Source organism: Thalassophryne amazonica, chromosome 17 (genome assembly GCF_902500255.1).
Source record: "Thalassophryne amazonica chromosome 17, fThaAma1.1, whole genome shotgun sequence".
NCBI classification, from domain to species: Eukaryota; Metazoa; Chordata; class Actinopteri; order Batrachoidiformes; family Batrachoididae; genus Thalassophryne; species Thalassophryne amazonica.
Window position 1 is genome coordinate 55,740,337 of NC_047119.1, and position 144,179 is coordinate 55,884,515.

Below are 144,179 nucleotides of genomic sequence, written 5' to 3' on the forward strand. Positions count from 1 at the left end.
GGACCGCTGTGGAACCCCAAATTTCGTGTCATTAAGGTTAGAGGTAGTGTTACTGTATACAAAACACAGTAAAAACGACTGGCCAAGTATGACGTCAACCATGCAAGGCACTCCCAGTAATCCCAAAATGATTTTCAAACCTATCAAGTAGAATATGATGATCCATGGTATCAAATGAAGCACAGCACCAGAACCATAGTAGTGTCTGAATCCATCGTAGGCAGAAGATCATTCACCACTTCAGTGAGAGCAGTCTCTGTGGAATGATATTTTCTAAAAGCAGACTGCAGTGGCTCAAAGAGATTTTTCTCAGTAAGATAGTCCACGAGCTGCCGTGACACCACTTTTTCCAGAATTTTAGAGCAAAATGATAGATTTGATATCGGCCGATAGTTTTTCAATACACTAGGGTCAAGAATAGATTTCTTAAGTAATAGTTTAATCACTGCAGATTTGAAACATTTAGGAACAGATCCAGAAGTTAAAGAAAGTTTAACAATTTCAAGCACAATTGGTCCAAAAGTGGGCCACAGGTCCTTAAACAGTTTTGTTGGTATAGGACCAAATAAGCAGGTTGTGTTTTTTTGTAGACTTTACGTGTTTTGTCATCACGCATAGTGAGATACTATCAAAGTCTATAAATCTAGGTAATACCTCAGTAATGGCACCCACCTAAGTAGCAGGGTGTAGTGGCTGGGTTAAGGCATGCTGGGATATGTTTAACCTAATGTCTTCTATTTTGTTCTCAAAGTTCAGAGGTGTTATCAGGTTACAAAACAGTGTTTTCTGTTTCAGAGGTGTTTATTTCTCACTAGTTTTTACATAATATATGACAGAGGTTATATTTACACACAAATGAAACAGTGTTTTGCAGCTAGCTACCAGTCTGTGACGTAGGGTTGCCAACCGTCCCTTGAAAAACGGAATCGTCCCTTATTTGGAAATAAAAGTGTGCGTTCCATATTGACCTGAAACGGGACGCAGTTTGTCCCGTATTTCTGTGAGAATCAAAAAGTCTGTAAAATGTCAATGGAACTGACTGGCGCTTTATATGGAAACTTACGGTAAATTTGATCCCAGCCTCTCTCCTGCTTTTCACCAATGAGCTGACAGACACGAGTTGACAATACAGAATCACTCTTATCTCATTGGTCGAGGGACATCTGCTCGCAAGAAGATACCGACGTCATGAGCCGACGGCGGTCGCTGGACGACAATAACAAAGCAGCATGGCTGATGTCGATACAGACACCGACACTGGCACTGCAGATACGCCTACAGACAGCAATGTCTGTAACGTCGTTACTCCTCCTCCTAAAAAAAAAACCAAACAAAAAAGAATGCAAAAATACAGGGGAGAATGAGAAAAGGAAAATGGCTGGGTGGAAAAGGTGCGCGACAACAGTATTGTTTACTTTTCAGACTTTATTTTTTGCACTTTTTATTACACTAAATGTGTAAATGTGCACTGTTACATTGTTTGGCACTGTTACATTGTTTTGGATAATGCAAATTTTCTATTGTTTTTTTTTTTTTGTTAATTTATACAATTTTAAGTTAAGCAATAGCACTACAGAGATTTATTTTTAAAGAAGACAGAATGCTCATATTGAAATTGTGAGTGAAAATTTATTTTGCACTAAAAATAAATTGCTAAATAATAATTTGTTTTCCACGTGTTCATATTAGAACAAATGCATGTATGCATCTACCTAAATTCAGGGTCAAGTCAACAGTCAAATGGTTAAAAATCTTTTCACACAGACGCTGGGAAGGGTGAAGGCAATGGTCAGTCGGCCGGTCGGCCCTGGCGGTGAAGTGTCCCTTATTTATTTTTCAGAGAGTTGGCAACCCTACTGTGACGTCAAAGTGCTAACATCCACAAAACAGTAAGTTCAGAGGTGTCATTTACATAATATATGTGAAACGTATATAAACACACACAATGAAGTGGTTTTTGAGAGACCACTGATGTCACGGTGCAACTCCTCTCTGATTGGCTATCACCCTGCTACTCAAAAACAAACCGAACAGATTGAAACAGAATGTGACATTTTAACCTCTTAAAATATATCAGGGTTAGCCATCTTTGAACTTGTTCAAGGTCTGTGTCCCAAGAATGTTCCCTGTGACTTTCAAGACCCTGGCAGCAATAGGACTGGACTTAGCCTGAGCACAGACAGACGGACAGACAGACACAAAACTCATCATTTTGAGGGCATGCTAGGGAAAATAAACTGTTATTTTTGTCATAACAAAGAAAGAACTGAATTGGAATTGCTTGCAGATCTGTTGGAACTGAATTGAGAAAATGTATTTGCACCCAAAGCCAACCTTTAAAACAAATTTGTTGCATGAAAGCCCTTATGGACAAAACGTATCCTCTAAGAAAATTTTATTTAGGGTTTCTAAATTTTGTCTTTTTTCACACAAATTTTGTGAAGAATCCTGCTGAATGACTAAAAAAAAAAAAAAAATCAGATTGAAATCCAGTTCCCCTTGTTAATTTATTTACCAATATGTGACAATATATTGCATGCACACAAATGCAGTGGTGGGCACAGATAACCAAAAAAATTTACTTCGATAACAGATAATCAGATAACTGAAAAGTTATCTTTTATAAAGTTAAAACAATAAACCACCAAAAAATGAATCGGAAGTTATCGAGTTTTAACCGAGTTTTAACACCACGATCGCTTTTGGAAGCATCAAAAGCAACAACAGACCCAAACAATGAGTCAGCTCTTCTGTCTTTGAGCATCCTGCCCCCTGCTGGAAGCTTCTGTTTACTACATGGCTTCCAGCACAGAAGCAACTGAGAGGAGCAGCAAAGCTCAACTCTCTACCCAATCACAGCACTGCCATCAGGCCGAAGTCTTGGAAAATAAAGCAGTGCTGAGTTATGGTTTTATCAACACCAGTGGTACTGGATGGCTGGACACAAATGCAGAGCTCAGACTCAGATGGGACATGGAAAGGCAGTCAAAAATCAGCAACAGTGTCAGAAACATTAGGCAAGGGCGTGGTCCAATAAACAAGCAGGCAGTCCAAAACACAGCGAGAAAAACAGGCCAAGAAAACATACAAGATTGGCTATGAAGTGAAGGCATAAAGCACAACGAACTGGCGAGTAAACCGTGCAACCCGTGAAACTAATATACACCCTGGTGATGAGCTACCAATTAGAAACAGGTGTGTGGAAACCACCAGAATAGGGGTGTGGCCCAACAGTGTGCCCTGCCCACCACCAGGAGAGACAGATAAGAGAAAGGGACAGACCAAGGCCAATTAAGCAGAAAAAACCCCACAAGAGAAATCACAAAACATAACCTAAGCAGAGCAAACATTAAAACAAAACCTAAACCCTGACAGGTTTGGTGTATAAATAAAATGAATACTGATAGAATAACTCCATTAATGTCAATTCTGTCATTTGTGCAAAGTTAAGATATATCTTTTAATGTTGAATAATGCACTAATTCTGAAGTTTTGTAACAAACACAGACAGATCGCAAAGGATTCTGGGTAAAATGTGCCTCTGCTCACAATGATTGAATGATTTATTCTATGTAAACCAACATGTTAATGTGAGGTGTGTCATGTGTGTTTACAGATAAATGTGCTTTTGTAAAATACACTCAACAAAAATATAAATGCAACACTTTTGGTTTTGCTCCCATTTTGTATGAGATGGACACAAAGATCTAAAACTTTTTCCACATACACAATATCACCATTTCTCTCAAATATTGTTCACAAACCAGTCTAAATCTGTGATAGTGAGCATTTCTCCTTTGCTGAGATAATCCATCCCACCTCACAGGTGTGCCATATCAAGATGCTGATTAGACACCATGATTAGTGCACAGGTGTGCCTTAGACTGCCCACAATAAAAGGCCACTCTGAAAGGTGCAGTTTTATCACACAGCACAATGCCACAGATGTCGCAAGATTTGAGGGAGCGTGCAATTGGCATGCTGACAGCAGGAATGTCAACCAGAGCTGTTGCTCGTGTATTGAATGTTCATTTCTCTACCATAAGCCGTCTCCAAAGTCGTTTCAGAGAATTTGGCAGTACATCCAACCAGCCTCACAACCGCAGACCACGTGTAACCACACCAGCCCAGGACCTCCACATCCAGCATGTCCACCTCCAAGATCGTCTGAGACCAGCCACTCGGACAGCTGCTGAAACAATCGGTTTGCATAACCAAAGAATTTCTGCACAAACTGTCAGAAATCGTCTCAGGGAAGCTCATCTGCATGCTCGTCGTCCTCATCGGGGTCTCGACCTGACTCCAGTTCGTCGTCGTAACCGACTTGAGTGGGCAAATGCTCACATTCGCTGGTGTTTGGCATGTTGGAGAGGTGTTCTCTTCACGGATGATGCGAAGGAGATGTGTTGCACTGCATGAGGCAAATGGTGGTCACACCAGATACTGACTGGTATCCCCCCCAATAAAACAAAACTGCACCTTTCAGAGTGGCCTTTTATTGTGGGCAGTCTAAGGCACACCTGTGCACTAATCATGGTGTCTAATCAGCATCTTGATATGGCACACCTGTGAGGTGGGATGGATTATCTCAGCAAAAGAGAAGTGCTCACTATCACAGATTTAGACTGGTTTGTGAACAATATTTGAGGGAAATGGTGATATTGTGTATGTGGAAAAAGTTTTAGATCTTTGAGTTCATCTCATACAAAATGGGAGCAAAACCAAAAGTGTTGCGTTTATATTTTTGTTGAGTGTATGTCATTTTTTTATTTGTAAAAAAAAGGCATTTTCAAAAAACAAACAAAAAAAAAAAAGCCAAGTTGTAATTACATAACCATCTGATATAACCGGTGTCAAAATAAATAGAACACTGCCATTCACCCTACTGATGTATCTCATAATCCCTTGCGCGCCAGAGTCGCTGCAGTCAAACAACATATAGAGAATCGACATGATGACAATTGTAAATGTAATTGTATTATACTACAAAAATGTATTTTTATACTTTTCATCACATTAATAAGAAACTGCTGCATGATACCCTGAAAACTTGCTAAAACAATTATAACAAATAATCCGTGTCTGCTACGTTTAATCTGCGTGGAATTTAATAAACGCAAACCGAATTTCAGACATCTTATATATATTAGTCTGGAACAAAGAGGACAAACAGTGTTGTAAAGAACAATAATCAAGATGTTAAAGAGCAAATTTCACTTTCCCACAGAACGACATGATCAGGAAGCGAGCGTAGCTCACAGCAGCTCCCACTGAAAATAACAGAGAGACAACCTGTGATTCTCACATGTTTACATAAAACAAACGCAATAACACCGTCTATAAACCCAGAGAATATATTCATGAGAGTTTTAGGGACAATATAAAAATAGTTTTGTGTTGCGATGTTAATGGTGTTGTCCATGTGCAGCAGTTAAAGTTGGAACAAAAACACCACAAATATTGTTAAAAAGGCTCGTCAGCGTCTCTTCTTCTTGCGGAAACTTAGAGAATTCACTATGAACTCTAAAATCCTTGTGAATTTTTATTGGTGTACTATTGAAAGTCTTCTTGTTAGCTCCATCACTGTCTGGTTTGGAAACATTACTGTCAAAGATAAGAGAGCGCTATATAAGGTGGTCCGCTCGGCCAAAAAACTGTGAACTGTGACCTGCCTGTGCTGGAGGCTCTGTACAAAAGTAGACTCCTAAGCTGAGCTCTTCAGATCATAAATGATCCTTCTGGCCACCCTGGAAGAGACACGTTTGAGCTTCTTCCCTCTGGAAGAAGGTACCGCTCTATTAGGTGTAAGACCTCTCGTCATGCAAGGAGCTTCTTCCCACAAGCTGTGATCAGCCTGAACAGTGCACTTTAAGCCTGACTACAGCACCTTATCTTATTTTTTTTATCTGATCTTAACTTTTAACTTGATCTCTGTACTTCGTATTTCACAGTGTCAATGTCTCTTTATGTGATTATTTGTTCTATGTCTGTCTAATGTTGTTTTCTTTGTGTGTGACACACTGAGCTTTTTGCACATTCATTTCCTATGTGGTTTTTAACTACAAATGGCAAATAAACTAATCTTGAATCTTGAATCTTGAATGTAAAGTGCAGCCCGATCACGTACAGTTATTGAAAATATCAGCCCAGCTTCAGTTTGAATACTGCCATGAACACTACTGGCCAGTAGATGACAGTAGAGACCTTGAAAACTTGCAAACACAAAATTCCAGATAATCTGTGTTGCTACTTGGTATGTTTAAGATGCATGGAATTTAATAAAAGCAAACACAATAAAAACATCTATAAACCCAGAGAATATATTCACGTGAGTTTTAGGCACTACAGTTTAATGCTGTTGTCCTGATCAAAGTGTCTGAAATGTGAACGTACTGAGATTACCCTACCCATAATGCACCTGGACACAGCATGCCCTACACTAAAACCTTAAAAATTATTGCATTACTTTAAAACTAAAACATATATCTGATATTTTCACTTTATAAACCTTCAGACATGACATTCATTTAAATAACTTGTCCGAAATTAGTTTGGTTAAAAGTTGAACCATAAGTTAAAAATGTATGCCTCTGGATGGCTTGGGTGATATTGGCCGCGTATCAGTATGGGGTAAACAAAAGTATTATTTTTTTTTTTTGCTGACCAGTTCTCCTTTTCCTGCAGAGGATAGAGCGGTTTCTTCTAGTAACAGCTCCCTTCTGTTTGAAGAGGGTAGAACTACACATCTGTTCACTTTTATAACAGTCTAAAAGTTATCGGACAAAAATTTATCAGAAGATAATTTGTCCGATAATGATTTTCAAAGGTATCTGAAAAGATACTTTATGTTTGATAATTATTGGTTATCGGAACTGTGCCCACCACTGCACAAATGTATACATATAAATTTGATTTTTCAATACTATCTATGTCGAAGAAAAATAAATAATCCTCCCCCCAAATGAAAAAATTGTATTCCCTGCCTAATAAACTTTTTTTTTTCTACTGCCCCTGTTGATACAGGTCTGGTTTTAAAATATGAAGCACACTGACCATGAAAAAAGTGTTGTGGACTTTGGGGGACTCTAGTGTGATCTATCTTCATTCTCCCTGTGGATAACTGCCAACCATTTATCTCTCCTGTCAGGGCTATGTTGTGTCTCGGACAACTCAAAAATAGCTTTTTATCATGCATGTGGTCATGGTTAGCACAGCCTACAACAACACAGGTTTGTGACACATCTCCTGTCTGCTGAAACAAGGTTTCTGGGGCTGGTTGATTTCAACAAAACTGGCTAATGTGACCAAATAAAAAAAAAATGTGTGGACAAAGCAGAGATTTCAAGAGATGAAGGAGCTTATGTTCAGCGACTCTGTTGTTGCAAAGCAGCAAGGGGGAATTTCCGGGCTGCGTATGCCCAGTAGATCCCTGCAGATGTCCACAGGGTCTATTGGGCACCGTAGTCTCGTTTGAGGGTGGGCAATAAAGGGATTAAATGAAAGAGCATATGATGCAAAAATTGTACTTCCGGGGGCAGCCCCATGATCATTATTCATATTAAATCTTCCAAAAAATTACCAACACAACCTCTCCCATTTACCTCGTCTTCCCTTCTCCACTGACAACCAAAAAACACTCCACTTTTGTGATTGCTTTGGTCATTGTAGCCAAAAACAAAACAGTACATCATCTTTCCATGTGAAATGATGCTGTGTTTGTGTTGCACACTGGCAGGCTGTCCCCAGAAGTGGTCAAATCACGCAGGGGTTCAAATGAGACCGCGCTGCCCCATTGCTCTGTACTTTAGTTTGTCCTCTGCGCTGGACCCGTGCTACAAGGGGGTGTTTGGGGGTGACGCACCCTCACGTCATCAACCTCACCCTCTTGGATGTGAGAGTTATCAAAATAAAAAAGAAAAAGAAATACTGGAAAATATAGCGCCTCGCAGTTTCGCAGATTTTTTTAGTCCTGTTTATAAGAATCTTCTTGCCCAGAAGAAAAAAGAGTGCCAACAACTACCCATAACTGTGTTCTTCACCGGGAAAAAGACACCTGCAGGTGTGAGTGGAAAAAGGCGCGACAGTGGCGCGGCGCCAGGACGAAGAGGCGCGATCATCAGAGGAACTGTGAAATACTGGTCAGTCACTATTAATAATTTCTTATGTGTCCAACCTCGTAGGTTGATCATTAAAATTAAATTTGTTAGTTCCAAAAGCCATCATAATTATTTATAGGAAAACATTCTATTTTTATTTCTCAAACAAATGTTTGAGCCTGAAAAGGTTTGAACTTTGAGAGTGTTTACACACGAGAGAAAAGTGAGAAAATGTTCATGCCTGTTTGAGAAAAGTGTATAGTGTGTAGTGAGGGGCTTTACAGCCTTAAAACGTCTATAATAATTGTAAAAAATAACGCTGACTACTTCACGGATTTCGCCTATTGTGGGCTATTTTTAGAACGTAACTCCTGCGATAAACGAGGGACCACTGTATATCTACATGAAAGGTTTATCTTTGACCCGTTGTGTGACTGTCATGCCCAATTGCACTGTTTGCGCTTGTGATGGAGGGCTGTATGTGGGGTTAATCTACTGTCTCGTGTCGTTTCTCAGATCAGTTGTTGGTTTGGTTTTGTGGTATGCAGGAGATCACTTGACCGAGGGTCTATACCTTCAAATAATAATTTAAAAAATACTGTCATCACTCTTTACTCTTACTGAGTCAGTCTCTTACAACGGTGTAGCCTAAATACACGTGCTTTCTAGGAGCGCACCCAATTCATTATGCACGTTCAGAGGCAGGAACCCTCCGGTGTGCACTTTTTTTGGGGGGGGGGGGCAACCCCCCCCGTGATAAACTCATCGCCCCCTTAATATTTTTTTTCTGGCGCTGGGCCTGCTCTGCGCTCTTCTTCATTGGTAGTGTGTTTTTCTTCTTTGTGTGTTTCTGTTATAAGCTCAGGAGTATCAGCCTGCCTTTGTTGTCTTTTGTTTGCTCTAATGGAAGAGGTAGTTTGTCCGTGTCATCTGTCACCATCCTGTGTTTTTTAGTATTTTTATGTTCATCTTGACTTTTAATTTTATTTATATCACTGTTAACCACACGTGCATCGTGTTATGGCGCTGGATGGTGCACTTACTTTTGATATTGGTCAGTTGCACACATGGTATATGCTAACGTGTATGTGTGTTGTTTAGAGTTTGGCCGAATGGATCGGAACTGGGCTGTTTCACAGTCGGTACAAAAGTATGTCTCACTGGTACCAAAGAAATCACAATAGCTACTTTGGTCAAGTTATTTATCCATATCTAACTGCTGACTGGGGTACTTAAATGCCCAAAGTTTCAGACCTGTCAGATGTTTACATATATGAGCTCACAGATATGAGGACTTTTTGATGAAGATAATTGCAGTTTAAATTATACATAGTACATGAAGCAGGAATCGTATGCAATACGTGTAAAATCATAGCTGCTTCCAACGCCTCGTACCCCTGTTGCTACAAGTATTTGCACACACCAGCAGCTGAAAGACAGAGTGTGTCCTGTGAGAGCCTATCCGAAAGCACTTAGAAAATGTGTGGCCATTTGCGCTATTAAAAACGGTCAGCAGACGATCACTGTCGAGCTGGCGGTGAAGTTTGTCTAAGTGCCCCCACGACTGTGGAGTTGCTGAATACACATGCCAGAGTGTTGGCTCCCCCCACAACACGTGTGGCAGACATCAGAAATCTCCAGTTGCTCTTGCCTTTGTGTGCTTTTGTTTGCTCTGATGGAAGAGAATAGGGCAGGACGGACCGGAACTAAAGAGCCTGTCTTGTATTTTACACATTACCAGATTACCCAATCATTAAATGGAGTGAGCGCCTCCTCCCTTCAATTATCCTTGCTGTGTCCTGTGTGTCCCTCCGCACAACATCAGCAGTAACACAACACAACGTAGAGTCAAGAATAGACCGGTCACACTGGCTGAGCAGGCAGCTGAGTGAATAAGGAGCTGGCCTGCCGGTGTATATAGACATGGGTTCAAATCCTGCTTATTCTACCTGGTTGTGACCTTGGACACAAACATGTAAATCTACATTGTCTCAGTAGACCCAGTTATAAAATGGCCCTTGGCTGGAAGTAACCTGTGATGAACTGGCATACTTTCCAGGCGGAGTTGGGGACTCTCGCCAGCTTCACGCTTTGGGGTGAAAAAAAAGAGAAGCACTGGCCCAATGGCCCTCAGGGGATATAAGGACTTGCTACTTCATCTGACCTTTGCTCTCTCTAAGCATTTTCATGTACAGCATCTTGGCAGACTTGTCTGATGTGTGTTGTGCAGTTTTTAGCCAATGTGAAGCTCTACGTTTGCAGTCTGAGATTCTGGGCTTGATCCAAGAGCCATCAGTCATAGCAAAAATTGTGGGACAATTGCTGTTTCATATAGGACCAATGAACCACTGGTTAAAAGTCCAGTTGTCTAAACTTTAGGACATCACTTCTGTAACTGAATATGCACAGTGGTCTGGAAGTTTTGGTGGATCTGCCACATCCTAATTTTCAAAGAAGTTCCCATTCAACTGAATGGCAACATGAAAGTATGTCCAAACTTTTGACTGGTAGAAATGAAATAAAATTGACCACAAAAACATAAAATATCTTGACTTCATACTGTCTGTGATGAAATAGAAGCTTTATTGTATTTTTTCTTTTTCCATTTTGCATATTAATAATAACAATATATGAATTAAAACAGTTTAAAATTTAGAAACTGTTTTTAAATTTTAGTTTCAATTTCAATTTATTAATTTATGTAGCACCAAATCACTCCAAAGCTGCCTCAAGGCGCTTCACACAAGTAAGGTCTAAACTTACCAACCCCCAAAGCAAGCACACAGGCGACAGTGGTAAGGAAAAACTCCCTCTGATGATTTAAGGAAGAAACTTCAAGCAGACCAGACTCAAAGGGGTGACCCTTTGTTTGGGCCATGCTACCGATACACTTGACAATACAAATATACAGGAAATTTTGGGAGTCCATGCTAGTGTCTAAATTTTTAACGTTTAACTTATATATTGTTATTATGACCAAGCTGTTTGTTTTATCTGTAAATTGCTTGTATTTTATTTATTTAATGGTTATCATGATGCTGTTGTTGTTTCTTTGTTGTGTTCTGCTGCCTTTCTTGTCCAGGTTACCCTTGAAAAAGAGGTTTCGATCTCAATGGGCTTTTTATCTGGTTAAATAAAAGGATGTAATAAAATTATATTGTTCCAACATTTTCTTATTTGGGCTGGTAGATGGAGAAAAGATGTGTTGTATCTCATAATTAATTGATGACAAATATGTGATAACCACATGTTGGCCCTGTGAATAAGTTAAATTTTCCATAAAGCCCAGTGCATGAGGACGTCATTACAACCCCACCGTGCATCAAGTGTGTCCCAAATACATTTAAATAGATTTTTCTCTTACTTTCAACCAGCAGGCTGTGGCTTGCTGACTTATACTGTATAATTTGTTTTTGGCAATAGAAATATTCTGAAGAGCAGAAGTGCAACATCTTGATATCCAATGAAACATTCTTTGGAGTATTTGACAGCTTCCAGTGAAAAGCAATCATTTAATTTGAAGCAGTTAAATTTCACAAGAGGAGGCATGCTTTCACAAAGTGAAAAACAGCAGCAATCGTGGTGGAGGAAAAGGTCTGCTTTTTGCTGTCCGCTGACAAAATAATGGAAACGTCTTTCCATAAATGGCTATCTGGGAATATTGGATATTTTAGTCTAATGACAGAACATCACCAAATCTTCTTGCATTTTCATGAACACATATATTTGAAAGATTTTTTTTTAACTAAAGCGCTGATGCCTTCATTATCCTCAGTCAAACATATGCATGTAATAAAAGGAATTAAGTGCCCATAGATGGTTCAGTATTTCAAGCAGACCACTGTGCAAGCAAAACCATCTGCAAAATCCCCAACGTACATACAAAATAGACCACGCCTGAACGGGAACAGCTCAGCCATTCTTATCGCAATCTGCAAAGAACTACGGCACGCATTACAAATCAAGCGCCAAGCGATTATATTGTTTGAATGAAGGCTTTAAAACCCCTATAGTGTTTTTTTTTGGTTTCATTAAAGATGCAGAAAATGTTCTGCCTAGATGTCACAACTTTTCAAATTGAGGAGAGAAAGTCTCTTAGGTTTTCACTGCTGAAAGATTGATGAGATTAAATCCTTGCATCGTCTGCCTCCCAGGAGTCAAAATTAATATGTATTTGGTATGTTGTTCAGGGAATCTGTTAGAATTTTTTTTTTTTTTTTTAAGTGGAGCTCTTATTGACTGTACCTCTGCAAGGAGTCATTAGTCATTCATTATTTAACATTGTGGAGTTTTCTGCTGGTGACTTTAGCAATAAAAAATTAGGTATTTCTTGAAGAGTCTCATTTGGTAGTTCTGCTTTTGCTCTGTGTCCTCCGGGGGTGTTGGTCATGGTGGGCCTGGGGATGGTTGGGGTTGTAGCGGTCCACTTCGCACAGTACGGATCACATACTACAGTTGGTGCATGACTGGCGCTGGTGGCTGGGGGTGGTGGAGGACCCACTTACTGCAGTGCATGGGTGAGGCCCTGTGCTGTCGCCATGCCTCTGGGCTCCGCTACGTGCCCATGGGGTTATGCATGCAGTTTGGGGGCTATGTGGTACTGATGCAACACCTCTCAATAGATGAAATTGCAACCGGTTTCACATGTTTCTCAGTATCTGATAGAATATGTCATCACTTGACATAAAAATGTGAAGGTACCTTATTTTATACATTATAAAATATGCATATTATACAACCCCAATTCCAATGAAGCTGGGGCGTTGTGTAAAATGTAAATAAAAACAGAATACAAGGACTTGCAAATCCTCTTCAACCTATATTGAATTGAATACACCACAAAGATAAGATATTTAATGTTCAAACTGTATTGTTTTTGTGCAAATATTTCCTCATTTTGAAATGAAATTGGTATGTTTACCACTGTGTTACACCACCTTTCCTTCTAACAACACTCTGAGGACTCTGAGGAACTGAGGACACTAATTGTTGAAGCTTTGTAGGTGGAATTCTTTCCCATTCTTGCTTGATGTACGACTTCAGTTGTTTAACAGTCCGGGGTCTCCATTGTCATATGTTGTGCTTCATAATGCGCCACACATTTTCAGTGGGCGACAGGTCTGGTCTGCAGGCAGGCCAGTCTAGTACCCGCACTCTTTGACTACGAAGCCACACTGTTGTAACACGTGCAGAATGTGGCTTGGCATTGTCTTGCTGAAATAAGCAGGGACATCCCTGAAAAACCTGGATGTACCATTCAGCATTGATGGTGCCATCACAGATGTGTAAGTTGGCCATGTCATGGGCACTAACACACCCCCATACCATCACAGATGCTAGCTTTTGAACTTTGCTTTGGTAACAATCTGGATGGTCTTTTTCCTTTTTTGTCTGGAGGACACAGCGTCCATGATTTCCAAAAACAATTTGAAATGTGGACTTATCAGACCACAGCACACTTTTCCACTTTGCTTCTGTCCATTTCAAATGAGCGGTGGCGTTTCTGGATGTTGTTGATGTATGGCTTTCGCTTTGCATGGTAGAGTTTTAACTTGCACTTGTAGATGTAGCGACGAACTGTGTTAACTGACAGTGGTTTTCTGAAGTGTTCCTGAGCCCACGCGGTAAGATCCTTTACACGATGTTGGTTTTTAATGCAGTGCCACCTGTAGGGTCAAAGGCCATGGGCATTCAGTGTTGGTTTTCGGCCTTGCCGCTTACGTGTTGAAAGTTCTCCAGATTCTGAATCTTCTGATTATATTATGGACTGTAGGTGATAGAGTCCCTAACTCAGCCACATGGGGTGTGCAGCCAGTACATTCTGAGTGCCAGTCCCAAGCCCAGATAAATGAGGAGGGTTGCGTCAGGAAGGGCATCCGGTGTAAAACAAGCCAACCCAACTATGCAGACTAAGAATCGAATTTCCATACCGGATCGGTCGCTGCCCAGGTTAACAACATCTTCCACCGGTGGAAATTGGGCTACTGCTGGGCGAAGACGATGAAGAAGAGGAGGAGAACGTTTCCACAAACAGTGGGAGAAGAAGAAAACTAGAAGGGTGAAAATGAGAGTGGGGACTTTGAAAGTTGGAAGTATGACTGGTAAAGGGAGAGAGCTGGCTGATATGATGGAGAGGAGAAAGGTAAACATATTGTGTGTGCAAGAGACCAAGTGGAAGGGAAGTAAGAGCAGGAGCATCGGTGGTGGGTTCAAGTTGTTGGTCAAAGTAGATGAGTTTAAATATTTGGGGTCAACTGTTCAAAGTAATGGAGAGTGTGGTAGAGAGGTGAAGAAGAGAGTGCAGGCAGGGTGGAGTGGGTGGAGAAATGTGGCAAGAGTGATTTGTGACCGAAGAATATCAGCAAGAGTGAAGGAGAAAGTTTACAAAACAGTAGTGAGACCAGCTATATTGTACGACTTAGAGACGGTGGCACTAACAAAAAGACAGGAGGCAGAGCTGAAGATGTTGAGATTCTCTTTGGGAGTGACAAGAATGGACAAGATTAGGAATGAACATATCAGGGGGACAGCTCAGGTGGGACGGTTTGGAGACAAAGTCAGAGAGGTGAGATTGAGATGGTTTGGACATGTGCAGAGGAGGGACCATGGGTATATAGGGAGAAGGATGCTGAGGATGGAACCACCAGGCAGGAGGAGAAGAGGGAGGCCAAAGAGGAGGTTTATGGATGTGGTGAGGGAGGACATGCAGGTGGTTGGTGTGACAGAGGATACAGAGGACAGGGTGGAATGGAAATGATTGATCTGCTGTGGCGACCCCTAACGGGAACAGCCGAAAGACAAAGAAGAAGAAGATGATAGAATCTCTAAATTCCTTGCAATTGAACGCCAAGAAACATTGTTCTTAAATTGAGTATTTTTTCACTCACTTGTTCAAACCATGGTGATCCTCGCCCCATCTTTGCTTGTGAATGGCTAAGACTTTTGGGGATGCTGCTTTTATAACCAATCATGACATTCACCTGTTTCCAATTAACCTGTTCACCTGTGGAATGTTCCAAACAGGTGTTCTTTGAGCATTCATCAACTTTCCCAATGTGTTGTTGCCCCGCCCCAGCTTTTTTGAAACATGCTGCAGGCAACCATTTCAAAATGAGCAAATATTTGCACAAAAACAATAAAGTTTATCAACATTAGCAATCTTGTCTTTGTGGTGTATTCAACTGAATATAGGTTGAAGAGGATTTGCATATCATTGTATTCTGTTTTCATTCATTCATTCATTTCACACAATGTCCCAACTTCTTTGGAACTGGGGTTGTACAGCATTGTTTTAAGAAGTGTGGAAGGTTCTGCAACTTATACTCAGGTGTGACTTGTACACTGAAACATCACTGGTTCTTTATTATTATTATTATTATTATTAATACAAATAATAATAATAACTACAGAGCTTTCACACGAACTAATGCTCTAAACAAAAGAAACACTAGCAATAAATGTACACTAACAATCCACAAAAATTAAAAAATTAATTAAACAATCCCCAAAATGTACAAAAATGTACTCACATTTTTGTTGTCATGGCTGTAATGCAGTGGGTCAGTAATCCCTGTTCATCTCTGTCAAATAGTTTCCAAAATGTTGTCCTTCACACATTTGTCTATCTTTTTGGAATTTAGAAGTCCTTATGTAACGTGTGTTAAGTAAAGGCCCCCTGACACTTGCACGACTTTGATCCGATTACTTGCATGCACTTCGTCGTGACGATCTCACCCACTGTGTTTCCAGCTCCACACCACGCTTTGTTCCTCTGGCTGCCACGCGTTGTCCGCTGGACGCTGCGTATATAAATTAATTATTTCGTAGTGGGTTAATCATTTTCTCTCCGAGTTGGCTGTTGAAAACGACTCTAATCGCTTCCGGAATCACAGAGGACTATTCCAGCTGCTACTTTTCTCTCGCGCGCATGTCCATGTGCTTAATGAGTTGGAGAACACATTGGAACTGTCTAAAAGGTAATTATTTGTCATGTTTATATTGTGATAGCTTGGTAAAACAGTTGCATGTTCATTCCTTCTTGTGAGCAGTTGTAAAATTCTGTTCATGATAGATTTAACATCTCGTTATAATCATTCAGATGAGCTGCGCTCTGATGTGGTGCACTGACACAATCGCTCGCAGTCACACGCAGTGTTTTTGACTTGTTTGCGCAATGTTCACTTGAAGTTCATGTCATTAATGTGCAATGGAGATTATGAAAATTTCAAAATTTTCTGTGCGCACATACATGAAGCTGCGCACAGTTTACAACGGTTTACAATGAGTTTGAGACAAGTTGACTCTCCTGCACGGCAGAGTGCGTGCAAGTGCGTGGATCAAAGTTGTGCAAGTGTCAGGGGGCATTAACAGCACATGCTGTGGTGAGCACAAGTAGCACAGACTTCTTATCCATTGTTAAACTCGTTCCCGGGGAAATGCTGTGGTAAAAAGTGACTTCCACATACAGAACAAAAACAATGCAAGTTTTATTCCACAAAAAATTTTCATTCCTAAAATAAAGAGAAAGTATTCCATTGTTTTTTTGTTTTGTTTTGTTTTGTTTTTCTTGTTTGTTTCTTTTTTTTTTGGGGGGGGGGGGGGGGGTTGTTTTTTCATCTCTTTCATATTTAATCTCACAGTTGCCTGGGCTCAGCAGGCATGTCTGGATGGATCTTTGTTTCCTTGTTCAGTTTCCTTTTCTTGATTCTTAGATCCTTTTCAGGTCCAAAGCTTGTTTCTTCAAATAAACCTGGTCATTCTGTTTCTCTTGGATGTTATATAGCAGGTTTGGATCATGTTGTCTCCTAAGTTGTTAAGCATCCCCTGTACCAATAGGATCGGTGTACCTTAGTAAACACTAGTAGAGTTCCACCTTAGATTTTGGAAAGTATAATAGAAGATATACCTTACTGAATTTTCATATCAATATGATATACGATATGACTATGATTTGACACAGAGTGCAGCAACAGTGAAAATTAAACATTCTTAAACAAAACAGTAATAATACCAAACTCATTTTGCACTCATCATAAGGTTAGGATACTGTGACCTCCAAAAGTATTGGAACACTTGGAATTTCACACATTTTAATTTGTTTATGTCATTTTAAATACAAGATATACAAAAATAAATAAATAAATAAAATAAAATAACATTTCTAAAATTATCTTCTTCAAACTCAAACTGAAAGCAAATCTCTAAAACTTGATTAATCCTGTAAATAATAATCAGTTTTATTCCCAGTTTTCTTTAGACAATTCAGGGAATGGAAACATGAACATTTCCAAGTCACTGAATATGTCTTGGACTTTATTTACATCAATTATGAAGAAATACAACAGTTTCTTTCACCAAAACATCAAATCTAGGCTTTCATCTCAAATGTACTTTCTGTCAAATTGTAGCTGAATTTTCAGGTCTTCTTTTAAAGAAAATTCTCCTCTACACCACTTCATCAGGAAGCTGGATTTTATATTTTTAATTAATTTATATCAAGTTGGACAGATTTGCTTTCAGTTTGACTTAAGGAAGATAATTTTAGAAAAAAAAATGTATTTGAAATAGAATAAACAAATTAAAATGTGTGAAATACCAAGTGTTCCAATACTTTTGAGGGCAGTTGAGAAAGACTGAGAAGAAGCATCTTACTTTTTTATATATAGTGCAGCAGATAACAGAATATTTAGAGAGGAATCCTGCAAATGGTGATATAAACATTAAATGTGACACAAATAATTCGTAGACATGAACTCTTAAAAAAAAAAAAACTGATTGGCCACTTGAATTTTCAAGAGGCAGTCAGGTAGGGGTCAATTATAGAATTACACAGGGGTCAAAATCAGGGGTGGGCAACTTGTTCCAGAAAGGGCCAAGAGGGTGCAGGTTTTCTTTGCAGCCACTGATTCCACCAGGTGATTTCAGTCATTAACTGATTCCATCTGATCAAAGTGATATTAATCAGTGAAATCATGTTGCCCACCTCTGGTCTAAATTAAAAGATGCTCCAATCATATAGAAAACTACACCACATTATTTGCCTGATCATAAAGATTCCAAAAAAGGTATAGTTTGGACACTCTGTGACTGAATGTTATGGAGTTATGAGGTAAAAGCAGGAAGAATGGTGACAAAGGTCAGTTTCAGTTTGTACAGGGGTCAAAAGTTAAAGTTGCTCCATTAATTTTGCTCCAGCTGTATTTGTGCTGAATTTGATGCTTGTATCACCATTTGAAGGATTGTTTATATAATAATAAGTCACCTGAATTAAAGGAGAAATGCTGCTTTTAACAACCTGGACCTCATTTCTGACATAAAATACAGTCATTTACTCACCAATACAAGTTTGGTGTCATTAGAAGTCCATAGTTCAAATGACGTATTCAGTTCAAATCTGAAGCAAACATTTTTCTTCTTCTACTAAGGTGGATTAGAACTTTTTGTGGTACACAGCACAAACTACTGGACAGGAGGAACATAGCAGTCAATGTGACTCACTGATTTGAAAATGCAGCTCTTTCAACCAGACATGTGGTGCCATGACATGTCAATCATCTGTGTCCAATCAGATTTTAGGAAAGTCCAATGAAACCCCAGCCTCCGCTCTGGCTCCACCCATGCCAGGAAGTGTTTGACATTTGAACATTTCCTGTTTCACTGTGACTGATAAATTGGCACTTCCTGTTTGAGTGTGAGCTTGCACTGAGTTCCTGCGAGATTCCATGGGATCTTGTCTGTCAATCCAGGAAGTGTTTGACATTTGAACATTTCTTGTTTTACTGTGGATTTGAAAATTGGCACTTCCTGTTTAGGACACCCTGTACCATGAGTGAGCTTCGGGCCACTGCGCGGTGCTTTGCTCATAATATGTTTTAGGTATCTATCTAAAGTTCACCCTGCTATCTTACTATAGGCAGACAAAATACATATTATATATGCTTTCTAATGGAAACCCCAAACTTAGATACTATATGCTGATATCTATTAAAGAACCCATGAACTGAAGAATAATTAATAATCTACACCATGTAAAATTAAAATGTAAATCTTGAAAATAAGTTAACTATAGCTAGATGAGTTACTGTTAAATTAGTCAACTGTACCTTGCTAGCCAACAAGGTTAAACAAAGCTGGTAACTAGCGTATAAAGTACAATAGCATAGTTGATGATGATCTTCTTGCTGTGAGGCAACAGTGCTAACCACTAAGCTAACATGCTGCCTACTAAGTGATTTAAGAAACATGTCTGTTGCGTCAAGCTTTAAAACTAAGCTTTGTGTCGGACTCCGTTGAATGTATTGGTCAGAATTAGCTGGAGAAAGTCTTTTTTTTTTGGCTTAATTCAGCATGCAGCCAATCAATCTGATATGCTGGGCAGGAAGAAGTGGATCGAACACTCACTTAATACAAATGGATAATATGTTTCTTGGCATACGCTCTGTTTATCCCGTACTCCTGAATGCAGCACCTGCCTGTGGGTGGTTATCTTTGATTTGCTAGACACCTCAGCAAGATTGAAATTTGAGCATTTTCAATGAGAAGGGAAAACTGTGCCATAACCAAATACAAACCAAGTCAAACAGTTTCCAACCAAGTGACCCGCCACATGGTATCGACCCTTTCCAGCAAAAACAAGCACATATTAGTCCGACACCCCGCTCATAGTTGTCATTATCAGGTCTGGCAGACTCATGTTCACATCCTCACCACTGCCCTGCAGCAATAAAATGCTCAGAAACAGCAGTTTGTATTCGCGACCGAGCCCGTCATATTAGAGATTAATGCACGTCTGAAAGATGGATGGAGGAACAGTCTGCTGAGGAAGGAGATACACGAGCGGACCTGTCCTATTGTGTGCTTCAGCTCAGTATTATATGAAAAGTTCAACAAAATCTGTGCAGGTAATGCACAAAATTTACAACGGTGCAGTTAATGTTCACAAAGCTTCTGGGTCTCATCACTTTTTTCACTCTAACTATTCTGGGAAGGAATATTCTTCAGGTGCAGAGAGGGCAGATGGGTGTTTCTGTCCACATGACGGTGGAGTTTTACTTAGACGGAAGCTCAAGCCGTCCACACTGGACCATCGCAGGTGAGCAGCTGGAGTCGCCAGCGCAGAAAATAACATGTGATCCCTCATCATGGTGGAATAAATATTCTGGTAATATCTGTGCGCCTTCTCCTTCATCTCATAAATTATTGATTAAATTGACTTGAACATTTTCCAGTGATACCTTATGTTGAGCCAAATCTGCATTCTACAGTTTATTCTTGTTTTGTTACTTCTTCATCATTAAGGAAAACTTTGGAAAAAAATTGCTTAATCTCCATTAATTTGCCAATTATTAATTTGAGTGCATTACTGAACAACCATTTACATCATTTCATTTTTTTTCTGATAACTAACAAAGCAGTTGGCTCCCAAACACACATATGGCCTCATTTTATTCATTCATTAAAAGTTACCAGTTCACCTAACCTGCAGTTATGGAACCCAAACTGTGGAATCCACTGCCACTACACTTACGTTTCGTGGATTCTGTTGGAACTTTTAAGGAGAAGCTCAAGACCTATTTACTTACTTTTAACTAGTTTTATGTTATTGCTGCTTTTAGTTTCTGCATTTTACACAAAAGGTCTTTTCCTTCACTTAGACCTAGAGATAATAGCTGGTTGTCAAGGCTCAAAGTTTATGGCCACGTCTTATCATGAAGGAGATCTCTTTGCACTGTCTGGAGAGATTCTGTGCTTGGCATGAGGCCATAAAAGGTGGATTCTCCTGGCCTGGGGAAGTTCAGATTCTGACGTGAAGCAATTATAATGTCATGTAATTCATCATGACTGAAATTTAACCGATAAACAAGCAAAGGCTCCTTTGAAGAACTCTGAGTTACAGTTCTGTTGTGATGTGGGCCACAGTGGAGGCCCACGGGGATGTCTCCAAAGCTTATCTCCAGATGGAACCGGGAATTTCCCAGTTAGGAGTGAAACACACAACAGTCTCTGTCCTCAGTTCAAAACCTCAGGTTTTTGTTGAGAAAGCATTCCTGTATTTATTTAATTACGGCAAAGCAAGGCCATGCACTACACAATATATCTGTCATATGATGGTTATTATAGCTGTGACAGGCCCTTCAGCTATGCAGGCAGATCCATGGCTGTGTGACGCATATGAACTCATAGCAACACACAGTGTTTTTGGTATAAATGTGCAATGTTCACGTTTACGTCATAAAATGACTGTGTGCCACAGACTTTGCACATTACAATATTTCCTTTGTGCACCCTAAACAGGGGTGCAGTCCAGGACATGCCGGCAGGATTAGACATGCCTGACCTTGGTGACTTTCCGTCCAACGTAATCAGACTGACTCAGTACTTTTAAGATAGTGATGAAGAACATGAAAGGCTGTTGAGGTAGGTCTACTTCCCATCAAAATTTCAGTTTGATTTATATAATATTTATGAACTTGTACAGCAATCAGACTAGTAAACAGCTTATTGAAGCCTTATTTCTTCACATGTCTGGTCATTCTCATTGACCAATTTCACTTCAGTGTTTACTAAGACTGCTAATCACAGCTAATCATCATCTGCACAAAATCTGAAATTGTTGGTTTGTATTTTGCTAAATTTTCATTCATTCACAGCTAGTAGGGCACGGTGTCTTAGTGGTTAGCACTGTTGCCTCACAGCGAGAAGGTCTTGGGTTCAATTCCCGCCTGTGGCCTTTCTGTGTGGAGTTTGCATGTTCTCCCCGTGTTTGAGTGGGTTTCCTCCGGGTGCTCTGGTTTCCTCCCACATCCAAAGACATGCGGGATGGGTGGATTGGGATCTTTACATTGTCTGTAGGTGTGCGAGTGGGTGTGAATGTGTTTGTTTGTTGTCCTGGGTGTACCCCGCCTCGTGCTCTATGACTGCTGGGATTGGCTCCAGCCCCCGCGACCCTTAATTGGACTAAACGGTTGAAGATGAGTGCGAGTGTGTGTGTCACAGGTAGTAATTTCTGCCAATTTTTAATATCCAGTATAGACTTAAATTTAACTTTTGCTTGGACCTACCCTGGTTCATTAGTGGAGTCATTTTGAAATTCCAAGCCCAAGACTTCCATTTTTTAATTTTTTAAAAGTGCTTTAGATGAATTTCTCATGCTGAAAAATACCAATACCATCAAAATTGATCATGATTAAATTTTTCATAATATGTTTATATTGCGGACATGAATGAGTGAAGCTCTTCAGCATCTCGCCATGTCGTTTAGGTCTTTCAAACTTTTTTTTCCCATTAAATGCTTCAGGAGAGCATTAGCATGGCTAAAAAGCTTCAGCTTCTGGGGGCCCCCAACTACAGCCCTCGTAACCTACTGCCATTTTAAGCATTTTTCTTTATTTGCATCTCACACGCCTGGCAAGTCCTCTTCATCTCTTTTAGGTTCTTCAGACTCTATTTTCAGTCAGTGCTTCTGGGGCGCATTAGCATGGCTAAAAATCTTCAGCTTTATTATCAAAAGTTTGCTGGCCTTTTGATATTTCAGGCCATAGCACCCTCATTTGAGGTTGGATGCATAGCAAACTACATATTTTTGGAATCATTATGAGTAGACGAGTAATCTGATATGCATATTGACACAAATGGGACAAACCTTTGTTGCCCCCTCCTGAAAATGGCTGTAAGTTTGAAGAGGGCAGCCCAAGTCAAAAATATTCGAAATCTGTCAGACAACCCAAAACCACTTTCGAGTTTAGTCACAGGATCTACAGGCTGGTCCTCTATGAATAATCAGTCACGGATGTTGACATACTGGTATCATGGATTGATAGACAACCAGCACCTATCCTTCCAGAATATGAAGACTAATCATCATTCCCTGCATTTAGACAAAACAGCCATCTGCAGTTTACACGAATCAGCAAGCTGCAAAATAGCATTTAATTATGGAGAGGTTTGCCTGTGTGGAATGATTTATACACAGTGGAGTCAGTCAGACAGTAAGAGGAATACTAAGGAATGTGGAATTTAATTATTTGATTACACATTCCTCAGTATGTCGCAAACAAACCAATGTGGTGGGACGGATGTTGAATTTGCTTTTAACTGCAAAAACAACCACATCCTCATCAAATGCACATTTCTTCAACATCTAACAGCAAACTTAAAGAGCTGAAGTGGGAAGATGGGCCAGGTTCCCCCGGAACTTCAAATCAGTCAAAGTCTTGTTGTTTACACCGTCATAATTCTATTAGCAGTGTCTGTGCATTAACTGAAATGAGCAGTGACCCCCCACCCCCACCTCATAGAATCACACAGAAGGCCTCAAAGAAATCACTTCAAAACTTATGATATAAAACCAGTGATGGTGCCAAAGGCTTTTTTAACAAAACTGTCAACAAAAGGGTCAGGGTTTTTCCAAACCAGAAGCCCTGGATGAACAGTGCAGTCCAGTCCCTGTTAAAAAGCCGCAACACCGCCTTTAAATCAAGGGACAGGGCCCTGTACAGCGCGGCCAGGTCCGACCTGAAAAGAGGCATCAGGAAAGCCAAGGCAGCCTACAAGAAAAAGATAGAGGACCACTTCGCTGTGAATGACTCCAGAAAGATGTGGCAGGGAATAAATCATATAACCGACTACAGAAGCAGCAACCCAGGAAATGCTAGGTCTGACGCCACACTGGCAGAGGAGCTGAACCGCTTCTTTGCCTGCTTCGAAGCAGACAGAGCAGCAGCAACTCCACACCCACCACCCTCCAGCACTAGCACGCTAACACTTCAGGAACACGAAGTGAGACGTGTGCTGAAGGCGGTAAACCCCAGGAAGGCAGCCGGCCCCGATGGTGTACCTGGAAAGGTACTCAAAGCGTGTGCTGAACAACTGGCTGGAGTTTTCACCTGCATCTTCAACCTGTCCCTGTCACAGGCCACCATTCCACTCTGCCTCAAATCCTCCACCATCATTCCAGTCCCAAAGAAGTCAGCAGTGGAGAGCATAAATGACTGCAGGCCTGTTGCACTTACACGTGTGGTCATGAAGTGCTTTGAAAGACTGGTCTCTCAGCACATCAGACCCTGTCTGCCTCCCACTCTGGACCCCCACCAGTTTGCCTACAGGGCAAACCGCTCCACAGAGGACGCTATCACCACAGCTCTCTACACTGCGCTGAGCCACCTGGAGCACCAGGGGAGCCATGTGAGGATGCTCTTCCTGGACTTCAGCTCAGCCTTCAACCACATCATCCCAGAGATCCTGGTCCAGAAACGGACACATCTGGGCATCTCCACCCCCATCTGCCAGTGGATCAAGGACTTCCTCAGAAACCGCCCACAGTCCATGAAACTTGGCCCCAACCTTTCCGCCACCATCACACTCAGCACCGGTTCCCCTCATGGCTGTGTACTGAGCCCCCTCCTGTTCACCCTTTACACACATGACTGATCTTCAACCCATCCCACAAACACCATCATAAAGTTTGTGGATGATACCATGTTACTGGGCTCATCTCAGGGGGGGATGAGACTGATTACAGAGACAAGGTCAATCGACTGACAGCGTGGTGTTCAGCTAACAACCTGCTGCTGAACACCACAAAAACAAAAGAAATAATCCTTGACTTCAGGAAGGGTAGGGCTGACCCAGCCTCGCTCTACATCCAAGGAGACTGTGTGGAAAAGGTCAGCTCCATCAGGTTCCTGGGAGTGCAGCTCTCTGACAGCCTCTCCTGGACTGCCAACACCACAGTGGTGGTGAAGAAAGCCCAGCAGCGACTCCACTTCCTGAGGGTGCTCAGGAGAAACAATCTGGAGGAGAAGCTGCTGGTGTTGTTCTACAGTGCCACCATCAAGAGCATCCTGACGTACTGCATCACAGTGTGGGACGGGGGGTGCACAGCAGCAGACAGGAGAGTGCTGCAGAGGGTGATCAAAACAGCCCAGGGGATCACTGGTTGCTCTCTGCCCAGACTGGAAGATAGTGCCAGCTCTCGCTACCTCAGCAGAGCTGCCAGCATCAGCAAAGACACATCCCACCCCAGCAACCACCTGTTTGACCTACTACCCTCCGGCCGACGGTATAGGTCAATCAAAACTAGGACAAACAGACTCAGGGACAGCTTTCTCCCCAGAGCGATCACTGCTCTGAACAAAAACAAGTCACTCTAATCTGCATCTTCAAGTTTCTTGTGCAATATCTATAAACCATGTGCAATTTTCCCGTGCAATATGATTCAACAGTTGTATATAATTCTCATTTTACATTTTACTTGGTCCACATTTTATCTTATTTTATTTTACCTTATGTTTATATTAGTTGTACACATACTCTGAATAATTTACTGTTAAATTTCACTATCTTTTATTTGGCTAAAAATTACTCGCACCACAGAAAGCACCTTTTTGGAGTTGCACTCAAATCTCATTGCAAATTACAATGACAATAAAGGCGATTCTGATTCTGATTCTGAACTGCTATAAGAGGCTCAGATAATGCCACTATTTAGCTGCTGCGCACCGACAACGGCATCAACATCGCAAGGTAAAATATTTTGTATATTGTGCCTAAAACTCTCGTGAATATATTATCTAGGGTTTTCGACGTTCCTGTTGTGTTTGTTTTATGTAAACACGTGAGAATCTCAAGTGATTTCACTGTTTTTTTACGATGGTTATTGCCGTGAGCCACGATCGCTTCCTGTTCATGTCGTTGTTGAAGTAAATTAAAGGTAGCAGACGCGGAATATTTGGAATATTTGTTTTAGCAAGTGTTCAAGGGTGTCATGCATGCAGTCATGAAAGGCATAAAAAATTACATTTTGGTAGCATAATGTTCATTTGCAATTGTCATCATGTGGTTTCTCCATGTTGTTTTGATTGCAGTGCCTCTCTGGTGTGCAAGGGATTATGGGACATAGAGTGGGGAAATGTCCAGGCTGAACTTGTGACCCCTAACTGGAATAAAAGGGTATGGATGGATGGATGGATGGAGGGATGATGGATGGATGGACGGATGGAGAGAATAATAAAATTCTTTGAGACTGAAGGTGTTGATATTTCGTGATTTAGCGACTTCCTGATGAGCCTATATACTGTGATATGAAACAAATGTAACCAAATCCAGAATCCTGACCCGATGTTTGATCAGATTTCTCCTGCACAGAGTTTACTTTGCCAATGGTGGAAGATATTAAAACACTCAGTGATGCTTTAACTTGGCAGGAGAACAAAAAGGACACCAGCTGCTGCACAGAGCCCAAATACAGCGACTGCACTCAGATATAGAGTAGAAAGACCTAAATAGAGCTTACCATCATTTTACAAGCAACTTGTTTGTAGCACATCAGCCACATGTAGATATATTGATAAAAGACAGATTTCTTATTTTATATATACTATATATATATATATATATATATATATAAAGGATCGTCTGAATAATCTGAATATCTGACGAGAGACTCCACCCATCCTCACACAAAGGCTGCTTACCAGGAAATGACGCAAACGACAGGCGTGAAAAAATTCACGCTTGCACACGAAGGTTCAAGGTTGGCTCATAGAAGCATACGTGATTCCAATCCATCAGGTTTTTGCAAAAAATAAAAAGGTCGGATACTTTTCTAACAGACCTCGTACATACAGTTCATCCAGAAAGTATTCATAATGTTTCACTTTTTCCACATTTTGGTATGTTATACCCTTATTTCAAAACTGAGTAAATTCATTTTTCCCCTCAAAATTCTACTCACAACACCATAATGACAACATCAAAAAAGTTTTTTTGAAATTTTAGCAAATTTATATAAAAAAAAAAAAAGAAATCACATGTACATGAGTATTCACACCCTTTACTCAGCACAGCCTCACGTCTTCTTCAATATGATGCCACAAGCTTGCTGCACCTATCTTTGGGCACTTTTGCTCATTCCTCTGTGCAGTATCTCTCAAGCTCCATCAGGTTGGATGTGGAGCATCTGTGCACAGACCAAAATGATGGTCTTTGGTCCAGCCGAGATATCGACATCAGTTTGACCAGCTAACGCTTATCCTAGGCTCGTGCATCATACATCACTTTTAATCATAACACTTTTGATCCCACGTTGTCCTCTGACCTACACAACAGAGAAATCATGAGGATGGCTTTGTTCCACCTTCGTAACAAAGCGAAGATTCATCATATCCTGCCTATATGCAGATATGCTGATGCAGAGACCCTGATTCATGCATTTGTCTCTTCTAGATTGGACTACTGCAATGTTCTATTTTCTGGTTTACTGCAGTCCAGCATTAGGAGTCTCCAACTGGTTCAAAATCCTGCTGCCAGAATTGTGACAAAAAGCAGAACGTTTGACCACATTACACCCATTTTGGCATCTCTTCACTGGCTTCCTGTCTGCGAGTTTGGATTTATGGTTCTGTTACCAAATTATAAAATTTTTCACGGACTGGCACCTCCGTACTTAGCTGACCTAATTAAACCCTACATACTGGCCCAGGCTCTGTGTTCTCAGGGCGCAGGACTACTTTGTATCCCTTGGGTGAATAAAATGTCTGCAGTCCACAGATCCTTCTCTTATCGTGCACCTGTTTTGTGGAATTATCTCCCTATAGAGATAAAAGAGATTCTGTAGAGACATTCAAGTCCAGACTTAAGATGCATTTATTCTCCCTTTCGTATGATTAGCATACTGGCATAGTATGGAACTATGCTTGCTATCCTTTAAAATAATCTTATTAGCAGTGGAATAAGTCGAAACCTCACTTCATCTAAATTCTGGGTCTGTTACTGAAGCTCAGTTCTAGCGGCCGGCCATCACCTTAGTATTTGCTCTGCTTCCCCATCAGTTTACTGCTGGTGATCTCATACCTTATGTGCAATTTTTCCGACTGACTGATTCTGCTCTTTTTCTCCCTGTTTGAGGCACTGACCACGAAATATCATGCCTGAAGCTGACGCAGCACACTACAGTCTGCTTTTGGAATATACTCGTCCATGAGGACAGCTTGTGCTGTGGCCCACTGATGACATGATGGATGAATGGACTCTCATCTCAATAATATGCTTTGTTTTCATACTATTCTGATTTTTCCATTTCCTGTTTCTTCAGCTTTGTGAGACTTTGTAAAAGCCTTGTAACTGTTAGAATGGTCTAAGCAGTGGGTCACCCCTCATATCTGGTGTGCTTGAGGTTCCTTCCTCAACATCATCATAGGAAGTTTTTCCTTACCACTGTCGCCTGTGTGCTTGCTCTAGGTGTTGGTAAAATTAGACCTTACTTGTGTGAAGCACCTCGAGGTACCTTTCTTGTGATGTGGCACTGTATAAATGGAAAAATAAATTGAACTGAATTGAAAAAGAATTGTCCAAACAAACAAACTGAACTCGTATCTTCCTGTGCAGTTACAAACATAATCACAAAAAACAAAACCCTTACTTATCTTGTGATGCAGATAGAAGCCTTGTAAAATCCAATAAATAAGGTTCAGTGTTGAATTAGAATCAACATTTTCACTGGAAAAAATATTCTGATTAGCATTTTGCATAACAGGGTTTTTTTTAATTATTTATTTATTTTATTTTTTATTTTTTTATTGGAACTCTGACTGAAGATTCAGCCTGTACCCTTCATTGCATCTGGAGCCATGATGTTATTCATTTTGGATCATGCTGGTGAGTGTTTGACAGATAAGAATACTGAAGAACCTCTAATCTTTCCAGGAGTCCACATATCACACACGTGAAAGATTGCAAGGAAACACCAACATGCACTCAAATCATCATGCACTACACAAACACATGCACGTACTTGGCCTGACACTCCTTCATATTGAATTTTCTCTAAGCTTTCCATCAATACAGCCCTTTCACAGCTGCAGCTAGGCTAATTGGATCCAAAGGCCAAAACATCATCAGTCTGCTCCTGTATAAAGATGCCCCGAACACTATTCACATAAAACAGGTCCGTTATTACAACAACTGAGTTGTTGTGGGAGCTGAAGGATTAGATTTGTTTGAAATGCTGACAAAGCTCATTGGAGCCAATGGTGATTCTGCTTAGTGATTCACGACACACTGGCTGTTAGAGTGCCGTAAATCAGGTCTTCCAGTCATGATCTTCTTGTAATGGAGTTCAAAAGTGACCGCCCACCTCGAAGAGCCGACTGGTGCTGGAAGTAAATTTCTCCATTCATTTTGGCCATAGGCGTTCCGAAAAATGCTAATATTAAGCATATTGTTATGTGTCGGACACAGCCCGGAGAACCGACCAGCGTTTGAAGGACCCAGTATAAAATAAGCAGAGCACGGTACAAAGGATAACAGAGTTTAATAAACATAACAGTGATGTGATAAATATAACAAAAGAGTGCGCGGTCTGGCGTGGTGGATTACGGTGCGCTCCCAGCAGCACTAATGGTCCGGAGCCAGAACCAGTTCGGACCCAAGGACCCCGCCGACACCCCCCAGGTGGCCGCGACAAACCGAGTCTGTGAATGAAGAAATCATCATGTGAGTCCACACTCCACACACAGAGAGACCGCTCAAAGGTGTACAAACAGCAAACACTTCCTGGCTTAATTACTAATCAGCTTCCCACCCTGCAGGCATGGAACACCCTGTTCACAAACTCACTGCAGTGGAAGCTGATTAAAACGACTAACATAACAGCTCAATATAATAAGGTGTGAGGGACACCACATTTACTGACTGTACAAATGTTAGTCACAAAACCTGACGTACCTTAGGAAGTGTGCTGACGAGCGTGAGACCTCACCCTCTCCTCTTTCACAGACCATGCATCAAACCTGGACGTTCTCTGCATCCACTGATGATGAGATGGCTCTCGAGACGACGATCTCACCCGTCTGGTCACAAGGTCGAGTCTCTGGCAAATACACACTGTGTACTCCAGACTTAAATGCCACCATGTTCCAATCCATGTAGATGCACCACAGCTGTGAGTCCTGACGAGCCGCAGGTGATCAGGGTGAGGTCCTGATAACTCAGCCACACAGCCACTCAGTCCTAAATGCGCACCACCTGGAAGTAAAACCAAAAGACAGAAACAGAAGACAAACAAAAGCCAGCCAGGCACGCCAGCCACAAAACATATACAGATACGTGAAGGGCTAATCAGCTACGTGGGTACTCGTGACCAAAACGGCTATCATTTAAATTTAAAAATAAGTTTGAAACATTAAAAAAAAGGCCAAGTTACAACACTGTGTACATAGATCATAATTAACCTGTTTCTAAGATTGAAATGTGATATATGTTAATTATTATCATTATTTTTTTTAGATATTTAAATAGCAATATGATGCAGTGTTATGCTCCTGACTGCCAGCACCGCTCGGGTACTTCTGTGTGCAAATTCCATCGTTTTCCAACGGACAGAAGTACTACGTTTCGGTGGATGAGGTACATAAGGTAAATATATAAATTACTTTCAAATTTTTGCTCATAATGGACAATAAAGTTGTGATAAAAAAAATCAAATGTGTAATAAACAAAGTAAATGTTATAATATGTTTCTATAATAGCCTTCTTTACATAGACGGGCAGACAAAGCTCCAGATGCTAACTCAAGAATATGTTCATGCCATTTCCCCAATGGTCTTAAGAAAGGACCAACACATTTTCAAAACCGAAAAAAGTCCCAGACCAAAGCAGAGCCAGGGGAGCAGACAAACATTAAATTAGCATATTAAAATACATTCAAATATCTATTCTTCACGGTCAAACCAGCGTCTCTCCTACTCTGTCATATAAAATCACATGTCAAATTCCAAATCTCAACATACTTAATACTTGAATTTAATACTCAGCAATGCTAACATACCCTGCAAACTCACCATAACTTTATAAGCCTTGTCCTTCATGCTGGCTTTTACAGACCCCCAAATCTGACCATCTGACTAGCTGCACTCCAACACATGTCCAGATTTGTAATGATTCTCACCCCTTTTCACACTTTTACTGTCATCTTTGAAAAAAAAAACATAAATTCTGAGAGAGATGCCATGCTGTCATTTTATGCAAATGACCGCTAAAATATTAAAAACCAAAAACACACATTTCGCGGGGGAGGAATGCTGGCCATGCTTCACCAATCAGACGCGACACCGTGGGATCACGTGACAGCGGAGGCTGATGGGTAATGTAGTACGCTGGCAATGAAAACGTATTTTCTTCTAAACGAGTTTGAGATCCTACATACTTTTGTCGTATATACATGTGTTTAATATCACTTTGTTGCGACGTAGCTAGTTACAAATCAAGATGGCATAATTTAGCAGTTACGGAGTTTTTTTGTAATCCCTATGGCGACAATGAATGGAAAATTTACTTCCGGAACCAGAGTGGGCGGTCACTGTTGAGCTCCATAGTCTTCTTTTAACACCCATGCATTTGGACCATTTCATTATTACAAAAAACAAACACAACTTATCACTTCACAGACCCATAAAAACACCTTCTTATTATGTTAATGTCTTCAAATTTCATGGCTTTGCCACATTATGCAAATCTAGTCCAACTTAAAAAGTCCTGATTCAGTTGCTTTTGGCAAAGCTGCTCCTAAATCAAAAGGTAAGCAGATTGGGAGAAGTCAATCAAATGTGTAAAATAAAGAGCAAAGTGGTCCAGTGGTGACAGAAGCACTCAAGATGCTCAATCAGCCCCATTTAGTTACACCACTTATTACTTACTTCTCTTTGGCTTAAAGAGCTCTGACATGTTTTAGATTTTCAACTCAATTGTTTAGGTTTTAGAAAGCCAAACTTACAGTAAGTCATCATGTTGACTATGTGAGACCTGTGTTTGTTGACTATTTGGGTTTGTGAGTTATAAGGTGAAAAAGTGTGAAAAAGAGTGTATGTGCATTGTCACTTATGTAGGCGTGTCCACCTGTTGTACTTTTTGTACTTTTAGACGCCAGGTGAGGTGTTTGGTGAGTTGAGGTGCAAATGCTTTCTGGTGCAGGAAAATGAATATACTAGCTCTGAGTGGGACCACACCTCGTTTTTAGACCAAGACTCCCACAGGAAGGTAAATGGTTTTGAGAGGATCATGTCGCCGAGTGTAAAGATGACAACTGTTTCAGGTGGAAACTAGCAGTCATGGGCACAGCTAACCGAAAAGTTAGCTTCGATAACCATTAATCCGTTAACTTAAAAGTTAACTTTTATAATGCTAAACCAATAAACCGCTAAAAAATTTAGCGGAAGTTACCGCAAACCTCTGTGTTTTATTATTGACTCGGTCATGTACACATTGAGTTTAAGCGCCGCAGGGGCTGCTGGGTACTGTTGTGTGGGCCGCTGAAGAGGAGGTACTGCTGGCCCACCACCACCAGATGGCGCCCTGCTTGGAGTGCGGGCTTCAAGCACGAGAGGGCGCCGGAGCCACTGGGAGTGACAGCTGTCACTCATCATCAGCACCAGCTGTCACTCATTCAACTCATCACCATCACCATAAAGGCCGGACTGCAACTCCACCTCCTCGCCGAGAAATCAGCTACCTTGGAGGTAATATTCTCTGCTGTATTTAACACTGACTAATAGTCTGAACTTCTTTGCAGCCGTTTTCCTGTGGTGTTGCCTTATCTGTGGGATTGGCGTTTGGTGTGATCAGCGACGGCTTCGCTTCACACCCCAACCAGATAAGTGGTTAGACAGGAGCTGCACGAGTGTGTGACTGGAGGTGGAGGTGCTCCCTCCCAAAAGAACACAGACTGTGGGATTACTGAGTGTGCGTACTCACACTCACCTGTACTGTTTCTGTTCTCTGCCAGCAGTACCAGGTCTGACAGCTGGAGACGGTGACCACCTGGGGACCCAGGACTTGGCGGCTCCGGTGTTCTTCAGATCCGTTGGCGGTGAGGGCCGTGTGGGATCTGGCTCGGTTCTGGACGGGCGTCTCCTATCCTCAAGCCTGCCCACACGTCACCCAACATAATTGACTGTAGTTCCAAACTGGTTGTTGTCTGTATTCCGTTGTGCACAATTTACAACATTAAATTGTTACTGTTTGGCTTATCCATTGCCCGTTCTTTTACGCCCCCCTGTTGTGGGTCCGTGTTCCTACACTTTCACAACAGGTACATTCAAATGTCAAATCACATATTCTGTGCGTTCCCAGGATCACAAACACAAAACAAATGCATGAAAAATAAATGGATAAAAAAATAAAATCCTGAACATGGTCATTGTCTTTATATAAAGCAATAAATCGCAGTATTAATAGTCACAGTTTATCTCTGAATTACAACCCCAATTCCAATGAAGTTTTAACGTTGTGTAAAATGTAAATAAAAACAGAATACAATGATTTCCAAATCCTCTTCAACCTATATTCAATTGAATACACCACAAAGACAAGATATTTAAGGTTCAAACTGATAAACCTTATTGTTTTTGTGCAAATATTTGCTCATTTTGAAATGGATGCCTGCAACACGTTTCAAAAAAGCTGGGACAGTGGTATGTTTATCACTGTGTTACATCACCTTTCCTTCCAACAACACTCAATAAGTGTTTGGGAATTGAGGACACTAATCGTTGGAGCTTTGTAGGTGGAATTCTTTCCCATTCTTGCTTGATGCACGACTTCAGTTGTTCAACAGTCCGAGTTCTCCGTTGTCGTATTTTGTACTTCATAATGCGCCACACATTTTCAAAGGGTGACAGGTCTGGACTGCAGCCAGGCGAGTCTAGTACCCACACTCTTTTACTACAAAGCCACGCTGTTGTAACACGTGCATTGTCTTGATGAAATAAGCAGGGACATCCCTGAAAAAGACGCTGCTTGGATGGCATCATGTGTTGCTCCAAAATCTGGATGTACCTTTCAGCATTGATGGTGCCATCACAGATTTGTAGGTTGCCCATGCCATGGGCACTAACACACCCCCATACCATCATAAATGCTGGTGTTTGAAATTTGTGCTGGTAACAGTCTGGATGGTCTTTTTCCTCTGTTGTCCAGAGGACACGATGTCTATGATTTCCAAAAATAATTTGAAATGTGGACTCATCAGACCACAGCACACTTTTCCACTTTGCGTCTGTCCATTTCAAATGAGCTTGGGCCCAGAGAAGGCGACAGCGTTTCTGGATGTTGTTGATGTATGGCTTTCACTTTGCATAGTAGAGTTTTAACTTGGTTTTCTGAAGTGTTCGTGAGCCCACGCGGTAAGATCCTTTAGACAATGATGTCGGTTTTTAATGCAGTGCCGCCTGAGGGATCGAAGGTCACGGGCATTCACTGTTGGTTTTCTGCCTTTCCGCTTACGTGTAGAAAGTTCTCCACATTCTCTGAATCTTCTGATTATATTATGGACTGTAGATGATGGAATCTGTACATTCCTTGCAATTGAACGTTGAGAAACATTGTTCTTAAACTGTTGGACTATTTTTTCATGCAGTTGTTCACAAAGTGGTGATCCTCGCCCCATCTTTACTTGTGAACAGCTGAGCCTTTTGGGGATGCTCCCTTTATACCTAATCATAACACTCACCTGTTTCGAATTAACCTGTTCCCCTGTGGAATGTTCCAAACAGGTGTTCTTTGAGCATTCATCAAATTTCCCAGTCTTTTGTTGCCCCTGTCCCAGCTTTTTTGAAATGTGTTTCATATCAAAATGAGCAAATATTTGCACAAAAACAAAAAAGTCTACCAGTTTGAACATTAAATATCTTGTCTTTGTGGTGTATTCAACTGAATATAGGTTGAGGATGTGCAAATCATTGTATTCTGTTTTTATTTACATTTCACACAATGTCCCAACTTCATTGGAGTTGGGGTTATATATTTATAAACTGTTACATGAACGGCTCACCCCGTTCAACACAGCTGGTAAAATCGACCCATGTAAGTTTTATCCTTACATAAAATACAGCAATAAGTGTCTTTTAACTTTAAAAAATAAAGATTTGCATGTACACACTGTCTTTAACCCTCTGGGGTCCGAGGGCATTTTTTGGACAGTTCACTCGCCTGGCATAAATGTTTTATTGTTGCTGTTAACAGCTCTCCCTGCATCCCACAATCAAGTTTTATTTTGCTTTTTTTTTCAGGACAACCTGTGCTTTCAGAATATATATGTTTTTGTTGTGTTTTATAAGTGTAATAAAGGTTTACAATCAAAAATAGGCAAGGAAAAAAAACCGAAAAATAATTGTCCACGCACATTTATTCAAAACACATAGCAAACTATAATAAACAACAGTTTTGACACTTTATAAAGGTAATTTGAGGTCTTGTGTGAAAGACTGAACAACAAAAAGGTTCAAACAATAAACAGAAATGCACATTTTGAACAATATATACAAAATGGTCTATGCCTTTTGTTGTCTATTGATATGGTAAACAGTGCTTTACGCAGAGAAAGCAGCAGAGTTATCCAGTAACATTCACATGCAAACTAGTGGAGCAATCCTGATAGTTACACACTCTTTGTTTGAGCATGTGAGATTGTCATCAGAGGCTTTCTTTGTGCTCCTGTTTTCACTGATCACTGTGCGTAATGGCGCAGGGCACACTGAGTATGTACTAATAGTATGTACTCATTGGAGCACCCAGGGGGCTATTCAAATGGGCCAGCTAGTAACATATCACTCCTGAAAACGATCTTTGGCTTTTCATGTGAGGTAAATCTGCCCTATGATTCGATTTTGGAAAACCATGTGACGGTGAACCAATTCCGATTGGACACTCACATTGCGCACGTCATCACACAGCTTCTATGAGGAGGACAAAGATGGCCGATGGCTGGCTTGAAAGTCCACAAAGTTAACTTTTCAGCAAAAAAAAGTATCTATCTCATATCATTCAGAAGTTATTTATAATTTAGTAAAGCTTGGTCTTAGCCATCGTATATGGCGGCGGCGGCCCCAGAGGTTTAAAGCAGAACACCGTCACCAGACTACGGAAAGCCCATGTCGACGGGTTAGCTACGCTCAACACACTGTCGAGTTATGCTACGGGAGGTCATCTTGACAGAACATCAACCTGACTGTTGCAGACACACAAAAGACAGGAACTAATATGTATGATTTTAGGGTTTACAAATGTTTTTGACCGTTAAACTGTATTCATTTTAGCAAAAAGAAAAAATGTTAATCGACTGAAAGTTATCAGAACTAAATTTAGAGGAAGCTAATTGGTCTGATGATGGTTTTCAAATTTAGCTGAAAAGCTAATCCGCTTTGCTAATTAGCGGTTAGTGGAACTGTGCCCACCCTTGGAAACTAGTAATGACATATGTAATAGGCTTTGCAGCAGGTGTGCAAAAGGGCTTGAAGTCATTACATTTCTATTGCTCACATGACCTTTTGCCCTTGGATGACCTTGAAATCTCAAACTCCAGATAATATCTGTTTAACTCAAACAGTTTGGACCGTACTTTCATACTTGAATAAAGTAGCTTGTAGGCACCGACGCCGCAGAGTCGGTAATCTGGTCGGTTTCTGTTTTGTCATCATGTCATGGAACCCTGTGGGATGAGATCCAGCAGACACAGAATCCTTCATCAGCCTGGAACTGGTATTTTTTTTCTACTTTTTTCCCCATTTTTTATCAGAAAACAGAGTGAGGAGTCTGGGTCTGGAATTTTTATGTGCTGCAGCACTATTTTTGTCGTTTGGGTTCACGCAGGCGGATCCACCGGCTGGCAGCACAATGGTACAGGTCATTAGTTTCATCAGCATCTCTCTGAGCTTAAATAAGATACTTCACTGGACACATCCTTTAGCCGAATGTAATGACTTTTATTTTATTACCTCCGCCAAGGAGGTTATGTTTTCGGTCGCGTTTGTTTGTTTGTCTGTCTATTTGTCAGCAGGATAACTCAAAGAAGGATTTTTGAAAGGATTTTAATGAAATTTTGTGGAGTGGTTGGAAATGACAAGAGGAACAAGTGATTAAATTTTAGGGGTGATCCGGATCACGATCCGAATTCAGGAATTTTTTAAAGGATTCTTCACCATTGCGGGATAGGGGAAATTTTGACATTCTAGTTTCTAACTCCACAAAACAAGGCAGAAAGGCTTGGAAAAAATTAGGGTGTAACATAGTCAAATTTTCTATCAAACAACAAAGTTTGGTGATGATCGGATCCGGATTCCGGATCTGGTGATCCAGAATATGCAAAAATATAGGGAAAATAGAAAAGGTGTCAGTGGGCCTCATGTATCAACGTTGCTTACGGCGATATTTGAGTGTATATGGGGTGTACGCCAAAACGGCTGCGCTACTTGGCATTTATCAATGTGGTCGTTGGCGTACGCTGCGCTGAAAATATACACCAGTTCGAGAGGTGGCGTAAGTTATACACCAAAATGAACCAGCGCTGGAATCCACATAAAAATGAAGATGATCAACATGATAAACAGTGCCATTATACAAATCAATGCATATGTTACATAAATAACACTTTCCTGATTATACTACATAATAATCAATACAAATCCCACCTTTGTGGGATTGTTATGGAGCACGATCCATGGTCACAGCGCTGACTGCAAAGACAGCACTGCTCGCCTTTTTCTCCAGACTTCGAGCCTGGAGCCAGAGTAGCGCTGAGCTTAACTTCATGTGGTGTGATCGTTTTAGACTATGAAATTGATAATAACAACTGTAGTTTCGTCATTCCCTTAATTCGCCCGTGCTGCAACCAGGTTTTGTCGACTCCATTCGGTTGTCACAATAAAATAAATACAGAAATACATTTAAAAAATAAAGAAATCTGACAGATTAGGCGTGTCTTATTAATTGAGCGAGCAAATATCCACATGTCAAGAATTATTGACGTGAAAAGAGAATACAGTGGCCCCTCGCTATAACGCCGTTCACCTTTCGTGGCCTCAGAGTCTCGCGGAGTATTTAGTCCAATTTTGCATGCCTTTTTTTTTACAGGGTTCTGCGTATCTGTTTATAAGAATCTTGTTGCCCAGAAGAGAATAGAGCCCCAACAACTACTCATAACTGTGTTTGTCACCCGGAAACAAACACCTGCTGCAGCGAGATGTGCGTGGGAAAAGGCGCAGCGTCAGGACGCAGAGGCCCGATCTGTGACATACTGGTCAGTCACTATTAATAATTTCTTATGTGTCCGACCTCGTTCGTTGATCGTTAAAATTAATTCATTAGTTCTAAATGCCATCATAATTATTTATAGAAAAACGTTCTATTTTTATTTCTCAAACAAATGTTTGGGCCTGAAAGCAGTTTGGTATTATTTTCCTACTAAGGTTTGAACTTTGAGAGTGTTTACACACGAGAGAAAAGTGAGAAAATGTTCATGCCTGATTGAGAAAGTGTATAAACTGTGTAGTGAGGGGTTTTACAGCTTTGAAACGTCTATAATAATTGTAAAAAATAACGCTGACTACGTCGCGGTTTTGCGTATTACGGGCTATTTTTTAGAACATAACTCCAGCGATTAATGAGGGACCACTGTAACACTTTTTTGATTATATACTACAAAACAACTGATACGACGGCCGCTTTTGACGCTCTATTGGCACGCGTCGTGATTGGTGGAGTTCTTTTTCATTGCCGTCTTCCCGGCTTCCATGTCGTAAAATGAGGGCGTGTCTGAAGCAGAGTCTGAATATTTATGGGCGTGTTTATTATAATTACGATCGTTTCCACCCGCCGCATTTATCAAGATCACGTCAGGCGTACGCCAGAAATGGGCAGGTGCGCACTGCTTGATACATGTCACGGAGACTTTGGTGTATTTCAAGTTTACGCCGTAAATTTACGCCACAAGTACGCAACATTGATACATGAGGCCCAGTGTGAGGTGACAAATGAAGCTAGAGATGCACAACTAACACCAAATTGTAGCTGAATCTGTACTGATTCAGTAAGGTGTCATCAGATTTGATGTAGCTTCAAATGTTATGGAGCTAGATCCAGAAGAAAACTGCCATTACTGAAAAATCATTTTTATACAATAACGTTTGAAGCAATAAAGACATAAAAGTGATTCCAAGTTCTAGTGGTATGTTTTCATGGTCAAGGATGTCAAATATAAAGGAAAGAAAAGTGTATGTATCATAGTTTTGGTTGTAACACTGAATTGTTGAATAGATCACTGTGCCAAGGAGGGAATCTCTTTAGGGTCAGTGACCCTATGGCCTTGGCGGAGGTTTGCACTTTCTGAGTGCTTCTAGTTTTATTTGTATTTAATGTTTTAAAGAGATTTTTATGAAAAACTGTGTTGATCACTGTGCGGAAATTGTTAAAAAATAAAAGGAAACTGTGATGCTGTAGTTTACCATAATTTGTAATAGAGTTATATTACTGTGAGGTACAGTGGCCCTGAAGTGCAAAACACATCAACATTGGAGGAAACATTAATAGATTAGAAAACACACTAAGAAGTCAGAAAAAAAGATAAAACTACAGACAAAGCAAAGCTAATGTCATCAAAGGTGTCCACAACAGGTAGAAAAAGTATGAAAAAATAGTGATTATGTTGTCTGATTTGTTGGTGCTTTGTTTTTAAAATGTTTTTATTTATGCTTTAATGTGCTTTTTTTTGTAAGTTATTTTATTAATGTATGATTTGTTTATGTCTTTAATGAAATTCTTTTTGAGGTTTTTTTTTTATTATTATTTTGTTGAGACCTTCGCTTATCTCAGCAGGGACAGAGGTGTTTGTTGATGCTGATATCTTTGTTTGACAATGATGGTCCAAGTCTTTAGCATCCTGGTGCTTCGTGTCTTAAAATGTAGTTGTGAGACTTGGACGTTAACCAGTGATTTAAGGTGATGAATGGATGCTTTTTGGAGGATCCTTGGGTACAGCTGGAATACCTTTGTGTCAAACAAACAGTTAATTACAGAGACTCAGCTGTGATATTTTGACTAAATTAGTGACATGATCCAGCAGAGAGATGATTACTTTTGAGATTTGAGAATGGAGTGGTTGTGTGCTTGCATGGTTGCCAACCAGCACCCAAGACAGTTCCTTAGTGTGGTGGAAGTGATGCACATGCTCTCAGACCTGAACCAGATATATTTGTATTTTTAATGAGTTTTATAAAATGTTGCACTCTCTGTGTTGTATTTTGCACTATCAGACCACCATAATCTACTTTGTCATACTCTTTAAAAGTGAAAGTGTATGCATGCTCACAGTCTGTGATTTGGCACTATATAAATAAAATTGATTTGATTTGATTTGATGCAAATATAACATTATTGGTTACAATATTTTTGAATATAATCCCAAACACATCCTAAATTAAACACAATAACTGTGCAACTGGTATGCTCTGTTGTCAGCTCGATCCATCCGGCGTAAAACATGTGCCAAATATCAATGTGGATCTGGCTGTATCCACTGTGGTGACCCCAAACAATGCGGGAACAACAACTTTCATAACTAGAAGCACTCAGAGAGTGCAAACCTCCGCCAAGGCCACGGGGTCACTGACGCCATAACATCTACACGCTCAGTTTAGATGTTTAGATGCTCATGTTTGCTCAGTAGTAAAAAAGCTTCATCTACTGTGACTGGATAGCATGTATCCTTAGCGCTTGGCATCACAGTTTATTGCAACTTGCACCTTTCCCAGAAGCTACTGTCATCTGAGCACCGATATTGATATTACATGTGCTTATAGACAAAAACAAATAAGAGACAAAATTCAATTTATTATTCAACTAAACTGCAAATATATGAATTTTTTAACATTTATGAAACACTTCTCTAAACAAGGCCATAGGGTCACTGACCCTAAAGAGATTCCCTCCTTGGCACAGTGATCTATTCAACAATTCAGTGTTACAACCAAAACTATGATACATACACTTCCATCCATCCATCCATTTTCTTCTGCTTTATCCGGAGTCGGGTCGCGGGGGCAGCAGCTCAAGCAAAGCCGCCCAGACCTCCCGATCCACACACACCTCCCCCAGCTCCTCCGGGGGAACCCCAAGGCGTTCCCAAGCCAGCCGAGAGATGTAGTCCCTCCAGCATGTCCTGGGTCTTCCCCAGGGCCTCCTCCCAATGGGACGTGCCCGGAACACCTCTCCAGCGAGGCGTCCAGGCGGCATCCGGAAAAGATGCCCGAGCCACCTCAACTGACTCCTTTCGACGTGGACGAGCAACGACTCGACTCCGAGCTCCTCCCGAGTGACCGAGCTCCTCACCCTATCTCAAAGGGAGCGCCCAGCCACCCTGCGGAGGAAACTCATCTCGGCCGCTTGTATTCGCGATCTCGTTCTTTCGGTCATGAGCCAAATCTCATGACCATAGGTGAGGATCGGAACGTAAATCGAGAGCTTTGCCCCCCTGCTCAGCCCTCTCTTCACCACGACGGTCTGATACAGCGACCTGTTGGGTTTGCACGCTGTTTTTAAAGAAATGAGAGGCACAAACACTGTAAAGAAACCAGTCAGAGAGAGACAAATATATATATTTTATACTCTGCGCAAAGGAGGAGAACAAGAAGCAGCTTGTAACTGCTCAGCTCCAAAGCTCTCCTAAAATCCCCTCCTCTGGCCCAGCTTTTTATTTAGTTCATCAACATGAGAAAAAACAAACAAGGACAGTCAGGGAAAGGTTACACATGAGTCATGTCTGCAAGAGGGAGATAGCAAAGCAAGGTGGCTGGAACCTTCCATTCCTGCAACATGAGCCTTGTGGCTCGTCAAAGCAGGATAAGGCACTTATGCAAAATGAAAAATAGTTTGCTCAATCCTGAAGAATGCAGACAAGTCTTTCTTTTTAAAACCTCCTCTTCTCACAAAGAGGAAAAAGTACACGTAGTCATAAAAGGGAAATAAATGATAATATAAGCATGAACTATATAAAATAAATGATAATATAAGCATGAACTATATAAAATCCTTGACAGACCGCATCACTGCAGACGCTGCACCGATCCATCTATTGATCTCACGCTCCATCCGTCCCTCACTCATGAACAAGACCCAGAGATACTTAAACTCCTCCACTTGAGGCAAGGACACTCCACTGACCTGAAGAGGGCAAAGCACCTTTTTCCGGTCGAGAACCATTGCCTCGGATTTGGAGGTGCTGATTTTCATCCTGGATGCTTCACACTCTGCTGCAAACCGCCCCCTCTAGCTGCCACCTTATCATGGTGGGGAAGTTTGCATACCCGGATGATCCTAGGAGCTATGTTGTCGGGGCTTTGTGCCCCTTGTAGGGTCTCCCAAGGCAAATAGGTCCTAGGTGACGGGTCAGACTAAGGGCAGTTCAGAACCTCCATGACCAGTAAAAAAATCAAGGACCGAGACGTCGCCCGGTATGGCGGAGCCAAGGCCCCACCCTGGAGCCAGGCCTGGGGTTGGGGCTCGCGCACGAGTGCCTGGTGGTCGGGCCTTAGCCCCTGGGGCCCAGCCGGGCTCAGCCCGAAAGAGCGATGTGGGCCCGCCCTCCTGTGGGTTCACCACCTGCAGAGGGGGCCATGGGGGTCGGGTGCAGAGAGGATTGGGTGGCGGTTGAGGGCGGGTGGCCCGGCAGCCCGGTCCATGCTCACAGCCCCTGGCTGTTGGGACATACACTTTTCTTTCCTTTATATTTGACATCCCTGACCATGAAAACATACCACTAGAACTTGGAATCACTTTTATGTCTTTATTAGTTCAAACGTTATTGTATAAAAACGATTTTTTGGTAATGGCGGTTTTCTTCTGGATCTAGCTCCATAACATTTGAAGCTACATCAAATCTGATGACACCTTACTGAATCAGTACAGATTCAGCTACAATTTGGTGTTAGTTGTGCATCTCTAGCTTCATTTGTCACCTCACACTGACACATTTTCCATTTTCCCTATATTTTTTTCATATTCTGGATCACCAGATCCCGAATCCGGATCCGATCATCACCAATCTTTGTTGTTTGATAGAACATTTGACTATGTTACACCCTAATTTTTTTCAAGCCTTTCTGCCTTGTTTTTGAGGAGTTAGAAACTAGAATGTCAAAATTCCCCCTATCAATGGTGAAGAATCCTTTAAAAAATTCCTGGATCCGGATCGTGATCCGGATCACCACTAAAATCACTTGTTCCTCTTGTCATTTCCAACCACTCCACAAAGTTTCATCAAAATCCGTTCAAAACTTTTGGAGTTATCCTGCTGACAGACAGACAGACAAACAAACAAACAAACGCGACCGAAAACATAACCTCCTTGGTGGGGTAATAATAAATAGTGCAGTGCCCGTAGGAAGTTTGTATTCCTGTAAAAAATTGGGAGCTAAAAAAATTAGAAAAAGACTGTCACCAGATCAATACGACATAATAATTAGGGGTTAACCCTGTTGTGTCTGATGATTTGTGGACTTAATGCTGGATTTTAATAAACTGAGTTTTAACTGGATATTTGTGACTGCAATCCAGCATTAACATCCGCAAATCATCAGACACAACAGGTTTATTCCCATTCTATCCAATTCCAGCTCGTCATTGCTTACCGTCGCATTGAGTAATTCTGTATCAGAACCACATCAGTACTTTCATATGGTAGCTTAAATTCACCTATTTTGGCATCGTCGTCGCTCCACCAGTTTCTCTCGCTCTCATCTGACAGCGCTATTATTGACATTATTTGCATAGCAATGCAGTCAGAGCACGGAGTAATACTTCAAATGTGAAACAGACGAATATTTTACAACTGTCAACGTGATATTTTATTGTCTGAAATCTCGCAAGATTAATCAATCATTGGATATATATATATACGAGGTCTGTGATAAAACTAACGTACCTTTTTATTTTTTCAAAAACTATATGGATTTGAATCACATGCGATTACTTCCAAATTGAAAGCTTCCAAATTTAAGCCTCTGTTGACCCAGTACGTCGTGAGAGAACAGAGAACTTTCAGAAGAGGTCGGAATCAGCAGTTTATCCGGACATTCCACTGTTAAAGGAGATTTTATTAATGAAAGACGTGCGGACGGGTCCGCGCATCGGGACGCAGCCGGCGCGGTGCGGCGGCACAAGAAAAACACCTCCGTGTTGATAACCATTTGTAAAAACCAGGCGGCTTTTGATGGCTTTCAGTTGAGTGAGTATCTGAGAAATTGTTTAACAGCTGGACATGTTCTAACTTGTCCTTAAGGCTTCCAAAGGAGGTGTTTTTCCTGTGGCGGCGCGCGGCGCCGGCTGTGTCCCGATGCGCGGACCCGTCCGCACTTTCTTTCATTAATAAAATCTCCTTTAACAGTGGAATGTCCGGATAAACTGCTGATCCCGACCTCTTCTTAAAGTTCTCTGTTCTCTCACGACGTACTGGGTCAACAGAGGCTTAAATTTGGAAGCTTTCAGCTCGAAACAGGTAGACAGCGGTGGCTCAGGGTGCGTCGCGACGTCCCGCTCCGTGGGCAGTCCTTAAAGCGACAGCAACAGTCCATAATCTCTCATCAGCCGTTAAAATTTTCACAGAAAACCAGCTGAATTTCTAGAATGATGTCCACTTCGATGTGCCTCACAGTTTTTGAAAAAAGTTTGATCAAGCAAAGCGCCAGTCTCTCAGGAAGTTCTCACACAAAGAGATTCCGACGGGAGGGGTGGACCACTCCTCACTCAAAGACTGCCCACAGGTGAATGATGTAACCGACAGGCGTGAAAAAACTCTCGCATGCCCATGAGGGTTCAAGCTTGTCTGATGTAATCGCACATGATTCAAATCCATATAGTTTTTGAAAAAAATAAAAAGGTCCAATACTTTTCTAACAGACCTCATATATATATATATATATATATATATATATATATATATATATATATATATATATATATATATATATATATATATAAAGTTGTGGTTTTATATGACAAAATAAACGGAACATGGAAACAAATTTTGACGGAAATCCATATACAAACGAAGGTTTTACAGGCCAGAGTAGGGCCTGTAAAACCTGGAACATGTAGGGCACCATTTTGGAAGTAGTAATTTTACATTGTCAAAATAAAGGTTTTGAAAATTACTCCCCCAAAATTTCATAATAAACGATGCACATCATTGTGACATGTGCAAGCCATATCTGAAAGCTAAGGTCGATCTGACAAATAAAGGTGGGTGATACCAGGAATTTTGGTATTGATCCGATACCAAGTAAATACAGGCCCAGTATCGCAGATATCGATACTGATACTTTTTCATATTTAAGCTTCATAGATCCAAAGGATCCAAAAGACCTAGGATAGAATTTCGCCAAACATTGTACATGACAACAAAATACTTTATTTATCACAATCAACATTTTTGTTTAAAAAAATATCACTCAACACAACTTAAAACAAAATCTTCTGAGATGGAGGGCTGACTCGAGGAGAGCGCTGAGTGGGTGGGCCAGGCTAAGCCTACCTGCATGGCTATTGGCTGGCGCTGCTGAGCCACGTGATGGCGCAACAACAAAAGACCAGAGGGGGGAGGTTGCGCTGGTCCATGTTGTGTGGCCGCTCTTACAGACAGAGAGTAGACTTTGATGAATCTACGTGCGCAGCCGTCAGTGTGTGCGGGAGAGAAAAAGCTTGAATATTGATCTTTTTATACTAGGATCGTTCAATATCAATACCAGCGTTGGTATCGATATTATCGACATTAGGATCGATCCGCCCACCTCTACTGACAAACAGTTTGAGAGATATGTGAGCCACACACACACACACACACATCTTGCTTTATAGATAATAATAATAATCTGTCCTGATGTTGTTGCCGTGGGTGACTGAGCTCCACACTAACATGAACATATGCAGCTACAGTATTTGTTTTGTAATAAAGGATTTCATGTTCAGGATTTCATCACAGAACAGGATCTTTTCTTAAAAATCCTTCATGTTAAAAAACAAACACACATATTCCTAAAACAGAGCATGCTGCTGCACTGTGGAGTCAGCTGCAGGTTCATGAATTTAAATCTCTGAGATGTGCAAGAGGGAGGGGGAATCTACAATAAATGAGAAAATGAAGATGTTTGCTGTGTTTTAAACAGTTGTGGGACTGTGCAGAGTTCAGTGTTGCTTTTTTCCTCCTTTAATCTGCAGCCATGAAACAGTTTGGACCAAAAGCCAAATGCAAGCACTGGGACCCGTCGCTGGCTCGTCGCCACTGTGCTGCAGCTCAACTATTCTTTATGCACTAATGTTGCATTTTAAAAAGGTAAACTCAGGAAATTTCTGCTGTAAAATATAAATGATCCACCACACAGTGATGCGTGTTTAATTTTCCCACTTTAGCTTTTCATCACGCTGGAACACAAGCGACGTTGGTTTATTTGTTCTTCTGCTCCTCCCACATCCTTTTGCCAATTTCCACCAACATTGGAATGTGGATAAAAGGTGACCCTGGTATCATCCTGAAAATATATGTTGTGGTAAAGGTCAAGGTCACTGATGTCAAATGTATTTTTTCCATCTGTTTATTCCTCTATGATCCTTCCAGGTCTTTGAACAATTCCCAACTAATTACGTCTGCCAAGGATGTAATAAAATCATTATTTATTTATTTGTCTGTTTGTCTGTCTGTCTGTTCGCAAGATTAAAAAAAAACTACTGCACAGATTTTGCTGAAATTTTCAACACAGATAGATATTAGGGCATGGAAGACTCCATTAAATTTTGGAGGAGTTCTGGATTCGGATTCTGGATCAAGTTTTGCTTTATATACGTTTTGAAGGATTATGTCAAAACTATTTCACGGATTCTCACGAAATTTGCACCACAGATAGATATTAGGGGATGGTAGACTCCACTGAATTTTGGAGGTGATCCAGATCTAGACCTGGATCCAGATTCTGAATCAAGATTTCCCTGTATATAGGTTTTGAAGGATTACTTCAAAACTACTTCACAGATTCTCATCAAATCTGAATCACAGATAGATATTAGGGCATGGAAAACTCCACTGAATTTTGGAGGTGATCCAGATCCAGACCTGGATCCAGATTCTGAATCAAGATTTCCTTGTATATAGGTTTTGAAGGATTACTTCAAAACTACTTCACAGATTCTCACCAAATCTGAATCACAGATAGATATTGGGGCATGGAAGACTCCACTGAATTCTGGAGGTGATTCAGATTCAGACCTGGATCCAGATTCTGAATCAAGATTTCCCTTTATATAGGTTTCCAAGGATTACTTCAAAACTACTTCACAGATTCTCACCACATCTGAATAACAGATAGATATTAGGGCATGGAAGACTCCACTGAATTTTGGAGGTGATTCAGATCTAGACCTGGATCCAGATTCTGAATCAAGATTTCCCTTTATATAGGTTTTGAAAGATTACTTCAAAACTACTTCACAGAGTCTCACCAAATCTGAATCACAGATAGATATTAGGGCATGGAAGACTCCACTGAATTTTGGAGGTGAATCAAGATTTCCCTTTATATAGGTTTTGAATGATTACTTCAAAACTACTTCACAGATTCTCACCAAATCTCAAGGATTCAAGGATTCAAAGGATTCAAAAGAATTTTATTGTCATATGCACAAAAGAACATGTTCCCTGCACAATGACAAGTGTCTACTGCATTTAACCCATCCTAATTGCCAGTAGGAGCAGAAGTCGCCATTAGGCACCCGGGGACCAGCTCCAGATGTACATCCCTGCCTTGGTCAACAGCAGGGCTGAGCAAACCAAGACCGACCCATAACAAATGATACAACACACAACACACATAGGCCGGCCCGGTACATAAACACATATTTTAAAAAAGCACACACGAGGGAAAAGGAGAGAAAAAAACCCTCATAGCCGCTGCATTACACAGCAGCAATGAGGAAAAAAAAACCCCATCAGCACAGAAAAACAATAATCACACAGACAAACAAAGACGCAGGACGACAACCGAGATTTGAAGGTCCAGTTTATCAGAACACTCCGGAGGCAGCCTATTAGGCGCCGTCAACAGCCTTGTCCGACAATCCTGGAGGGGGAGGGGCTCAGCACTGAGCAGTCCACTGTCCACAGTCAACGTCAGAGCTGGAGAAGCTGAGGGGAGGGGGATGACCAGGGGAGCGAGGCTTAAGTGTTGATCTTCTTGAGGAGGTTTTTTATCACAGCGGCCTTGGAGTGCAGCTGTGTTTTGGGGAGGCCAAATGAATATCCAGATTAGCAGACGCCTGAAAGATTCCACAGTTCTGAGAACAGAGTGGCTGTCAATGCATCTGAATGTAGAATGTGGTCTTTACAGATGGTCAAAGTGGGTTTCCAGAGCTGCAATCCTGCCCGAGATGTTTTCCAGTGTGTGGTTAACACCCGCCGACTGCGCAGCCACTGCCTTCCCAATCGAATCAATCATGTAGGGCAGTCTGGACGGCCCAATCAAAGCTGCCTCCACTTTCTTGATTTTCCGGTAAACCAGCACCATGCCCGCTCCACACAGCAGAAAGCCAGTCACCACCAAGCCAAATATAAACACATCTTCGACGTCCTCCACAGAAAGCATGTAAAGGCACATGACCTGCCATCTCCCCGACGAGTCCATCACGTAACCCATCACATGCGTCCCGGCAGGACAGGTCGGGTCCTCCGCCCCCGAATGTCTTGTAGAAAAAATAGTGTCAATTGTGTTCAAAGACCACTTTAACAGATCCATTTTTTGTCATTTTCCAGAAGAGCAAAGCTGCAGCCTCACAGACAACACGCCACAGAAGCAGGAAAGATAAGGAGGGAGGGAGAAGAGAAAAGTGCATCCGTCTCGGCCGAGTGCAAGCTGGCAAAAAAAAAAAAAAAAATTATTTTTTTTTAAGGATTACTTCAAAACTACTTCACAGATTCTCACCAAATCTGAATCACAGATAGATATTAGGGCATGGAAGACTCCACTGAATTTTGGAGGAGATTCAGATCCAGACCTGGATCCAGATTCTGAATCAAGATTTCCCTTTATATAGGTTTTGAAGGATTGGAGTGGCCAAGAGGTCTAACTGATAGTGTGCGCTGTCAAACTGTTAGAAAAGGACCAGTGAAAATTACAGATATTGAATTCCCCCAAAATTCTGAAAATCCACCTCCAAGATTCACAAAAGAGAATTGCAGAAGAACCATGAAAAATGGTGAGAAAATTCTTTGCTCATGGCTGGTACATTCCATGATTACAGACTCAGTGTTCTGTTTCCCTTGCACTGTTTTTCGGAAGTGTGAAATATTTTGGATTTTGCAATTTGCACTTTCTTTATATGTTGGTTGCTATACAAATAATGAATGTTTATGAGTTCAATGGTACGAATATGTAATTCGGTGAAAGCTGGAACATACCATTTAACGAGGCTTCACCTCGCTGAATGGTATGTTCCACTGAAAGAATGTAAAAACATTCATTATTTGTTTTATATTACAGCTAAAATAGATCCTTGTCATTTTATATTATATTAATTTACAAAGAACAGAAAAGGGACTTACTTTTTGGTATCTCCTCAGTGCAGCAAAAAAAAAAAAAAACTTCACAAATTAATCCAGCTTTGGTGTGTCACTGCTGCTTTGATGTCAACAATCCAACACGAACTTTAAATAGGAGTCCAAAAATAATTCTGACAATGAGGTTTGCCATGCCATGCATCAAATCGTCGTCTGTCAGCAAAACAAACTCTGGCATGTTTGTTTTAAAGCTAAGCACCGCCCAGCTTGTGTGAGTGTGTGCGCGGTGTGTGCTCACACAAGCAGGAAGGTGCTTGTGCGCGTGTGTACTACCAAAAAAAGAGACTGTGTATTTCAAAGGATTCAAAAGAATTTTATTGTCATATGCACAAAGGAACATGTTCCCTGCACAATGAAATGTGTTTACTGCATTTAACCCATCCTAAATGCCAGTTAGGAGCAGAAATCGTCTTTAGGCGCCCTGGGACCAGCTCCAGATGTATGTGCTGCCTTAGGTCAACAGCAGGGCTGAGCTAACCATAACCGGCCTCATGACGACAGACGACACACACAAACAACACACATAAGCCAGCCCGGTTTATGTGTGATTTACAACTCTTGGCAAAAATTATGGAATCACCGGCCTCGGAGGATGTTCATTCAGTTGTTTAATTTTGTAGAAAAAAAGTAGATCACAGACATGACACAAAACTAAAGTCATTTCAAATGGCAACTTTCTGGCTTTAAGAAACACTATAAGAAATCAGGAAAAACAACTGTGGCAGTCAGTAACGGTTACTTTTTTAGACCAAGCAGAGGGAAAAAAATATGGAATCACTCAATTCTGAGGAATAAATTATGGAATCACCCTGTAAATTTTCATCCCCAAAACTAACACCTGCATCAAATCAGATCTGCTCGTTAGTCTGCATCTAAAAAGGAGTGATCAATAGGGTTATGACAAATCTCAGATTTATTAGCCTGGGGTTATAAATGATGAACTTTTACCTAAAACTCACAAAAATGACTTTGGTTTTGCCAGACCTTGAAAAAACCTCCCGCACCTAAGACGGTTTCATATTTCTCATTAAAACATCTAGCGGCTCAAACACTCTTTATTATAACATGTCAGTTTTACATACAATACAATGAGGAATACATGAAAATGAGTACATATAGCATTTGTCGTGTTTTTAATAGTGTTTCAGATTTGTGTATTAGTGTTAATAAATTTGCTGTTAAAATATTTGTCTGTTTTGGAAGTAGAACAAACCTCCTCCATCAACCTTACAGCTCTCTCAGCTACTATGAGTAGAGAAGCATTTCACAGCTTTGAGACACTTAAGTTTGGATATTGATGACAGCAGGACTTCATAATCTGTCTCTGAATAGTGTTGGTTAGAAAACCAGGCCCGCGACCATGTAGTTGCAATGAAATCGCAAGTTACCCTCAGCTGTTCTCGCCACTTTGCAAGAAGGAAAAATGCAATAAGTGCTAAAATTCCTCGTGAGTTCCACCTGGCACTGAGAAGTGATGGCAGCTTGTGCCATTTAATGTGAGGCCATTTTTCCTCCATTTTGTAAAACTTGTATGCTTCACAAAGCTCAAAAAGGTATTTAAAATCATGTCTCCAGCCAAGGTTCTCATATTCTGGTATCACGTCTGTGCCCATGTGTGCATTTTGCAAATCATCATACTGTTCCAAAATCTCATCAATAAACTCGTAGTTAATGTTAGGTGACCGGGACCGTATAGGAAAAAAGAAGTCCAACACATGTCACAGAACAAGATCAAGAATGTGGTGCTGGCAACCGATGTATTGAGGTTCATCGAATCCCTTGTGTTGAAATGTTCTCTGAAGCCTGGCTACAACACCATTTTTGTGACCAGTATTGACTGCTGTTGTGTCAGAGATGATCATCTGAATACTGTTCCATGCATTGTACTCATCAAGCAGGTCCTATCTTGGTATGCAGATGTCTGCAGTGGTTCTATTGTCAGAAGCCAAAATGCCAAGTTGTAATGTTCTTCTGTCATTTTTCAAGTACACAACTTGGTACTCCTTATTGTCAATTTTCTTACCATCAAAATGCAAACAAAATTTGTCTTCAGAGATCAGTTCCATGAGGCAGTTCTTAACTTGTTCTGCATCTCTGATTGTTCGACACCAGACAACAGACTGTGATGGTGTTGGGACACTAACTCCATCTCCAGCCAGACTTTGAAGCACCTGTGATGCTTTTCTGGTTGACAAAGAGTGTTTAGACACCAGTTTGGCAGCAGACTTTGTTGAGTGGCATGTTCATGTTTATCTATAAATGGACTGCATTTATATAGCGCTTTTCCATCTGCATCAGACGCTCAAAGCACTTTACAATTATGCCTCACATTCACCCCAATGTCAGGGTGCTGCCATATAAGGCGCTCACTACACAACGGGAGCAATAGGGGATTAAAGGCCTTGCCCAAGGGCCCTTAGTGATTTTCCAGTCAGGTGGGGATTTGAAGCCATGATCTTCTGGACTCAAGCCCAACACGTTAACCACTAGACCATCACCTCCCCCATCATCTATTTTACCTTTATTTTTTATTTCTTTTAATTATTGTTTAATAATATATTTTAGCAATATTTATTTGTATATATTTTCTTGTTATTTCTTCATACTTGTTAATTCTTTTCTTGTTATGTTATTTTTAAATAGTATTGTGTAAACTGGTGTATTTTTAAAAGTGATGTGGTGCTAGGTGCGGGAGGTTTTTTCATGATCCAATGAAATAAACTTCAAAAAAGTGATCTATGGGTAAAAGTTCATCAAATGCAACATCAGGAAAATGAAAGTTTTGAAAAAGGTTTTGTAGTCATAACACTAGACTGATCACACCTTGGAGAGCTGTTGCACCAAGTGGACTGACATGAATCATGGCTCAACATGAGAGATGTCAATCGAAACAAAGGAGAGGATTATCAAACTCTTAAAAGAGGGTAAATCATCACGCAATGTTGCAAAAGATGTTGGTTGTTCACAGTCAGCTGTGTCTAAACTCTGGACCAAATACAAACAACATGGGAAGGTTGTTAAAGGCAAACATACTGGTAGACCAAGGAAGACATCAAAGCGTCAAGACAGAAACTTAAAGCAATATGTCTCAAAAATCGAAAATGCACAACAAAACAAATGAGGAACGAATGGGAGGAAACTGGAGTCAACGTCTGTAACGGAACTGTAAGAAACCGCCTAAAGGAAATGGGATTTACATACAGAAAAGCTAAACGAAAGCCATCATTAACACCTAAACAGAAAAAAACAAGGTTACAATGGGCTAAGGAAAAGCATTCGTGGACTGTAGATGACTGGATGAAAGTCATATTCAGTGATGAATCTCGAATCTGCATTGGGCAAGGTGATGATGCTGGAACTTTTGTTTGGTGCCGTTCCAATGAGATTTATAAAGATGACTGCCTGAAGAGAACATGTAAATTTCCACAGTCATTGATGATATGGGGCTGCATGTCAGGTAAAGGCATTGGGGAGATGGCTGTCATTACATCATCAATAAATGCACAAGTTTACGTTGATATTTTGGACACTTTTCTTATCCCATCAATTGAAAGGATGTTTGGGGATGATGAAATCATTTTTCAAGATGATAATGCATCTTGCCATAGAGCAAAAACTGTGAAAACATTCCTTGCAAAAAGACACATAGGGTCAATGTCATGGCCTGCAAATAGTCCGGATCTTAATCCAATTGAAAATCTTTGGTGGAAGTTGAAGAAAATGGTCCATGACAAGGCTCCAACCTGCAAAACTGATCTGGCAACAGCAATCAGAGAAAGTTGGAGCCAGATTGATGAAGAGTACTGTTTGTCACTCATTAAGTCCATGCCTCAGAGACTGCAAGCTGTTATAAAAGCCAGAGGTGGTGCAACAAAATACTAGTGATGTATTGGAGCGTTCTTTTGTTTTTCATGATTCCATAATTTTTTTCCTCAGAATTGAGTGATTCCATATTTTTTTTCCTCTGCTTGGTCTAAAAAAGTAACCGTTACTGACGGCCACAATTTTTTTTTCTTGATTTCTTATAGTGTTTCTTAAAGCCAGGAAGTTGCCATTTGAAATGACTTTAGTTTAGTGTCATGTCTGTGATCTGCTTTTTTTCTACAAAAAAGCTTAATTAAACGGTGTGTCTATGTTGTGGTTTGTTTAGGTTTTGGGCGGATGGGGTGGGGGGCTCCAAGTCCATTTTGCTTGGGGCCTTGAAATGACTTGAAACAGCCCTGCATACGACAGCGCGCTGCAGCCAGCGGAGAAAACATAACTTATAAAACAACAGCGCGGGGAGGAGAACAATATGTTTGTAGTTGTAACTGTTACTTCATGTATCTGCTGTTCAGCAAGTTTTTTTTGTTTGTTTTTTTTTTGCAGTGAAAAGTGAGGAGGTACTACTGATGAAAATGGGAAAGCTGCTCATGCTGTGAGAAGTCCAGAGTCAGATAAAGACATGGATCAGCTTACATTGAAATTCATAAATGCAATTTTTGTGCAAACAAACACTATCCATCTATCTAACCCATCTTACCACATGGCACACCTGATTTTGTTGGAAAGAAACTTCATGCTGTGATGGTGATAATGGCTGAAGATGAGACATAATGCAACACACTCATTAGCACCTACAGTAGTGTTCAGAATAATAGTAGTGCTATGTAACTAAAAAGATTAATCCAAGTTTTGAGTATATTTGTTATTGTTACATAAGAAACAAGGTACCAATAGATTCAGTAGATTCTCACAAATCCAACAAGACCAATCATTCATGATATGCACACTCTTAAGGCTATGAAATTGGGCTATTAGTAAAAAAACAAAAGTAGAAAAGGGGGTGTTCACAATAATAGTAGTGTGACATTCAGTCAGTGAGTTTGTCAGTTTTGTGGAACAAACAGGTGTCAATCAGGTGTCCCCTATTTAAGGATGAAGCCAGCACCTGTTGAACATGCTTTTCTCTTTGAAAGCCTGAGGAAAATGGGATGTTCAAGACATTGTTCAGAAGAACAGCGTAGTTTGATTAAAAAGTTGATTAGAGAGGGGAAAACTTATACGCAGGTGCAAAAAATTATAGGCTGTTCATCTACAATGATCTCCAATGCTTTAAAATGGACAAAAAACCAGAGATGTGTGGAAGAAAACAGAAAACAACCATCAAAATGGATAGAAGAATAACCAGAATGGCAAAGCCTCACCCACTGATCAGCTCCAGGATGATCAAAGACAGTCTGGAGTTACCTGTAAGTGCTGTGACAGTTAGAAGACGCCTGTGTGAAGCTAATTTATTTGCAAGAATCCCCCGCAAAGTCCCTCTGTTAAATAAAAGACGTGCAGAAGAGGTCACAATTTGCCAAAGAACACATCAACTGACCTAAAGAGAAAAGGAGGAATATTTTGTGGACTGATGAGAGTAAAATTGTTCTTTTTGGGTCCAAGGGCCACAGACAGTTTGTGAGATGACCCACAAACTCTGAATTCAAGCCACAGTTCACAGTGAAGACAGTGAAGCATGGTGGTGCAAGCATCATGATATGGGCATGTTTCTCCTACTATGGTGTTGGGCCTATGTATCGCACACCAGGTATCATGGATCAGTTTGGATATGTCAGAATACTTGAAGAGGTCATGTTGTCTTATGCTGAAGAGGACATGCCCTTGAAATGGGTGTTTCAACAAGACAATGGCCTCAAAAACACTAGTAAATGAACAAAATCTTGGTTCCAAACCAACAAAATTAATGCCTCGCAGATGTGAAGAAATCATGAAAAACTGTGGTTATACAACTAAATACTAGTTTAGTGATTCACAGGATTGCTGAAAAAGCATTTTGAACAGAATAGTTTTGAGTTTGTAGCATCAACAGCAGATGCTACTATTATTGTGAACACCACCTTTTCTACTTTTTTTTTACTAATAGCCCAATTTCATAGCCTTAAGAGTGTGCATATCATGAATGCTTGGTCTTGTTGGATTTGTGAGAATCTACTGAATCTACTGGTACCTTGTTTCCCATGTAACACTAAGAAATATACTCAAAACCTGGATTAATCTTTTTAGTCACATAACACTACTGTACATTGTGCGTGGGCCCTATCTTGATCCTTCATAGTGAATATGAATTTGATGTGTCCAAATCCCCTTGCATATTTACACGATATATAATTGAAGCACAAAGTAAGGGTGTGTTTTGGGTATAATATGGGTGTTCCCTGTGCTGGTACCAACACAGAAATACAGAGTTAAACCCAGAAAGCAACTATTAAAACAAGGGTCAAAGAAAACTACTGAAGAGTAAGTAGATAGAACATAATGTACAGTTAAACAGATTTTGTGTGTGTGTGTGTGTGTGTGTGTGTGTGTGTGTGTGTGTGTGTGTGTGTGTGTGTGTGTGTGTGTGTGTGTGTGTGTGTGTGTGTGTGTGTGTGTGTGTGTATACGCATTTCAGTGAACATCAATCTAAAACTACCCAAAGATAGGTGCCCCAAGCTTGTGGCATCATATTCAAGAAGACTTGAGGCTGTAATTGCTGCCAAAGTTGCATCAACAAAGTATTGAGCAAAGGCTGTGAGGAAATGTGCGATGCCTTTGTGAGTGCATGTGTGCTTGTAATTGAGGAAGTGTGTGGAAACTGCTTCCATGTTATCAGGTCTCAGTTCTAATAAGATTTCAGCCATTAAGGACTCTTTGTGATTACAGTTATTACTGACGGTGACTCTGTGACCTCCTCAGAACCACAGGGAATAAACCACAGTTTCTCACACACACACACACACACACACACACACACACACACACACACACACACACACACACACACACACACACACACACACACACACACACACACACACACACACTTGTTCTTAGTCCTCCTTGACTTAATTCTTAATTTTAAGTTAAAAATGATTTAGTTAATAAATAAAATAAAAATCAAATAAACAAACAAATAAGAAAAGACAAAAAAAAAAAATCACTAAATACTGTATTTTCCAGAGCGTATGTTGCAGTTATTTATTTATTTTTTATTATTATTCTTATTCTTATTCTTCTTCTTATTATTATGGTCCAACTCACACACCAAAAAAAAAAAAGAAAAAGTGTTCATTTAAAATAAGTAAATAATGCCCATTCATATAGAGTCCTTATGTTAAGTAGCAGCACATACTGTAGTGTGCACATGTGCTACATTGATCTCCTGTCTGTTAAACTCTGCACCATGGAAACACTATGCCAAAAAGTTAGTTCCACATAGTGGAAAAAAGGTGCAACTTCTTTACTTCCATGCTATTTATAATCCTGAAAATACAGACAATAAAATGAGGCTGTGGTGTCACAGTGGCTTAGTGATTGGCACTGTTGCCTCACAGCACAGGGATTGATTCCCACCTGTGGCCTTTCTGTGTGGAGTTTGCATGTTCTCCCTGTGTTCACGTGGGTCCCCTCCGGGTGCTCCGGCTTTCTTCCACATCCAAAAAATGCTGTAAGTAAGTAAGTAAAGTTTTATTGTATACCACCTTTACAGGAATTTAAGATCACAGAAATTAACCAAGTGGTGTGTGTAGGATGTGTTTAAGCCTTTAATAATGTTATATTCATCCCTAAAATGTCTTAGAACAAATAGTATGCCAAAATAGTTAATGTGTTTAAATAGTTGAATCATTTGAAGTTTTTAGCATGAAGTTTTCTGTGAAATTACACACCCTAAATGGGCGGAGTTTAATGGTTAGCACAGTGTTTCTTCTCTCTTTTGAAACTCTTCTCCTCGCCTCTTCTTCTATCGCTCTCTTCCTTTCTTCAAACGCTTAACTTTATTTTTGGGTCAACAAGTCCTCATGCTAACCTAGCTACGCTACCACGTGGCTTCATTTGTTGTTTCATTCTTTGATAACTCCAATGGTGGACACAGATAACCAAAAAATTAACTTCGATAACAGATAATCAGATAACGGAAAAGTTATCTTTGATCAAGATAATGATAAATTCCAGTATTGTCTCTGGTACGTTTGCAACTACTAACAAACTGAATTTGAGTTTTAACACCACGATCGCTTCTGGTAGCATCAAAAGCAACAACAGACCCAAACAATGAGCCCACACTTATGCCTTTGAACATCTTGCCCCCTGCTGGAAGCTCTTGGTTACTACTTGGCATCAAATCAAATCAAATCAATTTCATTCATATAGCGCCAAATCACAACAAACAGTTGCCCCAAGGCGCTTCATATTGCAAGGTAAAGCCATACAATAATTACGTAAAAACGCCAACGGTCAAAACGACCCCCTGTGAGCAAGCACTTGGCGACAGTGGGAAGGAAAAACTCCCTTTTAACAGGAAGAAACCTCCAGCAGAACCAGGCTCAGGGAGGGGCAGTCTTCTGCTGGGACTGGTTGGGGCTGAGGGAGAGAACCAGGAAAAAGACATGCTGTGGAGGGGAGCAGAGATCAATCACAAATGATTAAATGCAGAGTGGTGCATACAGAGCAAAAAGAGAAAGAAACACTCAGTGCATCATGGGAACCCCCCAGCAGTCTAAGTCTATAGCAGCATAACTAAGGGATGGCTTCAGCTCTGATAGTCCTGGTGAGGTCACCGGTGTCATCATTATCAGGATCAAAAAATTATAGACAGATAGATAGATAGATAGATGTTTGTATCAACAGACAGATGGTCATTATGGGAAAGACACCCATGAATGAGCACACAAATCATGTTCTCAGTCTGACAGAAACAGTAGGGATGATATAATCACTGATATCCTGATTACACCTGCACAGTAGTGGCGCAGGTGGCAGGTACCATTTGTGCGTCTGTTCATCTGTGTGCAACTAAAATAACAGAGTTTTGATAAAATCTGAACCAAACACGGTGGAATTTTTGAGAGTCAGCAAAGGACAAAGTGAGGTGATTTTGGGGGGGAGTTCAAAACTCAAGGTCACATGTCAATGCCCATAATTTTGGCTTATACTTGTTTGTGGGATTTGTTAAAGATACACCTATGGTTTGCAGAGTGGTGCATACAGAGCAAAAAGAGAAAGAAACACTCAGTGCATCATGGGAACCCCCCAGCAGTCTAAGTCTATAGCAACATAACTAAGGGATGGTTCAGGGTCACCTGATCCAGCCCTAACTATAAGCTTTAGCAAAAAGGAAAGTTTTAAGCCTAATCTTAAAAGTAGAGAGGGTGTCTGTCTCCCTGATCCGAATTGGGAGCTGGTTCCACAGGAGAGGAGCCTGAAAGCTGAAGGCTCTGCCTCCCATTCTACTCTTACAAACCCTAGGAACTACAAGTAAGCCTGCAGTCTGAGAGCGAAGCGCTCTATTGGGGTGATATGGTACTATGAGGTCCCTAAGATAAGATGGGACCTGATTATTCAAAACCTTATAAGTAAGAAGAAGAATTTTAAATTCTATTCTAGAATTAACAGGAAGCCAATGAAGAGAGGCCAATATAGGTGAGATATGCTCTCTCCTTCTAGTCCCTGTCAGTACTCTAGCTGCAGCATTTTGAATTAACTGAAGGCTTTTCAGGGAACTTTTAGGACAACCTGATAATAATGAATTACAATAGTCCAGCCTAGAGGAAATAAATGCATGAATTAGTTTTTCAGCATCACTCTGAGACAAGACCTTTCTAATTTTAGAGATATTGCGCAAATGCAAAAAAGCAGTCCTACATATTTGTTTAATATGCGCATTGAATGACATATCCTGATCAAAAATGACTCCAAGATTTCTCACAGTATTACTAGAGGTCAGGGTAATGCCATCCAGCGTAAGGATCTGGTTAGACACCATGTTTCTAAGATTTGTGGGGCCAAGTACAATAACTTCAGTTTTATCTGAGTTTAAAAGCAGGAAATTAGAGGTCATCCATGTCTTTATGTCTGTAAGACAATCCTGCAGTTTAGCTAATTGGTGTGTGTCCTCTGGCTTCATGGATAGATAAAGCTGAGTATCATCTGCATAACAATGAAAATTTAAGCAAAGCTGTCTAATAATACTGCCTAAGGGAAGCATGTGTAAAGTGAATAAAATTGGTCCTAGCACAGAACCTTGTGGAACTCCATAATTAACCTTAGTCTGTGAAGAAGATTCCCCATTTACATGAACAAATTGTAATCTATTAGATAAATATGATTCAAACCACCGCAGCGCAGTGCCTTTAATACCTATGGCATGCTCTAATCTCTGTAATAACATTTTATGGTCAACAGTATCAAAAGCAGCACTGAGGTCTAACAGAACAAGCACAGAGATGAGTCCACTGTCTGAGGCCATAAGAAGATCATTTGTAACCTTCACTAATGCTGTTTCTGTACTATGATGAATTCTAAACCCTGACTGAAACTCTTCAAATAGACCATTCCTCTGCAGATGATCAGTTAGCTGTTTTACAACTACCCTTTCAAGAATTTTTGAGAGAAAAGGAAGGTTGGAGATTGGCCTATAATTAGCTAAGATAGCTGGGTCAAGTGATGGCTTTTTAAGTAATGGTTTAATTACTGCCACCTTAAAAGCCTGTGGTACATAGCCAACTAATAAAGACAGATTGCTCATATTTAAGATCGAAGCATTAATTAATGGTAGGGCTTCCTTGAGCAGCCTGGTAGGAATGGGGTCTAATAGACATGTTGATGGTTTGGAGGAAGTAACTAATGAAAATAACTCAGATGGAGCAATCGGAGAGAAAGAGTCTAACCAAATACCGGCATCACTGAAAGCAGCCAAAGAGAACGATATGTCTTTGGGATGGTTATGAGTAATTTTTTCTCTAATAGTTAAAATTTTATTAGCAAAGAAAGTCATGAAGTCATTACTAGTTAAAGTTAAAGGAATACTCGGCTCAATAGAGCTCTGACTCTTTGTCAGCCTGGCTACAGTGCTGAAAAGAAACCTGGGGTTGTTCTTATTTTCTTCAATTAGTGATGAGTAGTAAGATGTCCTAGCTTTACGGAGGGCTTTTTTATAGAGCAACAGACTCTATTTCCAGGCTAAGTGAAGATCTTCTAAATTAGTGAGACGCCATTTCCTCTCCAACTTACGGGTTATCTGCTTTAAGCTGCGAGTTTGTGAGTTATACCACGGAGTCAGGCACTTCTGATTTAAGGCTCAATTTTTCAGAGGAGCTACAGCATCCAAAGTTGTCCTCAATGAGGATATAAAACTATTGACGAGATAATCTATCTCACTCACAGAGTTTAGGTAGCTACTCTGCCCTGTGTTGGTATATGGCATTGGAGAACATAAAGAAGGAATCATATCCTTAAACCTAGTTACAGCGCTTTCTGAAAGACTTCTACTGTAATGAAACTTATTCCCCACAGCTTGCTCCTGCACAGAAGCAAGCTGAGTGCAGCCGCAAAGCTCAGCTCTCTACTCAATCACAACGCTCCGGTCAGGTGGAGGTCTTGGAAGATAAAGCAATGCTGAGTTATGGTTTGGTGTATAAATAAAATGAATACTGATAGAATACCTCCATTAATGTCACATATATCTTTTAATGTTGAATAATGCACTAATTCTGAAGCTTTGTAAAAAACAGACAGATCGCAAAGGATTCTGGATATGTGCCTCTTCTGCTAAACACTGATTGGTTGAGTCATTCATTATGTAAACCAACACGTTAATGTGATGTGTGTTGGTGTTTACAGATAAATGTGCTTTTGTAAAATATTCTATTTTTTTATTTGTAAAAACAGGCATTTTTACAGAGCCCTGGAAGTGTCATCGCAAAATGTTTTGTATGTGGAGAGAATGAATGTGTCATTTTATTATATTGTGCGCTCATTTTATTATATTGTGCACACGTTTTATGATGTTGTGCGCATGTTTTATTATATTGTGCACACGTTTTATTATATTGTAACACGTGCACTCAATATTGTCTTGACACATAAATGTTGGCTATTCGCCCTATTGACGTTTCAAATCCCGCAAAACCTCGGAGAGGTCGCCGCACTGCAAGATCTCAGTAACACTGAGAACTGCATTGAGACGCTCTGATCATGCTGCACTTTAACCGCTGCACACAGACAGCACCATTAACATAGCAACATTAAACTATTTTATATTGTGCCTAAAACTCTCGTGAATATTCTCTGGGTTATTAGACTTTGTTATTGTGTTCATTTTATGTAAATATGCGAGAATCGCAGGCTGTCTCTCTGTTATTTTCAATGGGAGCTGCTGTGAGCTACGCTCGCTTCCTGATCATGTCATTCTGGGGGAAAGTGAAGTTTGCTCTTTAACATCTTGATTATTGTTCTTTACAACACTGTTTGTCCTCTTTGTTCCAGACTAATATATATAATATGTCTGAAATTCGGTTTGTGTTTATTAAATTCCACGCAGATTAAACGTAACAAAGATTATTTGTTATAATTGTTTTAACAAGTTTTCAGGGTATCATGCAGCAGTCTCTTATTAACATTACGAAAAGCATAAAAAATTACATTTTTGTAGTATAATATTCATTTACAACTGTCATCGTGTTGATTCTCTATATGTTGTTTGACTGCCGCGACTCTGGCACGCAAGGGATTATGGGATACGTCAATAGGGCGAATGAACACTACTGGCCAGTAGATAGCAGTAGAGACCTTGAAAACTTGCCAAAACAAAATTCCAGATAATCTGTGTCTGCTACATTTAAGATGCGTGGAATTTAATAAATGCAGACACAATAACAACATGTATAAACCCAGAGAATATATTCACAAGAGTTTTAGGCACTAGAGTTTAATGCTGTTGTCCGTAGAGCCTGACCAGAGTGTTTCAAATGTATTTCTCATGTCGTGAACGTACTGAGATTACCCTATCCTACCCATAATGCACTGCTGAGCACAGCATATATCCACACTAAAACCTTAAAAATTAGTTACTTTAAAACTAAAACATATATCCAATATTTTCAGTTTATAAAACTTCAGACATGACATTAATTTCAATAACTTGTCCGAAATTAGTTTGGTAAAAGTTGAACCATAAGTTAAAAATGTATGCCTCTGGATGACTTGGGTGATATTGCCCACATTTCAGTATGGGGTTAAGAGAAATTAGTTTTTTTGGGGGGGGGGGACCAGTTCTCCTTTGTCTGCAGAGGATAGAGCGTTTTTTTCTTAAGGCAGCTTGTCTCTGTTTTGCAGAGGGTAGAACTACACATCAGCTATGAAACATTTAACAGATAGGTGCTGAACTGATTTTAAGTTTTCTAAATATTTGTAGCCGTTCAGCTTTATTTACCCCGTTATCAGACAAAAATTTATCGCAAGATAATTAGTCCGATAATGGTTTTTAAAGTTATCTAAAAAAAAATCCAATAATGAAAACATTATCTTCAATAAATATCGGATTATCGGAACTGGATAACTCTTAAGAGCCTGACATTTTAAGGTTCGTCAAGTCTTTCAAATTTTTACGAGAACTTCCAAGCTCAACTTTTCAAAATATACAGAATATACAGAAAAGCAACTGTACTTTACAACACTGCTCCTAAAGTTTAAACTTTTTTTCTAAATTCACAAAGACTTTTAATCTGGCTCCAACAACCTTTTTGAAAGCTACCAGAATCCATTTTCAACAAACACCTTCCACCTCTGGGGTCAAGGAAGCTGACGACGGATCTGATGAGCATCAGCCATCCTGTCGGTAAAACCATCTGACACTGAAGCCTTGGGATCACCAGGGAGACCACTGGTTTAACCCCTGACCCAAGCGAGCTCACGTAGAGGAAATCCAGTCCTGTCTCATGGACTGGATTTCCTCTGCGTAACCGAGACCTGGGTTGGTGGTGGTGAGTCTAGTGCCTTTGCTGAACTTTTGCCTGTTGGCTTTACTTATTTTTCCACGCCCATAGCTTTGGGTCGCGGAAGTGGTGTAGCAACTGTTTATAGAGAAAGTTTTAAGTGTAAGCAGTTTGCTTCAACATTTTCAGCATCAAGCTTTGAGCTAAACACATTTGTTTTGACTGCTGATCCCCCCCCCGTGTTGTACGCTATTGTTTACAGGCCACCGAAATACGACTTCTTAAATGAGTTTTCTAACATCTTGGCTGAAATCATGCTTCAGTTTGACCGCATATTGATTGTGGGTCATTTTAATGTTCATGTATGTTGTGCTGATAAACCTATGGTCAAAGACTTTTTGGAGCATATTGACTCTTTTTAACTTTGTGCAGTGTTTTTGGACCCACACAAGTACACGGACATACACTTGTTTTAACTTACGGCATTTCCGTGTGTAATTTAGAAGTCTGTGATGCTGTGTTTTCTGATCATGCGCCGATTCTTTTTGGCGTGCCTTATTTATGCAACACTGTCAAACCATACACTCCTGCGCGCCGCTGTTGTGTAATTAATTCAACCACTGCTGCCCAGTTCTTTGTGGCTTTTAACAATTCACTGTTGGTTAGGGACCATTCTTATTTTGACTGTGATGTTGAACAGCTTTTTATACGCTTTCCCACCTGGAAACCGAACGTTCTTTGAATGTTCATTTCAACATTTGAATGTTCAACATTTACAAACGTGGCATGAACACTGCACGAACATCATATGAACAAAGAATGACAGGTAATGTTTGCATGCGAACATTCAATGAACATTATGCAAACATTCACAAATGTTCACAAACACCATATGAACAGCTGCAGCAGAACATTAAATGAACATTTGTAGAATGTTCGAATGTGAACATTACCTGTCCTCATTCTTTGTTCATATGATGTTCGTGCAATGTTCTTGCTCAATTACCTACAATTTTTGTAATTGTTCCTATTGAGAACAAAAAAATTAAGTAAAACAAACTTCATAAGTGTTTTAAAATTCAATAGGTTTTATTCCAATAGTGACTTGCAATGTGGAATTCACATAAAAATCAACACTGCAGAAACTTTTGAAATCACTTAATTGATAACAGATTAAATGATGGAATTCATCTTAACAGAATTAAACATCATTGCTCAAAAAGCACAAAATGAAAAATTTTCAACTTTACAAAAGATTTCTTAAGCGGTAAACCACAGATGCTACTCCAAAAAAAATGTTCAGACACAAGAATAAATCTTCTAGAAATAATTATGAAACCTAAAAATCATCTATTGATCTACATACAACTGATAATACACATTTTAGGAGCAAAAATAAATTCAACTTAAACATAAATCACCGCTTGAAACAAAAACTTTAATCACAGATTTGAAGACTCAGTATGACAGTCAGATATGACAATGCAATTGAATACACCATTTTTAAGAGTGAAACTGAACAGTTTAACACAAACATTACAATCAATAAATTTCCTGAGGAAATTCACATGATGAAAAAAATATACAAAAATACAAAATTATTCATTTAATTATGTTTGATCCCCAGAGAAAAGGTTTCTCTGGAAGTAAAATTAAATTTTATCAAAAATATTCCACGTACAATGCATTTAAATGCTGCTGCTAATCTGCCCATAAGCTTTGATATTATAGAATATAAACATCCTCATATCATATAAAATACCCTCAGCCATATGAGCAGTCTTCTTAATTGGTATCCCAGTGCTAAGTGTAATATATATATATATATATATATATATATATATATATATATATATATATATATATATATATATATACACACACACTCACACACACACACAGGTGGGGCCAAAGGTTTACATACCCTGGCAAAAGTTTTGTTTTTTGGCCATTTTTCAGAGAATATGAACGATAACACAAAAACTTTTTCGCTCATGGTTCGTGGTTGGGTGAAGCCATTTATTGGCAAACAGTGTTTACTCTTTTCAAATCATGACAACACAAACTACCCAAATGAACCTGATCAAAAGTTTACATACCCCTGTTCTTAATACCGTGTACTGCCTGTCTTTTGTGGTAGTTGTGGACGAGGCTCTCTGAGGGTAAAGCTGCCACTGAATGTTTTGGACTTTATTTACATCAATTATGAAGAAATACAAACAATATGGCACTCGATGTTAAATCTGCATGGACAGTTCTGAAAAACTGAGTGACTGTGCAGCCACCAAGTCACCCACACAACCCAGAAGAAGTTATAGGCTTACGTGGCTGTGATTGGAGAAATTATGCACAGTGCAAGCTTTGCATTTTGTATCACCAGTTATCCACCTTCATGATGAAGTGGTATAGAGGAGGATTTTCTTAAAAAGAAGACCTGAAATTTTAGCTACAAATTGCCAGAAGATACATGTGAGATGCAAGCCTGGATTTGATCTGTTTTGGTGAAAGAAAATCCTTCTGTGCTCTACTCCACTATGAAGCTAAGAGTAGTGGTGCAAAATGCAAAGCCTGCACTGTGCACAATTTCTCCAATCACAGCCACATAAGCTTAAAACTTCTAAGTTGTCTGGGTATCTTGGTGGCTTTTCCTTGTAAATCACTGCAGAGGTGTTATCAGGTTGTGAAAACAGCGTTTTCAGTTTTTGAAGTGTTTTTCAGTAGCTTTTGCATAATATATGATAGACATGTCAGAGTTACACAGAAATGAAGCTGTTTTGGAGCAGATTCTGCCATGTTGGATTTGCAGCCAAAGAGAGACCAGACGTCACGGTGCCTCTACTGTGACTGGCTGTCACCCCCCCCCCAAAAAAAAATTGATTTGCAAGACTGATAGATTTTCAAACCTGTAATCTGGGTCAGGAAAAAGTTCAGGATGGTCCCGTCTATACTTCTTTGAGTCTGCTCAGACAGGACATCTTCAGCTTATGGCACAATTGTAGAAATGATGGTAGTACTGTCCAATGATGTGATATTTATTGCAGCCGCCATGACAACTCTGTAAATTTGTGGCACATCCCTGGCAAGGCTGCCTTTGACGGTTCCTGACTTGTCCTGACTGCCAAAGATAAACAGGAGCCGTAGCGTTCAAGCAGCCCCTCACAATGATTGTTACTGTATCCTTCCCTTGTTCCATTCCAGGGGTGTATGCAGTTAAGGTACTGATTAGGGCATTCCTCTCGTGCCTGGTTCCCTTGTCCTCGCCATCAAGTCTGTCATTAGCACTCTTGAGCTGCAAGTTGAAAATTTCCTTTGTTAGTTACAAGCAATTATATATATTTTCCTGTTCAGATACTGTATAATTTGAGAGGCATGGTCATAACTGGTATTCAACTCAGCACCTTATTGGACAGGCCCTATATTTTTAACAAGCTGTTTATATTGCCTCCAGAATTTTCTCAATTTAGTTATCAATTAGGTATACCACACAGGTGAAAGCAGATCAGACAAAAATGATTAATCCTCTGTACCCACTGCTATTTGTGTCAAGGGCCTTCCACACCGCATGCTTTGCAAGCATCAGAGGCGCCACAAATTGGTCTAAAAAGCATTATTTTCAATGAAACGCGTTGCTTTATAGAGGCGTCTGAAGCGTTGCATCAAAAGCCGAGCTAAACAAACGCTTCTGCTGGGAGTGTGCGCATTCCTGCTTGTCAACAGGCTGACGTGGTCAAAGTTCAACCCAATCCAACTTTTGCCGCTCTGAACTGTGACAAAGCTTCGCACTGTCCAACAGAAACAACGTGTCGGGTCCAAACATGGAAGACTAGTGGCAGAAACCACTGATCTCTACAAAACAGAAAGGTGTCACAGGACTGCTCATTTATACAGAGCAGTTTTCTTAAGAAAAATCCTTGCAAATGTTTTTTTAAACCTCAAAATTAATTTGATTGCTGTATTAAAGCTTTTTCATGGTTCATCGACACACATACAACATGGCGATCACTCAGCTTCCCTCTGGAGAAAGAAAAAAAATCTGAGCGAAAGTCTCCACCTACCTTGTCGCATGCAACACGTCGGGGGTGTGGGAGGCGTTGACGTGACGTGTTGCCTGATGCGTATAAAGCATGCAATGTGAAAGGACTTATAGTTACCATATTTCCATAAATGCAGCATGTTTCATAATATACTGTGTAAAAAAATGAAACAGCAAAACTTTAAAGTGATGAGGATCTAACAAACAGAAAACAGATTAACTCACTTCTTCGAGTGACTTTACTGGTAGGCCCGTTACTTCCAGGCACTGCTTGTAATTGGTTCAAGCCCACACTTCTGGTTTAGCTGGCCATTCTTCGGATAATCGTCTCAGCAGGGTCCACATTGTTCTCTCTCCTGGTATGTCTGGGAACCGACACTTTCAGGGACGGTCAAAGGATGCAGTGCATCAACTTTGTCATTCAGCTGTTTGATACTGTGAATGATGTCATTCTGCTTCTCCTGGAACACAAAATGTATATAGATCCATATGTTAAAACCTTAATAAAGTTCTCACTTTACATTAAATCCTATGCTTCACAAATGATTAAACCAATGCTGTTGACCTTTCATCATGAGCACGGACAAATCTGTGAATGAACTGAGTGATGAAAGTAAGTAGGTAAGTAAGTCCCTTCGGCTGCTCCCTTGTTTGCACTCGGGGTCGCCACAGCAAATCTGAGGTGGATCTGCATGTTGAATTGGCATAGGTTTTATGCCGATGCCCTTCCTGACGCAACTCTACAGTACGTGGAGAAATGTGGCAGGGGTGGGATTTGAACCCGGAACCTTCTGCACTGAAACCAAGCGCATTAACCACTTGGCCACCACCCCTGTCTCTAACTGAGTGATGAAAGTGGGCCATGAAAAAAAAAATAATAATAAATAAATAAAAAACTTGAAAGATCTTGGCAAGGCCGTGCCAGGATCTGTTGGTTGTCCCCCAGAAAAATGTGAAATCTCAAATGCATTCTGGTTAGGGCTGTAGCTATCGATTATTTTAGCAGTCAAGTATTCTATCGATTATTCAGGCAATTAATTGATAAAAAGTACTTTTGCTTTTTAAACAACATCAATAGGTCAGGGCTGTCCATAAGCAATGGCACAATGTCACTGTGCCAAAGTGTTGGCAATTTGCTGAAATGGTGATGGGATGTGCCTTCTATTTTGTTTTCTCCAATTTGTAAAAATTAACCATTTAAGGTTTTGGGTTTTTTTTGTTTTCTTTTTTTAATAAAGGTTGATGGACTGGGTCCCTGCGTGATTTTTTCTATCCCTCTTTCTCTTCAGCAGAAGCATTTCAGCTGGAGGTTGAACATGCAAGCACCGCAGTCAGTTTTTTATTATTATTATTTTATTTAGGTTACCGTGTTTGTGAAGTGTTGTGTGTTGCCCAAAAACACAAAAATTAAAAAGTCACAGTGTGAGTCTGAGGGAAACACAGAAGAAAGAGTGGACTTCTGCTGTTTGCGGGGACAGAGCTGTGACTTGCACAGTCTGAGAGCTCCTCACACCAGCCGCCAGATCAATAGTCCCTCCCCACGTAGGGCAGACCGTGTGTTTTTTTAAAAATAGACAAACACACTGCTTTGCTTTAAATGCACAGTAAGTCTATTTCAGATGATCAGCGTGAACCATCTTTCTCTTAAAAGGTTTATTTTACTCATGTTGGAAAGCGGTAGCTATCGTTGCTAATTTGATTAGCTGTTATGCTTGCCTTATTTTTTTTCTGCGGACGTTGCAGCGCCACACACAGGCCTAGCATATGTACTACAACGTTAAACAAAGCTTCGAGGCACAGAATTTGCCTCAAACATTTTTTGTAATCAAATTATTTGAGTTACTTGACTCATCGTTTCAGCCCTAATTCTGATGCTTTCTCAGGTCTATTTACCGACCAAAAGAATCTCCAAAAAAAAAAAAAAAAATAATAATAATTTTTGTTTGGACAGATCACTTTTTCCACCCCAGATAAGGTGGTAAACCTCAGTAGTATACAACCCCTGGCAAAAATTATGGAATCACCGGCCTCAGAGGATGTTCATTCAGTTGTTTAATTTTGTAGAAAAAAAAGCAAATCACAGACAAGACACAAAACTAAAGTCATTTCAAATGACAACTTTCTGGCTTTAAGAAACACTATAAGAAATCAAGAAAAAAAGACTGCGGCAGTCAGTAACGGTTACTTTTTTAGACCAAGCAGAGGAAAAAATATGGAATCACTCAATTCTGAGGAAAAAAAATATGGAATCACCCTGTAAATTTTCATCCCCAAAACTAACACCTGCATCAAATCAGATCTACTCCTTGACATTGACCCTATGCCATGACATTGACCCTATGTGTCTGTTTACAAGGAATGTTTTCGCAGTTTTTGCTCTATGGCAAGATGCATTATCATCTTGAAACATCCCCAAACATCCTTTCAATTGTCCAAAATATCAACGTAAACTTGTGCATTTATTGATGATGTAATGACAGCCATCTCCCCAGTGCCTTTACCTGACATGCAGCCCCATATCATCAATGACTGTGGAAATTTACATGTTCTCTTCAGGCAGTCATTATAAATCTCATTGGAACGGCACCAAACAAAAGTTCCAGCATCATCACCTTGCCCAATGCAGATTCGAGATTCATCACTGAATATGACTTTCATCCAGTCATCCACAGTCCATGAATGCTTTTCCTTAGCCCATTGTAACCTTTTTTTTTTCTGTTTAGGTGTTAATGATGGCTTTCGTTTAGCTTTTCTGTATGTAAATCCCATTTCCTTTAGGCGGTTTCTTACAGTTCGGTCACAGAAGTTGACTCCAGTTTCCTCCCATTCGTTCCTCATTTGTTTTGTTGTGCATTTTTCGATTTTTGAGACATATTGCTTTAAGTTTTCTGTCTTGACGCTTTGATGTCTTCCTTGGCCTACCAGTATGTTTGCCTTTAACAACCTTCCCATGTTTGTATTTGGTCCAGAGTTTAGACACAGCTGACTGTGAATAACCAACATCTTTTGCAACATTGCATGATGATTTACTCTCTTTTAAGAGTTTGATAATCCTTTACTTTGTTTCAATTGACATCTCTCGTGTTGAGCCATGATTCATGTCAGTCCACTTGGTGCAACAGCTCTCCAAGGTGTGATCACTCCTTTTTAGATGCAGACTAACGAGCAGATCTGATATGATACAGGTGTTAATTTTGTGGATGAAAATTTACAGGGTGATTCCATAATTGTTTCCTCAGAATTGAGTGATTCCATATTTTTTTCCTCTGCTTGGTCTAAAAAAGTAACCGTTACTGACTGCCACAATCTTTTTTTCTTGATTTCTTATAGTGTTTCTTAAAGCCAGAAAGTTGCCATTTGAAATGACTTTAGTTTTGTGTCATGTCTGTGATCTGCTTTTACAAAATTAAACAACTGAATGAACATCCTCAGAGGATGGTGATTCCATAATTTTTGCCAGGGGTTGTAGCATAGAAGTCCTTCTGTTTCAAGTGTGTGGTACCATAGACAGTATGCACACACTATGCAAATGAAACATTATGCAAGGGACACAGAAACTGAGTTTTTATAAAAGGAATTCTCTAACTTTATATCAGCAATAAATAAACATGTTTATTAAGTAACAGGGCCTGTAAATTATTTCTTTAAATAAGGAAAGTTAGTATATACACAACATCATTACTGGCAGATTTTACTGTATTTTCAAATTATATCCCAAATAGAACAGAATATTTCTTGTCAGAAATTTTGAATATTTTGCTTGCTGAATGTGAATTTTTAGAATCTACTGGCACAAGATACTGTACAGTCCTATTTAACCATTATAGTGCAAACCTCTGGATAAGGATCAGGCTGATGTGAATCAACTGCAGGCATGGTTGCTGTTGGGGAGACAAATAATCCAAAAATATTATCATAAACTTAACTTCATAAAGTCTCTTTCTGGGCACTGACATTACTTAAACTTTAATTATTAGACTAAAATAGTCTAATGTTTGCTTCCATTATTAGACTAAAATAGTCTAATGTTTGCTTCCATGCAGACATTAGACAAACATCACAAACATTATATGACCATTCGCAAACTTGCTGAACAGTAAATGAACATTCTATGAATGTTCAGTTGATGTTCGCAAATTTTCGCTTCCATGCAAACATTAGACAAACATCACAAACATTACATGAACGTTTGCAAACTTGCTGAACAGTAAACAAACATTCTATGAACGTTTGTTTGACGTTTGCAAATGTTCACTTCCGGGTAGCGTGAGTCTATTCTTGAAAGTGTGGCTCCTTTTAAAATGAGACGCCCCAAACCCAGATCTGAGCCTTGGCTGAATGAATCTACTCGTGCTGCGAGACGCGAGTGTAGGAGAGCTGAGCCAAAATGGAAAAAGGATAAGCTGCAAAGTTCCTTTCAGATGCTAAAGTACTGTTGGTCCAGCTATCAGAAATGTGTAAAATCTGCTAAGGCTCTGTATTTTGCTGATATGGTTACAGCCAAATAAACCCAACCCTCGTGTTCTTTTTAACATGGTAAATATAGCTCCTAACCCTCTGGGGCCGACGCTGTCGTATATGATGGCTGAGACCAAGCTTTACAAAATTATAAATAACTTTTTAATGATATGAGATAGAAACTTACTTTTTTCTTGCTGAAAAGTTAACTTTGCGGACTTTCGAGCCAGCCATCGGCCATCTTTGTACTCCTCATAGAAGCTGTGTGATAATGTGCACAATCTGAGTGTCCAATCGGAATTGGTTCACCGTCACATGGTTTTCCAAAATCCAATCATAGGGCAGATTTACCTCACGTGAAAAGCCAAAGATCGTTTTCAGGAGTGATATGTTACTAATTGGCCCATTTGAATAGCCCCCTGGATGCTCCAATGCGCCCTGCACCATTATGCACAGCGATCAGTGAAAGCAGACGGAGCAGAAGGAGAGCCTCTGATGACAATCTCACGTGCTCAAACAAAGAGTGTGTAACTATCAGGATTGATCCACTAGTTTGCATGTGAATGTTACTGGATAACTCTGTTGCTTTTACCATGAAGACAAAAACGCATAGACCATTTTGTATATATTGTTCAAAATGTGCATTTGTGTTGTTTGAACCTTTTTGTTATACAGTCTTTCACAGAAGACCTCAAATTACCTTTATAAAGTGTCAAAACAGTTGTTTATTATAGTTTGCTGTGTGTTTTGAATAAATGTGTGTGGAAATTTATTTCCCGCTTTACTTTTTCCTTTCTTAGTTCTGATTGTAAACCTTTATTACACTTATAAAACACAACAAAAGCATATATATTATGAAAGTACAGGTTGTCCTGAAAAAAAAGAGATAAAAACATGATTGTGGGATGCAGGGAGAGCTGTTAACAGCAATAATAAAACATTTATGCCAGGTGAGTGAACTGTCCAAAAAATGCCCTCGGACCCCAGAGGGTTAATGTTCCCCAGCCGGAGAGCATTGAAGCCTCACCTGTGGCGTGTGAAAACTTCTTGAAAGTATTCATCAACAAGGTTGTGCCAACTAGGGCCGTTATTAGTCCTCCATTTGTTGATGTGTTTTATTCTGTCACTTGTAAAGCCATGTTGTACCTGTTTGAGCCTGTGACACTCGCCTGTTTAGAAAAAGAGTTGTGTCAGATGAAGCCTGCTGGCTCACCCAATGATCCTATTCCTCTGCGTCTGTTCAAAGAATTGTTTCCCACAACGGCTTCCTCTGTCCTAGACTGTGTCAATGGAAGCTTGTTAAATGGGGTCGTGCCCTCGAGCCTGAAGTTTGCGGTTGTTCAGCCGTTAATAAAAAAGGCTGGTCTTGATCCTAGTGATCTATCCAACTTTCACCCTATTTCCAAACTACCATTTTTTGCCAAAAGGGTTGGAGAAAATTGTTTTTAATCAGCTGAAAGCATTTTTAGATGTGCATGAGATCCCTGAGGTCTTTCAATCTGTTTTTAAGAATTTTTACAGTACTGAGTCAGCCTTGATGAGGGTTTTTAATGACATGCTGGTGTCCACTGATTCTGTGTGTGGATCATGAGATCCACACACAGTGGATCATGAGATCCACCTGGATCACCTTAAGAAGGTGGTCGGCATTCAGGGCTATGCTCTAGAATGGTTCAGATTCTACTTAACGGATAGGAGTTTTTATGTAAGACTTGGAGATTTTGTTTCCTCCACAGCTCCCCTGTCATGTGGTGTGCCTCAGGGGTCCAATCTTGGGCCACTTCTTTTTTCATTGTATTTGCTTCCGTTGGAATGAGTTTTTTGTAGATTTGGAGTGTCATTTCACCTTTATGCTGATGACAGTCAAATCAATGTGCCCCTAAAGTGTGAGAATGCTTTTGGTGCCAATCAGCTTTTAGAGTGCATTGAGAACATTAAAGACTGGATGTATGCAAACTTTCTACTCTTTAATAAAAAGAAAACTGAAGTTCTTCTGGTCGGGCCAAGTAAATCAGGTAGCTGTGGTTCAATAAACCTTGGACCATTGACACAGTGTATTAAATCTACTGTTTGTAACCTTGGTGTGAGAATGGATGAAGATTTTAAACTTGATAAACAAATCAGTGCTGTTGTGAAGGCAAGTTTCTTTCACTTGAGGCAGCTAGCTGAGATAAAGCCCTCACTTTCAAGGCATCACTTGGAGATTTTAATCCATGCTGGACTATTGTAATGCAATGTATGCCGGGATTAGCCAGGCTTTACTTGCATGGCTGCAGCTAGTTCAGAATGCTGCAGCCCGTCTTTTAACTGGATCCTGGAAGTACGACCATATTTTGCCCATTCTTTCTTCTCTTCACTGGCTGCCAGTTCGTTATCGTATTGATTTTAAAATTTTATTGTTTTTAAATCAATCAATCAATCAATCAACTTTTTTCTTGTATAGCGCCAAATCACAACAAACAGTTGCCCCAAGGCGCTCCACATTGCAAGGCAAGGCCATACAATAATTATGAAACACAGTCTACGTCTAAAGCAACATAACCAAGGGATGGTCCAGGGTCACCCGATCCAGCCCTAACTATAAGCCTTAGCGAAAAGGAAAGTTTTAAGCCTAATCTTAAAAGTAGAGAGGGTATCTGTCTCCCTGATCTGAATTGGGAGCTGGTTCCACAGGAGAGGAGCCTGAAAGCTGAAGGCTCTGCCTCCCATTCTACTCTTACAAACCCTAGGAACTACAAGTAAGCCCGCAGTCTGAGAGCGAAGCGCTCTAATGGGGTAATATGGTACTACGAGGTCCCTAAGATAAGATGGGACCTGATTATTCAAAACCTTATAAGTAAGAAGAAGAATTTTAAATTCTATTCTAGCATTAACAGGAAGCCAATGAAGGGAGGCCAACACGGGTGAGATATGCTCTCTCCTGCTAGTCCCCGTCAGTACTCTAGCTGCAGCATTCTGAACCAACTGAAGGCTTTTTAGGGAACTTTTAGGACAACCTGATAATAATGAATTACAATAGTCCAGCCTAGAGGAAATAAATGCATGAATTAGTTTTTCAGCATCACTCTGAGACAAGACCTTTCTGATTTTAGAGATATTGCGTAAATGCAAAAAGGCAGTCCTACATATTTGTTTAATATGCGCTTTGAATGACATATCCTGATCAAAAATAACTCCAAGATTTCTCACAGTATTACTAGAGATTAGGGAAATGCCATCCAGAGTAACGATCTGGTTAGACACCATGCTTCTAAGATTTGTGGGGCCAAGTACAATAACTTCAGTTTTATCTGAGTTTAAAAGCAGGAAATTAGAGGTCATCCATGTCTTTATGTCTGTAAGACAATCCTGCAGTTTAGCTAATTGGTGCGTATCCTCTGGCTTCATGGATAGATAAAGCTGGGTATCATCTGCGTAACAATGAAAATTTAAGCAATACCGTCTAATAATACTGCCCAAGGGAAGCATGTATAAAGTGAATAAAATTGGTCCTAGCACAGACCCTTGTGGAACTCCATAATTAACTTTAGTCTGTGAAGAAGATTCCCCATTTACATGAACAAACTGTAATCTATTAGACAAATATGATTCAAACCACCGCAGCGCAATGCCTTTAATACCTATGACATGCTCTAATCTCTGTAATAAAATTTTATGGTCAACAGTATCAAAAGCAGCACTGAGGTCCAACAGAACAAGCACAGAGATAAGTCCACTGTCCGAAGCCATAAGAAGATCATTTGTAACCTTCACTAATGCTGTTTCTGTACTATGATGAATTCTAAAACCTGACTGAAACTCTTCAAATAGACCATTCCTCTGCAGGTGATCAGTTAGCTGTTTTACAACTACCCTCTCAAGAATCTTTGAGAGAAAAGGAAGGTTGGAGATTGGCCTATAATTAGCTAAGATAGCTGGGTCAAGTGATGGCTTTTTAAGTAATGGTTTAATTACTGCCACCTTAAAGGCCTGTGGTACATAACCAACTAACAAAGATAGATTGATCATATTTAAGATTGAAGCATTAAATAATGGTAGGACTTCCTTGAGCAGCCTGGCAGGAATGGGGTCTAATAAGCATGTTGATGGTTTGGATGAAGTAACTAATGAAAATAACTCAGACAGAACAATCGGAGAGAAAGAGTCTAACCAAATACCGGCATCACTGAAAGCAGCCAAAGATAACGATACATCTTTGGGATGGTTATGAGTAATTTTTTCTCTAATAGTCAAAATTTTGTTAGCAAAGAAAGTCATGAAGTCATTACTAGTTAAAGTTAATGGAATACTCAGCTCAATAGAGCTCTGACTCTTTGTCAGCCTGGCTACAGTGCTGAAAAGAAACCTGGGGTTGTTCTTACTTTCTTCAATTAGTGATGAGTAGAAAGATGTCCTAGCTTCACGAAGGGCTTTCTTATAGAGCAACAAACTCTTTTTCCAGGCTAAGTGAAGATCTTCTAAATTAGTGAGACGCCATTTCCTCTCCAACTTACGGGTTATCAGCTTTAAGCTACGAGTTTGTGAGTTATACCACGGAGTCAGACACTTCTGATTTAAAGCTCTCTTTTTCAGAGGAGCTACAGCATCCAAAGTTGTCTTCAATGAGGATGTAAAACTATTGACAAGATACTCTAACTCCCTTACAGAGTTTAGGTAGCTACTCTGCTCTGTGTTGGTATATGACATTAGAGAACATAAAGAAGGAATCATATCCTTAAACCTAGTTACAGCGCTTTCTGAAAGACTTCTAGTGTAATGAAACTTATTCCCCACTGCAGGGTAGTCCATCAGGGTAAATGTAAATGTTATTAAAAAATGATCAGACAAAAGGGAGTTTTCAGGGAATACTGTTAAGTCTTCTATTTCCATACCATAAGTCAGAACAAGATCTAAAATATGATTAAAGTGGTGGGTGGACTCATTTACTTTTTGAGCAAAGCCGATAGAGTCTAATAATAGATTAAATGCAGTGTTGAGGCTGTCATTCTCAGCATCTGTGTGGATGTTAAAATCGCCCACTATAATTATCTTATCTGAGCTAAGCACTAAGTCAGACAAAAGGTCTGAAAATTCACAGAGAAACTCACAGTAACGACCAGGTGGACGATAGATAATAACAAATAAAACTGGTTTTTGGGACTTCCAATTTGGATGGACAAGACTAAGAGACAAGCTTTCAAATGAATTAAAGCTCTGTCTAGGTTTTTGATTAATTAATAAGCTGGAATGGAAGATTGCTGCTAATCCTCCGCCCCGGCCCGTGCTACGAGCATTCTGACAGTTAGTGTGACTCGGGGGTGTTGACTCATTTAAACTAACATATTCATCCTGCTGTAACCAAGTTTCTGTTAGGCAGAATAAATCAATACGTTGATCAATTATTATATCATTTACCAACAGGGACTTAGAAGAAAGAGACCTAATGTTTAAAAGACCACATTTAACTGTTTTAGTCTGTGGTGCAATTGAAGGTGCTATATTATTTTTTCTTTTTGAATTTTTATGCTTAAATAGATTTTTGCTAGTTATTGGTGGTCTGGGAGCAGGCACCGTCTCTACGGGGATGGGGTAATAGGGGGATGGCAGGGGGAGAGAAGCTGCAGAGAGGTGTATAAGACCACAGCTCTGCCTCCTGGTCCCAACGCTAGACAGTCACAGTTTGGAGGATCCCAAAAAATTGGCCAGATTTCTAGAAATGAGAGCTGCTCCATCTAAAGTGGGATGGATGCCGTCTCTCCTAACAAGACCAGGTTTTCCCCAGAAGCTTTGCCAATTATCAATGAAGCCCACCTCATTTTTTGGACACCACTCAGACAGCCAGCAATTCAAGGAGAACATGCGGCTAAACATGTCACTCCCGGTCTGATTGGGGAGGGGCCCAGAGAAAACAACAGAGTCCGACATTGTTTTTGCAAAGTTACACACCGATTCAATGTTAATTTTAGTGACCTCCGATTGGCGTAACCGAGTGTCATTACTGCCGACGTGAATTACAATCTTACCAAATTTACGCTTAGCCTTAGCCAGCAATTTCAAATGTCCTTCGATGTCGCCTGCTCTGGCCCCCGGAAGACAATTGACAATGGTTGCTGGTGTCGCTAACTTCACATTTCTCAAACAGAGTCGCCAATAACCAGAGTTTGATCCTCGGCGAGTGTATCGTCGAGTGGGGAAAAACGGTTAGAGATGTGAACGGGTTGACGGTGTACACGGGGCTTCTGTTTAGGGCTACGCTTCCTCCTCACAGTCACCCAGTCAGCCTGCCTTCCCGACTGCACGGGGTCTGCCAGGGGGGAACTAACGGTGGCTAAGCCACCTTGGTCCGCACCGACTACAGGGGCCTGGCTAGCTGTAGAATTTTCCACGGTGCGGAGCCGAGCCTCCAATTCGCCCAGCCTGGCCTCCAAAGCTACGAATAAGCTGCACTTATTACAAGTACCGTTACTGCTAAAAGAGGCCGAGGAATAACTAAACATTTCACACCCAGAGCAGAAAAGTACGGGAGAGACAGGAGAAGCCGCCATGCTAAAACGGCTAAGAGCTAGTAGCTACGCTAAGCTAGCGGATTCCCTGTTTGGGAATCCGCTAGCTTAGCGTACACTAGACAGGCTGTGGAGCAGCACAGGTAACGCACGACAACAGTGCTAAAATAAAATAAAAATCCACTAGACAGGCTGTGGAGCAGCACAGGTAACGCACGACAACAGTGCTAAAAAATAAAATAAAAATAAAAATCCACTGGACAGGCTGTGGAGCAGCACAGGTAACGCACAACAACAGTGCTAAAAAATAAAATAAAATAAAAATAAAAATCCACAGGACAGGCTGTGGAGCAGCACAGGCAACGCACGACAACAGTGCTAAAACAAAATAAAAATCCACTAGACAGGCTGTGGAGCAGCACAGGTAACGCACGACAACAGTGCTAAAAAATAAAATAAAAATAAAAATCCACTGGACAGGCTGTGGAGCAGCACAGGCAACGCACGACAACAGTGCTAAAACAAAATAAAATCCACTGGACAGGCTGTGGAGCAGCACAGGTAACGCACGACAACAGTGCTAAATCAAAATCCACTGGACAGGCTGTGGAGCAGCACAGGTAACGCACAACAACAGTGCTAAAACAAAATAAAAATCCACTAGACAGGCTGTGGAGCAGCACAGGTAACGCACAACAACAGTGCTAAAAAATAAAATAAAATAAAAATAAAAATCCACTGGACAGGCTGTGGAGCAGCACAGGCAACGCACGACAACAGTGCTAAAACAAAATAAAAATCCACTAGACAGGCTGTGGAGCAGCACAGGTAACGCACGACAACAGCGCTAAATAAAAATCCACTGGACAGGCTGTGGAGCAGCACAGGTAACACATGACAACAGTGGTAAAAAATAAAATAAAAATCCACTAGACAGGCTGTGGAGCAGCACAGGTAACACACGACAACAGTGCTAAAAAAAAAATAAAATAAAATCAAAATCCACTGGACAGGCTGTGGAGCAGCACAGGTAACGCACGACAACAGTGCCAAAAAATAAAATAAAAATCCACTGGACAGGCTGTGGAGCAGCACAGGTAACGCACGACAACAGTGCCAAAAAATAAAATAAAAATCCACTAGACAGGCTGTGGAGCAGCACAGGTAACACACGACAACAGTGCAAAAAAAAAAATAAAATAAAAATCAAAATCCACTGGACAGGCTGTGGAGCAGCACAGGTAACGCACGACAACAGTGCCAAAAAACAAAACAAAAATCCACTGAACAGGCTGTGGAGCAGCGCAGGTAACGCACGACAACAGTGCCAAAAAATAAAATAAAAATCCACTGGACAGGCTGTGGAACAGCACAGGTAACGCACGACAACAGTGCTAAAAAATAAAATAAAAATCCACTGAACAGGCTGTGGAGCAGCACAGGTAACACACGACAACAGTGCTAAAAATAAAAATCCACTGGACAGGCTGTGGAGCAGCACAGGTAACACATGACAACAGTGCTAAAAAATAAAATAAAAATCCACTGAACAGGCTGTGGAGCAGCACAGGTAACACACGACAACAGTGCTAAAAAATAAAATAAAATCCACTGAACAGGCTGTGGAGCAGCACAGGTAACACACGACAACAGTGCTAAAAAATAAAATAAAAATCCACTGAACAGGCTGTGGAGCAGCACAGGTAACACACGACAACAGTGCTAAAAAATAAAATAAAAATCCACTGAACAGGCTGTGGAGCAGCACAGGTAACACACGACAACAGTGCTAAAAAATAAAATAAAAATCCACTGAACAGGCTGTGGAGCAGCACAGGTAACGCACGACAACAGTGCCAAAAAATAAAATAAAAATCCACTGGACAGGCTGTGGAACAGCACAGGTAACGCACGACAACAGTGCTAAAAAATAAAATAAAAATCCACTGAACAGGCTGTGGAGCAGCACAGGTAACGCACGACAACAGTGCCAAAAATAAAATAAAAATCCACTGGACAGGCTGTGGAACAGCACAGGTAACGCACGACAACAGTGCTAAAAAATAAAATAAAAATCCACTGAACAGGCTGTGGAGCAGCACAGGTAACACACGACAACAGTGCTAAAAAATAAAATAAAAATCCACTGGACAGGCTGTGGAGCAGCACAGGTAACACACGACAACAGTGCTAAAAAATAAAATAAAATCCACTGGACAGGCTGTGGAGCAGCACAGGTAACGCACGACAACAGTGCTAAAAAATAAAATAAAAATCCACTGAACAGGCTGTGGAGCAGCACAGGTAACACACGACAACAGTGCTAAAAAATAAAATAAAAATCCACTGGACAGGCTGTGGAGCAGCACAGGTAACGCACGACAACAGTGCTAAAAAATAAAATAAAAATCCACTGGACAGGCTGTGGAGCAGCACAGGTAACGCACGACAACAGTGCTAAAAAATAAAATAAAAATCCACTGGACAGGCTGTGGAGCAGCACAGGTAACACACGACAACAGTGCTAAAAAATAAAATAAAAATCCACTGAACAGGCTGTGGAGCAGCACAGGTAACGCACGACAACAGTGCTAAAATAAAATAAAAATCCACTGGACAGGCTGTGGAGCAGCACGACAACAGTGCTAAAAAATAAAACAAAAATAAAAACGAAAGCGTTAGCAAGCTAGTTAGCCTGCCAACGCTGATGAAGGCCAGCTGATAAAAGAGCTCCGTCGCGATGCTTCGACCGTTAGAGGTCTTCCTTAGGCGTTGGAGCACGGTGAAAAAGTAAAAAAAAGTAAAAAAGTCTTGAAAAAGACTGTTAATTCAAAGAACTCAAACAGCTCAGTTCAAACAGCTAACAGATACAGCAGAACCAAATGTTCTGCTAAATGTCTCAATGATCTTGCCCCATGGTATCTGTCTGACCTGTTCGTGTCTAATTCCCCTTCATGTTCTCTTAGGTTACGAGATCAAGCTCTGCTTGTAGTTCCTCAGACCAAGCTCAAATTTAGAGGTGATAGAGCTTTTTCTGTTGTTTGTCCCAGATTGTGGAATGACCTGCCTCGCTATTAGGCAGGTGGACTCTCCTCTAGTCTTTAAATCTTGCCTTAAAACATATATGTTTTCTTTGGCTTTTGACTAGAGGGTTGCTGATTTTACTGTTTTAAAGACTTATATTGTTGCCACTGTTATTTACCATGTGATTATTTATTTATGTCTTTGTTGTACAGCACTTTGGTCAACCTTGATGTTTTTAAATGTTCTCTACAAATAAACTGGATTGGACTGGATTGTTGTTGCATGATTATGATGAAGAAAATGATGGTACCTCCCTCCTCAGCTTGAGTTAAATGGTGAGGAATTAATCTATTGAAATACGTGTAATTAAGTGTGTGCACTCCCGTATGTGAATACATATTGATTATGCATATTGATTAAGTGTATGTTTTTGTGTACTTGACTGTGGTGACATGCACGGTGGAGTTGACCCACCCACCCCCCACCCCATCTTGTCCTAACATCTATCTGTGCTTTCTGAATCAATAATTTCAATTCAGTCATTAACATTTCACCATCATCAGCATTTACATGCACACACACGTGCACGCTTTGTTTATCTATTTTGTCGAATCGCGTCTTGTCTGTTCTGACCTTTGCAGTGACCTTGTCTGTTATCCTCTTCTAATCCTCATGTGTCCTTCTTTGTGTTTAATGGGATTATTGTCATTTAATTCTCATGACACATATCTGTATTTATCCTCATTTACTCCAGAACAGCTTTGAAGAATTATGACTATGATCCTTTTTTAAGACAATAAATTAAGTTTGTCACATGAGTGCTTGTGGAGTCATGAGGTCATTGGACAGAGGTTTGATGATGTTTGATGGTGCTTAAATAAATTATTGCTATGATTCTCTGGTGGGCTGCAGAGGTAATGCAGGTTGCAACTCCAATGAAGTTGGGACATTGTGTAAAATGTAAATAAAAACATAATGCAATGATTTGCAAATCCTTTTCAACCTATTTTCAATTGAATGCACCACAAAGACCAGATATTTAATGTTCAAACTGATAAACTTTATTGTTTTTGTGCAAATATTTGCTCATTTTGAAATGGATGCCTGCAATACATTTCAAAAAAGCTGGGACAGTGGTATGTTTACCACTGTGTTACATCACCTTTCCTTCCAACAACACTCAATAAGTGTTTGGGAACTGAGGACACTAATTGTTGAAGCTTTGTAGGTGGAATTCTTTCCCATTCTTGCTTGATATACTACTTCAATTGTTCAACAGTTCGGTGTCTCCATTGATGTTTTTTTGCGCTTCATAATGCGCCACACATTTTCAATGGGCAACAGGTCTGGACTGCAGGCAGGCCAGTCTAATACCCACACTCTTTTACTATGAAGCCACACTGTTGTAACACGTGCAGAATGTGGCTTGGCATTGTCTTGCTGAAATAAGCAGGGACGTCCCTAAAAAAGACGTTGCTTGGATGGAAGCATGTGTTGCTCCGAAACCTGGATGTACCTTTCAGCATTGATGGTGCCATCACAGATGTGTAAGTTGCCAATGCCATGGGCACTAACACACCCCCATACCATCACAGATGCTGGCTTTTGAAATTTGCGCTGGTAATAGTCTGGATGGTCTTTTTCCTCTTTTGTCCGGAGGACACAACGTCCATGATTTCCAAAAACAATTTGAAATGTGGACTCATCAGACCACAGCACACTTTTCCACTTTGCGTCTGTCCATTTCAAATGAGCTTGGGCCCAGAGAAGGCGATGGTATTTCTGGATGTTGTTGATGTATAGCTTTTGTTTTGCATGGTAGAGTTTTAACTTGCACTTGTAGATGTAGTGACAAACTGTGTTAACTGACAATGGTTTTCTGGAGTGTTCCTGAGCCCACGCGGTAAGATCCTTTGCACAATGATGTCAGTTTTTAATGCAGTGCCGCCTGAAGGATCGAAGGTCACGGGCATTCAGTGTTGGTTTTCAGCCTTGCTGCTTACGTGTAGTAAGTTCTCCAGATTCTTTGAATCTTCTGATTATATTATGGACTGTAGATGATGGAATCCCTAAATTCCTTGCAACTGAACGTTGAGAGATAAATACTTTATTCATCCCCTTTAGTAGTGCCCAGTCATCAATCACCACCTAAGATAAGATAACACCACAGTCCATCTGACAGAGTGCCATGGACACGTGGTCCAGTGGACAACTCATGACCACAACGCCAAATTAAGCAACTATCACACTGCATCCAGAAAAACGTAAGACTGGTAAATCACTGATGCTGGATTCTAATGTTACAATGCAGTAACAACAGATCTTTAAAATATTTCAAACTGTGACTCATGCAAATATTTTAAATCGTACCTTGGTAAAGAGCTCATTCTAATGGGTGATTTAAACTTGGACTGGTTCAATAAAATATGCCGGAGAAAACTTAAGGATATCACAAATAAATATCATATGATGCAATTAATGAATAAACTGACAAGGATAACCAGTTCCTCTCAAACTTGATTGGATCTAATTTTCACTACTAAGCCGTACCGCATTAAAAAAACCTATAACCTCTTAACAGAAATGTCTGATCATAATCTCAGGTTATTAGTACGTAAACTATCAAAAACTAAGTATTAGGATATAAGATGCTCACAACAAAAAAGGAGGACATCTTTTATCCCCAAAAGAAGTTGGGCAGTTTTGGAATACGAACTAAAGAACATCCCATTGAATAATATTGTTAGCTGGGAAAACATTGACCAGTCATGTGATGAACTTTTGGTTGAAATTAAACAAATAGTTCTTAAATACACTGTAACTCATGTAAGACACATGTAAAAACAAAAATACCATGGTTGAATGAAACTATCTGGAAAAAGGGACTCAGCACTTAAAATATCTCTTAAAATGGGACATATTACAGATAGAATGAATTTTAAAAGCCTAAGGAATAAGGTCACAATGCGGATAAGGAAAGCAAAAGCAGATTTTTATTTAGAATTAATTAAGGCTGCGAAAGGAAATATTAAACCATTGTGGAAAAGCATTGATAAAATATCAGGAAGAGGACAAGCAAGGGACTGTAAAATAACACTAAATTTGAATGACACAACTGTATCTGATAGTTTCACCATTGGAGATTCTTTTAATTATCATTATTTTATTGAATCTGTTCAAATGCTCAGTCAGAGATTCCCACAAACTACATGCAAACAGTTTTGCAGGCACAATATGAATGAGCTAAAACTTACTTTGACCAATGGTATAGAGGTACACAAAATCCTCACTTCACTGTCTAGCTCACAGTGTCAGGATATTTTCATGGCCTAGATACCCTTTTCATAAAAACTTACACAGACAGCTTAAGAGTGCCGATCACCAGACTTGTAAATCAATCCATAGTGGAAAACATATTTCCAAAGACTTTAAAAACAGCAATTGTCATTCCTATCCATAAAACAGGGAATAAGCAAGACATTAACAACTATAGACCCATTAGTATTCTCCCAGCTGTGTCAAAGGCTCTTGAAAAGGTTGTAGCTAAACAATTTATTGAACATCTCGAGGCTTAAAACTTGCTACATCCTATGCAGTTTGGGTTCAGGACAAACCACTCAACAGAAACAGCTTGCTGCCTCCTTGTCAAAAACATAAAAAAAAAAAAAATCTGGATAATGGAGGAGTAATAGGCAGAATTTTTTAGATCTACAAAAGGCCTTTGACACAGTCACCCTGTTCTTCTCTCTAAATTAACTAAATTCAAACTGTCTGTGAATATTACTGGTTATCTGTCAGACCGTTCTCAATGTGTTAGCATTGATACCACATCCTCTATCATAGCCACTGACATTGTGCTGCCCCAAGGGTCCAATTTGGGTCCTTTGCTCTTCTCCCTCTATATAAACGACTTGCCATCTGTGATACAGGAGGATATTTATATTCAAATGTATGCAGATGACACAGTCATTTATACTTGGAGGAGAGATGCTGAGCAGGTAGCTACTAAACTGAGTGAGGCCATGGGGAAAAGGGGCAGCGTGGCTATTAGAGTCAACTTGAACCTTAAACATAAAGGAAAGATCCACTATGTATTTTTACAGCAAATCAAAAAAGTTTAACCTTCCAAATAAACGGGGAACAGATTGAAAATGTAACAGAATATAAATACCTAGGTGTTATCTTAGATCCTTTGCTCACTTTTAAAAAACATGTAAAACAAATGTGTCACAGACTTAAATTTAATATAGGAACTTTTAAATGTATCGGGAACTCTCTAACTTTGGAAGCAGCAAAAACCTATTTTAACGCAATGATAATGTCTAGATTCTATTACTGTATCACTTGCTGGTCACAAGGAAATAAAACCACTTTGAAGTCCTTAAAATCCATTCACAAACAAGCCTTAAAATTTTTGGACTGAGAACAAGGCAGCACCATTACTGCCATGTTCTGGAAAAATATAGAGTGTTGAATTTTGAAAATATTCAAAGAATGGCTAGTATCCGATTAGTGCATAGAATTATACATAACTCTGCCCCTGCTCCTCTGCAGAACTTTGTCCAGTTAACATCTCAAGTGACAAACAGAAGTACACGCTCCACTACCAGGGGGCAGTGTACTATTCCAAAATGTAAAACAACTTTTGCACAGACAGCTTTTTCATATAGAGCGATTAAATAATGGAGCAATCTTCCTACTGCACTAAAAAGCCAAACAAATGATTTTATTTTCACCAGTTTTTAAATGGTCAGAACGGCCAGCACTGACTCTGACTCTATTATTATTATTATTATTATTATTATTATTATTATTATTATTATTATTATTATTATCTGTGTAAGAAATTGTTATTTCCATGTTTTCTTACATATAATCTATTTTGTTTTTAGATGTTAATAGTACAGCATCTAGGGGGCATGAATTTTAAAGTAATTTATGCTGTGTTGTAAATACTAGTAGAAATGAAATTAATTAGTATTGTGTAAATATATTGTGTATTGTAGTGAAATGGTGAATTGTTCTGTGGTAGATGAATGTATGTGATAGGATCTGTTTGTGACTGACTGTGATATGCTCTGACTTTGTTTGCCCAATCATGACACTCACCTGTTTCCAATTAACTTGTTCACCTGTGGAATGTTCCAAACAGGCGTTCTTTGAGCATTCATCAACTTTCCCAGTCTTTTGTTGCCCCTGTCCCATCTTTTTTGAAATGTGTTGCAGACATCCATTTCAAAATTCAAATTCATAAATAAACATAAATTACTTACTGATAGTCAATATGGATTCAGAGCACATAGTTCAACATCACTTGCATTAATAGAATCAGTTGAGGAGATTACAAACGCCATAGACCACAAATTACATTCAGTTGGAATATTTATAGACCTTAAAAAGGCTTTTGATACAATTAATCATGACATATTAATCAATAAACTTGAACAGTATGGGATTAGGGGGTTGGTGTTGCACTGGGTGAGAAGCTACTTAAGTAACAGAAAACAGTTTGTGAAGTTGGGGGAATATACATCATCATGCTTGGACAATGCTTGTGGCGTCCCACAGGGGTCAGTATTGGGTCCAAAACTGTTTCTAATTTATATAAATGATATTGTCAATGTTTCCAAAATATTAAAATTAGTATTATTTGCAGATGACACAAGCATTTTTTGTTCAGGGGGGGATTTGCAGGAGTTACTGAGGAGGATCAGTATAGAAATGGGAAAATTGCAAATATGGTTTGACAGAAATAAATTATCATTAAACTTAAGTAAAACAAAATACATGTTATTTGGCTATTGTAATACAGACATACAGGTTCAGTTACAAGTCGAGAGGGTAGATATTGAAAGGGTACATGAAAATAAGTTTCTGGGGGTGATAATAGATGATAAGATAAACTGGAAGACTCATATAAAACATATACAAAGTAAACTGTCAAGAAGCATTTCAGTTCTAAACAAAGCGAAACATATTCTGGACCACAACTCACTCCGCATTCTTTACTGCTCACTGGTTTTACCATATTTACAGTACTGTGCAGAGGTATGGGGTAATACTTATAAAGGTACAACACAATCACTATCAGTAATGCAGAAAAGAGCTATAAGAATTATTCATAATACTGGCTATAGAGATCATACAAATCCACTATTTTTACAATCCAAATTCTTAAAATTCACAGACTTGGTTCATTTTCAAACAGTACAAATTGTGTATAAAGCAATAAACAATTTACTTCCAGCAAATATTAAAAATATGTTTTTTAACAGATCAGGGGATTGCAGTCTGAGGGGGAAATTTAATTTAAAGCATCAGTGGGCACGAACAACATTAAAAGGTTTCTGTATTTCTGTCTGTGGGGTGAGGATGTGGAACAGATTGGGAGTGGGGCTCAAGCAATGTCCAAGCATGAACCAGTTCAAACAGCGGTACAAAAATATGGTTTTTTCTGGGTATAGGGAGGAGGAAGGGTAATGAGGGTTAGGGTGTTTTTGTTTTTTGCTTCGGCTTGTAAATATATAGTATTTTGTATGTAAGTAGGTATGTGTAGGTGTATATTTATGTTTGTGTATATATATGTGTATATATGTATATGTGTATGTATGTTGATGTGTATATGTATGTGTATATATATGTATATATATATATATTGATATCGGTTTAGGTGTGCAGGAATTTATGTGTATATGTGGCAAAGGGTATTACTGGTGGTGGGGAAGAAGGGGTAGGGAAAAATAAGCTGATGCTTCACCCTACCCCTTTTCGGACATGTTGGGTACACAGTAGGAACTTTTTTGTTGTTGTCTTTACTGATCTATCTTGTAATTGTTGTTGTATCAAATGTTCGAAATAAACAGTTTTCATTCATTCATTCATTCAAAATGAGCAAATACGAGGTCTGTCCGTAAAGTATCGTACCTTTTTATTTTTTTCAAAAACTATATGGATTTCATTCATATGTTTTTACGTCAGACATGCTTGAACCCTCGTGCGCATGCATGAGTTTTTCCACGCCTGTCGGTGACGTCATTCGCCTGTGAGCACTCCTTGTGGAAGGAGTGGTCCCGCCCCCTCGTCGGATTTTCATTGTCTGGAAATGGCGGAATGAAAAGGACTTTTTTTCCATCAGAATTTTTTCAGAAGCTGTTAGAGACTGGCACCTGGAAACCATTCAAAAAATTTATCTGGCTTTCAGTGAAAATTTTACGGGCTTCACAGAGAATAAGGACTTTAACTACAGGTTTAAGGACCCCTTTAAAGGACGGTCGGTGCGCCGTGCTGCGAGCTGTGACGATGCGGCACAAACCACTGGATCATTTCTAAGCTGATGGCTCTGTGGATACGAGACCGTCGTGTGCTCTTTCTCTGGTTATCACAAGACCTGGACATCAGCCATTTTCCGGCAGATTTCACTTTTAACAAGAGATTTTGTCATGGAAAGCCGCGCGGAGGCTTCGCGCGTCACGACCGATTCGCTGATGAAGCGAGACAAAGGAACACCTCCGTTTCGGAGTGTTAGAGGACAAGTTGGGACATGTCCAGCTCTCCACAAGTTCTTTTATACTCACTCGACTGGTAAGCACTGAAAGCTGAGATAGACATATCCAAATCCACATAATACAGATAGTACACAGATAGTACACACACACACACACACACACACACACACACACACACACACACACAAAAAAACATCAGGACAGACCAGGACAATCAAACAGAAACAACACAAAAAAGAACAAAATAAAATAATTAAAATATATACAAACAGTGTGCTCTCAGCCTGGATGTATACCTTGTGCTACTCACAGTTGGATTTGAGAGTGCCACCATGATATTATTGGAAGAATCATCCAGGCGTTGTATAATCTTGTACATTCAATTTCTTAAAAGTGCATGAAGTGTGCTTACTCCTACAGACACAAACATCTGGCTAGCACTCCCTCCTCTGGGAACCTGAGGAGGGAGTTCCAATTAATTGAATTGATTTAATTGGAACTGGGGTTGTATTTGCGCACCTGGCAGTCTGGCATCAAAATAACTGAGCAGCCAAATCCACATTCAAGCCTAAATGATTTATTTCAAGATGTACTAACAAAATAAAAAAACAAAGCACATCATTCTATTGTTACCAGAGATTACATCCATTTTCAAGCACAGATTGGGCCTTTTTATTTATTTTGCACCAAAATTGTACACAGTTGAGCATCAAAAATTGGCAGTGAAAGACCGGTTTTAGACTAGTGTTGATCAAAATTGTGATTAAAGGTTTGAAAAAGGATTTTCAGCTTTCAAAGTGGGTCATGGTGTTCTTAAATTTGTGAATGGCTGAATTAAAGCATACAAAAAGAAAAATCACAAGTTCAACCTTGAGGGCCCCTTCACACATAAAACGAAAGGAACAGATATCGGAAGAAAAGCCACGAACCAAAAATGAAATGGGGAACCACGAAACATTCCACCTGTTGTCAGGAGGAACGCACGGTCGGACAGGAGTGCACGATACCACTGCAACTATTTCATGCACGCTCGTGTTCACGCGCACGAACACAGTGCGAACACATGGAAAGTCGTGCACATAGCAGCGGAGGGAAATTTAAAAAAACACCACAATTCATGATACTTAATTCCTGTTAAAAAGAGCGGATTTAGCCTCCGCTGAGACGTACACCAGGAAGTAATGAAATGACATGGATTACTGTTCTCTCTTTCATGTTCTACATGAATTACCTGATGAGCTTGAGCCGGCCAGCTCCCGTGTCATGAAGAGCCTGGCTCTCGCGTTGTGAACATTTGCAGCCGGCATGGTGTGCTCAGCACGCAGTGATCCGCTGCAAATGTGATCTGTGTTTTAATTATTACAATGTGGGGAAATCCCGCAGTGACACGCACCTCGCGGGGGCGTGTTGTGGGCTGATTTCCTGCATGGCACAATATTCACCAGCGTTGCAGTGCACTGATGAAGTGGTCAGCTGAAGCAATATGTGTTTTAATTTATTTCCACATGAGGACAGCATGCTGACGTCTGCCCTTCATGCTGTAGTTACGCAACTTATTATCCTTCAAGCCAGTACAGGTGTTCCTGAGCTATTACTTGTGAGCACAGATATCTGAACAACTGCATGTCGCAGGGGGACACGCCCACCTCTGTCAACAGACCTTGGCAGGTCACTGAACAAAAAGGCTCACCCTCTGTTGGTTTGTTTTGTCATTTTAATGTTATGTTTGTATTATTATATATTTGACGACACACTCCACAAGCCATTTGTGTTGGGGGGGAGGCGGACAACTACGACGCACTCCACAAGCTATTTGTGTTGGGGGGGGCGGACAACTACGACACACACCACACGCCATTTGTGTGCTTGTGTGGGGGTGGGAGGGGTTCGGCACAGTCATACCCATGTGTGTTGCTAGCTGACGCCACACTTGTGTTGCACAGACAGGTCGAATGTGATCGTCTGCTGTCTACTATCATACCAGGTGTGCAAATAGCCCGCCTTTTCTAAGTGTGCATCGAGCAGTGTTAGATGATCGTGTGTGACACCTGGAATTGGGCCAACACCTGCCGAGTGGAGGATCGAGTGAGCACGCGAAGAGTATTCACTGTTTTTCAGCTGCTTGTGTGCACGAATGGTTGTAACGACAGGTGTATGAGGCGTTTGAAGCGGCTCCAATTTTTCACAAATGGCATGCAATTCCTCCTTCGTGCGCTAGTCGGCTTCAACTGTGTTATGTGTGAACGGACCCTTAGCTGTGTTCTCATAGTTGTGTGACTGTAGTGAATAAGTGTGTAGTCTGGATGAGTCAAATGCATGTATTTCCATTTGGTAATATTTGGGGATTATTTCGTGGTGGCATCTTAAAGTGACTGACAAATGATGCACTGTGACATTTCTGGTTTTCCGGCGCTGAGATGTGAAGCAAAGACTGTAACACGGAGGAGAAGGAGTTAGAAGAGGGTGAAAAATATTGCAATCCTTTGAGGAAAATAATGGTGACCTGGCAGGTGTGCAGGAACAAGCAGATGTTCATGATTTACCAGAATGTCTGTCTCACCTGGCGGCTTGTTTCTGGCCTATGAATGTTTATTTCACACTAAACACGTTGGAGGAAAATAAGGAGTGAGAGGAGCAGATTGAAAAGCAAAACTGGTACTGAATGTGAGAAAATGGGGAAGAGAAGGAAGGTGATGTTCGCTTGAGGAGAGATAATGAGGTCGAGGATGCAAAAACAAAATCTGTTAAAGCTGCAGTGGATTGTATTTTGGAAGTTTATTTGCACAAATTCAATATTGGATTCAGATCCATCTGTTTATGAAGGTATACTTACCTGCAACAATGAATCAAAGGGTTTTCATCAGTTAACAACAGTGGTGGGCACAGTTCAGGGGGAGGTGATGGTCTAGTGGTTAAGGTGTTGGGCTTGAGTCCAGAAGATCATGGGTTCAAATCCCCGCCTGACTGGAAAATCACTAAGGGCCCTTGGGCAAGGCCTTTAATCCCCTATTGCTCCCGGTGTGTAGTGAGCGCCTTGTATGGCAGCACCCTGACATCGGGGTGAATGTGAGGCACTATTCTAAAGTGCTTTGAGAGTCTGATACAGATGGAAAAGCGCTATATAAATGCAGTCCATTTACATTTACCATTTATTTCAGCTAATCCTCTAACCAATAATTATCAAAGCTAATGTTTTTGTTAGTGGATTAGCTTTTCAGATAACTGTTAAAACCATCAGCGGACCAATTATCTTCCGATAAATTTAATTCTGATAACTTTCAGTCCGCTAACATTTTTTTTGCTGGTAAAGTGAGCAAAGTTGAACGGACAAAAACATTTGTAAACCCTAAAATCAAACATTTTAGTCCCTGTCGTGTGTTTGTGGCAGACTGGCTGTCGCTTACTGATGACATCATCATTAAGCGCAAGATGTGATTGGCCGGCCGAAGCAGGGAGCATTGTGTGTAGTGTAGTTCAGGTTCACTTTGGAAGTTACAGTGTTATCGTCCGTTCGATGCAGAAACAAACGGACTAATTTGAACATTATTTTATTTTATTTCATTGTGGCTGATGGCATAATTTAATCACCAAGATTCGGTGGGAGAGAGGAGATCTCATTGCACAGCTGTGTTACAGATTGACTTTTCTTATATACCGTTTTGGATAATCACAAACGCTTTATGTGGATTATTTATTCAGATGAATCCCACTGAAACTAACAGGTAAGAATTTATATTTACTACGTGTCTTTACTCTGCCAATCAATGCATTAATGGATGTATTTCGGTTGTTTAAGCCGCAGGGTTCAAAGCGTGTGAAAAAGCAGCAGCTTTTAGTTTGTAAATGACGGTGTATACCGAGATAAACTGTGACTTCTAATCAATGTTGCCACAGTTACTTTGAAAAAGTAATCCAATTACTGATTACTGATTACTCCTTGAAATAGTTACTTAGTTACTTTACTGATTACTCAATTATAAAAGTAACTAAGTTAGATTACTAGTTACTTTTTTAGTTACTTTCCCCAGTGGCCGACAACAACCCTCTGCCACCTCAACATGACAATGATACTTGTTTTGCTAAAACTCACTTTATAGTCACCCTTTCTTGACTTCAATGAAAATAAATACTTGTTTTATAAAAAGTAAAATAAAGACCTCTTTCTTGACCTCATATTTAACTGTTGACAGCACTGTAACAGCAAAACTTGCAATTTCTAACCTACATTGTTTATAAATGTAACTGTTAAATTCTTTCTAACATTTAAATTCTCTCTAAACATTTTACTTGTTGAAATTATTATTATTATTTTTATAAGTAGTATTAGTAGTTGTAGTTAAAAAAAGGCTTCAAAACTGGACCTTTAATCCAGGGGTGTTGTGGGGGGGTACATGCTTGCCTCATGCCCCCACTCCATCTGGATTCGCCCCTGCTTTGGCGTTTGAGCACAAAGAATGGATAACATTTATTTATGCAGAAAACATGACCAGATTTACAGGTAAGAAAGTTTTATTGCGTTTTCACATCATGTGGTCCTCAGAAAGAGAGTTTAGGTGCATTTAAGTGGAAAATAGTGTTAGTTGTTGACGCGTCGCGGAGGATCAGCTGTTTTTAGCAACAGATACAGAGCAGCTCAGCTCAGAATTCTAAATAAAGGAGAAAAAAACATAAAAATGTCTTTGTAAAGCTCAGTGCAGGTGTGCTGTTTTCATCGCGCTTTAAGAGGTGAGGACAAGTCATAGCTGCCGCAGAAAACCGTGGATGAAAAGCTCACAGCTCACTTAAAGTGTGTAGTTCAGTCCTGCCTACGGACCAAGTTTAATGCTGCTATCGATCCACAATGCAAAAATAATAGTAACGCACAGTGAATTGCAGAAGTAACTTTAATCTGATTACTGATTTGGAAAGATTAACGCGTTAGATTACTCGTTACTAAAAAAAAGTGGTCAGATTAGAGTAAAGCGTAAGTAACGCGTTACCAGCATCACTGCTTCTAATACTGTGTTTTGCTGTTTTTGAAAGATGATGACAGTGTTTGGGGTTTTATTTTTTTAATTAATTTATTTTTTGTGCATTCTTTTTGTGTTTGTGATCCTGCCTGCGAATGACTTGATCTTCGAATTTATCCAGCAGCCCCTGCAGCACTTAAAGTGAAACTGGTTTATCAGAAGCCAACAGTGTAATCTGATGTGGCCGCGTCCAAATCAATACTAAAGGTTATCAGTTACTGGTTATCTGTAACTTCCGATAATTCTTTTAGCAGTTTATCGGTTTAGCGTTATAAAAGATAACTTTTCAGTTAGCGGATTAATGGTTATCGGCGCTAACTGTTTGGTTAGCCGTACCCACCACTGGTTAACAATGAGCACTTCATATTACTATGGGAGTTGTCCTCCTCATGGAGACAGCAATGTTGATACAGTAGCCCAAAGAGACATAATGGCTGGAAAATAAAATAAGAGAAATCAGTGGTTGCTTCTCTAAACAATGTGACATAGCACAGGTTGTCCCAGGAAGACTCAAATTTCAAAGACTTTGTTTACTTTCACCTAATCAGTAACAGCTAGAATCTCAAATAGGAATCAGCTGGTCCCCCTGTCAGTCAAACATGGACATTCCTTACAAAATGTCATTTCTAAGTCATCTCTCTTCTGTTTGCAGCTGATCCAGATACTATCTCCTCTACCCCAACACCACCAGTCAGTGCCTGTCTGATGCGAAGGGGTAGGGTCCGCCCCTACCTTCTTCCAATGGCAGGATCCAAGATCTACATACCCCAGCACAATATCATGATGGGGACCTCAGCCACAGACAGAGAAATGCAACTTAATTTTCTACATTATCACTATAGATTAAAATCTTTTTCTCATCTCCTGAGTCTTTATGGTGAAACTGCCTACTGGTTGCTTGTGAGAATCCTGCTTTTTTGTGAAAAAGGCGGTTTGTATATCTTATTTATGATGTGACAATGCAAGGAAGCATAAATCTCCATGGCCACGGATGTGAAAACAAGAAGGGAAACGATATAATCCGCAATCTCGGCACTAGATGGCACTAAATTTTGCACACTGTAGCTTTAAATGTTGGGGGTAAATAAGAAAAAATGAGGGAGGAAAGGGAAGACAAAGTGGAAGAAACATGTTTGGAAGAAGTCTGAGAAAATTAGTACAGAACTTTTACTCCAGTGATTAAGTGTCATAGTCTTGAACCTGATGACAGACTAACTTCAGACATGAATCCTCCTGCAAACAGATAAATTGTGAGTGTGAGAAGCTGCAGCTCACATACGTGAGGATGTCACAATGTGCAGTATACCTTTGATATGCATATGTCACTGATTTCACAATATGATGCACCACCTTACTGTTGGAAGAGGAAAGTATGCAAAGCATGATGGGAACCTGATTTTCAGAAACCCCAAAGTGGATGGTCCATTGTTTCTGCATGCTTACTGTGTGTGGAAAGTGTCAAGAACTCACACCTTCAATTCCAGTAAATTATTTTGACAATTTTGACAATTATTTTGACAATTTGATAAATTGTGCAGAAGTTTTCATTTGTGGATGATGAGCACAAAGTTATTTCCATTCGTTCTGTGCAAGTAAACAATTACACAACCTGACAAATTAACTCAAATTCTACTTGATATTTTAACATGAAAAAAAAAAAAAAAACTAAAATGTTTGGGCCGTGCAAAACCACAGAATAGTTTGTTACAGCCAGTGTTGCCACAGTTACTTTGAAAAGTCACTTTATACACTTACATTATGCAGTTACTTCATCAGCAGTTGCCGGTAACTGCTGCATGTAACTAATATAGTAACAAGTAATCTAACTTGGTTATTTTTAACATTGAGTAATCAGTAAAGTAAGTAATAAGTACTTTGCTATTTAGTTACTTTGCTGATTACTCAATCTTGAGTAACCAAGTTACATTCCTAGTTACCTTATTAGTTACATTCAGCAGCTGCCGACAAGTCTGTCAGCAGCTGCTGATGAAGTAACTGTATAAAGTAACTAATGAAGTAACTTTTGGCAACACTGGTTACAATAATGCATTCTCAGGAGCCCCTTCGAGGTTAGGGCCCCAGGCAGTTGCTAAATTTGCCTACCCTGTAATGACGGCCCTGCACCCAGCATGACACGATACAGTGTTGCAATGGTTTATTCAGTATAAAGATTATCTCAACTCATCTCTTCCAGTTGAAATGTTAAGGCAGACTGAATCTGAAGCTCTTAAAGATAAAATGTGTTTTTTTTATTATTATTTATTTTTTTTAAGGGGGAAGGAAAAAAAGCCCATCTTTACTGACACCAACCTCCTTCTGATTCCACAAATAATAGTAACATGAGCATGTTGTCTAGAATGGATAGTGTTTATAAAATAGGTTGCTGACATTTTTCAAGGCTGGCAATCCATTAAGCAATAAGTTGGAATGGCGTGTGAGTGCAGAGTGTTTTTAGAACCTTAGACCTCAACAATTTTGTTAATTGTGTAATTTTTAATATTAATTTACTGTCTTAATGTATTTATAAATTGTTTAGGTTGTTGTTATATACACATTATTATTACTTCTACTTTATCATTTGCAGCCAGTCTGCTCACTGTCAGCCTGATCCTGTCAGATCTCAGAAGTTAAGCAGTGTGGGGCCTGATTAGTACTTGGATGGGAGACCTCTTGGGAACAACAGGGGCTGTGTGTGTTTCTCGAAGTAAAACTGGAGTTGTGTCAGGAAGGGCAGCTGGCGTAAAACTTGTGCCAAATACCAATGTGGCTCTGGCTGTATCCGCTGTGGCGACCCTGCACAAACAGAGCAGGCGAAAGTTCAGCAACTTCTATTTTGTCATTTGATTTTTAAATGGACCACAATGGAAATAAGTGTTGTCATTTTCTTGTGTCATCCATGTATTTTTGCCGTTTTTACAGTTATATGCATTTACACTCACGTTTTTAATATAAAGATGATTTAGTGCCCCCTGCTGGAAAAGCACACAAGTCCAAAATGTAATTCACAACACGCACGCACGCACGCACGCACGCACGCACGCACGCACGCACGCAGCTTCTGTAAGCAGGTGGTTTTAATTTGATAAACAAAGACAGTGTCTGAAGACATTAAAACCACTAAACATTTCAGTCATGGTACCAACATGAAACATAAGTCACTCACGGTAATAGCAACATGAGACTTATCTAAACAGATAAAACCAACTGAGCTACAAAACCCAATAAATCAATAACACTAGCAACACTGTTAAACTGACACAAACCACAATAACAACATTTAAATCTTCAAAACTCCGAACTCCCATGGTGCATTGCAGCACAGCATGCATTGTTTTTTGGTTAGATAAAATTGCTAATTTCTCCAAAAATATTTGTCCTATCAACTTTGTTTTTGCAGCATTCATCCTTGACCCAAAATACATAAGCATGCCAAACGGCAAATGTCAGCTCTTCCCGGTTTTTGCGTGATCAAAACCATACACACGCACGCATGCACACAGAGGCCACTTGGTTTTATAATATAGATTCCACAGTAACACCTCCACTCGTGTATGCACACAGGGAGAGAGACAGAGCGGCTGAAGAGGTGAGCAGAGTTTAACAACAAATTAATATGATAAGCTTCCACACAGAAATGGACTCGCACACAAACACACACGAGGACAAAATAACGCTGTGTTGGTAGTTTGTGTTACTCTGAAAGCCTCTGAAATTGAACAGGTTTGATTTCATTACAGCATTTCTTGCAACGACCTTCCACACATAAACAAAACGGGTCCAGCAGGTGCGACAAAACCCCCACTGACCTTTGTGCCCTCTGTAATGTTAATCTGTGTACACTGCAGTGAAACAGCCTGTCAAGAAACGATGCACATGACGGAGAGCCGGCGCTGCATCACATCTCCTGTGTACACCATCACCGCACCCAACAGCATTTTAAATCGGAAAAAACCCTCAAACCACATTTTAAATACTTGTGCATTATGTGCATAACTGTGTGAATATACTGATTGAATTTGAGGCTTTTATTTTGAAACTTTGCATTAGTGATCATAAATTTAATCATGAGAAAGGTTTCTGTTTTTAAAAAGTGTCTACAGATGAACAGGAGGAGCCTGCCCTCCAGCGGAATAAAACCAGAAGAATAATGATTGCCAAGAAATTATTTCAATCTTGGACTACACGATGATGCCACCTGCTGGACAGTTAGGAGAATTTCATATTGTTGACTGCTCAGAGTTTTGGTGCTGGAAAAGGAATGGCAGCATGCAATAAAAATTACACCTCCTTAGTGGGTGATTCAGTGGAGATTTCAGACGTTCTTTCAAGTTTCTTAGCCTCTGATAAAACATCAAAGCGTCCTTCAGGGAAAATGTCTTAAACCTACATCTCGTCTCTGCTTATTACCCAGTGTGTTTCTCAGGGTTGTGACTTGGCTCTTGGTCCATTCAGTGGTTGCATGGACTTGCTGTTGGGTAACACCGTGGAGTCCAGCGACTTGGGTCTCTGTTAGTAAGTTAAAGGTTCACTGACCTTGACTCCTTGGATGATGCTGTGACCTTTTGTGGAAATAACAGATGTCCTGATTGCATAGTGAGGAGTCAGAGTGCCTCATCAATGACATTTGCCTCTGGGCCCTCTGCCTTTGAGATACAGTAGAGAGACATCTGAGAAGAGTTTATGGACTTGAAATTGCTGGACAGAGGTGTTTGGCAGTGCAAATATTTTTGATGGACAACGAATGTCCAGGTCACAAAGACTAGCGTGGATTTCCTGCTGAAACACGGTGTACGCCAAAACCTGGAAACTGGTGTAAGCACAAAAAAATTCACATGTATCAAAGTGTGCATACACATGGATCTAAGCACGATCCGTTTGTACATCCCACTTAACGTGGAATTGAGCGCACATGCACACACATCAAACTCCCTCCAGTCCACACCCATATTTAAATATGCAAATGTATTTAAATAGGCCCTGGGACCTGGGGATTCCCCTCCCTGTCTCAAATGATCACAGTAAGAAAAGGAATTTAACATAGTGTAAGCTACAGATGAAGTGAAGTAAATGAAGAAAATGAGGTAACTGAAGTGAAGATGCGCAAGGATATTTTATTTGGTACCCTGTCAACCGGTAGAAATATGAAGCAGACGCAGGACACACATACTGAAATTAAAGAGAATGAGGTGCAGCTGATAGTGTGTGACATAAGAACTATACGCACGTATTTATTGACAAATACTGAAAAGTGGGAGACAATCGGGGGCTTGTTAAGAAGCTCTAGTTTCACAATCAAGAAACAAGCATAATAATTATAACAAAAAACATATCTGAACATGCACATGCCCAAATGTGCCTGCGCTGGTTTCATTCAGAACAGTTGCAGGAATAAACTATTTACTTATCCCATGTGCCAAAAATGCAGGGTGACATGGGGGCAGGAGTCTGGGACTCAATGGTTAGGGTTAGGAGAAGGGGTTAGGGTTAGAAATAGTAAAATAAAATAAAAAAACACATCACGAAATGTCACTCATTTCCTTCAGTTCTGTGCACAACTACAGTAACAGTGAACTTGGTAATCAAAATCAGCTTATGAGCCAAGTATCGTCATTTGCAAGTAAATCCTCGCATTCCCTGAATACTCACTCATGTCGGATTGCACCATTTGCAAGGTCCTCTAACAATGCTAGCGCAGCCATTGTTAGTGACATTTTACGCATCGCTTTGCACATGCTTTTATGTCCACCCATATAATTGCAAACATGTGGGTGTGTTAATTGTTCATAATTGTGTCTGTGGTGTGCACATCGCTCTGATGACTTCATGTTTTCACACTATTAACACTTCCCAGCATCACCTCTACGTGTCGGCAGTGGAGCAATGATGCCAGTTAACCATGAAGTTGATGTGATGCACCACACATTTCCACGGTCATTTCACTTTTGATACATCTGAACATTAGCCTGGAGACCGACGTATGCCACGTTTTTGTGTGTACGCACGCTTTGTACATGAGGCCCCTGGTTCTTCATGTGTTACAGCATGGTTGAGACTGGTTTGTTTTGTTGTCCCTGAGGCCTTTTGGTGGTGCTGCATACCTCCACATTCAGTAGCATGAAGCGACTGGCAGTCTACAACTCACCCTTGTGGGACGCCAGTCCGATGGAGATTACTTCTCCAGCCATGACCAGTACAGATTTACAACTTGGTGAACAGGGACAATGTAGAGAAGAATCTTGTCCAAGGACACAGACAAGTCATGTGACCAGAAATTGAATGAAGGTCTACATATTGATAGTCCAACTCCTATCCCACTGAGCTACCTGCACAATCAGAGAACATAACTAGTAGGCCTTTGGGTGGACTGAGACAATGCAGATGAAGTGTCTTGTCCAAGGACACATAGCATGAGTGGGAATCAAACTCAGATCCACATATTTAGTCATCATTTCTGTTCTGCAGAAGTAAAAACTGGTCTTCATGTGTCCTGTAAGTGTTGCATGCAAACAAAGCTACAAAGCCCAAACTATTTTTGCCCTCTTACTTAACATGTCCCTTTGTCTTTTTTAACCTTTTTTGTGTCTCCACAGATATCCTTCAGCCTTTGAAACTGAATTTTACAAGTGCCAATGAAAAGCTGTCAGGAAATGGAATAAGCTCAGTTAAAAAAATCAAAGTCTGAAGTGATTAAAACCGTTTCTTTGTTGAGCAAGTATAGTTTCAAATAAAAGGGAAAAAAACAATTAAATCCATCCAGAAAAGACAATGTTTCCCAGATTAAAATTTGAATGTGCTGCGCTATAAATGGCATTACTGCGTGACCTAAAAAAGAGTCCATGTCGCCTGAGTGGCCAATGACGGCGTGCAGGAGTGCAGCAGCCTGACAACTCTCTTGTGCTTTGGACCTACTTTTGACTTTTTTTCTTTACCTCTACTTCTAACCCTACTCAGTTATGGGTTTTACGAAGTACAGCAGAGAGGAGCTACTCCGGATCGGTATGTGTTAACGCGAGGCGGACTCCAAATGGAGTTTTAACCGTAACTTTCTACCGGAGATCGCACGACCAGGAAGCAGCTTGGAGCTCACCTGGGCCAAACAAAGGAGGAGGCAGCGTAGGAAGAGGGGCTGCCGAGCCGGTGTCTAGGCTAGGCTATGGATAGACCCACACAGACCAGCGTTACCCAGCATCTTCCTCACGAATGCCAGGTCACTGAACAACAAGTTTGATGAGCTATCGGTCGCCATCGAGGCACAGAACACTGTGCGGGATAGCTGCGTCATCGTCGTGACGGAGACCTGGCCTCACTGCGGGGTAGCAGATGAAGCTATCGCGCTAGCAGGCTGCACAGCGTACCGAGCCGACCGGACGAGTGACTCAGGAAAAAGCAGAGGAGGAGGACTGGTCACACGCAGATGCCGTCCATTTTATTTGGCCCAAGAGCACAAGGTCGTCATGGTAAGGGCTGTGTACGTACCACCGAGGGCTAATGCTAACATAGCATTAAAGGCCCTGCTAACAGCTGTTAGCAAACAACAGTGTGCCCACCCAGATGGCATTTTCATTGTGACCGGAGACTTCAACCATGTTGACCTAAGATCTGTGCTCCCTAAGTTTTACCAGCATGTTACATGTGTAACAAGAGGCCATAACGTGCTGGATACGACTTATAGTAACACCAAGGATGCATATAAAGTCTCCCCCCTCCCCCACCTTGGACAATCAGACCATCTGTCCCTGTTCCTCACCCCAGCATACCGGCCTCTCATACAAAAACTCTGCCTGAGGTGAGATCTGTTCGGATCTGGTCTGAAGATACCGTCCCACAGCTCCAGGACTGCTTCCAAACTACCAACTGGGACATCTTCGCACAGGAGGACCTCATGGACTACACATCCACTGTCCTGTTTTATATTAAAATGTGCATGAATAATGTCATGGTGGAGAAGAGGGTTAGACATTATCCAAATAAGAAACAGTGGATGAACAGTGAGGTCAACATCTTGAACAGTCTGGCAATTATGCGAGGATGTTGTTCGTGGACTTCAGTTCTGCTTTTAACACACTTGTTCCAAACACTGTTGTTCAAACTGCGCAGTCTGGGCATTGGCGAGCACACCTGCAGATGGATCAGAGACTTTTGATGGAACAGAACCGTCTGCAGTCAGTCAGGATGGGGTCCCACCACTCCTCAGTGCTGACAGTGAGCACTGGGGCCCCTCAGGGCTGTGTACTCAGCCCCATGCTGTACACTTTGTACACCCATGACTGTGCACCAACCCACAGCAGCAACATCTTTGTCAAATTTGCGGATGACACTACTGTGGTTGGGCTGATTCACAACAATGATGAGACGGCCTACAGAGAGGAGGTCCTGAACCTCACTACTTGGTGCACCCTAAATAACCTGGCACTTAACTCCTCAAAGACAAAGGAGCTGGTGCTACATTTCAGGCGGAAGAGGGAGGACCCCCCCCCTCCTCATTTAGGGAGACACCGTAGAGAGGGTCAGTGACTTCAAGTTCCTGGGAACATACATTTCTCAGGACCTTACATGGGGCACCGACATCATTGCCCTTGTAAAAAAGGCACAGCAGCGTCTGTACATTTTAAGGTCACTGAGGAAGGTCAACCTGTCCCAGGAACTGCGCTGTCCTTCTATAGGTGTTCTGTAGAGAGTGTCCTCACCAACAACATCTTGGTGTGGTACAGGAGCTGCTCTCAGGCTGACAAGAAGGCTCTGGAGAGAGTCAGGAAGTCAGCACAGAACATCATAGGAGCGCAACTGTCCTCTCTGTCAGACATCTGTAACACCAGATGCCTGTGCAGGGCCAGAAGCATCAGCTTCGATAGTTCACACCCCGGGCACAGCCTGTTCTCACTGCTGCCCTCAGGAAAGAGGTACCGGTCCATCAAGGCCCGCACATCCAGATTCAACAACATGTTCTACCAAAGTGCAATACGGGTATTGAATGCACATTTGCCTACAGTCTGCACTATTCATTGCATTTATTTTTATTGCACTATACCATGCTATATATTATATAACAATTATGTTTTAATTATATATATTATGCTATACTATATTCTATATACTATACTATATTTTATATATTATACTATATTCTATATACTATACTATATTCTGTATTTTTGGATACATACGAGGTCTATTAGAAAAGTATCCGACCTTATTATTTTTTTCAAAAACCATATGGATTTGAATCACATGTGATTGCATCAGACAAGCTTGAACCCTCGTGCGCATGCGTGAGTTTTTCCACGCCTGTCAGTTGCGTCATTCGCCTGTGAGCAGGCTTTGAGTGAGGAGTGGTCCAGAGCCCTCATCGGATTTTCATTGCCAGGAAATGGCGGAATGATTTGGGTTTTTTTTCCATCAAAATTTTTCAGAAACTGTTAGAGACTGTTACGGGCTTGGTAGAGAATAAGGAGTGTTACTGTCGCCCCCAGGGGCTGTGGGGCGCGCCGCGCTCCGAAGCTGCCATCGACAGGCTGAACGACCATTTCATTTCTAAACGGATGGCTGTCTGGATCCGTGACCATCGTGTGCCATTTCTCTGGTTATCACAAGAGCTGGACATCAACCATTTTCTGGCAGACTTCACTTTTAACAAGAGATTTTGTCATGGAAAGCCGAGCGGAGGCTTCGCACGTCACGATGGATTCGCTACTGGAGCGAGACAAAACCACTTCCGTTTTGGTCTCACAGGACGGCTTTGAGATGGCGTTCAGACAGCTGTCGGTGGTTTTTCCATCGAGTGATTATCCGAGAAATTGTGGATGTGCCTGGACATGCCAGAACATGTCCTGTGAGGCTTCATCATGGCGTTGCTTTGCGCCATGCGGCACCGCCGCAACGCGCGGAATTCCTCCGCACATCTGTCTCATTGTGCCTAAAAAGTGCTGATGTCCACGTCTTTTCTCAATTCCTGTGCTAGTCAGACAATGTCCCGGATAAAACACAGCGTCCAGTTTGGAAATGAACGGCACATTCCACTGTTACAGGAGTTTTTGTCATGGAAAGAGGAGCGGAGGCTTCGCGCGTTGCGGTGGTGCCGCATGGCGCAAAGCAATGCCATGATGAAGCCTCACGGGACATGTTCTGGCATGTAGTTATACTGCTACAATTATAGCTTAACCTATTAGCTATTAATAACCTGCCTCACCCTCATTAACCTTGTATATATATATATATATATATATATATATATATATATATATATATATATATATATATATATATATATATATATATATATATATATATATATATGCCAGTTTAATGTTTAACATTTTAAGTGGTTACTGGGATGATCAGTTGTAATTACATGTGTTCCCACACAAGGGCGAAGCTGCTGAATACTGTGTTGATAATATGAGCAGTAGAAGAAGGAACAGCAAGGTGTGTAACGCTGGCAGCTGCAGGCTTGGTGATTAAAACTGCCACCATTTTTTTCTCTTTTCGACAAATATATGTAGTTATATCATGTCTCCATATACATTTCTACATGCTTTACCTTTTGTTGTTCCCCTCTTTCTAATATTACTATATTTAATTAAATATTGGAGGAGTGGGATACAATTAGTTATACCTAACAGCTAACGTTAGCTTATCTAGCCGGCTGTAGCACGTTTATCGTAGCTTACAAAATAGTTGGGTCCTTTCTGTTTGATAACCCACATTAATTCATACTTTTGTCCACATTAATTTTATATGTATTTGTTAATACCATTATTGTAGGTTTAACTATGCTATTATACTTTATACATTAATTACCATTTTTGTTTATCGTGTTAGCTTGCTGGGTACAGTTGGCTTATTAATGGCTAATTTAGCTCTTCTACTATAACTAGCTTATTTTTGTTATTTACAATTTTATTTTACATGGTGTAGATTTTTAATGATTCATCAGTTTATGTGTTCTTTTAAAGATATCAACATATAGTACCTAGTTCTTAGGTTTCCATTTGATAGCATAATGATTATACTTTTTATTTTCCTATAGTATGCTAGTAGAGTTACTTTAGATAGATACCAATACACTCATACACTCATAGCTTCTGTTTCTATAATAAAATACCAGATTTATAGCTTAGCCTACTAGCTATATTTAATTTTACTACTAGTCTACATACTAAATTACCTATACTACAATCTTCTCCTGTGATGTCTTATCTTTCTTATGTCTTATTATTTATTATATTATATATACTTTTTTCTTGAGCCACTTGGGTAGGTAGGGAGAGTTCCCATGGGATAAAAAAGCTTTTCAACCTACCATCCCTGGTTCTCAAAACCAGGCAGCTAATTGGCTCTACTCTACTCTTTTCTACTCTCCTATTTTACTCTTCCTTTTTAGATATTTAGATATACCTTTATATACTAGCATAGTTCCACCTTAGAATTGGAATATAATATATAAGATATACCTCACTGAATTTTCATGGGATATGTACAAATTATGTAATTTACATTTTCAAGTTTTATTAGACATTTTCAGTGAGTGCAAACTGATCAGATTTGTCATCATGCAAACAAAGAAGAAGTGAATACACCTTGTTATGTCTAATGTTCAGTTCTTGAGAGGGGCTACAGCCCGTTCAAGGCTCAGGCTAGAGCCGCCTATGGCCCTAAAACACTTTAGTCAGCAGAGTGACTGGTTTGGAAATTTTCACTCTTTCTGTTCTTTCTCTCTTCTGTGGTCAAATGAATTTGTCTGAAAAACCTCCCAAACATTCAAAATCAAAGAAACAAACAAACAACAACAACAACAACAACAAAAAACTTGTATGAAAGAGACATGACAGAATCTCACTTCACATGTCAGTTTTAGACGATTTAAAACACGTTACAGTGGCATTAAAATTAACGTAATTACCCATGGTTTCCTTCCATGTTTATAGTGGAGGTTTTTCGGGAAAGAAACCCCTCCTCTGAGTCTGATCCAAACCTCTGCTGAGTGGATCGGAACCGCCCACTCACATAAACAAAGGTGAGGATTTAAAACAGAGGGTCCATTCCAGCTAATGGAAAACATCTCCAGTTTGCACTCAGTCCAGCATCTGAAACAGCGACTTCAACGTTCTGGTGACTTCAAGTCGACCAGAACCAAAATAGAACCAACCGCCGTCTGTTCTCTCTCTCTCTCTCCATGTTTTCCATTCTTTCCTTCCATCTCTTTTCACGCCTACGTACTAAAGGTTCTCTCTCATTTTTCCAGATCAGAGTGGAAATGTTAAGATGGTTTTTTATTTACACACGTGCACGTCGGCCGACTGTCGCCGTGATTGCAGACGTGTAGGAGGTCAAAGGGCCGAGATTCTGGTGACATCAGCTGCTCGGCAGGTGGTTTAAATCCACTCAAGAAAAATGCCACTGAGGAACACAATTACTGGCACAAAAATCATCACTTTTACAGCTGGTTTTCTTTCCACCCGTCAGGGACAAATACGTCTTGAATTCAGAAATACAGTGTGGTCATTTACATTAAACTTACCAAAGTTGCTCAGCAGGTGAAGACAATGTCTGTTATCTTCTTTCTTTGAGTTCAGTAACACAGAACACAATCAGAGCCATGAAAAATGTACCAAAGAAACCTGACACCTCAAATCTGAACACCAACAAAAAGAGTTTAAACAAAGTAGTGCAGTGCCCGTAGGAAGTTTGTATTCGTATAGAAAATTTGTAGCTTAAGTAAATTTTTCGTGGCTGGTCGTATGAGGTTGTGTTTGAAGGTGGGTTGTACAAAAAGATGTACTTACGCTTACATAGTTTTAACAGACAAAGTGTATGTTTGTTAAAGGTCCGGTCCCACTGGGGAGAGGATTAATTGCGCATGAATTGAGTATACAAATGTTGGGCATTCGTTGTCATCCGCAACAAAAGTGGGCAAAAGTGACAGATGTCTCAGTATGAATTACGGATATATTAATAATGTACAGCAAATATATGACAAACAGTCACGGATGTATAGAGCATGTATTGAGTAAACGGATCGGACGCATTACGATAATTACAGATGTATTGACAATGCATTGCGCACGTGTTGCGCATGCACAGCATCTGCATTGCGGTCATAAATCAAGTGCACTCGGGCCTTTCGCCATTACACTATTCACACCAACACTGCAGCCTCTGGAGCAATTCCTGGACTTGGACAAGTTGATTGGCGTAAACAAGCAGTGAACAGGGCGAGTGGTGACGTCAGCGGATCGCTTCAGAGCGCAGAAAACACAATTAATCCGCCACAAAATAATAATTTTATATACGCAGCGTCCAGCGCAGAGCGCGTGGCAGCCGGTAGAACAAAGAATAGCGTCCAGCTGTGAACACAGCGGGTGGGATCGTCAGGACACAGGTCGTGCTCCTGTCAGTGCACATTTATGTTGTTGGATGGCGTTTTTGGGGATCCATAACTATATCTGTACGTTTCAACAGCTGGACTGGCGCTGACTGGCAGGTATGTCGATGTCTGCCATGGTACTCTGGGTTTACGTGGAGTGTTTGTTGTGCATTTGCAAATTGTCTGCAAATCAGATGCAAAGCTGACGTAATACAATGGCTTTATTCGTGGCCAATCTGTATGCAGTCGCTACATCTTATTTTAGTTTGTGATGTGGACATGATGGGCACGCAATATATCCATTTTACACACTGTCCCAGTCCGCTGCCAAGCCGCAATACCCCGTCAGTTGTGGATATCAGCGGATAACGGCAGATATACAGCGCATAGATTGAGTATGTATTGTGTATGTATTGAGTATGTATTGTGTATGTATTGAGTATGTATTGAGTATGCATTGCGTATGTAAGGCGGATGTCATCCGCAGCCAAAATTTTGTGCAGCTCAAAAATCCTGGCAACGGAAAAACGTGCCTCTGCGGATAATTGCGGACGTGTGCAGATGTCAGCCGACTCATACAAGCATGTTTCACGGATAATGCGGACGTTTAGCGAATATGAGCCAATCCTGTGGGCAATTCATACGCAAATCTTCCTAAACGCCAGTGGGACCGGGCCTTAAGACATAGAGACACACAAATACAGCTATTTTAAGAAAATGATTGACATTTATCCAACATGATCAGACATCTATAAACACATTGAGATATAGGAAGGAATAAACACAGTTAGCGTACAACTGTACATGAAGCACAAACATATGGATGTGAATATAGTAGTTATTGATAATGTGAGTCAGTGACATTTAGGTTTGTTGTGAAATGTGTGGATTGATTGATAACAATTGTGTTTTCATATATTTTGGCTTTTAGCAAGGACACTGTAAGTAGTTCAACCCCATTCCACTAATGTGAAAGTACCACTAACAGTGCCTTTTGCTTTTTTGGCCATTTGGGAAAATCAAAAACAATAATGAAACAGCATGATTTTTAAGTGTTTTGAAAGTTAAATCTGGTTAGATTTATTTTTTTGAGGTAAAGTTAAAGGTACGTATGTATGGTGGAATATTGTAAAAGTTGAACAGTGCATTTCTTTTGAGAGTGACATATCTTTGGTGCTGATGGAGCTGTGAGCCAGCGAGCAGGCCGCATAGTGTCGAAGAACATGCCCAACATAGCAAACTCAAAATCTGATTGGTTAAAGAATATAACAATCCACAGCATTATCCCCGTTTATTTTAACAGCAAGAGGAGTCACTTGAAATTCTGAAGGCCTCAAGATTTTTCACACGGCGACAGCAGGGGGAATCTGATTGGATAAAAATAGCCTCTTATATCCAGTTTATCATTTATCCATTTTCGAAACACGCTTATTCCATTTTAGGGTCACAGGGGCCGGAGCCTATCCCAGAAGTCATCTCATCGATATCAGCTGATCTGGAAACAGCACAGCTGACGGAGAGCAGAAAGGAAATCATTTCATTGCTCTATAAATAAATGTCAATAAATAAATGATTGGAATGATGTTTGTAAAATACGACGGCATTTTCACATCGGGGTGAATGTGAGGCGTTGATGTGTAAAGTGCTTTGAGCATCTGGTGTAGATGGAAAAGCACTATATAAATGCAGTCCATTTACCATTTATTTACCATTTTAGGGCCACATTGAGATTTTTTTTAGACCTCGAGAATGAACTCGTAATATTATGACAATAAAGTCATAAGTTTACAAGAAAAACTCGTAAATTTACGAGAATAAAATTGTAATTTTACAAGAAAAAACTTGCAATTTTATGAGAAAAAAACTTGAACTATTACGAGAATAAAGTCATAATTTTACGAGAAAAAACGTAATATTATGAGAATAAAATTGCATTAATACAATAAGCGATAACCGGAGAGACTGCCCACTCCAGCCATCTCCTCCGTGAAAGAGGCAATTTTGGGAGCTACTAATCACATGAACTACAGGTGAACTCCGTGTGGTTCCTCCACTGGAATAGACACATTTTCTTGCATATTCTTTTCAAAGTTCTGATACAAATGATAATGTGATGCAGATGGGCCAAAAGATGAAGTATTTCCTTATTTGTAAAACCTATACTGAACTACAACTTAACAAAGAGCTCCACAGATCTCAATGAGATTCAGAGTTTTTCTCTCATAAAATTACGTCTTTATTCTTGTAATATTATGAGGTTTTTTTTCTTATGAAATTATGACTTTTTACTCGTAATATTACGACCATATTCTCATAATATTTCAACTTAATTCTCGTAATATTACAACTTTATTCTCACAGTCTAAAAACAAACAAACAAACAAACAAAAAACCCCTCAATGTGGCCCTAAAACGCCGTCGTAGTAAAATACACATTAACATGAATGAAATTGTAATAAAAATTAATTTCCTCATTAGGACGATATTGAGGCCAGCACAGAAGGGCTTTTTCAAATGATTTTTATTATTATTATTATTATTATTTCTGATTACTCAAATTGGTTCATTGGCATTTATTTCAAAACTGATCTGTATTTAAAATTAATGTGTACCAGTAATTCTGAACTTGTCTGTAGGTTTTCTCATTTTCTTGAGCCGCTTGGGTGCGTAGGGAGGGTTCCCATGGGATAAAAAAGCTTTTCTACCTACCATCCCTGGTTCTCAAGACCAAGCACCTAAGTGGCTCGACTCTACTCTATTCTACTCTTCCTTTTTTTTTTAGATATTTAGATATATCTTAGTATACACTAGTATAGTTCTACCTTAGAACTGAAATATATTATAGAAGACATACCTTATTGAATTTTCATGTACATATTAATAATAATAATAACTAGCATGTTACCTTTCACTGCTATGCTGATGATACTCAGTTATACATGCCAATAACTGCTGGTAATCTCATTCACATACAATCCTTAGAAGATTGCCTTGCATCAGTGAGAAATTGGATGTCTAGAAACTTCCCACTTTTAAACTCTGATAAGACTGAAATGATGGTTCTTGGTCCAGTGAGACATCGGCATCAATTTGACCAGTTAATGCTCAGCCTGGGCTTGTGTGTCATACATCACACTGACAAAGTGAGGAACCTTGGGATAATTTTGATCCTACATTGTCCTTTGACCTCCGCATTAGAAATATTACGAGGACTGCTTTCTTCCACCTGTGAAATATAGCGAAGATTCGTCCCATTCTATCTATGGCTGATGCTGAGACCCTGATCCATGCATTTATCTCTTCTAGATTGGACTACTGCAATGTTCTATTTTCTGGTTTACCGCAGTCTAGCATTAGGGGTCTCTAATTGGTTCAAAATGCTGTAGCCAGACTTTTGACACGAAGCAGAAAGTTCAACCACATTACACCCATTTTGGCATCCCATCACTGGCTTCTTGTCCCAGTGAGATCAGATTTTAAGGTTCTGCTACTAGTCTATAAAATTATTCATGGACTGGCACCTCCCTACTTAGCTGACCTAATTAAACCTTACGTACCGGGCCGGGCTTTGCGTTCTCAGGGTGCAGGGCTACTACTTTGTCTCCCTAGGGTGAATAAGAAGTCTGCAGATCATAGAGCTTTCTCTTATCGTGCCCCTGTTCTGTGGAATGATCTCCCTGTGTCAATAAAACAGTCAAAGTCTGTGGAGACTTTCAAGTCCAGACTTAAGACGCACTGATTTTCCCTTTCGTATGACTAGCATAGTGGTATAGTTTTGTCTTACCCTTTTTACTCTTAATTTATTTTATTAGTAAATGGAGCCTGCCGCAGCCTCAACTTTACCTAAATTCTGGGTCTTTTAGTGACGCTTAGGGCTAGTGGCCGGTATTTCTTGTCTTTCTGATGCCTGATTCTGTTTTTCTCTCTGTTTAAGGTGCAGCTCCATCCAGGGATGGGAGTTGTATTTGTGCTGGCGACCCTCCTGTCCTGTGCACCAACAGCCTTTCCTATATATTCGTTTGTGAATTGTTCTGTAATTTATGCCTGTAGCATGGCCCAAGCAGAGGCTCACCCCTTTGAGTCTGGTCTGCTTGAGGTTTCTTCCTCAGAGGGAGTTTTTCCTTAATACTGTTGCTCTGGGGGTTAGTAAGGTTAGACCTTACTTGTGTGAAGCACCTTGAGGCAACTTTGTTGTGAACTGGTGCTATATAAATGAAAATAAATTGAAAAAAATAAATAAATTGAAATAAATTGTGCTGCCCATGGGGATCCATGGGCTCTAGATCGGGTAGTGTTAATAAAATAAGCAGCTGCCATTTTTGTGGTACAGGTTGTAATAAACTAAGCAAAGCTTGTATGATGAGTTGGAATGGTGTGTAAGTCCAGAATGTTTTTACAACCTTAGACCTCAACAATTATATGAATTTTTATGTTAATTTACTGTCTTAATGCATTTATAAATTGTTTAGGTTCTTGTTATCACATACATTATTATTATTTTATTACTACTTCTATTTTGTCATTTGATTGAACCACAATGGAAATAAGTATTTTCACTTTCTTTTGTCATGCATGTATTTTTACCGTATTTGCAATTATATTATGTACTTACACTGAACTTAAAACCACTCACCACACTCACAATTTTAATATAAAAAGGACTTACTGGCCCCTACTGGAATGGCGTGAGACCAGAAAGTAGTTAGCTGCACGCACAGCTGCTGTAAGCAGGTGGTTTTAATTTGACAAACAAAGACAGTGGCTGAAGACATTAAAACCACTAAACATTTCACTCATGGCACGAACATAAAACTGAAGTCACTCATGGTAAGAGCAACATGAGACTTATCTTAACTGACTAAACCAATTGAGCTACAAAAAACACAATAAATCAATAACATTAATAACACTGTTAAACTAGCATAAAACACAATAACAACATTTCAAACCTCAATAACATTTCAAACCTCAAAAGCCCGAACTCCCATGGTGCATTCCAGCACATCATCCATTGTTTATTGGTTAGCTAAAATTAAAAGAAAATTTAATCTATCAACTTTCTGTTTTCACAGCATTCATTCTTGACCCAAAATACATAAGCACACCAAACAGCAAATGTCAGCTCTCCCCGGTTTTTGTGTGATCAAAGCCATACACACACACATACACACGCACACACACACACACACACACACACACACACACACACACACACACACACACACACACACACACACACACACACACACACACACACACACACACACACACACAGAGGCCACTTGGCTATCATAATCTAGATAATAATAAGGCCCATAGTGTGAGGTTATCATAGGTCAGTGTTGTCGGGGAACCACAGAGATGGTGCCGTGTGCTGGTCAGCGCCCATGTAAGGTCACTTCCTCTCGGCCGGGCCGTGAGGCTGGGAGTGTCTGCTGGTCTGTAATTACTGTAGGTTGGTCCTATCACAGAACTTTAGTGTTAGTTCAGATGGAGACACACTTCCTACTTCAAATTAGAACTGAAACACACATAATCACACACAGCGACATTTGTACGGGGAAATTATGTTTATACAGAACCAGTGCTGGCCTGTTTTTATCCACAGGCACGTGAACGTGAGCAGCTGCACCATTTCACAAAGTGCAGACTGGTGAGTTTCAGTTTTCAAGTACTTCAAAATAATTACTGTTAAACCAGAAGGTCAGATTTCAAGACACAAAAACAAATCTAAAACTCACTTTTGAGCACCATGAATTTTGTTGCTCATAACTGATTGTCAAACGCGTTATGTTTGAAAGCCTGACATCAAGAATCCCATTGATTTTAGGCTCAGATGAAAGGTCAAGGTGAAAGGTCAAGATTGCCTTTTCCCCACCAGAAATTGCCTCTGTGTGCCATACGTTTTACTGTGTAAAACTGATGATTGGCAATCCTGCTGTGGATGTTAGTGTACTGAAATTAGGGTCAGAAGGTGAAAGGTCAAGGTTTCTGGAATCTTTATTTATTTAACCAAACATTTCTTTTGGGTGTGATAAGATCTGTTGCACATAACTGATTCTCAGCAAACCTGTGTGTTTGTTCAGCAGCCTGATTTCAACAATGGACTAATTTTGTTGCCAAAGGTTAAAGGTCAGAAGTACTGCAATCATTTGTTTCTCGATAACTGCTGACATGTTTTGTAGCCTGACACAAACAACATTATTGAGTTTGGCTCCAAAGGTCAAAGGTCAGGTGTATGGCAAGCTTCTTACTTTTTATTTTTAAATAAAACTTCCAGCATAGTCTGATCATCTCTCCTTTATATACTCAATTTTTACATTAAAAGCAGTTGGTTATGAAGCCCGACACAAAGAATACTACTAATTCTGGGCTCAGAAGGTCAAAGGTCAATGTCACTGGAACTTGTTTCACACAATGGTAGCTGAACGAAGGAAAAAAGTCACAAAGTCACAAATTGTCGAGAAAAGGTGGGCGAATGAGCTGGCACTTCTCCCATCACCGAAAATCCTGCGAGTTCAGAGCGCATAAGAGAACAAAACAAAACCGAAATTAACAAAAGAAAAATGAAGCGACCAGTGACCTTGACGCTTAAAAAACAAAACGAAACATTCTTGATGACATGACTTGACAGCAGGTATGAGACGGAGTGCCAGCCTGTGCTGTCCGCAGAACCTGCAGGTGTGCGATCTGGTTGTCTTGACAACAGGTATGTCTTCACAACAGCAACAATCTCCGCACACGCACATCCCAGCCACAAATGTCTGGAACGTGCGTAAATAGTTAAAGTAACTAATAAAACGTTCTTGTCGCTATTGTTTCTGTATGACAACGTTGCTTTTCACCCCACACATGGACGAGTCATGTTCAGCTCATCAGATCTTTAGTTATTGATCCGTTCAGATACTGTCAACGTTTGTGCAAGACGTCGGACTTGGGAGGTTGGACGAAGTTGGACAACAATCAAACACGCTGACGGTACAGGAACTACACAAACAAGGAGGAACCATCAACACAGAAAGCAAAACAGAATACGGATGAATTGAGATTGTCGTCAGGATTCATTCACATTTTTCAACAGTTTGAAAATTCTGATGAAGCGCCAGCTACAGGAACGAAGCTGAACGATGGTTAAACGATGTCTCCGAAAGTCAACAATGTCTCCGAAAGTCAACATATGTTCAGATTTCTTTTTTTGTTTTGGCTTCGGTGTCCTTCGTTAGTGCCGTGTGACCGGGGCTTCAGCTGCAGATATTCATGAGTAATACTTTTAAAAACTGCCTGTTTTTAAAAGCATGTTGGTTGACAAAGTAGATGTTGTAGATTTTAATTTCAAGTTCAAGTTTCACTTTACTTATCCTTAAAAAGGAAATTTAGAGTGCAACAGGATGTCCAAAACACATGTACAACAGAGCACCACCAGATGCCCACAATAATTGTACACACAACACAAGACACTCAACAATAAAAACACTCCTTCCCCCAAAAACCAATGGCAAAAGCCAATGAATAATATACAACTAAAAGTGTTGTCATCAACATGGACAGGAAAAAAATACAATATTTTAAAATCCTGTAAAAAAAAATGTCAGTTCAATGCATACAAATTCCTGATGGCCCCAGGAATAAAAGAATTCCTGGCACAACTAGTCCTTAGCTTAGGTAGCCTAAAACGGCGACCAGATGGAGACCCAAGAGCGGGTCCTTATGGCACTTCATAATTTGGTTAGTCTTTCCTCTGACGCGTTTATCAAAAATATGTTGTAGCTGTGGTAGTGGTACCCCAACCACCTTAGATGCCACGTTTACCAGCTTTATTAACTTACGCTTGCTGATCATCAGAAGACCACCGTACCACACCGCCATACAAAATGTCAGCACTGATTAAATAAATCACTGATAAAACAAAGTCATCAGAGTCCCACACACGCTGAATGCTTTCATCTTCCTCAAAAAGAAAAGCCTCTGTTGGGCCTTTTTTGCAGACAGCAGCTGTGTTGTTCTCAGAAGATAATTTGCTGTCGATGATAGAGCCTAAGTATTTCTACTCATACACTGTATCAACATTGTTGTTCTGAATAACAGTTTGTGAGACGTGCTGTGATTTATGGAAATCAATTATCATGTCCTACAGTTGTATGCAAACGTTTGAGTACCCCTGATCATTTTCCTGATTTTCCTTTATAAATCATTGTTTGTCTGGATCAGAAATTTCAGTTAAATACATCATATAGCAGATGAACACACTGATATTTGAGAAGTGAAATTAAGTTTCTAGTATTTACAGAACGTGTGCAATAATTATTTAAACAAAATTAGGCAGGTGCATAAATTTGGGCACCCGTGATTTTATTAATTTGAATACATTTAGCACTAATTATTGGAACACAAAACTGGTGAATCCAATCATGAGAAAGGGTATTTAAGGTGGCCATTTGCAAATGTTTCCCCTCTTTGCATCTCTTCTAATGAGTGGCAACATGGGAGCCTCTAAACAACTCTCAAATGACCTGAAAACAAAGATTGTTCAACATTATGGTTTAGGGGAAGTATACCAAAAGCTATCTCAGAGATTTCAGCTGTCAGTTTTCACTGTGAGGAACATAATGAGGAAATAGTAGAGAAGCTTGACTCTTCGACTGGACTGGGTTGCTTGACGTGAGGATATTTCGCTTCAAATCACAGAAGCTTTCTCAGCTAAAATTCGTGCTCTGCTAGTCTGACTTCTGTCTTGACTCTTGTAGAGAAGAATAAACCAGAAGCCAACAAAAGCTGGAGTTGTTAACCTAACCAGACCCCTCCTACCGAGAGGCCGACTGCTATGGGCTAGTGACTAAACAATAGCTCTAATTAGCACCTACTGTGCTCTAGTTAGCACTCTCCTAATGATGGGATAGAAGCCTCCCCTGATGGCTCCCTTGACGACTCTCCTGATGACGTGAATGATTCATTACCATGAAGAAAAGACTGAAAGTGCTTTGACCTGAGTACCCCATTGTAAACAGGGGACAAAGCATGTCTGAGACCCGCCCCCCGGTTAAGGCTGGGTTTCAACTGTTTTACAAAGAATGCTTCCAGTCAAAGAAGCATTCTTTACAATAGGTGCTAATTAGAGCTATTGTTTAGTCACTAGCCTATAGCAGTCGGCCTCTCGGTAGGAGGGGTCTGGTTAAGTTAACAACTCCAGCTTTTGTTGGCTTCTGGTTTATTCTTCTCTACAAGAGTCAAGACAGAAGTCAGACTACCAGAGCAAGAATTTTAGCTGAGAAAGCTTCTGTGATTTGAAGCGAAACGTCCTCACGTCAAGCAACCCAGTCCAGTCTAAGATTCAAGCTTCTCTACTATGGAAACCACCTGGACAACTGAGAGCCTACACAGAAATAATGAGGAAATGGAAGACCAGAGGCGCAGTACTAGTTAAGGCCTGAAGTGGCAGGCCAAGAAAAATCTCAGATAAGCTGCAGCAAAGGATGGTGAGAACAGTCATAGTCAACCCACAGACCTGCTCCAAACATGATCTTGCTGCAGATAGTGTCTCTGTGCATCGTTCAACGACACAGCATACTTTCACAAAGAGATGCTGTAATGCAGAGGAAGCCTTTTCTGCGTACACGCCACAAACAGAGTCAGCTTCATTTTGGACAAGCCAGCTTCATTTTGGAATAAGGTGCTGTGGACTGATGAAACTAAAATTGAGTTAACTGGACATAACAAGGGGCGGTATGCATGGCTGAAAAAGAACACAGCATTCCAAGAAAAACACTTGCTACCTAGAATAAAATTTGGAGGTGGTTCCATCATGCTGTGGGGCTGTGTGGCCACTACAGGTAGTGGGAATCTTGTTAAAGTTGAGGGTCACATGGATTCCAGTCAATATCAGCAGATTCTTGAGAACAATGTTGAGAACAATGCTGTCCATGCTCGGAAACCAACAAACCTGAGATGTTTTGTAAAGAAGAATGGTCCAAAATACCTTCAACCAGAATCCAGACTCTCATTGGAAGCTATATGAAGCGTTTAGAGGCTGTTATTTCTGCAAAAGGAGGATCTACTAAATATTGATTTTTTTTTTTTTTTTTTCTGTTGGGGTGCCCAAATTTATGCACCTACCTAATTTTGTTTAAAGAATTATTGCACAGTTCTGTAAATCCTATAAACTTCATTTCACTTCTGAAATATCACTGTTTGTCTGCTATATGATATATTTAACTGAAACTGCTGATTCAAACAACCACTGATTTATAAAGGAAAATCATGAAAATCATCACGGGTGCCCAAACTTTTACATACAACTGTATCATTTCAACTTCATATCAACCTAGTATAATTGTCTGTTTGTTGGCAGGATCACTCAAACATTAAAAAAAAAAACCTTTTATGAAAAGTACAACTAATGGCTGATCTCAGAGACATTAAATTCTGGTGACTGGAGAAGCACTTAAAATGTTCTTAATATATATATATATATATATATATATATATATATATATATATATATATATATATATATATATATATATATATATATATATATATAAGGTCTGTTAGAAAAGTATCGTACCTTTTAATTTTTTTCAAAAACTATATGGATTTGATTCATATGTTTTTATGTCAGCCAAGCTTGAACCTTCGTGTGCATGCGTGAGTTTTTCCACGCCTGTCGGTTGCGTCATTATATATATATATATATATATATATATATATATATATATATATATATATATATATTACTCATAGAATACAGTAAAACTCACCTAAACTGTCATTGTATAACCAGGATATTCACACTCACCAGACAAAAGCAAAAGCCCAATGCTTTTGTATGGTTTTCAATGTAATAAACACCATATATACTGGATTTTGTATAACAAATTTTCACTCACATCAAACAAAACATCCCCTCTAATCACAATGCATTTCCATTAAAATTCCCTTGCATATACCGGATGGAGCAGTCTGGATTTCCGTGTTTAAAGTACCACCCATTTATTTTTTCAAACCATGCTCAAACACGGAACCTTGCTGCCTGCACTGTAATATGGTGTTAAGTTAATCCTCGGTATGACGAACCAGAGAGCTTTAGATCAGAGCCCTCTGCATGGCTCTACGGACCCTGATGCACCTGCTGAATGACGGACACCACAAAAGGCTGTGATTTGTCACTTTTCTGGTTTCACTCCTTTCTCTCCCATTATATTTTAAAAGTTTTGGTAGTGGACAGGGGGATTAAATTTCACTCATGGATCAAATATGTTTGGCAGAAAAGTCCACAAAAAAATGCTCAAATGACCCCAATTTATTGGAGGAACTTGTCCACCTTACCTTTGGTTTTGAGGTTGATGATTGTATAAAGAAACTCATTGAGGGACAAATTGATCCATAAAAAGCTACAAATTGCTGCAAACTGCGTAAAGGCACAACGGGGAACTTTAAAATATTAACGCGCACGTCAATGTCATTGCATAGCCACAGAGTTACAGAACTGTAGAAGCATAAATCAGGCTTTCGGATCTTTTTTAATGCACATAATGTCCAGGGCTTATTTAAGGCAGGCGTTTATTTTTTTCAGACAAAGTTTTGACCCGGTCAAAGCAGATCCCAATTCAGGATTCCCTGTAGATCGTTCTGCGCCTCTTGACTGAAAATAATCCGTTACATAAATATAATGAATTTTGTCCATTTCATACATACAACGGACCTAATTTGCTGGTTCACCTGAATCCATTATATGCGCATTTTACTGTACATTTCTTGGATGCTCCTTAACACATCATCAGTGACATAACCTGGGGTCATTGGGTGTTTGGGGTCTTGCAACATCATACACCCTCAACTACGCCTCCATTACACACACACACACACACACACACACACACACACACACACACACACACACACACACACACATATATATATATATATATAGTGTTCTGGGAAGTAACAGATTCCATTTCAATGATCTCACCTTGGACGGGTCTCTGTACTGTCCCATGGTTTGGGGATGTTTATATAGTAATAACCTGTTGGACAGACATCAGCGACACAGACACATGCTGTCTCACTGACCACTCACCACTTCACCACTGCTGAGCTGTGGAACATGAACAGTCAGCACATTTCTGCCAATCTGGCACAAAGGCTGATTACGGCATATCGCTGGTACAGCTGCGCTCAGGAGCACATGCAGGAGGATTGTTCTCTGTCCTGGTATCCATCTGCATGTGAACAAAAATAACTTGAAGAGACTTGATGTGATTTGAGCCAAACTTGGTGGAATGACCCAGGGTCACCCAAGGACAAAGTGATTTGAATTTGATCAAAATTGGCTAAAAGTCAAGGTCACAGGCCAATGTCAACATTTGGCTGGAATGCTTTATACAGTACATTGGGAATATTTAGGATGTCTATTTCATATAAATGATTAAAGATACAGCTCTGATTACTATCAAACGAGAATTTAAAAGATGTCATGCATCACCTTTTCTGTTAGTCACACAACCTTTAACCTTGGGTGACCTTGAATAGTTAAATTTACACTTATAACTTCTTCACTAAAACAGTTTGGATTAAACATGGTAGAAAAGCTGTGTGTTAGTCGAGAGTAAAGTGAGATAGCTCTGGCTTTGACCCTGCCTGGGCAATTCCAGAATCTACCTCTATATGTGTGTCATGCTTGGTGCAAATTGGAGAAACTTCATTTGATATGTGGTCAGATTTACATACGTGTGTCAACTTTGGTGGAAATACGAGTGAAGAAGTACAGTTTTGACCTCAATGATCTTGACCTTTGCCCAAACAAACCCTTCAAGGGCAATTGTGGTGTTGACCATCATCACCGGTGGAAATCAGATAAAACAAAATTTTGACCTTTGACCCAAAAGACCATTGCCAAAATAAACAAACACAATGACATGATTGTATGGTACGATGGCGTTTTAGGGCCACATTGATTTTTTTTTTTTTTTAGACTTCAAGAATGAAGTCGTAATATTACGAGAATAAAGTCGTAATTTTAAGACATTGAGAATAAAGTCGTAATATTACGAGAATAAAGTTGTGATTTTACAAGAAAAAAGTTGTAATTTTGTGAGAATAAAGTCGTAATTTTCCGAGAATAAAGTCGTAATATTACGAGAAAAAAAGTCGTAATATTACGAGAATAAATTGTAATATTATGAGAATAAAGTCATAATATAATATTTTGACTTTTTTCTTGTAATATTACGACTTTTTTTCTTGTAATATTACAACTTTATTCTCGTAATATTAATACTACTCCGTCGTAGTATGCCAATATTGAGAGCAGTCAAAGGTTTGGACACACTTTCACATCAAATGAATAGGATTTTTATTCCCACTTAATTAATTGGTTTTTAATTGGGGTTTTATTCTGATTTCCAACCTGTAAGTTGCATTTTAGTGCACAGGATGTGCCTGAAAACTACTTTGTTAAGCCACTTTCAGGTTTAGAGGGAAGGGCTCCTTCTCTTCCTGCAGTATTTTGGGTGGAGTCCCGCCAGCTTACGGAGGCCCCTCTGTGGTCACAGAACAAATTCTTCCGGCGGCATCGGGCGCTGCTGGACGCACTACGTTCGTCTGTGTCTGCGTGAGATGTTGTGATTACGACTGCAGCATTTCCTCTCTTTTACTGGACAGATGATCTATTCATATCCAGATGCAAACCCTCCGTCTCGCCGTACTGTGGTCCGCGCGCTCACCGCCAGCATTCTTATGCATATATGGAGGCTTTGATTTACAGCTGCCTGACTCTAATGTTTACATCTGCTGTGAGAATGTCACAGTTAAAACCCAAACAGTTCCGTTTGAAAAGGAATCCATGAGGCTGAATGAGCTCAGATTAAATCTACTGCAGTAAAGTATGTTTTATTCCCTACACTTTATTACATTGCTGTAATACACTTTGTTTTACTCCCCGTTGTTGCTTTTTTATGTTAACTGTAAATTATGATTAATTTATCTGAGTCTGGAAAACTGTCATAACTTTTTTATTTAATGTAACAGTGGGCGTATATTGACAAATAAAATGAAGGTCACCCACAAATCATGAAATGTCTCTGGTTCATAATGTCAGCAGTGAAATAAAAGTCAAAGTAAATGTCAGAATCACTGCAAAAAATTTTTTACAGGCCTACCCAATTTTTTCTGATGTGAGGTTGTAATATACTGAATGCTCACCCGTGTCTTTAGATTTAATTAGATAGAACTTTATTGGTCCCTTGGGAATACTCCCTCAGGGAAATTGAGTTTCCAGCAGCACTGTATAGCAGCACACAGGGTAAGAAGCACACAAAGCATCAAAAGTGAAAGTAAAAAAAAAAAAATTGCAAATATAAATATAAGTACCAGACATACTGATCCCGACTGGTTTACTGGCTTCTACTGTTCCTCTCCTTCCCGTCCTCTGTCTTCCTGTTACTCATCCTCCCCCTGCGTGAGGAGTTGTACAGTCTGATGGCCTGAGGAACAAAGGAGTTTTTCAGTTTGTTGGTCGTGCACTTGGGAAGAAGCAGTCTGTGGCTGAAGAGGCTCCTCTGGTTGCTGATGAAGGTGTGCAGAGGGTGACTGGCATCATCCATAATGTCCAGCAGTTTGTCCAGTGTTCTCTTCTTTCCCACCGTCACTATCAGTTTCAAAAGGCAACAAGTATTTTGTGCTTTTCTAAAAATTCTTTACAGAAGTTCTTCAGAAAATACTTGAGATCTTTGAAGCCTACACCAAGCTTGGTCTTTACATCAACCTGAAGAAGACACAGATCTTGTATCAGCCTCCACCAAACATAGTCAAGCCAAAGCTTCCTGCTGTGAGACTGCATGGACAGGTTGTGGAGAACCTGCCCCAAACCTGGGCAGCCATGTGTCATCAAATTTCGTCACCGATGCTCGATCAAACACTTACTCAAGTGTCCAGGACCTGCTTTTGGCTGACTATGCACCCGCGTTTTCAACAAGAGACCTTAGACACAAGATAAAACTCCTCATCTACAAAGCCATCATCATACTAACCCTGCTGTAAAGATCTAAGACCTGGACCACCTACTGTTGCCACCTGAAGACCATTGTGCAATTCCACCAATGCTGCCAGAAGAGTATCCTCCACATCAAGGGGGAAAGACTACCATACCAGCATGAGTGTCCTGGCTGAACCAAGTTCCTGAGCATTGAATGTGTCATCATCAAGAACAAGCTTCAGTCTGTGGGTCATGTCGTGAGGATGGGTGACAGCAAAGGACCTCCTGAAGCACAACCTCAGAAGCTGTTCCAACGACTGGTAGACCTGGGAATAACAAGTGGGGAAGTGAGTCAGCTGGTGAGTAATGATCTACACAAGAGTGGAAGTATTTGAAAAATGAAGATGAACAACACAGAGGAAAAAGAGGAAGGTGAGACAGCAAGATCCTGACCGGCAGAAGCTTCTCGTAGCAACTGTGTGCAGTGTCTATCAGAAACGGTGGACATCAAGACTGGACCTATTCTCCACATCCACGTCCTGTCCCGGAATCAATCAAGAGACAATCTTCTTCACTATTGAGGGATTGACACAACGATGTGTTACAATATCTGTGCAATTATCTCAGATAAGCATTTAAGCGTTACTTCTGCCTACTCCTTTAGGCACCATGTATTTTGTTTATTTTCTTATATTTCGTTTCACCTTTGATTTTTCTGTTATGAGTTTAGTTGTTTGTATACGAGTGAATTTCTGTTATGCATGGGTGTCTAATGAATTCAATTCAATTCAGATAATTATTTGTATGTGTCTACAAGTGAAAAGTGGACATACTATACAGAGATTTGTTTATATTGTAGTTCTATTTTTTTTTATCTTTGAATTTCTATTTTTGACTCTTGAATTAGTGTAACATGGAAACTTCTCCTTCAGCTGCCTTGTCATGTATTTCAAACTGCAATGATTCCCAGTTTGGTTATTTCCTCAATCTGTTATTCCATGACAGCGTCCAGTGGAGGAACTATAGCCATCAGGTTTGCACTGTGCCACATCTTCTTACCGACCACTGGACGAGTGCAAGGTCATCCCAGATTAGACAAACAAGTTTTGTTTTTTGTTTCTTTTTTGTGATTTATCTGGGCTTTTTGTATCACTTGCACCTTTAATGATATTCATAATCTATGTGATGCTACATAATATATGATGGTGGTGATCAGTCAACTCTACACTCCATTACACCACAAAAAGCTGATTTTAAACAACAGTCAGAACAGGATTTCAAGGATATCAAAGTGTAGTCAGGTGGAAGAGGGTCTTCAGTTTGCTAGCTCAGGGTCTCATTGCTGCTTTTTGCAGATGATGTGGTCCTGTTGGCTTCATCGGCCTGTGACACTGTGTCCGGCACTGTGTCCGGAACTCACTGGGTCAGTTCGCAGCTGAGTGTGAAGCAGCTGGGATGAGGATCAGCACCTCTTAATCTGAGGCCATGGTTCTCAGCAGGAAACCGATGGATTGCTTACTCCAGGTGGGGAATGACATCTTGCCCCAAGTGAAGGAGTTCAAGTACCTCAGGGTCTTGCTCATGAGTGAGGGGACAATGGAGTGTGAGATTTGCCGGAGAATCGGCGCAGCAGGGCCGGTGTTGCATGCCCTCTACTGCACTGTTGTGACAAAAAGGGAGCTGAGCCAAAAGGTGAAGCTCTTGATCTACTGAACAATCTTCGTTCCTACTCTCATCGATGGTCATGAGGGTTGGATCATGACCGAAAGAACTAGATCGTAGGTACAAGCAGCCAAAATGGGCTTCCTTAGGAGGGTGGCTGGTGTCTACTTTAGAGATAAGGTGAGAAGCTCGGTCATCCATGAAGAGCTTGGAATAGAGTCTCTGCTCCTTAGTGGTGAAAGGAGCCAGTTGAGGTGGTTCGGGCATCTGGTAAAGATGCCAACGGGGCGTTAGACCTGTTCAAAATGTCAAATTTTATCTAATCTTTTGGGCCATATGTTGTTCTTGTTCCACTAATAAAATAAAAGATCTGTGCCAAATTTTATTGTAATCAGACATTGTTTAGGGGTCCCCCCACAAAGCAAAAAATTTCCCCAAACAAGCAATGTAGTAATCCAGTAATTCCAATAATGTTCTCCTCTGGGTGACTAAACAACCACCATGTTTTGCGATTAAAAGCCATCACATGCACCTGTAAAAGCAAAATAATGGCATCAGAGTCTTCTCTCGTTCGGGTGACATTGCCTTGCCAGCGGAGGGAGAGGAAAATGTTTCACTCTGGGGGACCTCTAAATCTTATCTGATTGAGTTCATATTTGGTCTGCACCTATAAAACCCCAAGTGGAACAAAAACAACATGCGGCTCGAAGTCTCTCACAACTTTTATTTTTTCACTATATAACATGAAAAGTCCTACTGGGCATCTCCCTAAGGAGGTGTTCCAGGCACGTCCATCTGGGAGGAGAACCCAGGGAAGACTCAGAACTAGCTGGAGAGATTATATCTCCACACTGCCCTGGGAACACCTTAAGATCCCCCAGTCAGAGGTGGTTAATTTGGCTGGGAAAGGGAAGTTTGGTGCCCCCTGCTAGAGCTGTTGCCACCGCGACCCAATCCTGGATAAGCAGTTGAACATGTATGTATGGATCACAGCAGGAATTTGATGTTTTCATGTACCTTTGTTTCAAACTGTTGCAGTTACTTTTAATTATCTAATTAACACTGGAGAACTACCATGCCTCCCATCATCCGCTGCTACAAATGAGAGCAATTTCAGCATAATGGCCAGTGTCGCCGACCGAATGGCCCCCCCCTAAAAATCGATCTGCCCTGCCTTCACTGCGCATGCGTCATTAGCCGCAGTTCACTGATTAACACCTCGTTTCTGCTTCAAACCGCACTTCAGTCATCATCTGTCTCAGCGACAGATATCGGAAGCTTTTGTACAACAATCATTTCCACATAAATTCAGCATTATTTCATCAGAAAAGATCAAATCAAATCAAATCAATTTTATTTATATAGCGCCAAATCACAACAAACAGTTGCCCCAAGGCGCTTTATATTGTAAGGCAAAAGCCATACAATAATTACAGAAAAACCCCAATGGTCAAAACGACCCCCTGTGAGCAAGCACTTGGCGACAGTGGGAAGGAAAAACTCCCTTTTAACAGGAAGAAATCTCCAGCAGAACCAGGCTCAGGGAGGGGCAGTCTTCTGCTGGGACTGGTTGGGGCTGAGGGGAGAGAATCAGGAAAAAGACATGCTGTGGAAGACAGCAGAGATCAGTCACTAATGATTAAATGCAGAGTGGTGCATACAGAGCAAAAAGAGAAAGAAACACTCAGTGCATCATGGGAACCCCCCAGCAGTCTAAGTCTATAGCAGCATAACTAAGGGATGGTTCAGGGTCACCTGATCCAGCCCTAACTATAAGCTTTAGCAAAAAGGAAAGTTTTAAGCCTAATCTTAAAAGTAGAGAGGGTGTCTGTCTCCCTGATCCGAATTGGGAGCTGGTTCCACAGGAGAGGAGCCTGAAAGCTGAAGGCTCTGCCTCCCACTCTACTCTTAAAAACCCTAGGAACTACAAGTAAGCCTGCAGTCTGAGAGCGAAGTGCTCTATTGGGGTGATATGGTACTATGAGGTCCCTAAGATAAGATGGGAGCTGATTATTCAAAACCTTATAAGTAAGAAGAAGAATTTTAAATTCTATTCTAGAATTAACAGGAAGCCAATGAAGAGAGGCCAATATGGGAGAAATATGCTCTCTCCTTCTAGTCCCCGTCAGTACTCTAGCTGCAGAATTTTGAATTAACTGAAGGCTTTTCAGGGAACTTTTCCCTGAAAAGCTTCGTCCAAAAGATGGAGGAAGCGATCAGAGTGCAAAAGCAGTACGAGCTACTAGCTGCTACATTCACAGCGCCTCTGTCATTTCAAAGCACCAGTGCCTCATTCTACTTAAAACTGACTTTAGAATGATTTAAGAGGTTTTACTTTTTCATCTGATGGTTAATAATTCTATTAATCCATTTGATCGCTTTGGGTGAAGAGAGTTGGTCTCAGACGAGCGGCTGTGGTCCCAAATGACACATGCACAGTGGAGGCTGGGCAGACCGATTGTTTTTTTTTTGGGGGGGGGGGGGGGGAGGTTCGGTGTGTTTTTCAATCATCAGCATGTGAACGCAGCATAAAGGTCAATTGGAGGGTTTTTTTTTTTCTGACATATGAGGACAAGAAATGATTTAATGTGGAATCATGTTAAAGGAAGAAATTTATGGCGACATCTTCTGACAATTATTAAGTTCTTTATTTGACTCACTTTGCACACGTGTCACCATTGTCCTCTGAAGTGTGCTTTAAATATATTTGTGTGTCTGAAATCTGTGTGCGTGGGGGTTTAATAGCAGATGCATTAAATGAAGATGCGTCTGACAGCGGTGACATTTGAGGCTGTTTTTGAGCCTGTAAAGACATAAATAGAAACACAACCTCAATGCTGCAAAACTCAACAGTGTCTGTGAAAAAGTGTGTCATCAAAAACATCTTAAATCCATCAGGGAACAAAGGAACTCAGTCACGTAAAAAGTCCATTTTCATCGATTTACTTTAAAATCCAGAACAAAAATACACAAAGCCATTTCCAAACTGTATGACTGGACAGTTGAAGTTAAAAACTTGATTCCAACCATTCCTCAATGCCTTTGGGTTCAGTTCTCTTACAATTAACTTCTTTTAGGTGCCAGAATCCAACCCCTTGTATGCTTCGTGACACCTGTGTAAAGGATCACATAGGAGATTGCCTTTTGAAAGTTGGGATGAAATCAGGTGGGGACTTACTGTGGCTCATAGCCTCTACAGTAACTATGAAGACCCAACAGGAACCCTGAACATGAGACGGCTAACAGAAAACAAGTGAAACAAGAAGTCCTCAACGGCAGATCAAGCGGAGGAGGTGATGCCAGCTGTGAAGGCATCCCAGATCAGACAGATCGGGGTCTGAAGATCTAGACTGCAGTAAGTCCTCAGACCATGATCACCTGGGATTTCCCAGACATGGGACCAGGCTAAGGATCTGTCATGGACCATGGGTTTGTCGATGTACAAGGACATTCCCATGTTCCCAGTTGTCTCTTGCATGTCTCCAATTGGTGCAGAATGCTGCTGCTCATCTTTTAACAAACACTTTTAGACGTGAGCATATTACGCCCATCCTGTACTCACTCCACTGGCTTCCAGTTTGTTTTAGAATTGATTTTAAAATTTTAATGTTTGTTTTTAAAGCTATTTATGACCTTGCACCTCCCTACTTGTCTGAAATTTTAACTTTGCGCACCTACATTAGGACATTAAGCGCATCTGGCCAGCTTTACTTAGATGTTCCAGGGGTCAAGATATAAACACTGGGGTGATCTTGCTTTCGTGGTAGCCGGCCCCAGACTGTGGAACGAGCTACCTCTTGAGCACTTTTTAAATCTAAGTTAGAGACTTATTTATTTAAACTGGCTTTTAACACTTAGTGGGGAGGTGACATTTTCAGTTTTTTATGTGCTGTTTTAAAATTTTATTCTATATGTGTTATATTTTTGTGAAATTGTGGTTTTAATGTTAAGAACTTTGCACACCAGTCGGTGCTGTAAAGCGCTTTATAAATAAATGTTGATTGACTGATTGATTGATTCCCATGTAGAGCAAACACACACACACACGAGCGTCTTTCTGTATCCACCATCCCATGTGGGAATCAATCAAGAGACGATCTTCCTCGACAGATGAGTCTGTCGAGATGAGGTGCGTCATCAAGATGAGGTGCATCGTAAAGATGAGGTGCGTGGCACCTCCGCTCGACAGATAAGTCTGTCGAGATGAGGTGCGTCGTGAAGATGAGGTTCCTCGCGTAACTGCATATGTGTGCACTGAAAAAATTACTTGACGAAGTTCACTTATTTTGATGGGCAAGTAAATGTATAAATTGCTCAGCCAAACGTAGTAATGTATCAAATGTACTCACTATAAAATGATAAGTATTTTTAACCTGGAGTTAGCTTATTTTGACAGGCAAAATATACATATACATACATTTATGCTCCCTAACGTAAAATACAGAAAATGTTTTACTTACTAGGCTATAAATACACTGAATACGATTAATAAAAAAAAAACTTTGACGGAAAAAACAAACAAAAAAAAACAAAATGCGCATGCGCGTCGCCCGTCGAGCGAGTTACATCATCTCCCCGTGTGCAGTTGCGCGAGGCACCTCATCTTGACAGGTGATATCTTCAAGTCTGGGGTCCAGAGCGATGTGCGCATGCGCACACATGCACAGTAGCGCGACGCACCTCATCTCGGCGGGACACCGGCTTGTCTTTCTGATAGTTCCCCGCTATAAAGCACCATATGTCATTTTTTCACTGTTGCAAAAAGCAAAACAGCTGCACTGATGCTGAAAGCCTGTGCAGGACTATGTTTTTTCCACACAGAAAACTGATCAGAAATCAATAATCTATAAAGAACTGACCCAAAATGATACCAAGGCAATGATACCTATAAATCCCATCTGGAGCTTTGAGGCCAGCTGAGACCTGTTGGTGCATTCATGTGCTGCAGAAAAGAACTGACAAAAGAGTTTCACGCAAAAGAAAAGTAAGTATCCAACATAAATCCAGCATAATCCATGATAAATAATCCATGTTACTGGGTTCAGTACAATCGATAATCAAACCTTTAACTAATGCAGTGATTACAGTTGATGAAAGCTGGATGATTACAGTGCAGCTGGATGTCAGACGCTGTTCTCTGTTCTGTCTTTAATGTGAATAAAGTTTTATTCTCAACATTCGTTTTTGCTGATAAATTCTGACTTTGGAGCATTTTTAGTCATTCTCAGAGCTTTGTACAGCAGACTGAATCACAGAGTCACACGATGTCTGCTGTTGTAATCCCATTAGTTTTACCACTGGGGTAAATCCAGTTTAATTAACTGCTATACTGTGGTAAATTTAACAGCAGATGTTGTGTATTATCCACATTTATTAGAAATTAATGCTTCTCTGGGGTCAGAAAGGAGTATTTAATAGATAAATCATATATTTCCAGCACTAATTTAAAGCAGATTAAAATATCTGAATCCACATTCACTGTTGTTCCTGTATGCAAAATTGTAAAAGAATGCTCACGTATGTCAGGGAGCTCAGGCCCCCACACACACTGCCTGCTTCTCTAAGACTGTCTCCAAACCTGTTCCTGCAGATCACCGACCCTAAATTAAACATCCCCACAGATGTAACCATTAAAACACATTTGTGAGTGGAGTAGAGCTCTAAATTCAGTCCTTGCGCTCAGTGCACATGGAGTATTTTACTATTTCCATAAGCGTTAAGCTGTAGCTGTTAATGTTTGGCATCGAGCTTCTGACTTTGCTGCTCCAGCTAACATAATTTAAGTTGCACCTGCACTGAAAAAAAAGAATGTTTGAACCAACTTAAAAAAGTGTTACAATTTGTAAAAACCTGAATGAATTAAGTTGTGTGAACTTAAGTTTGTAAGTTAGAGTTGATTTAACTTTCAAACTTAAGTTCAAACAACTTAATTCATTCAGGTTTTACAAATTGTAACACTTTTTTTAAGTTGGTTCAAACATTCTCTTCTTTCAGCGTGCTAAATAATCCAATTAAGATTCTGCAGGCAAATGCTGGGGTCGGGGTAAAAATGCACACCAGCAGTGCTTTTGCAGCAGGCTGGTGTGAAATTGCAGCTCATACCTGGAACCGCACGTACACTCTAAAAAAGGAACTGCTGTCTAAACGAGAAAAATTTATGTAACAATTTGCATAGAGTTTTACCCAAGGCCAAAATATGGCCATCGGGTATTGCAAAGGATTTTTGTCCGCCTGTCCATCTGATTTCTTTTGTTCAAACTGCATCAAATTACATCCAATGTGTTGTCCATCCCACATTTATTTGTCCGTCTTTCTTATTTTTGGACTTTAAAGTCCTTATGTTAAGTAACAGCCCATTCTGTGATGTGCATATCTGGTACACTGAGTTCCTGAACATTGTTAAACTGACCCCCAGGAAAACACTGCTACATACTGAGTTCCATATACAGAAGAAAAGATGCATCTTACAATGTAGATACAGTAGTGTTCAGAATAATAGTAGTGCTATGTGACTAAAAAGATTAATCCAGGTTTTGAGTATATTTCTTATTGTTACATAAGAAACAAGGTACCAGTAGATTCAGTAGATTCTCACAAATCCAACAAGACCAAGCATTCATGATATGCACACTCTTAAGGCTATGAAATTGGACTATTAGTAAAAAAAAGTAGAAAAGGGGGTGTTCACAATAATAGTAGTGTGGCATTCAGTCAGTGAGTTTGTCAATTTTGTGGAACAAACAGGTGTGAATCAGGTGTCCCCTATGTAAGAATGAAGCCAGCACGTGTTGAACATGCTTTTCTCTTTGAAAGCCTGAGGAAAATGGGACATTCAAGACATTGTTCAGAAGAACAGCTTGATTGGAGAGGGGACAACTTATACACAGGTGCATAAAATTATAGGCTGTTCATCTACAATGATCTCCAATGCTTTAAAATGTACAAAAAAACCAGAGACGCGTGGAAGAAAACAGAAAACAACCATCAAAATGGATAGAGGAATAACCAGAATGGCAAAGGCTCACCCACTGATCAGCTCCAAGATGATCAAAGACAGTCTGGAGTTACCTGTAAGTGCTGTGACAGTTAGAATATGCCTGTGTGAAGCTAATTTATTTGCAAGAATCCCCCGCAAAGTCCCTCTGTTAAATACAAGACATGTGCAGAAGAGGTTACAATTTGCCAAAGAACACATCAACTGGCCTAAAGAGAAATGGAGGAATATTTTGTGGACTGATGAGAGTAAAATTGTTCTTTTTGGGTCTAAGGGCCACAGACAGTTTGTGAGACGACCCCCAAACTCTGAATTCAAGCCACAGTCCACAGTGAAGACAGTGAAGCATGGTGGTGCAAGCATCATGATATGGGCATGTTTCTCCTACTATGGTGTTGGGCCTATATATCGCATACCAGGTATCATGGATCAGTCTGGATATGTCAGAATACTTGAAGAGGTCATGTTGTCTTATGCTGAAGAGGACATGCCCTTGAAATGGGTGTTTCAACAAGTCAATGACCCCAAGCACACTAGTAAACAAGCAAAATCTTGGTTCCAAACCAACATAATTAATGCCTCGCAGATGTGAAGAAATCATGAAAAACTGTGGTTATACAACTAAGTACTAGTTTAGTTATTCACAGGATTGCTAAAAAAGCAGTTTGAACATAATAGTTTTGACTTTGTAGCGTCAACAGCAGATGCTGCTATTATTGTGAACACCCCGTTTTCTATTTTTTTTTTACTAATAGCCCAATTTCATAGGGCTATTAGCCCTATGAAAGACATATCGTTATCTTTGGCTGCTTTCAGTGATGCCGGTATTTGGTTAGACTCTTTCTCTCCTATTGTTCTGTCTGAGTTATTTTCATTAGTTACTTCATCCAAACCATCAACATGTTTGTTAGACCCCATTCCTACCAGGCTGCTCAAGGAAGCCCTACCATTATTTAATGCTTCGATCTTAAATATGATCAATCTATCTTTGTTAGTTGGCTATGTACCACAGGCTTTTAAGGTGGCAGTAATTAAACCATTACTTAAAAAGCCATCACTTGACCCAGCTATCTTAGCTAATTATAGGCCAATCTCCAACCTTCCTTTTCTCTCAAAAATTCTTGAAAGGGTAGTTGTAAAACAGCTAACTGATCATCTGCAGAGGAATGGTCTATTTGAAGAGTTTCAGTCAGGTTTTAGAATTCATCATAGTACAGAAACAGCATTAGTGAAGGTTACAAATGATCTTCTTATGGCCTCGGACAGTGGACTCATCTCTGTGCTTGTTCTGTTAGACCTCAGTGCTGCTTTTGATACTGCTGACCATAAAATTTTATTACAGAGATTAGAGCATGCCATAGGTATTAAAGGCACTGCACTGCGGTGGTTTGAATCATATTTGTCTAATAGATTACAATTTGTTCATGTAAATGAGGAATCTTCTTCACAGACTAAAGTTAATTATGGAGTTCCACAAGGTTCTGTGCTAGGACCAATTTTATTCACTTTATACATGCTTCCCTTAGGCAGTATTATTAGACGGTATTGCTTAAATTTTCATTGTTACGCAGATGATACCCAGCTTTATCTATCCATTAAGCCAGAGGACACACACCAATTAGCTAAACTGCAGGATTGTCTTACAGACATAAAGACATGGATGACCTCTAATTTCCTGCTTTTAAACTCAGATAAAACTGAAGTTATTGTACTTGGCCCCACAAATCTTAGAAACATGGTGTCTAACCAGATCCTTACTCTGGATGGCATTACCCTGACCTCTAGTAATACTGTGAGAAATCTTGGAGTCATTTTTGATCAGGATATGTCATTCAAAGCGCATATTAAACAAATATGTAGGACTGCTTTTTTGCATTTACGCAATATCTCTAAAATCAGAAAGGTCTTGTCTCAGAGTGATGCTGAAAAACTAATTCATGCATTTATTTCCTCTAGGCTGGACTATTGTAATTCATTATTATCAGGTTGTCCTAAAAGTTCCCTAAAAAGCCTTCAGTTAATTCAAAATGCTGCAGCTAGAGTACTGACGGGGACTAGAAGGAGAGAGCATATCTCACCCATATTGACCTCTCTTCACTGGCTTCCTGTTAATTCTAGAATAGAATTTAAAATTCTTCTTCTTACTTATAAGGTTTTGAATAATCAGGTCCCATCTTATCTTAGGGACCTCGTAGTACCATATCACCCCAATAGAGCGCTTCGCTCTCAGACTGCAGGCTTACTTGTAGTTCCTAGGGTTTTTAAGAGTAGAGTGGGAGGCAGAGCCTTCAGCTTTCAGGCTCCTCTCCTGTGGAACCAGCTCCCAATTCAGATCAGGGAGACAGACACCCTCTCTACTTTTAAGATTAGGCTTAAAACTTTCCTTTTTGCTAAAGCTTATAGTTAGGGCTGGATCAGGTGACCCTGAACCATCCCTTAGTTATGCTGCTATAGACGTAGACTGCTGGGGGGTTCCCATGATGCACTGTTTCTTTCTCTTTTTGCTCTGTATGCACCACTCTGCATTTAATCATTAGTGATCGATCTCTGCTCCCCTCCACAGCATGTCTTTTTCCTGGTTCTCTCCCTCAGCCCCAACCAGTCCCAGCAGAAGACTGCCCCTCCCTGAGCCTGGTTCTGCTGGAGGTTTCTTCCTGTTAAATGGGAGTTTTTCCTTCCCACTGTAGCCAAGTGCTTGCTCACAGGGGGTCGTTTTGACCGTTGGGGTTTTACATAATTATTGTATGGCCTTGCCTTACAATATAAAGCGCCTTGGGGCAACTGTTTGTTGTGATTTGGCGCTATATAAAAAAAAAATTGATTGATTGATTGATTGATAGCCTTAAGAGTGTGCATATCATGAATGCTTGGTCTTGTTGGATTTGTGAGAATCTACTGAAGCTACTGGTACCTTGTTTACCATGTAACAATAAGAAATATACTCAAAACCTGGATTAATCCTTTTAGTCACACAGCACTACTATTATTCTGAACACTACTGTATATTTGTTGCTCTGCACAATCCTTTTTTTTTTTTTTTTTTGCAGCTTATATTTTGGTGTGCACCCTTAATTGGAATATGTGGGTATAGAAAATGAATGTGTCATGAATCAAGGAGGCGTGGCACAGAAGGTAGGCAGACACAAATGCAGAACTCACAGACAATGGAGGAGGAGTTATGAAAGGCTTTATCTAGGAATCAGGCTGGAGTTCAGTACATAGTTCAGGATACAGCAAGGTGGAGGTACAGGCAGGTGTCAGGCAGTGGTGTGGTCAAAAAACAAGCACAGTTCAATGCACAGAGAGACTAAGTTCATGGGCTGAGCCAAGAGCAAGGTGAAAAAATGGAACACAGTCAGAATAGTGCAATGATGAAAGGCTGGAATGAGGACTAGAAAATCACCGAACTGGTAGAGACTGACAAAACACACAAGGCTTAAATAACACAGGTAATGATTAAAGGAAATGAGACACAGGTGTAGAGAACCTTCAGGAACAGGGCATGGTCTGACAAAACAAAGATGAGGGATACTGGTGCAAGAGAGAGCAGTTTGGACAAATGGGGTGTGACAGTGACACTCACAAAAACGGGGGCATGGACGAACGAAACAGAGATGAGGGACAAAAGGGCATGATGGTGACATTACATAAACCCAGCAATAAACAGAACATACCAAAAGTCAAATAAAACATCCACATGAAAAGAGCAAAGGAGAAAACTGAAAAGCAAACATAAAGACAATAAAGGCTGAAACAAAAACTAGAATGGAACTCAATGTTGTATGGCTGGGGGGCCTGGCTGCCTTTTTGTTTCTGTCTTTTGTTTTTCCTTCCAGGTGGCTTGCATTTGGGACTGAGTGGCTGTGTTGCTGAGGTTATCAGGACCTTACCCTGATCACCTGCGGCTCGTCAGGACTCACAGGTGAGGTGCATCTATATGGATTGGAACATGGTGGCATTTAAGACTGGAGTATACAGTGTGTATTTGCCAGAGACTCGACCTTGTGACCAGACGGGTGAGATCGTCGTCTCGGGAGCCATCTCATCATCAGTGGATGCAGAGAACGTCCAGGGTTTGATGCACGGTCTGTGAAAGAGGAGGGGGTGAGGTCTCACGCTCGTCAGCACACTTCCTGAGGTACGTTAGATTTTGTGACTAACGTTTATACAGTCAGTAAATGTGGTGTCCCTCACACCTTTTATATTGAGCTGTATGTTAGTCATGTATCGGCTTCCACTGCAGTGGAGTTTTGTGAACTGGATGTTCCATGCCTGCAGGTTGGGAAGCTGATTAGTAATCAAGCCAGGAAGTGTTTGCTGTTTGTACACCTTTAAGTGTTCTCTCTGTGTGTAGAGTGTGGACTCACATAATGGTTCCTTCTTTCACAGACTCGGTTTGTTGCGGCCACCTGGGGGGTGTCGGCGGGGTCCTTGGGTCCAAACAGCTTCTGGCTCCGGACCGTTAGCGCTGCTGGGAGCGCACCGTATCACCACCACGCCAGACCGCACTTTCTTTTGTTATTTTTTGTATCACTGTTATGTATTAAATTCAGTTAGCCTTTGTACCGTGCTCTGCTTATTTCATACTGGGTCCTTCAAACGCTGGTCGGTTCTCCGAGCTGCGTCCGACACATACCACTCAACACATGACAAACATATGAGAAACAGAAAATGAAACCAGTGATGAAGGTAAAACAAAGGTCAGGGCAGACAATGGATCAAAGAAAGGGGACATAACTGTAACAGGAGCCAGGATGGGGCAGAACCATAACAGAATGAATGAAGGAATATTCTGGTCTGAATTATAAATATAATAATATAATATAAATATAGTCCCATATGGACCTTAAAACTGCTGAAGTCACTTGGATGAGTGGTGACATGTTTTGAATAAACTTCTAGTTATCTCCAACTTGGATGTCTGAGAATGTTCAGTGATAAGGTAGAGGTCATGCATCATCTATGGGTAAACACTTTGAGCATTCACCTCCGTGACCTGGTTAAATGGGTTAAATCAGCTCTGCAGTGTTTGGACAGTAAATGATAGTTTAGTCTCTTATAACAACAAACCGACCTCAGTTCATATACAACCTCACTGTGGTGTGTGTGATACAGTATCATTGCGGCTCACACTACTTTCACCACAGGATGCTATGCATTGTTGTCTCGACCTACAAAATGACAAGTGGCTCGGTAATGTTGGAAAACACCTTCTTTGTGGTTTTACCAGCTCAGTGTGTCATGGAAAACTCGGGCAGAAAGACAATGTCCCTCCGGTGAGGTGACTGTAGTATAGATTCTGTATAGACTTACTCCACTAGATCTGGATTATTGGTACCACAGGGGTACTACTGCTCATTGACTCTTGGGATTTTAGAACAACAAAGTCAGGCCACGATGGAAACCAGCGTGTCCCAAGAAGAATATTTAAAAGTCTCAAAAGGACTCTAAGGATCAGAACATATTATGTCACTTCCTAGTTTCTTGTTGCTCTTCTCCTTTTCGAAGACATTTTCCCTTCTATCTCTCCTCTTCACTGACTAAGTGTCTGGTCTGATCTGAGAGTCCGACCACAATATGACCACAGCCTCTTCTGCAGCCACACCCGTGCACAAATATAGCACCAACGACACAGGCCCTTATGAGTAACAAGAGTAGACTCACTTTAGTCCAACATCATTACAATGATAAGAAACACAGGTGTCTGAAACCAGGCGTACCAGCAGCCTGGATGTGGATGTGTACTGAGCATCGATTTCTATTTACTCACTAGATGGAAGACCAGCCGATCTGGTCATTCACTGGCTGTTGCCAGAGCGCCTCCATCTTGGTTAGCGTCTAACAACCAGACATCAGTAAAAATCAATGTGGACATAATCAATGTTTCAACATAAATCTATATTTTCTGTGCTATTACTGTGCTGTTACATTTATTCAAACTCAGTCCCACATTTGTACAGCCAATATTTGTCAAAACAAATACAGAAGAGGATCAGACTTTTTATATAATAGACTTGAATGAATTTGTTTGTCCCAGTCCAGACAAAACACATTATGTCTGACACGACACGAGATACTCGTCTGATCCTTAATTAATTACATTATGAAGTTAAGCTAAAGATGAGAAATAATCATGGGTGAAAATAAGAGCTTCGCTTGCTCGCATCAAATTAAAAATATTAATATTAAAGGCTGCTCTTAACGCACCCACAGCGCCGCTTTTACGGAGCGCTTCGCTGTGAAAATATCAAATAAAATAAATAAAATGAAACAGCCACGCCCGCCAGGGTGAAAGTAAGATTACTCAATCATTTCTGGACCAAGTTGAAAGAAATATGAAAACACGACACTGGAATATTCAGTATATCACAGATATGAATCTCATTTGTGTATATTCTTATATTAGTAGAATATACAATGTCAAAGCGATTGTCATGTGACCCACCAAATTCAGTTTGGGACTCCGATGAGGGCGGTCACATCTCCTCCACTCTCCCTTATCTCTGCTCTCTGCTTTAACCTTCAAGTCCCTACTTCACCAGACTGAGAATTCCTCAAATTATATTGGATTCTGGATCTATTGAACAACTATTGGTTTAACCATGGAATTGATCACCTGGTCTCTGAACACTATTGACACCATTTTGTCTACAAGAAGGTCAGGACCGGGGCATCCTACCTGCCCAGATGGAATGTATCCTGCGGTCTATGTTCTCAACTACTGGAGTTCCTGGCGTGTGGCATGCTTGGTGCCTTTCTCCATTGAGGACGTCGAGGATTTATTCATTTTTGGTGTCATGGTAGCAGGGCTGGTACGTTTTGGTGTATGTGCTGCCCTGATCTACTGGAAAATTGGCAAGACAGCGGCATCAAGAACCACGGCCCCTCACTTGTCTGTCATGATTAACGAGGTTGGCAAGGCAGTGCATTCTCAGACTGCGATGACTCTTGAACTCAAATTGGACGACATCTTGGAGCAGATGCGTGCCTTGCAGTTGAAGTTGAAGGTTTCAGAGGCCGGGGAATATTCTTAATTCGTAATTGGGAATATTCTTAATTCATAATTGGGATTTGGTTGTTCAAGTGGAACTGTTAGTGGAAGTGTTTTTCACTGCTCAAACCACAACATTACAGGCTTATCGAGCCTCAGGGTCAAATTGCCCGACTGTTTTCCTCCAGAGGAATTTTTTTTCGGCCTGGGGAACATTGGCTAATTTCTTATCTCAACTCACAAAGACAATAAACTGCTTTTCACAAGACTGAAGCATGCTCCATTCCCTCCCCCATCCTCCTCCTACCCCCCCCCCCCCCATGAAACTCCCCCCACTCTGGCATCTGCTCATGTCACTTCTTCCCCCTTCTGCGGGGGCGTTGCAGTTTTAGCTGCAGCTGGCCTCCGTTCCTCCCCCCAAGCTGAGGGCGGCGGCACATCTCCGGGTTGCTGCGTGGCCTTCACCCACTTGCCTCAATTCCGATAACGGACTTCTTCAAACTTAGTGCACATAAACCATGTCAAATGTGAATGTGCTGTCTGTAATTCTGATGCGTGCCATTATTACGGTAAGTAATAATTGTGGACTAATTGCTGTCTGAGGTAACTGGAGTGTAAACATAATTTCTCCACTGTGAGATCAATAAAGTATATCTAACCTAATCTAATCTAAATTGAGAGAAAAAGCATTTCCATTCTATGAATTTGCTCTGACAGAATATCTCAGGATGGAAAACCTGATGTGAGAAAAAAAACCTGAGGCTAATTAAAAAGGGATAAATTGAGACTTATGAAAGTGAGACTTCTAACTGAATCACTAAACGAATGGAGAGATACGTATTTATCATGACAAAGCATTCAGGCAGTAAAACTGAAGTCACTGCTTTACAGAATACAGATCGACACAAAAAAATTTATCATTTTTAATTTTAGTCATTTCCCCACATCATTTATATTACATATAATACACACTTATGAAAGCTCACTCCACAGTTTATTCTTATTTATTTTTTATTTATTTAACCAGCTGATAGTCCTTTGTGAGCTTGCTGCAGCACCTGAACGCTGCACAAAACAGCATTTTTAGGTCACTTTAATCCAAGTTTAAATCAGCACATCATAGATTTTTATTTAATCTATAATTGAATACATATGCATATGTATATGTGTAAAGGTATGTGTGTGCATATGTATATGTATACATATATGTATGTATATGTATGTGTATATACATATATATATATATATAAAAGTATGTATATGTATGCAGTGGTGGGCACACATCCGATAATCCGATAACAGATAATTATCGAAGAATGTTTTCATTATCGGATTATCTTTTTAGATAAATTTAAAAACCATCATCGGACTAATTATCTTCCGATGAATTACCGTCCGATAACTTTTAGATGGATAACGTACTAAACTAAGCTGAACAGTGAAAAACATTTTTAAAACTGTTAAAGCTGTTGAGAGGTACCTGTTGAAAGTTTTCTAACAGACATGTTGTTTTATCCTCTGCAAACAAAAACCACTCTATCATCTGTAAGCAAATGAAAACTGATGATCAAAAAAAAAAAAAAAAAAAAAAGTCATTTTCTTTAACGCCATACTAATATAATCGCAATGTCACCAAGTCATCCAGAGGCATACATGTTTAACTTATGGTTCAAATTTTAACCACTCATTTTAGACAAGTTATTTAAAATTATTGTCATGTCTGAAGTTTATAAAGTGAAAATATCAGATATATGTTTTCGATTTAAAGTAATGTGCTAATTTTTAAGGTTTTGTGAGCACATGCTGTGCAAGGCAGCAATGCATTATGGGTAGCATAAGGTAATCTCAGACGTTCACGACAGGACAAATGCATTTCAGACACTCTGTTCAGGGTCCACAGATAACAGCATTAACCTCTAGTGCCTAAAACCCTCGTGAATATATTCTCTGGGTTTATAGACGTTAGTGTATTTGCGTTTGTTAAATTCCACGCATCTTAAATGTAGCAGACACGGATTATCTGGAATTTTGTTTGACATTTTTTCAAGGCCGCTACTGCCATCTACTGGTCAGGAGTGTTCATGACAGTATTAAACGTCTGGGTACATGGCTGCTCTCAAAGTATTGGTATTGTCCATTGTCCAGGCACTTTTTGTGTGCATATATTTGTTAACTTTGTATTCAAAAACTATGGTTAGAAGTAATTCCGACTCCTTATCGGTCCACACGAACGAGGTTGGCGTCATGTTTTTAGTTTTTGTGGAAGTGACAACAAGAGAATAAGGCTCCTGATTGGATAGAATTTTAATCAGTACCGCCACCCAAAGGTTTGGCAGACTAATTACAACACATTTATACGGTTCGATGTGGATGGATTTTTTTTTAAATGACGTAGTGTGAAGTTTTTTCCCCAAACTGAAAGGGTAAGATATTCGGTTTTACAAATACCCGACAACGTGTGTACATGGTCTTATGTCTGTGAAAGGCACTATATAAATAAATTTACTTACTTACTAACTAATATTGAGTGCACGTTTTACAACATCCTAAAAGTTTTAAAACAAGCAATTGCGATGACATTTCCAGGGCTCCGTAAAAATGCCTGTTTTTACAAATAAAAATGGAATATTTTACAAAAGCACATTTATCTTTAAACCAACACACGACACACGTCACATTAACGTGTTGGTTTACATAATGGATTACTGAACCATTCACTGTTTAGCACTTTTACCCAGAATGCTTTGCGGTCTGTGTTTGTTACAAAACCTCACAATTAGTGCCTTATTCAACATTAAAAGATATATGTTATATTTTAACTTTGTACAAATGACAGAATTGACATTAATGGAGTTATTATATCAGTATTTTCAAAAAACCATAAGTTAGTATGACTTTATTTTTGAAGACCTCCGCCTGACCGGCGTGTTGAAATTGATAGGAAGCTGACTTTATGGCTGCTCTCGGTGTGGCTTTGTTGTGCGAGTGCTGTTGTAAATGAGAGTTTTCAGCAGGGGCAGGATGTTGAAAGAAAAATGATTATGATTAGTAAAGAGTTGATTTCGTGGGTGCTCTCAGGATTTGTCTGTGCTGCTTTCTGCAGGGGGCAGCATGGTCAAACTTTCTTGCTTATTCTTTAGGTCGTTTACTGCTTTTGATGCTTTCAAAAGCGATCGTGTTAAAAATCAATTTCAGCTCTTTAGTAACTGCAAATGTCCCATAGACAACACCGGAATTTATCGGTTATCGATTATCTGTAACTTCCGATACATTTTTGGGTGGTTTATTGGTTTATCTTTATCAAAGATAACTTTTCAGTTACCTTACCTGTTATCGAAGTTATATATATATATATATATATATATATATATATATATGCATGTATGTGTGTATATATACATACATATTCTATTTCTACCTCATTTTATTATGTTATTGTACTGTTACAAGTATTATTATTATTGTTTATCCTTGCACACGCTGTTTGATGAACATTTTCCTCTACTTGCACCCATCTTGTGTGTTTTTTAAGAGCTGATGTAACATGTGAATTTCTCCTCTGTGAGATCAATAAAGTTTATCTTATCCTATCTTATCTTATCTTATCTATGGCTAATGGGTTTGCTGGAAACAATGTTCCACCAGATTCTGTACCGATTACGAATTTTTGCTACTTCTTCTTGTGTATATGTACATGTTTGAAAGCTCAAACCGCTTGAGAAATAGGCAGCGGTTCGGTCTCTTCTAGCGATGCTTTTCCACTTGAAACAGCTAGGTGCTCACAGCGCATTACAGTAATGTCTCACATAAACTACCTCAAGTAAATGCAGGCGTTGACCAAATTTATATCCATGAATTGGTGCTCTGAGAACAGACAAGATCCTTACTTCCAAAACAAGATTTTCCGGTGATCATGTCACAACCTACAGTATGAGCCTGTAATGGAACTACAATCATCTTGGGCTTAAGGTCCTGACATGACAGGGGTAATGGTTGAGTTTATCCACTGCTGTTGCATGTTTCAGCATCCACCACCTCATGGAATTGCTTTGAATTGCAACAACAGCCTTTAGGGGCAGACTTCCGAAAAAGGACCATTGAAACAAAGAACTTTAGGCTTCTTCCCATTTTGCATGGGGTCACTACAGTGGATCCAGTATGTATCTCTGCATGTTGACATGGCAAATGTTTTGGACATGGGGCATTGTTGGCCTTGAAGTGGGGACCTTCTGCTTGGAATGCAAACATCCTAACCACTCGTGCCAACAACACAGCAATCAAATTATTTGACCCCGAATAAAAACATTTGATGTACCATTTTGTTTCACCTATTAAATCACTGTTTTTGACTTTAGTACTTTTGACAAATAATTGAAATAGCTAAACCTTCACAGCATCCACAGATTTTCAAGTAATACCAGGTTCCAAATATGCAGTAGGTTGCAGGCCTGAATTTTCGGTTGATGTACAGTACGTGCCAACATGAAGGGGCACCATACACATCCCTGTACCAGCCCCAAGGGGTCCGGCAAGGCATTGGTATCTGTTCCCTTCCTACTGGTTTGTTGGAAATACTGGAAATATGAAGCAATAAGTCTGTATAATCAACAAGATTTGGAATCTCTGTCCCAAACTAGTATCTTTTTTGCTTCATGTTTACAATCAAAGTGAACTGAAAAACAGAATTTTCAGGGACATAGACTTTTGATAGACTACAAGACTACAGAAATTAACATCATGGTATTTTTTTTAAATTGCACACACTGAAAAAAATGATACTTTGGATCAACTTAAAAAAATTGATGTAATTTGTTACAGTTAATTGTTTTAGTTTTTCACAATGTATATTTATGATTTGGTAAAGTTATTCCAGCAGATTTAAACTGGAAACCACAATTTTCCATTAGACAAGTGTAAATAAGTACTTTGAATGAAGTGCACTGGCGTTTCACTTTTTTGAGTGCAGGAGACTTTTTGTCCCTTTGGTAACTGTGTTTTTGAAATTTCCCAAGTTAGAGTTGAACATTTTGGCTGGTTTAACGGTGTCTTTTGTTTAAAAAAGAAAACCCAAACATAAATAAAGACCAGCATGCTCCAAATGGAAGCCAACATGGTGATGAACAACATGAATGTCATTCAAAACAGGTTTCTTCAGGGTTCATTCTGCTTTTTTGTATTTAATGGCCTCAAAGCGCAACTTTTCTAAAAGGTTTTTATTAGGAGTCAACTTTTCCACCTAGTAACCAAAAATACCCATGTGGATAACAAATGTAACCTTGAACCATCCTGTTTGACTGACTAAACTCAAACAATCAGCATAGAAACACTGATGCTAGCTGACCAGGCTATAAAGCAATAACAGCAAATGGTTGAGAGGCGTTATGATGTCAGACTAAACATGTGGAAAACTTTCTTTCAATTTAGCCGTGATTACGCTATATAAATAAACAGTATATGATGAGGGTAGGTGGATAACTTGTACTGGTAGAGTGTGGGTGTACTCATCCATTCCCATTAGACACAGTGACACAGTATACGACACAAATATCACAGCCTGGCTTTTCAAAACACTATTAGTGCTGTATTCATGCCATCATAGGATTCCCAGAGTCTTTAAAAACAGAAACACGTAATGAATTCAGTCAACCGTGAAGCTGGACCTTCTTTGAAGAATGATCTAAGTCCCTGAGTGAAAAGTAGTCACCCACTTCAGAGACATGGGTCCACTTTAACCTTTGTCTGGTTTGACCCTTCAGAGTTTGGAATATATGTTTTTTTACTTATTCCCTCCTTTTGGCTTGCGGTGTCAATTTTGCGGCTTCATAATTATTCCCAATGTCACTGTTTTGACTCGTTGAGTCAACAGTTGGACCAGACTGAATGGCCCACTCTTAGTTCAACATCGGAGAATAAAGCTACTAATGAAGTGGTCCATATTCAGCCGTTCACCACATCTGAATTGTTTAGTTACCCAAGACTTGGACAACCATCAGAAGACTGAGCTTTGGCAGTGGTCTAGAGTTAAGATGATACAGTATAAATGTTTCTCAAGTGGTTCCAGTTCATACAGTACACTCTTCGTTCTGCACTGGAAATGCTGACATGGCATCAATTTAGTAGTCATCCATGTCAATGATGGGTTTTTTTTTTGTTGTTTGTTTGTTTTATGCCTCCACGTATACCTCCCTCAGCCTCGTTGTTGGAGCCAATCCAAATAGAATAGTGTATACAGGTGGATGCTGAAGTGCACAAGGAGAGAATTAAACATCCATGTCGGCTGCAACTCACTCAACTCAATGGATGAAGGAGAACAAAGGTCCAAATCTTTAAGGTTCTGCTGCATCCTGTCGTGTGTTGGATGCTGAACTCGGATGCTGACCAGTGACTGAAGGTAATGACTCAGTGTCTTTGCTATTCTTTGGTACCACTGGAATGACTG

The 144,179-nt window shown here is 40.2% G+C and overlaps 1 long non-coding RNA gene across 1 annotated transcript; it reads right to left on the bottom strand.

The window, feature by feature from the left end:
• Window positions 1–66,286: 66,286 nt before the first annotated feature.
• Window positions 66,287–67,628, bottom strand: LOC117529160. The gene is made up of 2 exons (XR_004565936.1): window positions 67,510–67,628; window positions 66,287–66,540 (listed from the first exon to the last, which is right to left on the bottom strand). It is a non-coding gene; the product is annotated as an uncharacterized LOC117529160 (long non-coding RNA).
• Between the last annotated feature and the right edge of the window lie 76,551 nt (window positions 67,629–144,179).